The sequence below is a fragment of the Bemisia tabaci genome, chromosome 1 (genome assembly GCF_918797505.1).
Source record: "Bemisia tabaci chromosome 1, PGI_BMITA_v3".
In the NCBI taxonomy this organism is placed as follows: domain Eukaryota; kingdom Metazoa; phylum Arthropoda; class Insecta; order Hemiptera; family Aleyrodidae; genus Bemisia; species Bemisia tabaci.
In genome coordinates, this window is record NC_092793.1 from 60,075,467 (window position 1) to 60,219,645 (window position 144,179).

At 40.2% G+C, this 144,179-nt stretch overlaps 1 protein-coding gene across 4 annotated transcripts; it reads left to right on the forward strand.

Moving 5' to 3' along the window:
- Nucleotides 1-1,450: 1,450 nt before the first annotated feature.
- On the forward strand, nucleotides 1,451-41,874 carry drm (odd-skipped family member drumstick). Of its 4 annotated transcripts, none has more exons than XR_002009386.2 (4): nucleotides 1,451-1,695; nucleotides 29,035-29,694; nucleotides 36,708-36,893; nucleotides 38,621-41,874. XR_002009386.2 is itself a non-coding variant. In XM_019051044.2 (4 exons), the coding sequence occupies exons 2-3, from the start codon at nucleotides 29,480-29,482 to the stop codon at nucleotides 36,721-36,723; spliced, it is 231 nt and encodes a 76-aa protein (XP_018906589.1). In that variant the 5' UTR covers nucleotides 1,451-1,695; nucleotides 29,035-29,479; the 3' UTR covers nucleotides 36,724-36,768; nucleotides 38,621-41,874. The 4 variants fall into 4 exon arrangements, 3 of the variants coding, with proteins under 3 accessions (XP_018906589.1, XP_018906588.1, XP_072160707.1); XM_019051044.2 differs by having other exon boundaries at nucleotides 36,708-36,768; XM_019051043.2 differs by lacking the exon at nucleotides 36,708-36,893 and having other exon boundaries at nucleotides 1,453-1,695.
- The last annotated feature ends 102,305 nt before the right edge of the window (nucleotides 41,875-144,179 follow it).

The following is a 144,179-nucleotide window of genomic DNA, read 5'->3' on the forward strand; positions in this document are numbered from 1 at the left end:
AAACTATCAATAGATTTCTTTGTACTTTCTAAGTAGTGTAGCATGTAAAGTTTGATGATCTAAAATATATCATTGAATTGTCTTAATTGATTCAAATTTGTCATTACGCACGCCGAGTGCTACTAAACATTTTAAATATTACCTCCTCGGTGATCAAATAATAAAAATTCAGTACGTAACCTATTCATAGCTGAAAATAAAGGGCTTTATGCGTCAATTTTTTTGTTGTTTTGTTTGTTTTCAAGTATTTTATATTTGAGCTTTAAAGTGTAGAATTTCACTCAGCTACAGGCATAACTTCTAGTCTTCAATCTTTTGATTATCATCGAGATTGTTGTAGCTGATCCTCGATGTCAATCCGCCGTCACTATCATACACTAGTGGCGTGGCGTACTTTGCGATAAATCGATTGATCTGCCATTCAAACCTACGGACAAGGATCGATAAACAAGGAGTTTGCATGGCGCACCTTAATAATCGATTCAGTGGCGTGGCGTGCTTTGCGATATATCGATTGTTTTGCCATTTAAACCTATGGAAAAGGATCGATAAACAGGGTGTTCGCAGCGAACACCTTAGTAATCGATTCTTTACCATAGGTTTAAATGCCATAACAATCGATTTATCGCAATTCACGCCACGCCACTGAATCGATTCTTAACCACAGCTTCAAATGGTAGATATCGCTAAGCGATCATTCACGCCTTGCCACGGACTAGTACGTCACTTAAAAGAGGAATAATATCAGAGCCGACAACAACGTGAGCAACTGCATTACGCCGCGCAAAAAAGTCGCAAAAAAGGAAGAAGAAGAAGAAAGAAAAGACAAAGGCTGTCTAAGATCCCAGCGACAAGAAGGAGCTCGCGATTGGTCGGTTCGCGGCGGCGTGGCGCAACAAGTTCCAACTTGCGCGGATTCGAGGAGCGCCGCGCAGTGGATCGAGTCAATTAGAGAGGCCGGACATGAAATTTTCGACTCAAAACTGCAAATTTTTATATTTATTTCGTCATATTTCCAACTTTAAGGGGTGCTTCGTGGAGAATTTTCACGAGAAAACCAGTCGAAGTACTTTTAGAACCTCAAAGTTTCGTATAAACGGAGGTATAAGCTTTTTAAAGTTTCCAAATTTGGTCCGACTTCTCCGATTGACTCGATCCACTGTGCGGCGCGGGAAGAAGCACGGAGGTTCGGGCGTTTACGGTGGAAATCGAGCGTAACGCAAGAGAGGAAGAGGGATGAAAACGCGGCGGCGTGCGTTGGAGAGGGAGGGCCGGCGAAGAGCGAGACGCGAGATGCTGGGAGAGCGGAGAGGGCCGGAGCCGCAGCATCCCACTGCTGGAGCAGCATCCAATGATGGAGCCCGGCAGAGGCGGGACTTAGCTACTGTGTATTTCCCACGGTGCCCGGCTCGCCCGGAGGAGGGGGGAGGGGGGCTGGGTGATCTCTCCCGGACTCGGTCTTCAGAAGCTTGCCCCCAGCCCGGACGGTAAACCACAGAAGCCGTATGCTAAACCCGTAGCTTTAAGCTCGCTCTGTTTGAGAGACATACGCTTGCAGTGCAGTTGTTCCCCAGCGAGTGATTACCGCTAATATTTTTCTGGTTAGTGAAATTAGGCCCTCAGCTACTTGTCACCGAGTTCTGCCGCAGCTCTGCCTGGACCCGCAGCGCCACTCCAGTTTCGGATCCGATCCCCGTAAGTCTCGCTCGTTCATTCATCATTTTTTCCGCTTTCGGATACCCCAATTTTCTCCGATTCCACGTGATTTATGGCGTCCATCACGTCAGGCCAAACTCTTCATTACCTCGGATTTTTGTGATACGTATCCAAGTTCTCTTGCATGTCTCCCGTAGTATACGTAAGTTATTGTGAGACCCTCACTCAGCATGCTCTGTTTTCCAATATATTTTTTAATTCACGCGATTTATTACTTGTATACTTGTAGGTTATGACAGTGTCGTCCAATTAGAGATAGTTGTAAGTGAATGGAGACTGGGGTTCTTTATGTTCGATAAAAATGTTACTTAATTCCGGGAATACTAAACGGACAGGTTAACTTATCGGAAGTTTTAACAGTGAATGCGAGAGTATGATGATGAAGTGTCCATTAGGTTAGGAAAATTTCATGGAGCTATGTTTCGACCGTGAATTCAAATTACTTACAATGCCGGAAAATTGCATCTTATCACTGTTTTTAAGACCAGGTGGGACATTGGGACAACATTAAAGTGGTAACGCACGTGACTTTGAGTAATATAGTAATGCTCGGTTGTGGCTCGGTAGTAATGCTCGGTAGTAATGCTCGGTTGTATTTTACTTTTTCACCCAGTGAATTGCATGTGTTTTTAATGTTTACTCCTTAACGTGCGATGGGCAATCGACTGTTGCGACGTTCTATGCAATGAAAATCAATCTTATGACCGATTTGACCGCTTGAAACTTTGTTCACTGGTGACACGACTTTATTCATTCCGTCTGCTATGTGTGCGCTTTATTTTCCAAGCTTTTTCTTCCTCCATACTTGAATTGTTGCAATTTGATCCCGGATAAATTTTAAATGTCTTTGAGGTGTTGCCACTAATGAACTGCTTCATTTCAATGAGATTGATTGAAATTGCAAGTTTTAAATGTTTACTTCATTCAGATTTTACTGCATTGTTTTATTTGTGTGCTAATTTCCAGCAATAACTTAAAGTTTTGAATAACATGAACAGAGAAAAACATGAACAAGTTAGGTTAGAGTCACTGTCAGTGTTTAGTGTCACACTGATACCAAGAATATTAAGTTATTTTAACGAGGACTCGAACTTAAATAAATATCGACTGTGAAACTTTCAAACCACTTAGTTCGGGTTGCGACGTTACAGACTTCCCGTCATACTTTATTTTTTTCAATTGAAAACCATTCAATGTCAATTCTTAAAAACCTCAACGAATTTTCCTCTCATGTGCGAAGCAAATTATGTAAAAACGTAGAGGAGTGTTGACAAATTTGTTCTTCTTTAAAAGATAAAATAAGAGCGGAGATTTTTAAACATCGCGGACGAGAAACATGGTTTGGGGGTTTCACTGTCGTATCTTTAGCTCATTCTAAAGTTTAGTGGTGATGTTACTCTTTTCGCAATGTTTGAAGAGCTGTGAGCATACCACTCTCAGTCAGGCTGCATCAAACTGTTGATTTCGTAAATCTGTGAATCGTTGATGTCGGGATTTATACTTATTACCCTTACGATTATCCTCCGGGTTCTTCATACTTATGTCATTATTGTACAATGCCTTCAACCTGAAAGCTTGTCACTTGCTAAAACTTGAGAGAAAAATTAGTTTTAAATACAGCACTCCAGATGCATGCATACACAAATATTACGAAACTTCTTTTTTCACGTAAGCTCATAGTCGTAAAAAATCGAACTAAGTTGTTTATCTAAGCTCGAAGGATCAGTCATTATTAAAAAAAGTCACATTAAATAATAAATTTCTTAAATTTCTAAGTTGATAAACTTCCATGATGACAAAAGTAATGAAGTTTTCTGCTCAAAACAGAGAAATCTATACTGCATTATACCTTTGTGTAAAGAGCGTCTAAGAATGAGTGTTTTAAGAAATAACGGAGTTTTTTAGATTGAACTGAACAAAATTTAACAAAAACCGTTTTTTGTAAGATGGCAAATCAAAAATTTGTAAAAGTTCAGCCGCGTAGGAGGTAAAATATGATGTACTATTTCTGCCTCAGTTCCACATTATGAGAGTTTGTTCGTCGAAATTTTCAACCGTGAAAGTATTCATAAATGTGTGATATTGACTCATTTGCACTATCAGTGATGAATTTTGTATTTGTTGGTTCCAATCATTGTCCATAATGATGATTTTAACTGAAATCAGTATACTCGGCTCAATAAAAGTCTTCAAAGGAACAGATCCTTCACAAAAGTATACGTTTTAGGTCTGGGAAAAATTGGCTAATAATTTTTCATCACATGAACGTGACATTCGTAGCTGATTTTTGCGTGTTGCGTGTCCCCATAAAACCATCTACGAAAACTGCATAGTAACAGATCGTTTAAAACTTTATGAATGTTTGAACCACTGATTTGAATACATGTCCACGCGAAAGGCGGGTTGAAATTTAAAAAAACGTAAAACTTTCCTTTTCGATCTATTCCTGACCCTCATCCTTTGAGTATCTAAAAACGTGAGTTCATCCCAAAAATGTCCTAGAAAAACAAACGTAGTTTTGAGCTTGACCCTTTACCATAAATGTGTGAGAAAACTAGATCGAACCCTGGCTTCTCTGGAGTTAGCGGACACCGACGGTGCGGTGTGTTTGTTTTACGTGATTCAGCCTCTGTCACAATCTGCACTTCGCAGATGATGAATTATGTTTGCAAATCCCAGGAATTTCCACGTGACTGCTGCTTCAGAGGCTTGACTCGTCGGGTATAGGCAGAGCGAAAATGTGAGAAATAGGAGGTGCGAACGTAACAAAATACGCAAGTGGTCTACATGGTTCAAAAAAACAATTAAAGAACCAGTTTATTTTTAAATTGATCTTTTTCGAATCAGGAATCAACAACTTTTAATCTCCAAAACGTGTAATCCAGAAATAACAGTGTAAGCGAGAAATGTTTGATGTTATGACTAGATGTCCAGCTCAGGTGCAAGGTGCTTGTAATAACGAGAGGATGCAACTTTTTGTCTACATCGTATCGTAAGCGCAAAGTTGTGAGCCAAGCCTTATCGATGTATGAATGATTCTTGTTGAATAATGAGAGCATCACACGCAATGCTTACAGATATAAAATTTAACCCAATTTTAAAAATGAAATCTTCCTCTCTTTAAACCCCCCCCCCCTCCAAATTTCAACAAGAAATGTAGGTTGAGGCTTCTTTAAACTGAGCAAACCGCAATAAGTCAAAGATCTATGAATAGTTTGTTGTTGTAGCGAGCAGACATTGCCAGGCTATAATTTTGTCACTTTCTTGCGTAATTTCTGAGGATATATAATTAAATTAAACACTGAAAAAAACACATTGGATCTAGAGTCCAGACTCTTAAAAACATCGATAAGAAAAAGTACTCTTGATTCAATCAGAACGTAGCTTAAATCAAGAACCAAGCCTCTTAATTTCAGCGGATTTCGTTTTGATTCAAGCAAAAATCCGATTGAATCAAGAGTGTTTTTTCTTGTCAATGTTTTCAAGAGTCTGGACTATAGATCCAATTGGTTTTTTTTTTCCAGTGAAGGGTGGGATCATTGATGGATGCACTAGTTTCATTATTTATTATTGATCACGTTCTTGCGTAATTTTTGAAGTTATATCGTTAAAATAAAGGAAGGAATCATTAATAGATGCACTAGTTTCATTATTCATTATTATTGATCCTCCGCTTCGATTATTTCAATGAAGGATCATAAGTTCCAAGCTTCCCTCGATCTCTGACGCTTATATTTCCGCCAATTTCAAGCCCGCGCTGAGAGGTCATTCTCATTTCTCACGGCTAGAGACATTCCTCGTGAACATTCTAATTCCACTCGTGGTATTGTTCTTCAGTCCGTGGAAACGAGAAGCTTTTAGAGGTGCACTACACACCATTATAAAGCAATCATCAGACGCGACGGTAACCCCGTTATTAAAGCAACAGAGTTACCGGTTATTGATTTAAAATGAGCCCAGCACAACTGGTCAGCGATTACGCAGCCAACTCGGAGGGCCCAAATTGCTGCGGACCCAGATTCTGCTCTGCGGTCGCTTACCGAATTTGAGTACTGGGTCAGCAGACTCGTCTTGCTCCAGGAATGTCGGGTTCGGATCAATGCTTCGTTTTCCCATCGCACTAACGCTAATTTCGCCGTAGATTGAAGGAAAAAGATCTATTTTCTTATATTGCAAACATGCCAAGTATTTGCTTTGTTATGAGGCGAAAATGTTCCCACGAGCTCTGAGGATGGGTTAGTTGCGCTGGTCGCAGAATCGCACTGGAAAAAAAAACACATTGGAATTAGAGTCCAGACTCTTGAAAACATTGACAAGAAAAAATACTCCTGATTCAATCGGAATTTTGCTTGAATCAAAACGAAATCCGCTTAAATTAAGAGGCTTGGTTCTTGATTTAAGGTAGATTCTGAATGACTAAAGAGTACTTTTTCTTGTCCATGTTTTTAAGAGTCTGGACTCTAGATCCAATGTGTGTGTTTTTTTTTTTTTCCAGTGCGTGTTTTGATTATTGATTCTTGTACATCAGCTAAAAATAAAGGCTCTGTCCGACCAGCAACCCTCTACGATTAATATTAACCGAGGTATTGCGCTGTGAAAAATTAGGTTTATGACGTCATCCACCGCGATGAAACCCTTGGTTTCTTCCATCTTGGTTTCATTTGTCAGAGAGACGCTCATTTTCATTGGTTATTTAACGTGAAAATTTGATGAAAGCAAGGTGGAAGAAACCGAGGGTGCCACTACCTCGGTGGATGTCGTCACAAACCGCATTTTTCAAAACGCGATATCTCGGTTAGTAGAGGTAGAAAGTTGCTGTTCAGACAGATCTTATTATTTTTAGCTGTTCACTCTGAGAATTAGCATCAAAACACAATTCTGTGACCAGTGCAACTGACCCATTGCACCGAAGCGCTAAGACTCAAACCACCCGCATTTGTTTACTTTTTTTCAGGTCGGATTTTTAATAAGGGGTTATCTATCTCGATTGTGATTACGATAATAACGAATTTTGAAGCCAATATTCCCGTTATTTTTTATCCCTCTCTAAATTCCTTTGTTCGTGGTTTGAGATTTATTGTGGCCGTGTTGCATTAGGTTCAAGGTGGTTGAAACCATGACACCTTATGTGGTCATCTTTTAGGCAAATGAGAAACGTTATTTTTTTAAATCCCATTTTGAACCTCCTTTTTCAGTAAAAAAAGTGGTTACTATAGATTTATGTCGCTCGGTAACGCGTTTTTCGCTAAGATATACTGCAGGGACACCCATCTTTAAGGCAATTTGAACCGTGCAACAACTGTAGTGCTGAAAAAATTATGAAAACAAATGTTTTACTTGTAAACTGTCAAAACCGCGGTTTATTTATTTCAATGGTAAAGAGTAGTCATCGTAACATTTTATGAGCAACTTAGGGAAGAAAAAAGTCAAAATTGTCATTAAAATTGCAGAATTAAAGCATTATTTTACTCAATTGCCCTATCTGTTAAATATTTGTAACCTTAATCATGCATTTACAAGTAGTGAACAAAATGCAGTTCTTACTCTCGTAGGATTTTCAGAAAGACCGTAAAGATGTGGTTAATTTCGAGGGAAAAAATCGGAGTAATTTAATGAGCGGCGATAAAGGGGCGAGAAGAATGCATAAACCCGGAAAACCGACTAATTTTTGTTTTATGCTTTTGACAATGGGTGGGCGAGTGTTTTGAGCTGGAGTCGCGCGGCACGTAAACTTGATTAGACTCTGATAGCGGAAAAAGGGACTAAATGTAGACCCTTTTGTCAGAATGGGAGACACGTGCAGTGCGGGAGGCTGCGGCTTACCTGCGGCTCATCTCAACCAGACGCAACAGCTCGGGCCACCGCTCAGTAGACCCGAATCGATAACCCCTCAAGAAATATTAGATGTGATTTTAACCGTAGAGACAGTATTGTTGTATTTTTTCAGTGGATTTAAAAAACGTTCCATAAAGCTTTTTGTACGTATTGCTCTCAATCCGGGGTGCTAAAAATTTCAACAAAATCTACGGAGCAGGGATGAAGATATTTAAAATGGGCACTAATTTTTGTAAAGGACCTCATATCTCAAATCAACCAAAATCGATCAAGATTACCTAAAAAAAGAAAAGATTTCCAAAGGCAATTTTCCAACCTGCCTCTCCGCCTGCTGAAAAACTCCTCTTCACAATCTAGGAATTCTTCATTATCTAGTATCTGAATGCAAATTTCTCAGCAATATGGCGTTCCTCGTCAGTTTCTCATTTGTAGAAACTAGAGAGGAACACACGTCTCAAAGAATGGAAGGGGTTTAACGCGGTAAGAATCCTGAAAATTTCATGAAATAATCCTTCTCTGTGGTGGCCCAGACCTACCGTACACTGAAAAAAAAACACATTGGATCTAGAGTCCAGACTCTTAAAAACATCGACAAGAAAAAATACTCTTGATTCAATCAGATTTAAGCTTAAATCAAGAACCAAGCCTCTAATTTGAGCGGATTTCTTTTTGATTTAAGCTTAGATCTGATTGAATCGAGAGTCTTTTTTCTTGTCAATGTTTTCAAGAGTCTGGACTCTAGATCCAATGTGTGTTTGACACAACTGTTGATTCCGCGAGCTTTGAAAGTGGTCTGAAACCCATTGAGGAGTGTTCACTGTGCGACCGGGAACCGTGATCCAGGTATGGAGCGGGAGGAATGCAGCCTCGTAACCATGGTCGATTCCCATGCGTAATTCGGAAGGCCCATCTCGGCACCGCGCCCCGGGGCGTGCGCCACCCCTCCCTCTCCCCCATCCCGCCGCTGACAGACTCCCACCCCCGCGTTGCCTTCGTGTGCTTTACAGAGTGTTGCTCAGGATATGGAACATCTTTCCTTGTTGCCAGAATAAACGAGATCAGATCTCCAATGATGAGCGTACAATAGACCACTACTGCTGCACTGGGGAAAAAAAAAACACATCGGATCAAGAGTCCGGACTCTTAAAAACATCGACAAGAGAAAATACTCTTGGTTCAATCAGATTCAAGCTTAAAGAGTGTTGCTCAGGATATGGAACATCTTTCCTTGTTGCCAGAATAAACGAGATCAGATCTCCAATGATGAGCGTACAATAGACCACTACTGCTGCACTGGAAAAAAAAAAAAAAAAAAAAAAAAAAAAAAAAAAAAAAAAAAAACACATCGGATCAAGAGTCCGGACTCTTAAAAACATCGACAAGAAAAAATACTCTTGGTTCAATCAGATTCAAGCTTAAATCAAGAACCAAGCCTCTTAATTTGAGCGGATCTCCTTTTCATTTAAGCCTGAATTTGATTGAATCAAGAGTCCTTTTCTTGTCAATGTTTTCAAAAGTCTGGACTCTAGATCCAATGTGTTTTTTTCCAGTGCGTGCGAGGGAAAAATGCCGCGTATGACCCTTCAGACGCTGCTAGATTTCCTTCACTAAAAACCAAATTTACTGGTAAAATTTTGAATTTTTTTCCCCAAAATGTTTAGACAATTTTGTACGTATTTAATCTGAAATATCTGATAATTTCAAAAAAAAAATATGTATGAATATCAAAAAATACATGTTTTATCATGGGAAATTTGGCAGCTCTCTATTGTTAATACGGCGTTTTTCTTTAGTACGGCAGACTAGACAAAGTGCGAATTCAAGCATTCTGATACATGTTTCTTAAGCAGAATTTTAAGTAGAACATGATTCTTACGTCGAAAATTACTGGAACAAATTCCTAACTAAGATATGAACGTTTTTATTTTACAAAGACGGGCCTCTCAATCGAGCAATGTTCTAGCCTCATCCCTGTGTCGTTCAAAGTATAACAACGTGCAAGAGCTGAACCACAGCGCCGAGATCAAGTTTTTCATATTTTCATGACGCAGAGACTGTCAGGAGAATGTGCGATTTGCCTGAAGTAGGCTATTGCGTTTTCATGAGCGGGAGGTTTGAATTCACTCGTCAAGAAACATTTAATATCTTGATTACGAATTAATTTAAGTAATTTTCGTTCCACGAATCATGTTCTACGTGATATTTTGGTTGAGAAAGAAGTATCAGAAAGCTAAACTTTGTAACTTGTACTATGGGCCAGTTTAAGTTTCGAAATATCTGTACCGGGAGTGCTCTTTACAAAAACGGTTGAGAGGGTCGTTTTCTTTTTCTCTATTTTTTTTTTTTTTTTTTTTTTTTTTTTTTTTTGCACCAAGGAGCTGAAAGGATTGGACAAAGAAAGTTTGTCACCGGGGCTGTCGTGACCAACAGGACTTGGCGAATAGGGAGTTGTCATGCTATGAAGTGGTTTAGTTTCCTATCGCTGCGTTTAAGTCTCCACGCTATACTGTGTATTTCTTGCCTCACTAGGAAAAATAAAGAAAATAAATGATGAAATGAGAAATTCACGTGACACTAAAGACAATTGCCCTCATATTGATTAAAAAGTCAAAAAAAAAAAAAAAAAAAAAAAAAAAAAAAAAAAAAAAAATGTTGAGAGGATTGAAACAACGGGAACTTACATGAATTTTCATGCCACAAATTTGTTCGGAATATGAAAATCAACAAAATACTGTGTGAGTGTATTGCATGGGAGGAGACATAAAATTGAGCAATATTTATACGTTTTTATACTTCTACATTCATGTCTCATACGTCCGCTAAAACAATCAATTATTTTTCTTTCTTATTTTTTTTTTTCACCAATCTAAGAAAAATCAAATTATTGTATATAAAAAATTATGAGGGACTCAATTTCAAATTTAATTTTTTTTTATACTATGATAACTTCATGATCAATTTGGTAAGAATGCCATCTTATACCGCCACTATTGGCAACGTTGAAAAGGAACTCAATTTTCCACGGCTTCATGCATGTTTTATTGCTTCAACTATAGGCTGCAAGAGATGGCTATCTGCAATTGTAAAACTATATCGGTCATTGCTGGTGGGAGTGTTGGGGCCCTACAAAGGAAAGAGAAAAAGGAAAACATAAACATTGCTCCAACCGCATCTTTTCATCCTACTTTTCGTATCTCCTGAGTGTTTCCGATGAACATATATTCATGTCACTCACATAACACTGCTCATAAAATAGATCACGATTTTCTTCTTATTACTAAGTTTAAATTCCAGTGGCGTGGCGTGCTTTCCGTTACATCGATTGATCTGCCATTTAAACCTATGGAAATGGATCGATAAATAGGGTGTTTGCGACGAAGACCTTGTTAATCGATTCTTTACCATTGCCTTAAATGAAGAAATATCGATAATCGATCATTCACGCCTCACCACTCTTGTTCATATCAGTAAACTGCTCATCAGGTCCCAGGCGTGAATGATTGATTATCGATATTTCCCCATTTGAAGCTGTGGTAAAGAATTGATTATTAAGGTGTTCGTTGCGAATACACTATTATCAATCCTTTTCCATGGAGGTTTAAATGATATATCAATCGATATATCGCAAAGTATGCCACGCCACTGATTAACATCGCATCTAAGGACGAGGCGGAGTGAAAAAGCGGAAAAAATGAGTAGCCTATTTCTTGGTCGTTTCCCTTATGAAAGAACGTAACTCCCTTTCAATGCCGCCACATTCCCCCTTGCAAATTGCATATTACCAAAGAGAATCTTGAGCCTTTCTAACTGAAAATTTCACAGATTTTTTCTCACACTGGAAAAAAAAGCACATTGGATCTAGAGTCCAGACTCTTAAATACATCGACAAGAAAAAATACTCTTGATTCAATCAGATTTAAGCTTAAATCAAGAACCAAGCCTCTTAATTTGAGCGGATTTCCTTTTGATTTAAGTTTAAATCTGATTGAATCAAGAGTCCTTTTTCTTGTCAATATTTTCAAGAGTCTGGACTCTAGATTCAATGTGTTTTTTTTTTTCCACGGCAGGTTCCACGCAGAAATCAGAGAGATCTTGAATAATTAAACATTTCTTTTAAAATAAATTAATTTTCAAAGTCAATTTGGCAACTTTGGAATGGAGTTACGTTCATTCGTCCGGGAGAGGACTAATATCGGCCACAATCCAAGGGAGGTGCATGGTGCCTCCATGCATCCTCCATGGTGCATGGAGGAATCTGGGAAGAGCCGCACTTGAAAATGGGAGCGAGACCATTGGATGAACGGCGAACAATGAAGCAGAGTTTAAAATGCGGAGTAATGGAAGTGATGTACCCAGTAAAGGGAGGGGAGGGAGTCTGGATTCGGTAGCTCGTCTCGGAGAGTCGGAAGCCCGGCCATTTTGGAGTCGTGACAAGAGTGAAGGCGTGAGTGAGTAAGGGGAAGGGAAGCCGCTGCGAGGTGTAACGAGGGAGCCATCGCGCTCGACATTAAAAGCTCCGAGGCTCTGCCGAGCCGGGATCTCCAGCCACAATGCTCCTGTACCCTGAAGACCGATTGCATATGCGCGTATTTGTATTTTTTACGTCCAGCGGCAAAATTGAATACTACACTCTAGAATTATAGCATCCCTATCATCATAACCATCATTCATGCGTTGGTCTTGCAGAGATTTACGGTTGCTAAGAACAATAACAGCACATATGCTTATGTGCATGCTGTACTGCATTATTCAACACGGGGAAAAAAACTTCGTGCGTGGGATCCGAAGTTTAGGTCATATGGATCTCTGAAGTTTTCGGATTGAGCATCTGAACACTTTAGATCTAGCTATCGAGGTTCGGATCACACATCTGAAACTTCAGTTCGTACATCTGAAGTACTTCAGGTTTTCACATCCGAAAAACTTCGGTTCTCAGTACTTTAGTTGTAAGAACTGAAGTTTCAGATGTGTGATCCGAACCTCGACAGCTAGGTCTAAAGTGTTCCGATGCTAAATCTGAAAACTTCAGAGATCCATATGACCCAAACTTCGGGTCACACGCACGAGGTTTTTTTCTCCGTGAATATCGACGAAGAAACTCCGAAACCATGTGCCTCGTTGACGACGCCATGAACCAGGCAAGTTTCCCTAACTTCGGCTCGTTTGCAAAACGAAACAGCCAACACGTTTTTAAACATCAACCATGTAGGCAAGTTAACAGTTTAATGTTGAGGTCCCGAAAGTAAAAGCTTCCGCTATAGCCGAGATACGAGTGGAGGGTCTCTTGTTTCTGGTCTCTGACGGTGACTCTCCCCATGAAGTAGCTCCAACGAGAGGAGGAAGTCGGCCATATTCCACGCCCTCCGTAACACGAGAAGCCACGCGATCGGGGCCGAACGGAAAGTTGAGCCATGGGCACGACACGGTGGAGGCATCCGACTTGCCGCGAGACCGGTAGCCGTCGAGGTGATTGGATCAAGTATTCGCTCGGCTACCGGTGAAGTGCCGGGCGGGAGATGTATGTGGGGGGGGGGGGGGGGGGGGCGCACCGCGGCTGCATCTCGGTATCCGTTGCCACCGCGATGCGCATGCGCCTAGGAATCTGGCTTCTGTTCAATTGGTCCCCCAGCCGCGCCACGGTAGCTGGATCGGACCCCTCCACGGCTCCCCTCATTCCCTGAACTGGACCAATCGCTCACGCCGAACCCCATCGCTACCGGAACGGGACGCCGGCGCCGCGAAGTGGATCCTCTTCCCACTCTCCCTCTTATGGCGTCCGCTTACTCCTCTCCATTCCAGTTGTTCCAACATGCAGTCGTCAATACTGCCGTGCTAAGGAAGAAAGCCGTATGAAGCTCCAGGCGTTGCCAAATCTTCTTTGATAAAACACCAATGCCCTGGTAAACTTATGCATGTTTTTCTACCAATTTCTTACAGAATTTTGTTTGTACTTAGATCTAAAGTTCATGAAAATTTCAAGGAAAAATGTTCATAATTCTCCTCAAAAATGAAAATTTCATCAAGGGAAATTTGGCAACTCTCGATTGTTCATACGGCGTTTTTCCTTAGCATGGCAGAAAATTTGGGGCTACTTCGATCGCATGTAGCCAAAAGGAACCAGTGCGATGACAGTGTTGTAAAAACGTTGCTTCTTTACAATCATCTAAAAATCTCCCAGAATAGCAAATAGTTTCGGATTCCAACCAAAAAATTGTTCATTTTAAAGGAAAATACTTGTTTAATAGCGCAGGTTCCTTTTTGCTAAATGCGATCCAGTTATGCTCCACTCTTTGTTACCTACGTCTTTATATAACGTCACTTGCTACTGCACATTAAAGTTGTTGATTCCCAGGAAAACCAACAAATTTCCATTTTTACGTTGAATAACAACTTTATCACACAAAAGCCAAGGAATAACAACTCACTGCTAGAAATAGATGCAAAACTGTTGGGTGTCCGTTTTAATTTTTACTTATTTAGGATGCCGATTTTCAAATTCGGTCACTGATATTGGAGATTCCCGAGAGAATTAATCTGTACGGCTTATTGATTAGGGAGAGGCGTTGGAACGATTTTGCAGTGATTTCATTGCGGCAGGAAAAGGAGGTTTAAAAAATATCGTTCTTTCCCCCACATTTAAAATTTAACCTTCCATGGGAGCAATTTTGTTCAATTTCGGGTATTTTTAGAGATGTTTTTTAAAGTAGTCTCCTTATCAATATTTCCTTTCAAACGTTTTTCTCCCAGATTCAGCTGAAGTGGTGGTTCTGTACACAATTTCAAAGTATGTTTCTGATGATCGCAAAGGCGATATATTGTATTTGAACTGTAAAAAAACTGTTGTTTCAAATATCAGAAATCGGGAGGAATACTAGTTCCCAAGTTCGGATTTTAAAGTCTGGGAGCCTCTAACTTCAAATAGGTCATTAATATCTCATTGGTTATGGCCGCAAGGGGCCGCGTCAAAATTTCCTCCCGGTGGAGGAACAAAAGGGAAGAATGAGTTGTATCAAAACGGCCGCGGATGAGAAACGTGAAAATAGAGGTTGAAAAGGATTTATGAGCTGAAAAGCGGACTCGAGCTTCTGCTTCTTCAGTTATGTCCCAGTTGGAGAAGCGTTGCGCCGAGGCGAATGAGGTGTCCAGAGTGAGGTTATAATTTGAACAGATCTCCCTGTCAGCAGCCCGGGCGGCGTAATACCCACGCCGGACCGACACCGCCAACGAATTGCCGCTTCGCGCCGCCGCACTCCCACGTTGCCGTATTGATGGAAAAAATAGCTTATTAAAAAATGTTAAAAAATAGTTCAATTGCGGGCCGAAACCCTGGTGTCATTCCGGAAATATTATTTCATTTACAATATAATTATGGCTTAAAAGTGGCTCCTCGACATTTTTACAACTACTGGAAGTAATGGACCACTAGACAAGGTACGAATTAAAGGATTTGGATACATGTTTCGTAGGCAAAATTTCACTCAGAACACGATTCGTGCAACGAAAATGACTGAAACCAACTCCTAACGAAGATATTATCGTTTTTATTTCACATTGGTTACAAGGAATTTGAACTGGCCCGCTGACAAGCAACTCAAAGCTCTACTTGAGTCGAGCCACGCATGTATTTTTATTCAAGGTGGGCTTTCTTGAACTGACTGGATTTGTTTTTGAGTTTAAGCTGAAGCAAGACGTCGTTTTTAGAGTCAAAAAATTGTGTTGTATGATCAAAGTATGCCGAGAACGATAAATCCTTTATTGAGTCCGTATACCTCAAACTGGCAACATCGGTAGCGATGAGGTCATAATAAATATCCCCGCTAAAGAAGGATCGCGCCAGGATTATTGGGAACTGTCAAGGGAAAGAGATGGAGTATGTCCAGTATCCACCGTCGCACAGTAAAACGACCAGGAATAATTATAAATGCTGCAAAAGAAAAAGATAACCGATTGAAATTAAAATGTCCTCAGGATAAATGAAGCAGCGAAAATACATTCGTGGCTGTCCGTGTTTTAAAAAGCCAGCTACACGCAGTGAAAAGAGGGAGGTGAATGAAATTGAGACATTTTTCGGTAAAAGGGCATAGGAGACCTCCAATGCTGCTAAGATTGTGCAACGTAGTTTTTTAGTTGTAAGTAACTTATCAAATATAGTTCTGTTGTGAATTTTTCCCGGATTCTGATCTGAATTTTTCCCCACCATTGTAAGGAAATAAATAGAATGCGACTGAATTCCATCCACCGCAAACGCTTTAAAAATTACACAATCTTATAGCTAGCAGCATTGTAAGCATCATACGCTATTTTACCGAAAAATGCCTTAATCGTAACTTTCTTCTTGGGCTGGATTCGGTACAAGACACCACGTCCAACACTGAATATGGTCCAGAAAAATTGTTGTCTCTCTGTCCGGCTCGTAAATATTTTTCCCGGGTCGTTCAGCATCCGAACAACTTAGCGACTGGCGATCGTCCGCGTGGAAACACGTCTGGAATTTTTCTCCGTTGAAAAGAGAGAGAAGAAGAGGGAGATAGCGAGACAGAGCCGCTCGACAAAGAGGGCAAGATAAATTAAAACCATAAAAGTGATATGAATTAGTGATTCGTGGCTCAGAAACAATCGGTCAGGAGTGAGATCCTCCCAGATTTTGAGGAAGACCGGAATGAATGGAACGGACCCCCGGCGAGGTTGCGTGGGGAACGGGGGACGGGGGGACGGGGAGACGCGGGGTGGAGGGGGGGGGAGCGTCGGGGCAAGTTTTTCTCACGACTCCAAGTATCCGAGCTTCGGTGCGCGGGTGCGTGTAGGTCTATCCTCGTCTGTCCGGCGGGTCCGGCGGAGTGGCGAGGCGTGAATGATCGATTATCGATATTTTCCCTTTTGGAGCTATGGTAAAGAATCGATTATTAAGGTCACCCTGTTAATCGATCCTTTCCGTAGGTTTCAATGGCAGATCAATCGATATATCGCAAAGCACACCACACCGCTGGTCCGGCGCGCATTGCTGTCAGAACAACCGTTTCCTATTGGGTTCAGCTCGGAGGAGAACGAGTTTTACCTTCGAATCTAACAACTCCGCGTTGACTTGCCGCCAGGCACGAGTTTCACACCACTTCGACCGACCAACACGAGCATCAACTCAACAACAACGGCATCGACCACATTTTTAAGCAATTAGTAACTCGATGCGAGCTTCGGTGATCCACGAGCCCTTTGTTCCCTTCGCTGTATTGCCAGAACGACTATAAATCGCATTTTTTCTATTGATGTTAGTAGTAAGGGGGTGAATTTTAAAATATTGCTTGGCGGCGTGGGTTTCTTGTCTCATGGTGTAGACTAGGTGTGGGGTTTTCTATGCTGAACTTCGTAAAATGTCCCCAAGATTCTCTCGATTTTGTGTGACAAATGCTTTTAGCATTGACCTGTGTGGACGACCCCAAATACCCAATTTAATATAGATCTTATGATTTATGTGTTTATATTTATTTAGAATGTGGTATTCAGTTAAAAATTGATCATGAGTCTTAGGTTTCATGTATGCACAAATATTTACGCAAAATCAACATGTTTCTTAAAATGACATACATTGATTTAAGATCTGTTCCTTCGTACAACCCCTGCAACCAGGTCCCGCGTACTTAGTTTTGTGGTTTAGCAATTTTAAGAGGCTTTGATTAGTATTGCTGAACGTTTTGAGAGATGGTTGACAAATTTCTCGAATTAGTAAAGATTCAACATCTGCGAACTGGTTCGTAGAACTTATGTCAGCACGACGATAAGATTGCCCGATAACCTTTGGGAAAGTAGGCACATATGGCGTTTAGGTGTCGCAAAGCGTCAGAGTGCGTTGTAGGAGCGACTTTCATGTATGTGTCTCCCCTCCAAAGATATTTTTGACGGAAGAGAAAAAGTTCGCCATGAAATATTGAGAAAACTTTGTACTCGAAAGTATGAGAAGAAAGAATCCCAAGAAATTCGTCTGCGGATTGTAGATCATTTCTTCTCATATTTGCGCCTTCAACTATGAGTGATGCAAAAAGCATGCAGGAAACTCAATGAGCAAGAGTTGTGCCATGTTAAACCCATAAAGAGCTGAATTTAAATAGGGACTAAAATGCTGGTGGATTCCGAGCCGTCTCCTAGTTAAATAATTCATCTCGACTGAGGCTCTGGCCTGGAGGAGAAACGGTTCAAAATCTGGTCTGAAAGTTTAATCGCATTAAAAGTAAAGTCAGGTAGTATAAGCACCTGGAATTTGCGCGCACACATAGCCGGGCGGGAATAAATTTTCACACTTTATCTGTTTTCCCGTTCCATAATTCCCGGGCGACCGAACCCGACCCGCGATGCTCTTTCCGAGAGGACGACGGAAATTTAAGAGCGTATCCTCGAGTTGTCGCGGTGATAGCTCACAGCGCCGAGCGCGGAGAAAAAAGGAGAAAAACTGGAGCCATCCGCGGCCGCGAAACCGGAGACGTAATAGTTGAAAAATGCCACTGTCAAAAGAATTGTTTATGGACGTATGCAAATGACAGATTCCCCCTCCGCGGGCCGCGCGGACAGGTAACATTGATGCGAAACCGTATTGTGCGGAAACCACCCAATAAATATGTCCAGCCGCTCTTTTATCCGCGTACACACGGCCACGAAGCGAAACTGAACGCGGGAAGCCTAGATCTGCCGATAAGGTGACGCGCCGGAGGGAAAAATGTCAAAAATGTTGGCGGAAACTTTTCGACAACTATTAGCCGCCGCTCGGGGGTGGACGGGGGAGGCGGGGAGGTTAGGCGCCTGGAACGGCTGCAGATACCCTACTGTGCTCCACAGGGGCCAATTGCCACTCGCATGAGGGAAAACAGTAGATTATAATGATCGTGTATAAAGATTATAATGTTTCCGGTTTGGCCCGCTTTGGAGGCTCCGATTGTAAAACTGTTAACTTACCGTTCTAGTTTCACGGTTTTATTTCTGCGTCGGCGGAGGATCTGGGTCCGAACGAGGGCGGGAGGCTCCTCAGATCCTCGGCCTGATAAACTTTTTCGCCTCCGATCGTCGTTTGGGAAGAGGGAAGGGGGGGGTCCTCCGAATATAGCTGTGTCCGCGGATGCGTCACTGGTGAACTGCTGGATATTGGCGGCGCGGCGAGTCGGACCCCCGGGAGAGCGGTCTTGTCAGATTAGTCGCTCGATAAATAGACGTTTTGGAAAAACATGTTGTAAATATTCCGTCAGAGTTTTTATTCTTGGAGCGAAATCCGGCTCCCAGGCTGTTGCTCACAGCCCAATTGTATAACTTTTGAGAGTATAGCGTTACATCCAGAGCGTGGAGAACATTCTTGTCAGCATCGCTGGTGTTGATGATGTACCTTGGAATCTTTTTAATTTAGACTCACGATCAAATAACTACCCGAAAACTATCGGAAGAAAGTGATACTACTTCGTGCGACTTCATTTACCTCGAGTTTGTGCTAAAATCCCTTCAGCATGTGAAGTACACGAGGATGTATTTATTGAGAAAAACTACGAGTACCTGATTTTGGATCGAAATCTTGGCTGAAGGCGATCAAAGTCATAGTAACGGTTACCAAACTGTGGCAGATGTTACTCCTATACTTGGATCATCTTCGCGATTATATTTTGCAATAAGGAACCACAATCTCTGGGTCTGCCATAAAAGTACCTTTGCATAGATGAACCGATGATTCATTTGTTGTTTCTAAAATGAGTCAAAAATGTCGGTTCCTAGTATTGCAAAATGTGGTCCATTTAAGCTACAAAATTTCTCAAAAACGACACTCAAAAGAGTTCGAAGCAAACTTTTCTATAAGATATTAGAACTTTTAAGATTGAAATGTGCAGTGGCCTCGGTCTTTTGGGGTATAAATGTAGGTGTTACTCAACGCTGAATTGAGGATCAGATTATATGTATGCCAGCGTGATTGCCGTTTTCATGAGGAAATCAAGCGAAGGTTTTCTTGAGCGCATTCTCTCATCCACGCACAATTTAAAAGAGCATGATAAAACATAACGTGCACTGGTGGCGTTAAAGTTCACCGAGCGGCCATTGAGTGGAAGCGACGTGTAATCTGCTTTTCTAATGATAAACGCCGTATGAGCCTTCACACGTTGCCAAATTTCCTTCGACAAACCAGAAATTTTCAGGAACACTTTTTAATATTTCTCCTCCGAATTTTCAGAGGATCTCATCCGTGATTTGATCTAAAGTGTCTCAAAATTTCAAGGAAAAAACATTCATAACTTTCTTCAAAAATAAATATTTCCTGAGAGAGAATTTGACAACACCCGAACGCTCTTACGGCGTTTTCCCTTAGCTCGGTAGTATTGAATATCAAGTCCTGAGAGCGGAGCGGCGGGGAATCAGTCGGATTCGATTAAAGAAGGAGCCTTGGAGTGCGGCGTAATTACGGCGGGGTGGCAGCGCAACGGCCGTAAACAACCGTGTAAATCCCTGCCGACGTCCCCTGTAATACGGTCTACCGTGTTTGTTTTCCATAAAGATGCCGATTGGACGGTTTTGCAGGCCCCTTCATTGAGGCTCTTTCAATTACACCACCACCCGGTTGCCATGCGATAGAGATGTAGACAGGGCGCTTTACCCCAGCGAAGTTAGCAGGGAGCGCTCCAGAGGAAAGAGAGAAAAACGTTGCTAACTTATAAATCTAACATAACTGAACCGAACTTTGTTTTTTCTACACTGAAAAAAAACACTCCGGCCGTGGAAGCCGTACTTACGGGCTATATAGAGATACCGTCCGTGTTCCGGGCTCAGAGGCCGAAAGTTCCGGGCGTACGACTGCTCCGGGTGTTACGCCCGGAACTTTCGGCCTCTGAGCCCGGAACACGGACGGTATCTCTATATAGCCCGTAAGCACGGCTTCCACGGTCGGAGTGTTTTTTTCAGTGTAATGACGGAACATCGCCGCGTATTGAAATTTGGTTTCAAGCTGGTTTCAACTTGATTTATGACCGAATTTATAGTCATTCTTTCATCAACTCCTCTTCTCGGGATGGTTTGCATTGTGATTAAGGAGACATTTCAATAATAATGTCTCCAAGCGTCAAGCAACTCGAATCTGTCAGTACGCCTACTTTCTTCGCGCTGCGTTAAAGTCTCTGAAGTGATTCCTGCATTTTGCCGTCATGGCGATTTCTCCTGTGGTTCGAAACGAGGGAATTATATAACATCATTTAAAGGACAACTTTTACGAACCCCAGGTATAATTCAACATTACAACCCTTGAATTATATAGACCCATGCGAGGTATTGCAAGGGATGATAGGGATCCTTGCGAGGGATTTGCCATGACAAAAATTGTAAAAAATATTGCCAACTGCGAATTTCTCTAAGGAAGGTCTGAACTTGACTTAAAGTTTGTCTAAGCCGTACCATTTTGCAATTTATTTATTTATTTTGGACTTTTATTTACATTTCACCTACTATATAGTATTAAGATATTTTGCTCGAACAACTTATGAATAACTTAAGGCTAACTGCAGGTGGATCCACCAATATAAATTGTATCACAGTCAAATCATTGTAATTCCTCACAAGGGTCGAATTCCAAACTTATTCTGTTGAATTTTACTCGAGGCTCTAAAGAATATATTGTCTTTTTCATTATCCACCGGAAGAAAAGTCGCTTGGATCCAGGGTCTTAATAACGTTGACAAGAATAAATACTCTTGATTCAATCCGATTTTTCCTTGAATCGAAGAGCCGAGCCTCTTGATTTAGGCGGATTTCCTTTTGATTCCAGCAAAAAGCCCGATTGAATTAAGAGCATTTTTTTCTTGTCGATATTTTTAAGAGTCTGAACTCTCGATCCAAGCGACTTTTTATCCAGTGCAGAATGTAAACCATATGGGAAGAAGGAGTTTGAGAAATAACCATGAATACGGTCCTAAGCCCTTAAGCTCCGTGCAACTTTATTGATTATCCTATATCCTCCCTCTTTTCGAAGGTTAAATATCGTCCGTTTTTAAGTGTGAATTTGAAGTGCGGCAAGCAAAGCTGGCGAAGCCTCCCCACGGAGGCTACCACCAAGGTACTTTCACCACCGTATATTACCCCCGCCCCCCACCCCCGCCTCGGAGGCCCTCTGAAGCGAGCGCTTCCCGAGCGCAATCCAATCGGCGTGTATTAACATGTTAATGAGTTTACAATAGCGGCCGTCGGTCCACCGTAAAGTTAATTGAATAACGACACTATTCACAGTGACTTGGGCATTGCTATTGCTCGCCGCCTAATGAAATCCCATAATGCTCCATCCTGGGGTCTTTAACCATGCCGCTGGCGCACTCTAGGTCCAAAATCACGTCGTCGTGGCCAAAAATATAAAGGTTATCCGAAACTTTTCCCTCTTCATATCTAAGATCGTAGTGAGTCTATGGTAATATCACTCTTCAAGTTCACAGTGATTGTTGTGTGTAATTGGTTCGCCGATGAGATGTTTACCGAGTATTTGCTTGTTTGACTAGCTGCATTTCGTTACTTGAAGACACATTTTTAGTTGGAAAGTTGAAAAATGTTTGAATCCCAAAATTTTTACCTAAGAAAAGAAATATCTTCTGGCTTTTGTAGGAAATGCCACAAAAGCCATGTAAGCTTACGTTATAGTGTCACTCATCTTGTCATTAAGGAATTATAGAAATAAATGGCATTTAGCTCATTTGCAAGCTTCTTAAAGACGCATAGCCGCAAGCACTGAATACTAATCACTCGAATCGAATCTATTTTACCTATCTCTCTCTCTCTCTCTCCCTCTTTATTCTCTCATCTCAAAATTGCAATGTAAAACTATACGCCCTGGTAACTATGACTTAAATTAACACATTAACCGATTAAAACTGACGTAGGAAGATTTTTATGGATAATCGCATTACAAATTACAATAACCACATTTTTCCCCATAATGTACCAATGGCAATCAAAATTGATTTAAAGTCTCAAAAAATTCCAAACTTTAAAATCCTGAGATATTACTGTCCTCTTCTCTTTGTTTTTCAACATAATTGAACGAAGCTTACTGTCATAAATTCATTAAAATAAGGATCTGTTTTATATTTTTTTTCCATTTTTCATCCGAATGATAGGAATTTCAAAGAGGTGGGGTTGGTATAGTGTGAGCTTTTTAAGAATGCTATGTAGGCTCAACCTAGTTATTATCAACTCTTAGGATTGTGTTTTTCCTGCCCACCGTGTGCTGAACTTAAGTGTTACTACCGTGTGAAGGACGGTGTTTCGCCACGCAGGGGTGACCGTTTATAGGGGAAACGATTTAGCTAAAGAATGCAGTCCGATTAATATAATCAATGCAGTAGTAAGGTTTCTTGGTGACGTTTTGCAGTTAGTTGCAAAGATAGTCGCGCCAAAGCTGGTTGCACCTGCATCTCTGGCGCCCCACTGTTATATTTTTCGCTTAGTAATTTACCCGTTCAACATTGGATTGGAGGATTTTAAAATATCATGTATTGAAGCGTAACAATATGCAAATGGAAAATGATTCTTTAAATTTGTGATGATACAGGAGGCGCCTCAAAGTATTGCGTAAAGTTTTAGGAGGTCGCGAGTCTACGGTACGGTATGTTAAAAGACCGATGGCGATAGGAGAGGCTGCAGCTAGAAAATTTCTGGTTGATGATCCGAGAAGAAGTAATCGCGTACTTTTTGGGAGAACCAAACTTTTGAGTCAAATTAATCAAAAATTTAGTGAGAATAAAGGAGTTGGGGGGATTTGTGAGTACACTTGGGGCACATTTATACATGAAGTTAGATTTTTTCCTTACAAAGGGGGTCGCCGCGGTGAGAGAAGACTGCATACATATTCGTGAAAAGAGGGTGAACGGTTCACTACAAACAGAAAGCGTGTAAACATGAAAAAAGAAAGTTTAATGTGTCTGCTTTCTGCTGCAAAGTAAACGTATCAATGAATTAAAAATTCTGCATAAAAAGTGAACCTCGATATAACCGAAATTAGAGTACCTATATAGCGAGAGTATGGGCAGATCGCTTCATGGAGGGCTTAGGGCCCAAAAGTGCAGCCACCCTTCTAACCAACTTCTAACGCACTTTTTCACACAAATTCACTGCCAATCTGCAGATTCCAATTCTAACCAAGATGGCTAAGAATGAACATAAATGAGCGTTCTTCCGCAAAAACGAGTAAATTTATGCAAAAACTAAGTCAAATACGTGCTTTATAAACGATGGTTCGTAACAATTGTATTAGTAAAGCGCTCTGGATAATTGAGATTCATAGGTTGGCTGCATTTCTGGGCCCTAACTTTATTCGCGGAGACATCGGTGAAGGCCTGATGGATTTTCGGAGTTTCACATCCGTCTATACTCTCGCTATACAGGTACTCAAACCGAAATAATCCTCAAAAAATCCGATTTCATGGTCACTCGAAACTACGTATGGCAGTTAGAGGTTATGTTCGTTCGGATCCAATTCTGTGACTCACATTGGATGCGTCTACTGAAGAGTGTGGTCGGTGTGCGAGTGTGTGTGAGTATGGAGCAAATGGGTGAGCTGAGAGTAATTCATGAAACCAGAAGTTGTCGCGTCATCGTCTGGTCCGATAAGAAAATAGCCATTTCATCGGGTTCCTCGGGGGAGCCGACCCCCTACCCAACGTCGGAATTCGCGTGCACTGGGGGGTGCATCCTACACCGCCAAACTCCTCTCCCTCGCTCAGTCCCGCCTTGTTAATGTAATGTTAACAGTGCTTATGATTAATGGACCCTTTTTTCGGACGATCTATCTCCTCTAGCAGCCTGTCTTGAAAACACTGAAAACTCGTTTTCCCTCGTTGCATCGTGCATTCGCTGGCGTTTTCTCTCCCGACGCAACAACGTGTCGTAGCTCATACACAGTAGTGTATGTTTAAATTTATACTTTTAAAGTATGTATGAAAAGTTAATATTTTTACTAGCTTGTGTCAAACTGGGTATAGACTGATATTTTGTAGCTGCAGCAGGATAGACCTTTGCTAACTTTTAAAATTTTTCCTTTGAAACTTGGGGTTTGAACAATAAAGGTCTCTGTCTCAGAATTACAGCGAATCGAAGACTAATTTTTATCTATTTTTTCGAATTTTTTGCCAGTTGATAATGAAATTCTAACATTTCGAAACTTTCCGGTTTTTTTTTTTATCCATCCTCTGTTTTTATAGCCTTTCCTCAAATTAAGTTGTTATTTTATCAAGCGTTTTTGCTGATTAATTTTAAGTTGTTCTTCGTCCAAAAGGACCGTAGAAACCATAGAGGTATTTGGAACTCGGGTGCCTCCGAAACAATGCGATGACATGGCATGAAATTCCTTTTATTACGGAGAAAAAAACTTCGTGCGCGGGACCCGAAATTTAGGTCTTATGGGTCTCTGAAGTTTTCGGATCGAGCATCCGAACACTTAAGGTCCAGTTGCTGAGGTTTGGATCACACATCTGAAACTTCAGTTCTTACATCTGAAGTACTTTAGATGTGAGAACCGAAGATTTTCGGATGTGAGAACCGAAGTTTTTCGGATGTGAGAACCGAAGTTCTTCGGGTGTGAAAACCGAAGTACTTCAGACGTAAGAACTGAAGTTTCAGATGTGTGATCCGAACCTCGACAGCTAGACCTCAAATGTTCAGATGCTCAATCTGAAAACTTCAGAGATCCATATGACCTAAACTTCGGGTCTCACGCACGAGGTATTTTTCTCCGTGTATGACGGCACCACTGCGTAAACTTGGGAAGTCGTGGACGCTTGCTCAAAGTCGGACAGTTGGACGACTGAAAAGCCATGATTGAGTTCTCCTGATGTGCGGTGATCATTGGATCGTAAGCTGAGCTGAGGAATGAAAGTTACTGGTTGCACCAGAGAGAGAGAGAGACGTGCCGACGCCGATGGATACCGATGCAACGGTTCCGATTGTATCTCGTCCTCCTGCACAATCCGTCCTCCGTCCTCACCCTTCATTTCAGTTCTTGGCCGTCATCTCCAATTAATTTGCTCCAGATTTTATCGCTCACTCCCTTCTCCGCTTATTACCGGCTCCGACGTCCGTTTCCCTTGGCAACCAGTGGCGGTGCGTGAATTGCGATGTATCGATTGTTATGCCATTTAAACCTATCGTAAAGAATCGATTATTAAGGTGTTCGCTGCACACACCCTGTTTATCGATCCTTTTCCAAAGGTTTAAATGGCATAACAATCGATACATCGCAATTTACGCCACGCCACTGTTGGCAACGTGGGCTCCACTATGACATCGCACGAGTACAGAACTCCTCCTAGATGTGAAAAGTCTCTCATGGATTGCATTTGATGGAATGCTGCATGTCTGACCTTGCAGTTAACACCCCCACTTTCAAAATATTAAATTTTCTCTTTAACTCATCATTGCTCATCCTTTGCTCACCCCAAGAATCACATTAATTTTTTCTGCTGAGGCATTCAACATCCTCCCCCCCCCCCAAATTGGACTTGAAGTTTCAGAGATGCAATTGACCATAACACCCCTACTTTGTACGATTGACTTGAAAATGGTCTCAAACGACGTGGGATCATGCACGGCGTGATTTGCTAAATTGCTCAGTACAGAATGTGTGCACCCTGAAGAATCTTCAAAACAGAGGCTATGAAGCGCTGTGTGAAAGAGAGTTCATAATATTGTGTCTACGGTCCAGAAGTCCCTCTATCAACTTCAAAAGGGCTTACAAAAAAAAAAAAAAAAAAAAAAAAAAAAAAAAAAAAAAAAAATCCAAGCAAGAATTGAAACACGTTCCGGAAAGAATTCTGTGAAAATTGTAAATTGTATTCTATATTCCTTTCGCTTTTAAAGTGAAGTTTTCGAAGTTTTTAAAATGTGCACTCATTTTCTGGAGATAATGTTTTCTACACTATAATGCCAAGATAAAGGCGCAATCTTCGCACTACTCCATGGAAAGCAAACTCGTATTTTATAAAACCCTCCAATCGTCGTTCATCATGCGGAGTATCAATACTACCGCTTAGATTCCCATGATTTCGGATTTCCTGATGTTTCCGTCTTATTCTGACGAGGATAGCGCCTCCGCTAAACATTTCGCGCGATTCTCTCGATCCAAAACTTGGCGAAAAAATATCTTTTACAGAAGCACATCGCACATCTCCGGCTGCCTTGTCAGCTCCTAACCGCGAAAGTCATTAAACGAGTTGAAAAACGGGGCCTATCCCACACACTCATTTCATTAATCCTCTCTTATGAATGAACACGGAAACATGAATAGACCGCGCTACCGCAGCTCAACTGCCGGCTCATTTCAACACGTAGTCATACTCCGCGAGTCTCAAAAGAGTTACTAAAAGCAATAAACATTGTGAGGAACCGCCGTTGCAAAACCGCACCGAAATCCCTATTTTATTTCGGAAGTTTTGATCAAATGAAGAAAAAATTGGCGGCTCGGTGGAACCCTTTAATGGGATCGCGATAAGGCTCTTTAGCTAAGCCACCGCGGGATACTTTTATACCAGAATTAAATTTGATAGATCAACATTATAGACCAGGCCGCGCCGCGCCGCGCGCGCCATGGGAGGAGTTGAAAGGGTCAGGCTTTGTTTTTTCTTCAAAAAAATGAAGGTGCAGAGCGGTCAGGCGGGACGCTGAAGAGAAAGGGTTCATGACCCTTCTAAACGTCCCTCTGTCGAGGCCCCTTTGTTCGTAAACGATCAGCTCAGCAGGTATTTTCGTTTAAAATTGAATTGGGCGACAATGTAGCTTGTCGACCAATTACTCCGATGAAGATAACGGCTGTAATTTTTTTGCAGATTCTAATGTTTCTGCGTGATCATACGGGAGCTGGTGTGCTTCATATGAAGGGCTTGGAGGACGAGGCGCAGATGTGCAGTTTTTGCTATTTCGAGAAAAACGTGTTTGAAGGTTCTGGCGGAAAAAAAGTTCAAACTCACATTTGGATACCTAAAAATTAGATTCTGTTTGTGAATTTTTCGCAGAATTTATTTTGAACCTAGATTTAGTTGAAATCGTTAATAGCTCAATTTTTTTTCGCAAACTGCACTTATGCGCCTTTTCGATAACATCACAACAAAATTTAACAGAGAGATAACATAATAACAGAAGCAACATAATCACAAACTGATCGCGGTAACGCACGAGTCATATAGACATAGTAAGTTAGAACTTACTGTCTAAAAGTTACAATACTACTGAAAGTATAAATATTACTGGTTGGGCCTAAAATCGATTTCGATCATCGGAAAGCACCATTCCAGTTATCGCATACTGGACTACCTCAATCCAAAATACCTAACCTCTAGCAATCCGAGTCAACCTCTGCGAGAGTCCCGGAGAACTTGGGCATCCCAGGTCGGCCCACCTGAACTTGAACGGCCTGTTTCTACGTCCACCCGAAGCGCGGAGCTCTCTGGGTCGCATCTAAAAACGAACGGTTTCCATTATCCATCTTTCGCGGGTCGCGGCAGCCAGCGTCTGATGTTTGATGTCTACTTAAACTGCTGTTCGGGGGAGGGGGAGGGGGGAGCGCTAAGTTGCGGATTTTACGAGCGCGTCACGGTCCCGTGTGCGGTGAAGGTGGCAGTCGTTGTAGCCATGATACCTGAAACGCTTCATTCTCAAACCGCACATGTACTTTACTCCATGAGCTTTAGAATATATCCATCATAATGGGGCGCAAGGCTCATCGGGGAACAGACATGTTCCCTTTTGAGATCGACCAATTTACCTGACCGCAACCGGCGACGTCTAAGGCTTCACCTCGCGTTCAAACCAGCTCCGGTGTTTTCACCGCGTGAAGGAGCTTTTGAGATTAGATGACTTCAGCGGGCTGATGGTTGAAATTGGTCGACAAAGCTATAGACAAAGGAGACATAAGGAGTATGAATCGATCCTATTGGTCGAAATGGGTGGTTCCTATAGACTAAGAGGGTAAATGAAGGACTAACTGAGGGGCCTCTCGTGAGTTGCCGTTACTTAATCTATTACCTTCCTCCTTTGTCCGTTGCAACCACCCGCTTCCACCAATAGGATCCCTCCATTCTCCTTTTGTCTTCTTTGTCTATGGCTATGTCTATCAATTTCAACTATCAGCCCGCAAGATGGACTCAAGTTCACTCTCTTGCTGCTAAATTTGTGCATCTTCTATTTCCCTAAAAAGAGAAGAAGAAGACCAATGATTGGACTGAAAACGAAGAACTTTTCCACGGAGAAAAAGAGGTAGGGGTCAAGACCCAGCCTGAGCATCTCCAATTAATTAATTATTAATTAATTATATTATAATTAATTAATTTCCAATTAATTAGGTTACCAACCCGTATATTTCGGTACTGCCACAATGAGTTGAAAATGTTCATATCGTCCAACAAATTGGGGTGATACCACACTGCATCCAATCCTATACTGACAATTATAACCTGATTTTTTTGCTCTAAAATATTGAAACGTGCTTTCTTTCTGTTTCAGGATACCAAACGTTCATCTCAAAGCAACAGCGTCTTGCTGCATTACAGACGATATTCGAGGTGTTGAAAAAACTATGTTCAGAAGTGTTTTTTTCAACTCAAAAGACGCCCCGACAAAAACATAGTTCCGTGACCAAAATAGCGCGAAAAAACTCCCAATTCTTTAAGAGTGCGTGTTGATTTTTCAAAAGTGACCGATTTTACGTGTATAACTTCCTCAAAAGTTAGCCTGTGCTTTAAAGAGGTATTTCTTACACAATATATAGCTATATAAAAGCAAAGAAGTGCGATTAAAGTTTATTTGCTGAACTTGTCGGAAGTTTAACCGTAACTCAGAACGTGAAATTTAGCTGTTTGGAATTTTTGGCGTGTATACCGATCTTTGAATTAGTTCTCGCGGTGCGCGAATTCGATTCTGGTAGCGGCTAAGTTTTCAAGACGTCAAGATGTTTGCGGTGATGCAAGTGGAGACGGACGACAGGCGGGAGTTCAGGAGAAAGATGCGCGTCAAGAGCGAGTTCGTTTGCAAGTACTGTCAGCGACGCTTCACCAAGCCCTACAACCTCATGATCCACGAGCGGTCGCACAAAGAGAACGTCACCTTCTCCTGCGAGGTTTGCGGCAAACTCTTCAAGAGGCAGGATAACCTCAAAGAGCACAGGTATGTATCGTATCTCCCGTCATTTTTTATCTATTTTCGATTTCTACAAAAAAAAAACTCATTCAGATTTAAGGAATTTGGATGGAAGCTCACATCGTCACCTTCCGGGCAAAGTATCACAAGCGCCATGCGACGTTTCAAAAATTCCGCCGCCGTTTTATTTTTTCACAGAGAAATTGTTCCACGAAGCTGTCCGAAAATTTCACTGAATTTTCTTCGCGACGCCGATAAAATTCAGTGAAATTTTCAAACAGATTCGACCAACAATTTCTCTGTAATAGAATAAAATGGCGGCGGAAATTTTGAAGCGTCGCATGGCGCTTGTGATACTTTGCCTGGAAGGTGACGACATATCGACGGTGAAACTACCAAACCACGTATCTCGGTTTGCGACGTCGCAGACTTCCTGTCATACTTTATTTTTTAAATAAAAAACTACTTAACATCCAGTCTTAAAAATTTCTGTGATTTTTCCTCTTTGTGCGGAGAAAATTCCGTGAAAATTTCAAGGAATGATATTGATTTGGTCTACTTCAAAAAAATAAAATGTGAGCGTAGATTTTTAAACACCGCAAACGAGATACGTGGTTTGGTAGTTTCACCGTCGATATGCTAGTCAAAATTTGAGGACTTTTTCAGAAAAAAGGCTATGAGGTTTGAAACGCTGCTAAAATTGTGCAATTTTAAATAGCGTTTGCGGCAGGTGTAATTCATTTACAGTCGACTTACTTCCTTACAATAATGAGGAAAAATTCGGAGCCGATTCCGAGCAAAACGCATAGCAGAGCTGTCGGATAAGTTACTTACAACTAGAGAATTACGTCGCACGATCTTAGCAGCGTCGAACGTTTCATATACGCCCTTTCGCCGGAAAATGCCTCATTTCTTTTTTCAACTTCTTTTCAACTAAAATTATTTTTGCGACACATCAGGGTTATTTGCCAATGAATGACCAAGGCTCCAAGACAGACCCTGATGCTGCAATAACCGTTTATTAATAAATAGACCTTCTGAATCTATACATGTCTCTCTCAGTTGATACTCTCCAATAAGGAAGAAAAGGGTTGGTAAAATTGGTGCCAAAATACCAGCAGTGTATACGGGAAATCAATCAGAGTGGGGTCACTTTCTCAACTCCAGTGAAATGTCAATCAGCCTACTGCCGGCCGGTAAGGCTGAGGACTTTAAAGCGGTACCCGTGATAGCCGAAGACGGCACTAACGATCCAAACAAAGAAACATGTTATAAACGATGAGTGATAAAGACGAATGAGAACAACCTACCGTGTCGATACGAGAGAAAATGAAAATAAGGTACAAACAAAATTATTTAAATTCGGACTCCTGCTGGTTAATCCGTGGCTGTCCATATAAAAGAGGCGGCTTTCCTAAAAAAAAAAAAAAAAAAAAATCATAAACCCGCGAGACGTAAGCAGCGACGCCGGATTCAGTCTCAATAACCCATTCGCTTTGACGTGGGCTTTGATTTATTTTGAAAAAAATGGCAACCGTAGCCCACTGCTGACTGCTGGCCACGCTTTGAACGCCGTAAAACTCTCCGACGACAATATCAATGTTGCCAGTATTTCCGACTTTGTTTGCAGTCAATAAAATTGTGTAATGAAGCCCTTATAATAATTATGGTTTCTTAGAATGTAGCGCGGATTATGTGATTAGAAACCCATCTACCTAATCGGCGACTGTAAAAATGTCAAACCGAATCCAACCACTCCTCCTCCCACTCTCCGAAGACACATCTTAGTAAAGGTTGAATATAAGGTCAGATGCTCCGACCCGCACGTAATATTGCCAAATTGCACCTCATTAAAATAATTATACGCACCGTTAGGGAATTCACTGGAGAAAAAAACACATTGGATCTAGAGTCCAGACTCTTGAAAACATTGACAAGAAAAAATACTCTTGATTCCATCAGATTATTGCTTCAATCAAAAGGAAATCTGCTCAAATTAAGAGGCTTGGTTCTTGATTTAAGCAAAAATCCGATTGAATCAAGACTATTTTTTCTTGTCGATGCTTTTAAGAGTCTGGACTCTAGATTCAATGTGGTTTTTTTTTCCAGTGAACGTCCGATACGTTTACAATTCGATATGTTATGCATCCAGGATGGGAGTGTTACAGGACGTTACGATCGGGATGGGAACCATGCCTTACTCGTAAAAGTAATTATCGGAAAAAATTATTAATTTCTGAGGGGAGTAAGATCTTGGGGACACTTTTTTTTTATAAAGACAGTATTGAACAGTGGGTAGGGGTTGTCAAGCTGTAGGGGGTTAAAGGTTTTGTATAACGGGTGGGGTAGATGCTGGGGAGGAAAAAGAATCAAATAACTGCGAAAAAATGTTTTTAAGGGTTGTGGCATTTCACTCGAGATTAAAATCATGAAAATCTCTAGTGTTTGGATTGTCAGCGATGTCCAATTGTTTTTCAATTTTCATAATCATTCTAAAAGATAAGCTATCAATATAAAGTAATTTTAAATTAATATCTCTAAAATTCAGTTCAGTGAGTTTTCTTTTCCGTAATCTAGAATCTTACTTATGAACTCATTTTCAACGAAGAACTTTTATGCATAACAACAACATGTATCCAGCTGCAATCGATCATACCCGTTAATAATAACTATCCTATCCAACAAGTTGCCGAAAAAATTTCAATTTCTGCTTTAAATCCGGCAATCTTGTTTGTGTTTTCATTTTTATTTATTTCTTTTTCATTATTATTAAATTGTACAATCTACGGGACAAAGAATGAGGTCTAGGAGGCTTCTAGATTCTCTGCGGTATGCTCATACAAGTAATAGCCATAAACAGATCAAAAATAGGTGTATTTCGCGAGGGATATAAATTACCTCTGTTTTTATTACGTGGAAAAAAGGGAAATCTAGCGCGTAATTTTGATGGCACTAAAATGATCAGAGGTGTATGCCTAAGTGCCCTCCTTACTGCTTTTTACGATATGTGAAATAACAAGTTGTAAATTATACCGATCGTTAAATGCAACTTTGTTCTCAAGCATCAATGGACTTATAGTTAATTTAGGATTAAGCTGCAGTAAAGGAGTGGGTATATCGGTTCATTTGGCCGTTCCACAGTCGTATAGATGGACTATATATTTCGTTTGAAGAGGCTGAGAAGAAATGAATGAGGAATGTACGCATATATTAGCAAAGTTTTATGATGCATACGGTGGCTAAAATCTAAACAGCGATGGGATACCTACTATATTTGAACAGTGCACGCATTGTTTTCGTCGAGTCTAAATCACTTATCGTGTGTCAAGTGATTATACTTCTTCATTTTGTACAAGGTTCCTAAAAATTGGACACATTTGTGATATGCTGTCGTGCTAAGGAAAATGCCGTATGAGCCTTTAAGTGTTGCTAAATTTCATTTGATAAATCACAAATTTATAGGAATATTTATAAACATTTTTCTTTCGATTTTTCAGAGAACTTCGTTCGTAATTTGATCCAGATAGTGTGACAATGTCAAGGAAAAATATTTATAACTTTTCTAAAAAATAAACATTTTATCGGAGGAAATTTGGCAACTCTCGAATGTTCATACGGCGTTTTTCCTTAGCTTGGCAGTATATGAGAGCATCAAGGGTCAGAAACATTCAGACAAAAATCAGACTAGAACATTTTCCAGTCCCCCTTACTCAAGTTTCGCATGGTGTGCACTCTTATTTTTGAGAATTCACTGGTCTATTTATGGGTAAACGGTAGGATAAATGCATATTGGCTTTAAACATAAGTTCAGTCAATCAATCATTTATCATGATACCTACAAGGAAACCTTTTAAGAGGCAGAAAAAATGAATTGTTCGTAATAAAGTCAATCCAATCTAACACAAGGAAAAATTGATATTTTAATTTTCGCTATAGTTGCACCGACGGAGATAATTTTTCCATCATTATTTCTAGTTTCTAGAAGAGTCGTATAATTAATGAAATAATCGAGGTTTATCTAATTTTTTAATTCTTATGTATTAAATTTCCATGAAAAATTATTCTATATGCCATGTTTATGATATTAATCTTGAAAATGTATTTTTAACCGCATTGCCGATGTCCGATGGTTTATGAAGTAACAATTCTTTCTTGCTTTTTCTAAGTTTACTCTGCCGAGTTCTGTCTCTTCAATAAACTTTATGGCTTTTAATTAACATAAAAAATATCGGTGAGCAGTGCGAGAAATTGACTTAGGATCATTTAGATAAATTTTGAGACTGTGCAATTCATGTTTTCGCATGAACGTCTCCAGTGCAGAATTAAGTGGAACAACGAGATATTTTACAAAATTAAATTTTGTGCACAAAAGCTCTCTCAACAGTTAGTTAGTTATTATAATTTTAAGACATTCATTGATGCATATTAGTTGTGTTGAGTGTATACATCAAATTGTGGGTCTCTCCCAAAAATGAGAAGTGCATCATGAGCCGTGCCACATTTTTCCTTTCAGAACAACTCTTTATGAAATCCAAAAGTCATTCTCCCGCGCTCAAATTTTATTCCTACGGTATTCATTTTCGGCAACGGTTTCTAACATAAAGCCAGAGGACATATATTAACACAAATAAACATGCAATGCAAAATACACTTTCAACTTTATTTGTCTGTATTTCAAATGTAAATTTTGTAAATATCTTTTATGACACTATACCTCATTTGTATTAATACTTTGTGCCTCTACGCTTTTAGAAAAAACTCAAAATTTACTTCGAAAGAAGTCTTGTGGTCGATCTCATTTAACTTCCAGTTAAAATAGACAAGTCAAAACAATCGATTCCCCGCTCTTTATTGCAATTGTGAACTTGAAATCCCCCTTTTCCAATTATTTTTTCCTCTTTTTATCTCTCAATAATTAATTGAGAAATCACAATTGTTTTCTTGTATTAAACATATCTTTCATTAATTACTTTAATTGACATGTTTTGTACGTCAAAACTTATAAGGAAATCATATATAGAAGAAAACAGAAATACGATAAAGAGTAATAATAAGAGTACGATAAAGCTTAGAGGCCATTGTTGCAAGTATATTTTCTTTTATCTATATAGCTTGTCTGGTGAGGTTGTCTCGCTGCGTGCATTACAATAGTCAAATTTCAGCCATCGGTATTGATATGAAACAGAATGGATCGTATTTGATACATCAAACAGGAGAGATTGTATCGGCAGTACCGATTGGTTCAACATTTGAACATAACCTCAAAAGTCAATTGAGTAATCTGGAGGAACGGGTTTTTGCTATAGATTTTTAATTCTAATGAGCACCACACGGCAATGAAAACTGAAATGGTTAGAACTTTTGTTGGGGGAAAAAAACTCCCAGTTCAAACGTATGAATTCTGATTTATATAGCTTATTGAAATTTTTGGTCACAAAATTTGACCATAAAATCGGGTCATTAAAATTTTTGGTAAAAGATGGAGGTGTTCAGCGAATCTCCCGAAGACGATCGTGAAATTTGGTACTGAAAGCGACGTTCAGTTTCTGTGATCATATATTTCAGTTACTAGAACCGAAGAATTTTAATCACCATATAAATCTAAGTTTGATTGTTTTGAAGGAAGTTATTCTCTCCGTGTAACCATATTACGACGACGTTGGACAATACATTGCTTCTCTCAAGTTTTGACCATCCATGAGGCCATTTCGGTCACTTAAAGCCAATTCTTGGAGCAACGTAGGGTGCGGGCGCCCAAGTAGCATCATTCCAACGGAAAATCGCGATATTTTGTTATCAAATTGCGATTTTTTTTACGAATTTTTGGCGATAAATTAGCTAGGATCATCAACATTTGAGCGATTATCCTCAATCCTGTCGCAATTCTATCTCCATAAAATCGCGTTCGATGAAATCGATATTTGATCTCAATTTTTTGTTCGATAACACTGCGATAAATCGCCGTCGATAAAACAGCGATTTTACCGCAAATTTATGCGTTGAATTCGAAATGATCGCAATTTTTTATCCGATAATAATGCAATACATTAACGTGGATAAAATCGCGATACATTCTCCGATCGAATCGCGACTTATCGCCATCACTGCTCTTCGGGAGGTGAGCTCCTCTCTGACACAACTACTGATTCCCTGTCAGAGGCGGATCCAGCAATTCGGCAACACAGGATTTCCTCCAATTGAACCTCTGCTAAATAATCGATTCTTGTCAGAGCATCTGGCCCCTCCAATAATCGATACATTTCCATAGGTTTAAATTGAGAGAAGACAATTTTGCCAATGGAGATGTTGCATGTGTGAGGGATTTGCGATTTGACCATTGATTCTTAAGTAAAAGTTCGCGAGAAACACAATGGTGCCACTGGTTTTCTCTGAAATCATCTCCCAAGCTCAAAAACAGCTCTCAAAGTGAGGCCAAAATGGAGGGGATATCCCACCCTACCCTGAGAGTCCATCTCTACATCAAAACAAACTCTCCATGCAAAGATAGGGAGCAAATACATTAGCAGGGTTGCCGTGTTTTCAGTTTTGGAGTCCCCAAATAAAGTGGCAGCCCTGTCAATGTATTTGCTCCCTATCTTTGCATGGAGAGTTTGTTTTGATGTAGAGGTGGACTCTTAGGGTAGGGTGGGATATCCCCTCCATTTTGGCCTCACTTTGAGAGTTTTTTTGAGCTTGGGAGACGATTTCAGAGAAAACCAGTGGCACCATCGTGTTTCTCGCGAACTTTTACGTAAGAATCAATGGTCAAATCGCAAGTCCCTCGCACATGCAACATCTCCATTTGCTGGATCCGCCAAGGTTCCCTCTGCGCAAGATTCAAACTGCGATGACGACACTGCTCCTGAAGTAGGAAAACAGAATAAAAATGGGAGGTGAAGGTGGGATTGGAAATGGGGAGACAACCTCGCCGGGCACCAACTCGAATTCGAGTCGGGAATTGGGGGTGGTGGCGTATGCGTCTAACCTCTGACGGTGGATCTCCGATGACGGGACTAACTTTGACTAATGTTGGTTTGTAGGTGTGGGTGGCGGTGAGTGAGTGGGTCCTCTGTCCTCCGATCTCCGGGCCCGACTCTGACTGTAAGCATAACTACCTACTCTCACATCTCTCATCTCTCATCTCACACTGTTTATTGCATGGCTTTTCAATTAACCAACGCCCAACACCCGCACCCGCCTTCGACACCAATCCCCTTATCTATCAGGTATTCCCTCGAATTTTATCTTTTATATATAGTTTTATGCCGCCAAGCGCAATCTATGCCTCTCAGCTTCAAGTCTACGGCTATCACAACAGTTTACTCCTCTCTTCTGCTCAGTGGCGTGGCGTGCTTTTCGATAAATCGATTGATCGGCCATTTAAACCTATGGAAAAGAATCGATGAACAGGGTGTTCGCAGCGAACACCTTAATAATCGATTATTTACCACAGCTTTAAATGGGGAAATATCGATAGATCGCAAAGCACGCCACGCCACTGCTTCTACTCGAGCTCAGTACAGAGGAGGGGAGTCAAATCACATGTCGATCATCAAGGTTAATTAGAGTGGGACGCAATGAAATGCTCGTATATTCCAATGCCACTTCATGACAGCAACGTAAAAACTAGCATACTTCATTGCTCAGGAAGAACGCCGTATGAACATTTGAGAGTTGCCAAATTTTTCCGGATGAAACGTTTATTTTTGAGGGAAGTTTTGCATATTTTTCCGTTAAATTTTCAGATATTTTAGATTGAATTGTGAACAAAATTCTCCGAAAAATTTGCAGAAAAATATTAATAGCTTTCCCGGTAAATTTGTAATTTTTTTAAGGAAATGTGGCAACGTTTGAAGGCTTATACGGCGTTTTTCCTTAGCACGGCAGCATCGCCACCTACACCAAATTCGTCGTTTTCGTCACGAAAGAACATAACTACATTTTGTGTTGTCAAATTTCCCCTCGTGAATTGCTTATTATCTAGGAGACTCTTGGGCATTCCTAACCGGAAAGTTCACTGATTTTTCCTCAGATTTTATACGAAAAGCGGAAAAAATTTTGGATAAAAATTGCACTTGTACAATTTTGTAAAATAAATCGATTTTTTGTGTCAATTTGACAAACTTGGAATGTAGTTACGTTCCTCCGTCCAAGAGACGACGAATTATGTCAACAAATTTTTCTCCAAGAACAATTTGTTGCCTCTTGCAATTGATGGTGCTAGATTTGCTGTATTACACCAAAATCTTAACTGTTAATAACTCAATAACAGTGGAAACCCAGGAGATTCATTTTTTTCTGAAGAATTTTCTTAGGATTTTTCATAGCTACGTAGTAATGAAAAATAGTTTAATTACTGAGGTAACATGCGCCTGGATTAAGCCACTGCGCCACTTATTGAGACGAAGTAAGAGACTATCTTCAATTTAATAATCCGACTATGTTCTGATCAGCTCTTGAAAATGTCTTACGTGCCTCATCTACTAAACACTATAGTTTAATACTGGAACTTTTATTTAGAGTCGATAATAAGTGGATTGATGACAAATAATTTTTTCTTAAAATTACCATAGTGCTATTTCTGTACATATCGTTCTGCAAAGATAGTTAACCGAGAAAGTATAATATCATGAATGGGTGTGGTTTCATTATCTTCCCATTGCAATCAACTCTAAGCTTTCTATTTACAATTAATTAAAAAAACGCTCTTGCTGTAAATATCAGCTGTATAACTGCATGCATGACTATGAAGATCAACGTTGAAGAAATATACTCTAGATTACTTGCAAGATGAATCGTGAGCTATCGTTAATTTAGGAGTTTTTATCGTCTTATATGTTTACCGACTTATATAATTCTTAGTTTATTAATTTTTAAAATTTTGTTTTAGTTTGATCAAAAAAGTAGTTTCACAACACTTGCATGTATTAATCTAACTGTTTGTTTTTTGCAGGTCCATTCACAGCCCGAACTGCAATAGAGTTGTCACAGGTTTTGCCGCTCGTTTATAAATTACGACTGATTTTTGACCTTTAACAGGTTTGCCGAATGTTAATAATCTGAAATTGAACTAAAAATGTATACATATATTAATTTTAGAGTATCAATGCATCATTTGCATTGACGTCCCTGGTCTCGAAAACAGCACATGTTCAAAAATTTTCTCTTCAATAATAATGGCGAAAATTATGGATTATTATTGAGGATGAAATCCAAATTACACTTATTTGTCTGATAAAAAAAGTTTGCGCCGTGGAATTTAAACGGATCAGAAGATTTAAAAAATCCACTCAAAGACTTTGCCATTTTTTTTTTTCAAAATATTTTTGAAGCCAATTTTTTGTTCTACTTTTGTATCATTGTCTTTGTAAACCACCTATAAACAATTGTTGGGATCTACATTTACTAAATGTTCAAAACATTGAACGTGTGTTGTTTTCTTAATCAAGTAGTAATTTCTTATGTTTCCTCCTGTTTTAATACTGTTCATATCCAATATTATGAGCAAAATCAAGTTGTAATTTGTTCAAAAATAATAATGATGGCTTTCCCCGTCCACACTAAAATAATCTCGTCCGCAGTAAAACTGTTTAGGTTCACATTATGCTTCTTTAAATATCGGAAAATTCACAAGTATTTAAAGGTACTTATAACTTTATCATCACTTTTTACACGTATAATACAGCTCAAGTAAAAACTTTAGAGGTGCGGTACCACCTGTCTTTCATTGTTTTTCGCATAGCTCTAAACTAGTTTCACTACTTAATCAAAGCTTCCGTAAATCATGCATCCGTCCAAACAAAAATTCCATTTATTCCTTGTAGTTTTGCGACTTTGTTTTATTTCTCTCTTTTGTTTTGAAACGTCCACATACAGCCTACTGCAAGAGAATTAAGTGGGATTTTTAGCTATTTCCTTGCGTTTCTTTCGTCTATGTAAATACCTACATTTATACTACCAAGTTTTTGATTGGTTAATTTATACTGTTTTATTCTTATTTGTTTACTTCTTCCCAGTGATTTCTTTCTCTCGTTAAATTTTGGTTCCTTATGAGAAGTTTTTATAATATTCTGTAACAGAGATGATTTTCAGATAAGTTACCACTAAACCATAATGCTTTCATGCATCATCAAAAAGTTTCATCTTTCAAAATTTAATTTTGTGCATTGTAATGCAAAAGTTGATTATTCGAACTAAAATTCGGTAGTCATCGTGATACTAAAAGATCTTGACCGAGGGTTAGAATTTGGGTACTTTTGGCCATAATTTTACTTTATTCTTAGGTTTATTGAATATATGCTTTCCACACCTTAAATTTCCCTCTCCAAAGAAAAAAAAAAAAAAAAAAAAAAAAAAACAACTCAATACAGATAGGCAAGCTTTGACCCAAAAAAGAAAGGTAAACTCGCTGAGCGATTTTACCTGAAAGTTTTCACGTGTTAAAAAATCTGGTAACATTAAAGAAAAGAAAAAGAAAATAAAAAAACTTTGAATCGCCTAGTTAAAATTATTTTCATTAGAAATACATTGATTTGCAAATAATTTATTTTTAGTGGTAAAATAAATTTAACTGTGTTCTCTTGCTTTAATACTGAACAAATCATTCCAGCACGCCAGTAATGAAGATAATCGCCCAAACTTGTGTGCAAACTTAAACAAATAGGGCCGTTTTTTAGAAATAGTCTGGCTTCAAAGAGAAATGTGTATCCTTAAGGCTCATTAAGGTTGTTTTGATTGTTGTTTTGGTAATGATAAGAACACTTTATTTTACAAAAAGCAACGACTACCCTCTTTTGAGATTTACGAAGGGATTATGCGCCGAAAAAAATTCCAGTCTCTCATCGGCAAAATCGGTCAAGTCTGGTCTTAGTCGTAAATTTGAAACAATAATTTCTAGTCTTTCTTAAAAGATAATAGAGGATTTATAGTTCAGTGATTATAAAAGGACAAAAATATTTTATATACCTACAAAAAGAAAAACAAACACACCCCCGCACAAACTCATTAACAGTGAATAAACAATTAAGAATAAAATATGAACGTTGATTGTGATGTATTTTTAGCATTTTCAACTATTAGATAGTATGTTTTTAACTATTAGGATACGAAGATTTTCATTTTTTCTCAGTAAAACTTTGATTAGCAAACTTTAAAGTCTACTTCCATAGATCATAGATTAAATCCACTATGGAAATGTAAATACGTACGAGTGTTTTTACATTAAGTTGCAACCACTTTCATAGTACTAGTAACTATTCCACCTATTAAGGTGTTGAGTGATGACAGGTTTCAAGGCGTCAAACGTTGGGACCTTTAAAACAATTTGGTTTTAGTTCCAGATCTCAATTGCTTCTACGCACTGCTTTAGCAACCATAAAGTGCTAAATATATGATAATTCAGCTTAAGATGATTTTTTCTAAAAATTTATGAATTCCTCTTATCATACAGAGCTGGTCAACAAAATATAATCTATTTTTTATCAATTGAATATTTTTGCAACCTCGCACTCCTGAAGATCCCAATGTTTTGCACCCTATTAACTTCCATAACGAAGTATCTGTAGTCTAAAATAAACTCGTCACATATTTTCTTCAAAACTTATATACCGTTGATGCTGTTTTAATCGCATGTTCAACGTAAAGTTATGAAAAGTCTTTGCGGTGCTCTGAGGAAACCCTTTAGCTGAGTTTACTTAGCTAAATTCAACTTTGTGAATTCAAACAATGTAATGTTTTTCGCCATGTCCCTTTGAGGTGTATGTGTTTCACTGTCAGTTGGAGCCATGAATGGTCGGTAAATACATTTGACCTGATGTATAATGAGATATGTTTCTTCTGCCGCTGACATTATGATTAATTTGTATTCACATACTATTACAACTTTAGTCGTTCATTTGAAAAACAAAATGTCACAGATAGACTCTAATAATAAGTTAGCTGATTATGCAGTTTGAGAGAATTTTAAGAATGTTTCTCACTCAAAATAAGAAAACTACTGAACAAAAACACTATGAAAGTACTCGCATTGTTTCTGACGCATCATTTTGTTAAACGCTTTGTGTACATTACTATTATCTTTTTTTAAGTTTTACGTTTAAGTGTGAAATTGTACATATTATTTTGATTTTAATTGCTCTACAGTTTTATTTATTGTGTAAATTTATCAAGAGATTAAACGCAAAATAAAATGATTCTTTTTGAAGGAAATTTCGAGTTTACTTGATAGTAAAAATTGGTCTTTAGGGAAGTTTTTTTCCCTGAAATCTTGGGTAGAGTAGCTATTTTTGTATTGAAATATAAGTACTAATACCTTGGCTGTAAGACTGCTGTGTGGTCCAGAACCCGTGAGTTGCTCTGCCGTGGTAAAGATGAGCCAGTGGCCAGGCGTGAATGATCGATTATCGATATTTCCCCATTTGAAGCCATGGTATAGGTTCGATTATTAAGAAGTTCCTTGCGAACCCCCTGGTAATCGATATCCTTCTCCATATGTGTTAATCATAGATAAATATCGAATAAATATCGATAATTATCGAAAAGCACGCCACTCTACTGAGATGAGCGCTGGAAAACATTCAAATAAAAGGTATCCCAATAAGACATTAATGTTTAACAAAGACCAAGAATCTTTCGCCTTGGAATTTTCTGGCCCCTTTCATTTAATGCCAATAGAATTATCTGAAGTTGGAGTAACATATACACAAGTTTTTTAAGAAATTTACAATTAATCGAAGGAAATTTCACAACATCTGACTGCTCATACAGCGTTGTTCCAGGCGAACATCAGTGCTATTTGCACAAGGGAAAAAAAGAGGTAAAGGGTTGTTGGATGATACGGGCATTTCCAATTAACGTGGTAGTGCTCAATTTTTTTTTTTTTTTTTGGTATCCCAATTAATTGTGGTAGTACCCCAATAAATTAGGTTCCTAACCCAAATGTTGCGGTGCTACCTCAACTTTGTGTTGCGGTACCATCACAATTGATTGGAAATGTGTATATTATTTAACAAATTGGGGTAGCACCATAATTTTAGGGGATAACCCTGAACACTTTTTTTCCGTGCACTTAGAGGGTCGCTTTCCTACTAAATAATATTGGTCATAACAGTAAATTTGAATACAGAGAACTATTTAGAGATTATACGCTTACAGCCAGGAGCTATAACAGTTCATTTGGTGAATCCTCAAATATAAATATGAGAGAGAAAAGAAATACAATTCTGATAAATTAGATAGCCCAAACAGACGATGAAGAAATATTAAATAGAGAAGCCCGGAAGCCAATAACTTAAAAACGTTCGACTTTATAGTAAATGTTCGAGAGATTCTGCATGAAATGAGAATATTTTTCTCAAATATTACACTGTCCAAAATCATAATATGTTCTTGTCTTATATTGAAATTAAGACCATTCAATTCCCCTTTGACACTACTTCCTCTTTTTGAAGGACGAAGCCAGGGCCAAGGGTTGCGATCTTCTATCCAATTCTCAAAAAATCTCAAATTTCTTCCTTTAAGCTTAGCGGCGACAACAAAAGTCCGGCCATCGCTAAAGCATCAGATCATACTTGGATTGCATTTTGCAAAAAGGAACCACTAGCATTGCAATGATGCTAAGATTGTGCAACTTCATCCTATGCAATAAAATTGCGGAAATCGTGAAAAACTATGAAATTTAGATGGTAATTTTTGTCTTAAATTTACAGTTTTTAGCGAGTAAAATAGAAACTATTAATGGATAATCGGGTTTTTCCTTCAAGACAAAAGAAGTTGCACAATCTCAGCAACATTGCAATGCTAGTGGTTCCTTTTTGCAAAACGCAATCCACTTGCTGAGAGTAAAATGTAAAACGGCTCCACTTGAAATGGGAATCGAACTCTTTTTTTTAAAAAAAAGTAAGAGGAAATATTTTATTCTTTAAATCTGCAATCAGCGATTGCCGGAATTTGCAAACCACCAGTGTATAAATAGAAAGGCATATAAAATGCAGAAATAAAGGAACACGATTAGAGTGCCGATTATTTTGCCTTTAATGCGAAGACACAATTTTCCCTCCGTAAAAACATGGTGTTAACAGGCACAAGTGGGAGAGCATGCAATGAGACCCATGATCTTACAAAGTTGAGTTTCAATCAGATAGGCAACTAAACTAACTCCGTTACGAAGCGTAGAGTATCACATAAAATGAAGGCGTTCCAAGCCGAGATCATGCTACTGGAGGCATCAAACCCTCATTATGCCAATGTACATTATTACAATTTATCGAAACGACACGTGATCTGTTTGTAGATTGTCGACGATTGCTAACTGCCTTCAACAATAATCATAAGTAGCAAAAATTTATGGGAACTGCATTCTTGAAGTAACTCCTGGGGATTAAAACTATTTTAGAGGTACAATAAAAACTTTTTTATTAACGTGAAAAAGCATTCTCATCTTGGTTGGCAGGAATGGTGGCCAAATAAAATTCCATCTAAAAATCGACGTTTCCTTTAAAAAAATTTACCTTAGATTGTTTCTTTTCTCGTGCGTTCCCATTTGTTAGGCAGTGACGTGGCGTGAATGATCGATGATCGATATTTCCCCTTTTGAAGCTGCGGTGAAGAACCGATTATTCAGGTGTTCGCTGCGGACGCCCTGTTTATAGATCCTTTTGCATAGATCTTTTTGCATAGATCTTTTTGCATAGGTTTAAATGGCAGATCAGTCGATAAAGTGCAAAGCCACTGATGTTAGGTTATAGACTGATTAAGTGGCAACGTCATTCGATATAATATTGAACCCTTGGTTCAAATGTAAACAAACACAGTACCTTGTTTATGATCCGCGCCCTTTGGGCCACGGTGCGTCCGGGTGTTTCTTACAATCAAAAGTTCTCGTGTTTAATGAGTATTTAATTGATTTATGACCGGTCAATGACCAAATTTTAATACATTTATACAATTAACTCATGAAGGATTCGTACATGAGGTTACGATAGTTTGTTTTGGTTTGAACCAAGAATTCGATTCTATATCGAATGACGTAGTCACTAATTCAGTCTTTTCATAAATGAGAAGGAGTCATTCAAGATGATTCGTCAAGCTCAAGTGACGTGGTCGATGTGGCATGCGATATATCACATAAATTACTTAAAAAATATCGGCAGATTTTGAATTTTTAGCAAAAAAGGATGATTGACCCTGCACATTAGCCTAAAGAATCATTCTAAACCCAAAAATCGGCGAAATTCAGAGAAATGAAAGCAGAATAGTGTTAGGAAAAAACCTCGCATTCGATACGAAAATCGATAGCTGAATCGAATGCGAAGTTTTTTTTTCCTAACCAGGGCCGGATTTACTTACTTGCCGCCCATGGATGGGCCGCCCGTGTTTTGCCGCCCCTTCTCATTCATTTTGAAACATCGATACAAACCATCAAGTGAACGTGCCGGAGGAGGAGGAGGGGTGCATAAGACGCGTTTACTTGTGTTGGACACATTTTTTGTGGAAGCCCTGTCAACACTAGCTAAAGTTCACGGGACTTTGCGCAAAAATTAAGTTCCGTAAACCTATTGCTGCTTAGACAAGGCCTTTCATTTACAAGAAATAAACGAAAAAATTATGAAAGAATAAACATGAATGAGGATTTCAATTTCCGCCACCGCGCCAACCGCACTAAGTTTAGCGCAATGCGTGAAGTATCCCTACAGTCTTGTAGGCGCTATGCGTTCCACGCCGACCGCTGCCAACCGTACTGTTTTTGACGCAATGCATGAAGTATTCATGCAGTCTTGTAGACACTATGAATTTCACGCAAACTGCTGCTGGAAGCACTACGTTTGACGCAATGCGTGAAGTATTCATGGAGTCGTGTAGGCGCTAATCTGTGTTTCATGCTGACCGGCGCGCCGAGAGCTTCTCCTTTCCATCTCAAGTCCTCGTCATCATAGCTCTCTGCGCCGCGCCGCTCCAGACCAAATTGCGTGTTTGTTTTCTCTCTCAACCAGACTAATGAAAGGCGCTGTCTCTTGTATCACCGAAAGACGAAAAAATTAGAAATTACTATACTTTGACTCTCAGGAAATGAGAGATTTTTTCGCATTTTCTCGTTTGTAATTCTTTTCTGAATCAGATTTTTTTCTTGATACTTACATTTGAAAAAATTACAACATTTGCCGCCCCCTAAATTTGCCGCCATTGGCCGCGGTCCATGTGCGTGGCCACCTCCTAAATCCGGCCCTGTTCCTAACACTATTCTGCTTTTATTTCTCTGAAGTTTGCCGATTTTTGGGTTTAGAATGATTCTTTAGGCTAATGTGCAGGGGCTATCCTCCTTTTTTATGCTAAAAATTCAAAATGTGCCGAGATTTTTTACCTAATCGATGCGATATATCGCATGCCACTTCGACCACGTCACTTGAGCTTAAATTTCAACAGGTAAACATCCCATTGGCAACTGTTGATGACAGAACGAAAGCGATTTTGACTTTATTTGTCAGATGCCTCAAAACTCATTCTAAAAACCAGGATAGCGGATACAGAGATCTGTGATGAGGTTCTGAACGGACGAATGTTTTTGGGTTATCTTGGGTCCGTTAGAGGCCGTTTTCATGGAAAACGCGCCGAGAGCTTCTAGCGGAGGACTTGGTCCGCGGCCGCGGACTGCTTCGCGATGGGTGGTGCAAATTTGCATAGCCACCAGGAAAGAGGTCAGGATCTGGGCAACAGAGTTGTTAAGCGGCTAAAATTGGTCTCGCGGAGATAAGCGACACGACGCCCACACGCCCGCGTCCGAATCCGTCAGCAGTTCGTTTCGTTGACAGCCCACCGAGTTTTGTCAAAAGTAAATAAAACGGATAAAATACGGTTTTTATTGAGCTTGCTGAGTGCTAACCATCGATTACTGGCCGATTAGCTCCGACCAGCGGCGCCTGATTTCCGCTCCAAGTTCCGACGGAAATTCCCTAAACCCTATTGGACTAATCCCATAAACATCGATTCTGTGTCATCACTTGCAGGATGATTGTTGAAAACGATAGACAATGCGATAGACAAAGAAGACTTAAGGAGTATGGAGCGCTCCTTCTGGTTCACATGGGTGGTTCCCATAGACTAAGGGAGAAAATAATGAACTAAATAAAGGGTCTCTACCCGCTTCTACCGATAGGATCCCTCCATATTCTTTTTGCCTTCTTTGCATATAACTTTTTTTTACAAATTTCAATAGTCAGCCAGCAGTATGACTTAAGATAGGGCCATAGGACAGAAACACCAAACCCGTTTCTTCGCAACGCACATCTTCGCCATGATACGATTAACATAAGCTTCAATTAAATTAAGAACAAAAAATCGATCGATTGTAATCTTTCGTTGGAGCGAGGGGAGGGGGATTGGGGATCGTACGTAAAATCACTCAAAAATCACGCTGAGCGCTTGAAGTAACATATTTGCAGACAAGTACAGAGAAACGTGATTTACGGGATATAATAAACTATCACCCTCTCTATTCTCTCTTCAAGTTTTGGCAAAAACTTACTTCACCCATTTTTCTTAGAAATTCACTCTTCTACGACGTGAATGATGAAAGCTTTCCATTTCGATGGATGTAGAACAATACCGTCTTACTAGGAATTTTAGCGAAAATGTGTTGGCGACTTTGCGTACTCTACAGTTTGAAAACGCAAGGCGATTTTGTTAGCTTTTTTTCAATCCCAAAACAAAGCGTTGTAATGACGTTATGATGTATAAAAAAATTGCAAATCAAACCTCCAAATTACGAAATTACAAAAATGGCGAATGGCTCTTTCTCCTGTAAAATCGTCAGTTTGCAGATGGGCGGTATCTGTTCCTCAGCCATCGATTTCCACTAAAAATAAAGTATTTTATGAGAATTAGAGAGCTTGATTAATGATTTTTACCTCTCAGAGTTCGCTAGGTCCATTTCTTTGAAATTCTGTTTTTCGAGTTATTACTGTCTTAGCTAAGAGAGCCGAGTGGTATTCGGGTTCTTGACGATGCAACAACTTAGCTCTGTTGCCGGCTACCTGGCATGGCGGCGCGGCGCTGCGCAGCCGCGGACCGTCGACGAGTGAATTTCTCTGATCAGCGATTAATGTCAACAATTTAGAGGGAGTCGCAACCAGCGCTCTGTCACACCCACGCCTGGCGCGACGCACAGCAGCCGCGACGCCCACTCGCCGACCAGCTTTCTCTTCTCACCCGCGTTCTGCTTTGTGCATCCATTTCGACTTTCCTCTTGGAATCAACACCTCTCGTGCCTTCAACAAGGACTTGGAGCTTTTAGAAAACAGGAGAGCCGAGAGCGTGCCCGTTGCACACCAAAACTACTGTGCTGCACTGGAAAAAAAAAAAAAAAAAAAACACATTGGATCTAGAGTCCAGACTCTTGAAAACATTGACAAGTAAAAGGACTCTTGATTCAATCAGATTTAAGCTTACATCAAAAGGAAATCCGCTCAAATTAAGAGGCTTGGTTCTTGATTTAAGCTAAAATCTGATTGAATCAAGAGTATTTTTTCTTGTCGATGTTTTTAAGAGCCTGGACTCTAGATCCAATGTGTGTGTTTTTTTCCAGTGTGAGGAAGAACGCCGCACAGTGGATCGAGTCAATGGGAGAGGTCGGACATGATTCATAAACTTTAAAAGCGTACATCTTCATGAATATGAAACGTTGATGTTTTAAAAGTAGTTTCATTGGTTTTCCGTAAAATTTTCTATAGAAGGCACCCCTTCAAATTAAAATTGTCACAAGATGAACGTATAATTTTACAATTTTTGTCGAAAATTTCATATCTAACTTCTTTCAAAGACTCGTTCCACTGTGCGCCGTATGAACATTCGAGAGTTGCTAAATAGCCCTGGAGGGAACATGTATTTTGGAGAAAGATTATGCGTATTTCTCCTTTAAATTTTCAGAAATTTTAGACAAAATTGCGAACAAAATTGTTTGTCAGAGGAGCAACGTCTTTTCAAGCTTTGCTCTCCTCTGTTTTTTATGGGGCTGCGATGTCGAGACCTGGATGCAACTATTCCGGCTCTGAGGCTGTCCGAATTGCATACTTGGATAAATGCGGGCGCGCAAGTTTTTGGTGCATCCGCACTCGTGGTAAAAAAAACTGCTTTAAAGTTAAGAGACACGAACGAAGTTCCGTCCTAAATCAACAATGGAACTACAAGACCACATTCATCTTTTGCGGTGTTTAAGTCTCCACCCTCTTTTTTATTTTCTGAGGGAGAACAAATCTATATAATTTTTGGAATTTTTTATAGAATATTCTTCACACAGAGAAAAAAAATTACGGAATTGTTCAGTAAATTTGGACGTATTTCTGCTAAACGGAACCCGAGTTAGGTGGGAAAGAATTGGTGTACTCGTTAGTTGAGGGCCGTAAAAATGAATGAGAATTATAAAGCGCCAGTGACGTCATCTGCGATGAAACCGTCTCTGGTCGGCATTAACTCATGGATCCTGTCCATAACGCTCTTTTACCATGCCCACGGCTCATGAGTGCCGTGTCTAGTATGCTTATAGTTCCGCCTGACAGAGTGTAAAATCCCGCATTTCCATTTCTCGCCCACTTTAACATTGGTTCTTATGGAGCTTTCTAGAGCACACCCCGGCTTTCCTACTCGTCTACACTCTACAGTTCTGTTTGGCAGAAAAACGTCCAATCGACGTTGAATGGTTTTCAATTTCCACGGAGACAAAAACTTCGAGCATGGGACCCGGAAGTTGAGGTCTTATGGATCTCTAAAGTTTTCGGATCCCGCATCCGAAAACTTGAGGTCCAACTGTTAAAGTTCGGGTCAGACATCTGAAGCTCTCGGTCTGTACCGGAGTACTTCAGATGTGTAACCTGAAGCCTTCGGTGTAAACCGAAGTGCTCCAGAAGTCTGACCCGAACTTCGGCAGTTGGACCTCAAGTTTTTGGATGCATGATCCAGGAACTTCAGATATCCTCACGGACGTATTTCTGTCAAACGGAACCAAGCGCCATGGAAAAGCATTATGCGAGTATAGGACATAATGAGCCCGACGCCCGATTCCGCCGCCAATCCAGCGGGGCGATTATTGAAATGCTATCGACTGCACGTCGCCGCTTTGTCGTGTCGCGCCATCGACTAAGCATATGCTTAGTCGATGGCGCGACACGACAAAGCGGCGACATAGAGTCGATATCATTTCAATAATCGCCCCGCAGGCCCCCTTCTCCCTTCCTCCCCCGATGGCGCTTAGTTCCGTTTGACAGAGATACGTCCATATGACCTCAATTTCAGGTCCTATGCACGAAGTTTTTTTCTCCGTGTAAAAAATTAAGTATGAAAGGAAGTCTGCAACGTAGGAAACCGAGATACGTTGTCTAGTGGTCTCACCGTGGAAATGCATGATCCGGCAATTGTGGAGACAATCGCGGGAGTGCGGAGCAGTGGCGCGGTGCTGCGCGGCGCGGCGCGTAGGTCTGCTGCGGCGCAGCGTGGCGCGGTCAACGGTCAATGGTTTAATATTCATTGAGAAAAAGACAATACAATGCAACTCGGAGTCAAGTCGGAGGAAATAGGCGGAGCCGAGTGCGACCTGCGATTGAGCCGATGATTCAGCCCCGCCAATGCTTAATTACCGAACACCTTCTCGCAGGCCTCCACGCCCTCAACCGAGCCGAGATCCGACACAGCATCTCTTTGTTTTCCTCCACCGAGTCGGGACAATGCCACCAAGTCTCTCCCAGACAGACTGCCGCGATGCCCGGCCTTCAAGGAGCCACGCAAACTTCTTACTTCATGCGCAATACTTGGGCCCATTTGAATACTCCTCAGTCCTCAATGGAGGCCGCTTTACACGCTGGCTTCGCTTCGAAAATGCAAGTGCCTGCCATGAAACAGGATAAACGCAGATACATAAGATATGTATCTAATTCAATATACTTAATCCAGTACCTAACACTTCTGGGGCCTCTTCCACATGCGCGGAGTTCCCGGCACTTTGGTGAAACAAGGCACAACTGAGCTATAACTGATTCCGCCCGCGCACAGAAAAGGGACGAAAAACAATGCGTAGCTGAATGTCCTAATGTGGCTAAGGTCTAATCTAATCAATGTACCTATGTGAAAGCCTGGTTTTCAAGTGATTTGAACATTTCCCTTTAACTTTCTAAGATGCAGTACACCAATATGCGCTTAGAGAGTAGTATCTTGGAACCTGCAGTTCTGCTGGTTTCTGTCGATGATGATCGGATGGCGGATGCAAAAGGTCTTTTCAGGCCGCGATGGTGTCCTACTTTGGCCTTAATAAAGCACCCCGGTCAAAGAAAAGATAGGCTAATCGTACATGCCAAAGAATCGTATTTCAATGGCTGAAACTCACATTAGGTCAGCAAATGACGTTCAGACCTGCCGAAGTAAATTGCGAGTGCCTCCCTAGAGCATGTGACAATCATAGGGCTGGCCCAACAACTGATAAATTGCATACGATTTTAATGAGCCGCTAAGGAATGATACTTCCACAGTAGTTGACGGAAACAAGAGCGGTCTGGCCAGGGGTATCAGGATGCTTCAGCAATCCAGAAGTTCTGATGTTTGGCTCAATGGTCCCTGACAGGTTTCTTTCAGGGGCCCCTAAAACTTGAAAACCTCACATAAAAGAAGACTTCAGGTGAGTCGGAGGGGGCCCCACCCCTTCTGGGTGGATGAGGCCCCGAAAACGTATAATCACCCCGAGAATTTTAGAACCAGTCGGCCGAGTATTAAAATTGATAGACAAAGCCATTGACAAAGAGGACAAAAGAGATACGGAGGGATCCTATTGGTGGAAGCGGGTGGTTGCAATGGACAAAGGAAGTAGGTAATAGACTAACTAATGGCAACCGCCGAGAGACCCGGCAGTTAATCTATCATTTCCCCTCTTAGTCTGTAAAATCTACCAGTTTCAACCGATGTGATCGCTCCATACTCCCTTCTGTGTCTATGGCTTTGTCTATCAATTTCGATAATCGGACCGCAGACCGACGCCGGACGGAAAGAGTACCCAGAGGTGCCAGTCGATGGCGGTGGAAGTGCGAATCGGCAATCCTGTCGGCGGATGCTCCACAGTCCTGGAGCTCCACGGACAGGACTCGAAGCGGGGTCCCGAAGCCGGCTCGGATGTCAGGATTCCCGCGACGGGCCATCGGTCAATATCAAAGTTCCGGAGGAGGCCCGCGGCCCCGGAAGAGGAGTTCCGCATCTCCGCGGAAAAGCGCCGAGTAGCCGCCGGGCGGGAGGGAAGGGGGAGGTCCCGGCCGGGCGGAATTTAATGGAATCATTTAGCCGGGGCAATTTTGCAATTAGCGGGCTGCGAGCAAGTGCGCAAGTGAGCATCGTCCCGGATCCCCGCCCCCGCAGCAACCCCCGTCCCCCACCCTTTTCCCCCGCCGCCCCCACCGTCGGCCACGACCCCTCCGCGTGACTCCTTCCGTGAGTCCATTCATCAGCCGTGGCGTGTGTGTGCGTGTGCTCGCTGCCCGGCTCCGTGAGCTTGGATCCTGCCTCCCAGCATCCCGGCGTCCCGGCTCTAGCTTTGGATCCCAGATGCGAGATCATCCAGGGTGACCCGCTCCGGGCCCTTCCCAGCCGTGGACACGGACCCTCTGCTTCGCCGTGCCGGACCTTCCATCGTTGCCTCTTTTACAACATCAAGACCTTGTCTCCACGGGCAGCTTTCGAGGGATTTGTTGCAGCGTCGAATCGCGCGAATTTTTTTTTTTCTTTTCTCTATTTTTTTAGGTTATGCGTCAACCAAGGTAGTTTCCAAAATCTGCGCGCAGACACCATAATCCCCGGAGAGATCTGCTGTAATATCACTGGGTATGCCCGTCTTTTTGCGCGAAAGTAACCTTGCCGATTTTTCCACGGGACCGTCTCCACGAGACGGAGCTATTGAGTTCTTGCGATGGAGAATAAACAACAATGGGTTCGTTGCGCTGGTCACAGAATTGTGTTTTGATGCTCGATTCTTGTGGATCAGCTAGAAATAAGAGGATCGGTCCGAATAGCAACTCTTTGCGTCCAATATCAGGGAGTGATTATAGATTACGTGACGCACTTTTTCGGCATTATTGACCCCCCCCCCTCCCCCTTGTAACGCTTTTAGTAGCTCGAAGTAGGTAGCTCTTAGGGCCCAAAAGGGTATAGGTACATACATACATAAAGCCGCTGTTATAGCGCCGCCTTGCGCTCTGCGACGCCCAATCGCCATTGCCCCCTATCCTCCCAGAGATCATCAGGCAATTGGCACCTTCTGATCTCCTCCTCCATCCCTTGTCGCCAACCTTTCACAGGACGTCCACGCCGTCGCCTTCCGGGAGGAACCCAATCGAAGACCTGCTTGGGTAACCGATCATCTGCCATCCTTCGCACATGTCCATACCAGACCAACTGCTTGGACCTGATATCGTGCACGATGTCCTTATCCACACCCATTATCTCGCGTACAGGGTATAGGTAACCTTTGAAAACAAAAAATGTCACTGTAAATCTTTAGACTCTCTTTAGACTCCAATATCAAACGAAAATGGACATGAAAATTCATTAGTTAGCATTCTTCCGCAAAAATGAGTAAGTTCATGCAAAAACCAAGTCGAATACGTGCTTTACCGACGACAGTTCCCAACAATAGTGATTATAAATCACTCTGGATAATTTGAATTCATAGATTGCCTACCCTTTTGGGGTCTAAGAGTTCCATCACCTAACCTCAAAATTTTCGACATGTCCATACTCTCCCTAGGTACTCTAGAGTATGTATAGCGCGGCCGTTGGGTTGTTTGATATTGGCAACGCAGGTTGGTGGGGTCCGTTCTGCGCTCGCGCGTGGGCATTTTGAGAAGCTCCCCGGGACGATCTTCCCAGCACATAGCTCAGCCAAGGGCCGTTCTTCGTTTTTACTGGGCCAGAACAAGAATATGTCTCATTACCGACGCACTCGCACCACGCATACAACCTCCAGCTCGCGGCCACAACCGCCCTCACCTCCAAGTCCCACCCCCACCCTCACCTCTACCCCCAACGGCTCTGTTCAGCCCATTCACCCATTTTCTCCGCTCATCAATTATTCAATATCGCCTGCGCATTTGCCACGTAGAACTTTACACTAATTTTTTCCCAAGGAGCCGTCCCTGAGTTACGTAACGCTCCAGGGGGAGGGGAGTCGAGGAAAGCGTTAAGCCGTTTTTTCACGTGTTAAAGGATAGTGGCCCAAAAGCGTTACAAGGGGGACGAGGGGTCAAAAATGCCGAAAAATTGGGGTACGAAATTTATGATCGCTCCCTAATATTGGACGCAGAGAGTTGCTGTGCGGACAGATCCTATTACTGTTAGCTGATCCACAAGAATCGAACACCAAAATACAATTCTGAGACCAGCGCAACTAACTCATTGTTTTTTATTCTCCATCGCAAGAACTCAATGGCTCCGTCTCGTGGAGACGGTCACATGGAAAAATCGCCGAAGTTACTTTTGCGCGATTCGACGCTGTAACAGAGGCGGAGAGGGAACATACAATTTAACGAGAGAAAGACATCATGTGGAAGAAGGGCCCTCTATGATACGAAATTTAAGATTTTGTAAAATTATTCAGATAATTCATAAACGCTGTCCAACGTTCCCAGCTGCGTAAAGTATACTTTTCCTGTTTTCTCTAAGTTTTTTTCGCATCCTTAAAAGATTTATGGGATATCCGCGCCCTGGTAAGCTCGGTTAACAGAGCCGAGATTCACGGCCCTAGCTGCCGAATTTTCTTGAGCATTTCAGGTGCTAAGTTATTTTGGTCTCACATTTGCGCCTTCTTAAACTGAGGGTATGCAGCATCCCGTGAACGCAGATTGAGGCCGAATATACATCGAGGGAATACCATAAAATTGAAAGTGGCAACGCCGTATTTTGTGGTATGCACTCGCCGTTTGTAGCTGTCAGCTAGTGACGTTGCGTCGCGTCGCGTCTACGGTTCCATCGTCCATCGTCGTCATCCGGTCAACGGTGGATGGTGAGCTGGTCAACGGTGAAGTGCAAGCGTAGGGCCCCAGGAATCTGTCCATCCGCCAATATCTCAATCATCACCGACTGCAAGCTCACTCACCCGTGCTTCACACATAAGCACCTCGCTCAAGGAAAAAGGGAGTAAAAACTTTGGAGAGTGGATTTTTACAAAAAGACGAACCAAAGTTTTGGTGAAAAATTCCCTCCAATAATCTTCGGAATTTATGATTAAAATAACTGGACTGATTTGATGATGTTCAATGACACTGAAAGAACAAGTTGAAGACCGATGATCGCCTATTCGTTGATACCGCCCCCCCCCCAAAAAAAAAACTATATTCGTTAATGCGTAACGAGTCACTATATTAATTGATCATCTGTACATCACGGTTATCTGTATATTTTTTTGTCACATATCTATAATGCATCATCTAATTTCCTTGATTGTTAAGCTCCTGAGGAAATTCAGGAGCTCAATACTATTCGCAAATCCTATATTGAAACGGATAATCGCACCTCTCCGCTGCCCCCACCCAGATTGACAACAGCTCGTAGACACGTTAAATTTCAAAAAAAGTGCACGGACTAAGAAAATTGTGCGTTAAGGAGTAGGTTTTAGACATTTTTGACGTGCGCAATAAGACTTTTTTGCGATTATCCCTGGAGAGAGTGTTCTCAATGGGCTGAATCGTGTGCTTCATGTGCGTTTGATTGACGTAATGATCTTTGGACTCATACTAATTTGAAAAAAAGCACATGCACTACGCAAATTCTGAAAAAACGATAAAGCGCTGAGCACAATCTGTTTAGATCAAATGCAGCCAGCTGATATGACAGTATTGCTGAGACCTACAGTCTGTAGGGCTGGACCCTAAAGTTTCAGGGCTCAACGCCACTGCCATACTAGCTGGCTCCATTTGATCTAAACAGCCAGTGCACAGCACTATATCGTTTTTTCCGTGTACGTTAAAGGGTAGGTTTTAGACAATTTTGATGTGCACTGGAAAAAAAAAAAACACATTGGATCTAGAGTCCAGACTCTTGAAAACATTGAAAAGAAAAAGGACTCTTGATTCAACCAGATTTAAGCTTAAATTAAACGGAAATCCGCCCAAATTAAGAGGCTTGGTTCTCTATTTAAGCTTAAATCTGATTGAATCAAGAGTATTTTTTCTTGTCGATGTTTTCAAGAGTCTGGGCTCTAGATCCAGTGTTTTTTTCCGGTGTGTGCTACGAAAATTTTTTGCGTTTACTACTAAAAATGAGCTTAATCGTGTGCATCTCGTATGAAACAGATCCATTACCGAGTGCAGCACAGGATCATGTGCGCTTGATTGACGAACTGCTCTATACTGATACATGCGCGTGCGTCGGGTGTTGTGGAAGCTTGTTGGGAACGCGCTCCCAATCGAGGCGGCTAAGTGCGGATCATTTGTTCACGAAAACGTTTCTATCAACATAACAAAACAGAATGACTCGGATAAATCGGGGCTCGGGCCTCCATTGAGAGGCCCCTTTCAATGGCCCTGGTAATAGACCTGCGGTTTGACCCCGTTGAAACGAGCCAACGATACTCCAACGAGTTGTCTTTAGACGATAACATATCGATTTTTAGATGAGCCCCAAAATACTACTACGATAATGCAGCTCACGGCTCATCTGAAACATGACATGTTCTCTTTTAGATGGAACCCATTGAGTTTTCATCACGGCCCCACGTCAGGGGGCTTCTTACGCCTCGCTCTTTGACTCTCCCGCTTTGCCACGTGGCCTAAAAAATCCCTCCGTGTTGATTCGGGTGAGCCATTGCAAGATCTACAACCTAGACTCGAAAAGGCCTCAAAGTTTTCCAAATTTGAATTAATAGGTGGGTTTCAAGGGTGAAACAATGAGCACTATTTGTGGTGCTCTAACTGAGTTATTCATGCCTAAAACATGTCAGACCAAAGGCAAAATTAACATCTTTTGACGGGGAAAAACAAGTTTGATAACTTTGCATGACGAAAATTAGGCGTTTGATGTGGGCTAAAATACTAAACAACGCTGGTACAGACTTTGATTATTATAGTTAATATCTAATTTTATTTTATCTATAACAAGTCTTGTAAAAACTGATTATTGAAAGGTAAGAGTGAGTCCTACTTCGGTTAAGGGCATGCGGACATGGGGCAAGAAATTTGATGATCCCCCCCCCCCCCCCCCCAAAGCGAATCAGTTGAGAGTCACCTTCTCCCAATAGTGGCTTTGGGAATATTTTAGTGTTTTATTTTTATTTTTTTTTATTTTTTTTTTTTTTTAAAAAAATTTGATTGCATTCTAAAAGTTAAAACCTACACTTGATAAATGTTTGGTAACTTTCGCTGCTAACAGAGTATCTTACTAGAGGTATCGTCATTTTTCTCTTAATTTTAATTAATAAATTGCAATTAATATTTTAATCTTAATTCTTTTTAATTTTGACTATGCCAACCTCGCTGTTGCTTTCTTCGAAATGGACAAGGGTGGTATGAGAGCGTTAAATAACAAAATTAGCCTCCTTTTTATAATGCCTGGCCTATGCTATCCGTAGGATTCTACTTTTATACCGCTAGACCAGCAAGTTTTGCAAATTAGGGGTAAATTAAAACTTGAGAAAAGTAAAAAGTGTGTAATCGTGAATCTTCCAAAGTACGGTGGATATGCAAAGTTCACGCGACTGCATTGTTGTGATAATTCAATCGGTGCAGCCATTGAATAGAAATGAATGTGTTGTTGTAATATGTTTGTAATATTTGAATCCATTTGACAACATCAATAGACATGATTCAGTGGTTTTCTTTTGCAAAATCTGTCAACGCCGCGGAAATTTTCGTGGACCAAAACGAGACACAAAGCTCGGAAATTAAAAGGTCAGGTCACGCCGGAGCGCTGATTGGTGGGCTTCGAGTGTCGAATCGTCGATATCTGTTGACTGTCAATGATATCAGACGCGCACTCGTCGGGGGAATCCTTTTGATATTCATCATCCATTCTTCGTTGAAGTGCCGATGCCGAGTGTGGATCCATTAATTCGCGTAGCGCGGTAGCGATGGAGGCATCGGTGAGGCACCTGCCCATCGCAACGGCGCACTCCGAACGGTTTCCCACGCTTTTCATCATCCATCGGACGCCTGGAATTTCGTACTCTAGCCATACTGTCTGGGCTCAACATCATCGAGAGCTAACTTGGTGTTAAATACACCTAATGGGTCTTTATTTAGAGATAAACAGTTTCTTTTCGTGGCCTCTCTTGCCGCTATCATATAACTGTCGGCCTTGTCAAATTTGAAAGGCATTTTCCCGCTCTATAACACTTATAACAATTACAAGTAAAACATGAGCCGTTCGTATTAAAATGGACTTGGTTTATTGTTGAATGTCATTACTTATCAACTGTCATATGATGTTTTGTTTCTGCTCGGTTAGTTACAAACCCTTTTAAACATAGCATCTAGCCGAATAGCGTGAGAAAATTACGTGATGATGCTATGAGAGCCGATGCTGGTATTTTGAAAAGGAAAACATGGAATTAGACAGGAAACTATAGATCACGCATACTTAATTTTCATACATATTTACCTCATCGGGTTGTATATGTACAATTTTGAACGATAATGCGATAAGATTGTTTTACACACTAATTGTAAGTCATCGGTCATTTTGGAAGTCATTGGCTATTTGGATCGAGTTTAACAGAAAGGAACCAAGCCACATCAGCTATTGCCAAGTTTAACTGGGCAATTAAATTTTTTACGAGAGAACGTTTGCTCGGATTTTTTTGAAAATTTTAAGGAATTTGCTTTGTACGATGGAGAATTTTTACTGAAATTCGCACAAAAATCCGCACAACCGTTTTCATGTAAAAAATTAAATTACCCAATTAAATTTGGCAATAGCTGATGTGGTTTGGTTCCTTTCTATTTAACACGGTCCATTTATAACTGAAAGCGAACCCTTGAGCTCACATTTAGAATACAAATAAACTGTTTAAAAAAATGCACATTTGGGGTAGCAACTTTGCATTTGATTTTAAGGCTCTCGGTAAACGCTAAGCTCCGTTTATCTGTATTTAAGCATAAACAGGGTTTTAGTGTATCTATACTGACGGCCCGGTGTTGCTTTTTTAATCTTAGTTATAGCTATTTATTAAATCGGGAAAATTGCGTAACACACCTAAGAGAAGCAAGGTGAGATCAGCGAAGTAGGGGAGAAAAACTCAAAGATGTCTGCGTGGATGGTTACCTACACAATGAATAGAAGGCGCCGTGACATCGTAGAAGTGCCTCAAACCTATTACCTAGACCCAGACATGTATTGCCATTTCTTTTTTACCATCTACTTTTACGCGTGTTTTGAAGTTTTTACATGTGTGAATTCACCTGAGTGAATGTTTATTTTTTTCTCTCTCATATGCAATCTACATAAAAATATTCCTATCTTTTTTATTGTGAAAACATAATTATTCTACCACACTAGGAACTTAACTAAGAGGAGAAAATAACTAGCAAAGGTATGTGAGGTATGTAAAGTATGCAATATATAGCATAGGGAAGAATGGAAAGATTGACATAAACTAAGGTTACCTCAATGATTATTATTATTATTGACATACATTAATTTATTTATACATGTAGCTTAGGGCTTCGCCCCCTGGACCCTCAATCACACGGAACGAGTGACTTTTGGCTGTTTATTGCTAAATTTTGCCGTCAAAAATAATCAAAACAATTCCTTCGAGACAATATTTTTGATCATTTTAATCGAAAAGTCAGAAGATCGCTAAAAATACCAGGATTATTGGTTGTGCCTACTATGAAGTAGTCTATCCATGGAAATCCAGTACTTTGGTAATCATAACCATACTAATTTGATCGGAAGTGAGGAGCATGTGAGTACAGGTCAGGAAGACTTTTCCTTTTTCTAGAGGAACCATAACCAAATGTCTTGTTTGGTTTCACCAAATGTTCGGTTTCGGTTGATCAATCATATCGTTCTGGTCAGTATAATTGAGAGAAAATGAACCTGCAGTAATAAAGTTATGACTATATGTATGGATTATTATTGCATGGTGAAACAATAGCAGGGATCTTTTATTCTAGTGCTTAATATTTCGAAGTAGTGAGCTAACCTATCATAACTTTGTGTTTTCCGGTGCGCACACCTTCCCCACTACAGCTGGAAAGCAATCGATAATAACCGGGCGAAAGAGGTAGATCGAAGGGTAGCGGAAGGCGGAGTAGAGAGCAAGTTTTTCATCGAAACCTTCCCAGGTATACCCGAATAAACTAATTTAATGAGCAAATATTTGCGTCTATTGGCGCCGGCGCCGATATGAAACAATGTAAGCAGTGCTAACACTTTAATTACAAGAGCGGCGCGATATTCGGGCGCCGGCCGTGCTGCCCCCTGTCGGCGAGCGGGGGAGCCAGCGCGTTTCCTCATTGTATTTAGATTGCCGTGTTGCCGTTTCAGCAAGTTTTGAGAGCTTTAGAAAAAAATCATGTATTCCATTCTGTTGGATACCATTTCAGCTCAACTTTATATCTGCTGAACTGCACCCTGCGGGTAGACTTTTTGCAATGTTTCAGCCGCCCCCTTTATTTTTTCGTTTCATCTTGGCTGAGTTAAGCAAAGAACTAATAATACACATTTTCCCTCGTCTCTATAAATTTTTATTTATTTATCTATTTATTTATTTGTTTATTTATTTTTAAATGGTTTTTATGTGATTTTAATTACACTGCTTAATAAAAAGCTCTACTCTGTCCTGACAAAAAAAACAATTCTGTCAAAAATGCCCTACATCTCAAACCATTGCCACGAAGTTATTCCTTTAATTTTGATCTTGATCTCAGGCTAAAACCCGTATGCGAATACTATGAACAACCCCCTCGTCACGAACAAAGATACATGCATTTTTTTTTTGCACCTTGTGCCTTTTCTGTTGATTGCAGCCTGGTAGTTGAAATTTGGTGTTTTATTAGTAGAAAAAGAAAAACTACAGAGAAAAGGAGCTATGTGGTTGGCGCTGGTGGATGTGGTGTCTTTTAGGCGCCCGAGGAAGTCGCATATCGTCACTCATCGTGCCGAATAATTTTTTTTCCAGCCCATTAAGATTATCATTTCCTCTGGCGGCCAATGGATAAGACCGACCAATTACATAGTTCCATTTTACCCTAGTTTCGTGGTGTCAACCCGACATACTAAAAAATCTCAAAAATAAGCTGCAGTAGAGGAGACAACGTATCGCAGAGTCAAAACCTGGAAATTTTTGCCAAGGAGTTTTTATTTTACCAGAATATGCCGTTCAACTGTTGATGCTTCGACTTGAAAGTTACACAAAGGGGGGAGATGACATAAAATGGTTCATCAGATATAAACGTCGAATTGGCTACAGAGGGAGGCGAGTAAGCGGCCCTTGCATGGACGTAGCAAGCCGGAAAAGACGAGACGCTAACCTCCTTTTTTAATTAAGTATCTATCACCGGCGTTTGGTAAACGGAGCCGAGTGTTGGGTGTAATTAAGGGGATCACTACTAGTTTTAACGCACCGCGCGCCCCAGATAAATCATTCACTTCCAGGCTGCCCCTGCGCCTGCCCCCTTCCCGTCAAAGGGAGCCCGGTCTGCCAAACGAACGGTTCACCTTCGCTTTTCTCGAAATTTTTCAACTGTTTTCGCACGCCCGTAAGATGGAACTGCATTGTAAGTGCACTCTGATTTTGTAATGATCACGTAGGAATGGATGCAAATTTTTACGAAGCAGCCCGAGACAATGGTAACATAAAAAAAAGCAAAAAAAAAAAAAAAAAAAAAAAAAAAAAAAAAAAAAAAAAACAATGGGGGAAAACGGGAAGCAAGGCTAAAAACATATCACAAAAAACCCGAGACGTTTCAACTCAAAACTGAGTCATTTCTTTTCCGATTGAAAAAGATTGATAATCGAAAATTGTTTTATTTTCATATAACGTAGGATTGGACTTTGCGCGCTGCGCAAAGAGTAAAAGCCCTCAAATTTTACTGTATTTTTTTACGTTTTTTTATTTTATTAATTCGGCTCAAGGTAAGCAAAGCGATACATTTAATCCTAACAACCATCGCATAATCGATCAATTATATGGACTAACTTTATGTGATTAGAACTCGGTCACACCTAGTTAAAAGATAGAACAAGGGGCAACGTTTTCCCTTTCCATAAAACTCATGGTAAAAACGAAACTAGAACCATACATACAATATGCTTCATGGACTAGAGGGTGCGGGAGCGCCTTCCATTTTTATGTATGCAACACGCGTGCCCTTAGAGTACGAATAGTTGTATCAAGGTTAAAATCATAACATCACTGAGAGCGTTGCTTACGTTGACTGAAACTTTTACTTAAGGAGCTACGCCCCGTTTCACCATACTTAGAAGTCATTTAAAAAATTAAAATTGAAAAAAATGTGCCCCTTAAAGCATGGTAATATTTTGAACTTTTTCGATTCAAAAAAAAAATTTTAATCGATCCTTTCTATTTTACGTGGTACAATTTCCTTAGTTGATGTTATTCGGGAATTAAAACTGTTGTTGAACCTACGATTTAGCAATCAGTCGTAATAAAACGTTGCAAATTTTAAACAAAGGACCTACCCCATATACTCCACCAAACGCTTTTCCTCCACGCTTTTTTCTTGGTTATTGCAGTTGGTATATTCAGCTATGGTAAAAAATCGATTTTGAAGGTGTTCGCTGCGATTACCCTATTTATCGTTCTTTTTTTACACGTTTAAATGTCAGATAAATCGATTTATCGCAAAGCACCCCACGCCACTGGCTTGAGAGCAACGGCTTGTATCCGGACCAAATCGGTGTGACGTCAAACGAGGAAGTGGCTTTTTCTTCCATTGTTTTTCATCCTTCTCCTTCTTCCCTGCTCTTCCTCCCTCCTTTTCATTTTCCACCGATGACAACCGTGGCCACCCTCTCTTGATGTTGCCCGTGCTCGTTGGTGAATTCTCACACATTAGGTATGGCTATTGACACCGGCTGTAAAGCGTTGCCTCCCCGGCCGAAGCAACCTAACTAAATCGGTCGGTGTGCACTGCTGTGCCAAGGAAAAATGCCGAATGAACAACCGATAGTCCAATAGTGTCCATAGTGTCAAATTTCCTCGGGGAAAACATGAATTTTTTAGTAAAATTATCCTTGTTTTTACTTAAAATTTTCAGATTTTCAGATGAAATTGCAAGCGAAATCGTTAGAAAACTGCGTGGAAAAATTTTCACAATGGGTCAGTTACGCTGGTCGCAGAATCGTGTTTTTATGCTTGGTTCTTGTAGATAAGCTAAAAATAATAAGACATGTCTAAACAGCAACTTACTACGTTCAATACTAACCGAGATATTGCGCTTTGAAAAATTCGGTTTATGACGTCGTCCACCGCGGTTCAGACACCCTTGGTTACTTCCACACCTTGCTTTTGTCAATCTAAGAAGCACACATTTGCACTGGTAACTCAAGTTATAACTCGATATATGATATTAGCATCTGCAAGCCTGTAGGAAGACTTCACACATTGCGCCAAACAATGCGGCTGGCGTGAACCGCATATTAGCGCCTACATGACTGCATGAATACTTCTCGCATTGCGCCAAATGCGGTGCAGTCTGTCAATTGTCGTGAAACGCATATTAGCGCCTAGAAGACTTCGAGTTCAGTCGGTTTTACGCACATTTGCATACTCAACGTTAAACTCGGATGAAAGCAAGGTGGAAAAACTGAAGAGTGTCACCACGGCGGTGGATGACGTTATAAACCGAATTTTTCAAAGCGCGATTTCTTGGTTAATAATCAAGGTAGAAAGTTGCAGTTTGGACAGATCTTAGTATTATTAGCTGATCAACAAGTATCAAGCATCAGAATACGATCTTGAGACCAGCGCAACTGACCAATTTTCTCGGTAAATTCGTTTTTATCGAAGGAAATACCGTAAAGTCATCTTTTGCTGACTTCATAATTTGCACCGCATACACGTGGTAATTAATACTGTAAATCCTGACGAGCCCTTCCTTTTCCCGACCAATTACAGCTTATCTCTCCTTGTTGAAATGTTTTTTTTTTTTTTTTTTTTTTTTTTTTTTTTTTTTTTGAGCCCTTCCGTGTTTTGAAGTCGGCGAGAGACAAAGACACAAAGGTCCCTCTGGTCAGTGATACTGAAACCCTTTCGTGCCGAAGCCGAAATCATAAAAACGTCCATTTTATTTATTGGGCAATCGGCATCGAGAACAAAACCCCCAAAAAACGATACTGCGCGAAGAAATGAACTCAAGGTTACCTGACCCTCACACCAACCACCTCTCTGCCGAACCTGTCATCCGAGGATCAGCAATCCTTAAATTAACTCACAGCAGAGGGGGAAAAAGGTAAAAAAATTTGATATATTGAATTACGGTGAGCAAACGTACCTGCGTGAGCGATTCTTTTCATTAAAAATTGACACATGTCATAGTTTGAGACTTAAATTATAAACCGAAGTAATTGACCGCTTGCTTCTGGTCCGCATACCTATCATTAGTTGCCTGTATTGTGCAGGTACTGAGATCGGCCACCAGGGTCCAGGGATCTCTTATTCGGAAAAGGAGGGTTCTTTCAACTTCCAGTTGCGTATTTTTGGATGACTCACCTCCCGACGGTAACCACGGCGTCTACCGTTTCTGCGTCATTGCTTTTCATTGACCCAAGAATGCAGCTAAGTTTTAAGTATGGTGTTTCTACTTTTCACAGTGTTAAAATGAACACGATTGTTACACACGTAGGGTATAAAAAATAATCAACACGTATGTATAATGTGTAGAGAAGAATCGACAGTTTACCATCCACAACATCAAGAGCATTTCATGGTAAAGTTTTGATCATATTTTCATGAAATGAATTAAAACCAAAAAATAACGAAACATCAAAAAATAAAAAATCATCATGTTAAGGTTTCAAAATAGAGCTCTAATTTTATTCAAGGGAGCCATCAAAAAATACATGTGCTGTTAAGCGTCAATATGTGATGGGAAAGTGTATTTTCTGCCTTGTGCTAGTTATTAAAAGAGTTACTCTATGTAATATTACGTAGATTTTGCACGCACTGGAAAAAAACACATTGGATCTAGAGTCCAGACTCTTAAAAACATCGACAAGAAAAAATACTCTTGATTCAATCAGATTTAAGCTTAAATCAAAAGGAAATCTGCTCAAATTAAGAGGCTTGGTTTTTGATTTAAGCAAAAATCCGATTGAAGCAAGAGTATGGGGACCAATGGGATAGCTCCATACTTCCTATGTCATCGTTCACTGAAAAAATAACACATTGGATCTAGAGTCCAGACTCTTAAAACCATCGACAAGAAAAATTACTCTTGATTCAATCAGAATCCAGCTTAAATCAAGAACCAAGCCTCTTAATTTGAGCGGATTTCCTTTTGATTTAAGCTTAAATCTGGTTGAATCAAGAGTATTTTTTCTTGTCAATGTTTTCAAGCTGGACTCTAGATCCAATGTGTTTTTATTTCCAGTGCGGTTACTTCTTTTTGACGATTTTTCATACGATTACTTTTCTCAAGTTTGACTTTTCTTTCGGAAACAAGTTGCAAGGAACCAAGAAGGCACGCTTTACCGTATACATGGTTTCATTTTTTATTCGAAGAAGCAGGTCTCTAACTCTACATCCTATTAAGACGATGTGACCATAACGAGTTCAATAAACCGAGGGTACCTCCGATTGATCAAAAGTGACTGAAAACAAATGTGGATTGGTTTCGATTATTTGTTTGCCCTTTTAATTCATCGAACCCGTTACACCATTTGAAAGGGAAATTATAATCTAGCCATCCGTTTCTCACTCTTGTCAACCCTTTCCCATCCTAAATTTACCTACTCGGAGCTGGAGAAAAGGAAAATGTACAGTTATTTGCTTCGATTAACGAACAATACAGAACAGTTTTCTGGGTCCGAATCCGTTTCTACACCTCCTATCACCTTTTACAGTTATTTTCGATTGAATGAATGCCACGTAGAAAGGGAAATTAATGATTGATGTGTTGACAAAACCACACGAAGAAGAATCTGTTGTTTTTCAGTTAGTATTCTAAGCAAAAAGGAGAGAAGAGGAGTTTGGAAGTATCAAACCGTGTTCAATGAAAAAAAAAGAAAAAAAGAAAAAAAAGTCAGTCTCCTTACATTCATTACAAAACAGTATAAAATAGATCGAACGTGTTTTGTCCAATCTATATCAATGAAGTATTGATAGGAAAAAAAATACTTACCTGCTCGAATATAAGACAAATACGAGACTCTGCAGCTCTTATAGCTCTGTGTTCTGTGTTAGTCTCTCAATGGATTCACGGAGTGTAAAAGAATGTTATTCATGTTTTGCCAACGGATTTACGTATTTAAATTAGATTAACATGAATGAGTTGGATTGCGTAAGACTATAATAAACTCACGGAGGAATTTTCTCCCGCGGGGAAAGTCACCTCGCAAAGAATGTCGTTTCTATACGGATGCCACATTTGAATGTGACTCAAAGCTTGCAATAGTGAGAGGGGAATTAATACAACTTGTTGTATATCCAATAATTTTAATCCAAACAATGATTGAATAAATGGCTTAGCCCTCTCATTCAATAAGTTCGGGGGAAAATGCTCACTACTCATCCCTCTCTGTTGGTTCATACTTTTACCCTGATGGCCCTATGTTGGAACTAGTTGGGAAAATCTAAATCAAAATATTTCAGGTTTATAATAACTTTTTTTTGACTAAACGGGTTTTTACCGTTAATACACATTTTAACGGTTTTCGAATTAGGACTCCAACATATACGTATAAATCAAGTTTTACTTTTATTCTATTGCTATGTGATTTTTGCTTTGCTTTGTCCATTTGAACTAAGTTTAAGAGAATCAAGTCATATTTAAAGAAAAAGAAAAAAGAAATAAATAAATGAGTTAAATCCGATCCCAAAAAGTGAACTGTATTCATCGTACCAAAAATTATAAGCCACGACAAATGTATAGCATTCCAAAAATTAATTAAAATCTCATTTAGCTACACTGAGTGTTATAAAAAGAGCCGACTTTGAAAACATTTTTCTAATTTGACCAAATACGACTTGTTTCCCTTCTGTTAAACTCGGTCCATTGGCTCAGTCGAACATGACGTCAGAGATAATAATTTAATTCTCTCGACACCAGAAAGAGGTTGAATAAAGTATGATCATTGTTTTATTAAGAAAATTTCACACTGAAATTCTGCGGCGTTAAAGAGTGTGATTTAAATGAGAATTTCTTTGTCGGAATTTACACCGCCCAGAAAATTAAGATTCAAAATACGAGGTCCACCATTCTTTGCCTCCCACCATGGCACATAACACACGATGCGTACACTGGGAAATTGTTCGAATTCACGAAACGCACATAATTAGGGACCGAGAGATGAAATGCCCTGCCGATGCCTTAACATATACAGATCGAATCGGGGGACGGAGCATAAGTGCATAAATGAAAGGCGCCGAATTCCAGAAGTGAAGAGGCAATCAGACCGCTGGACGCAAGGCGCAACAGCAACGCTGTCGTGCTAAGGAAAAACGCCGTACGAGCCTTCAAGCGTTGCCAAATTTCCTTCGAAAAAATGTGATTTACTGGGGAAAATCGTTAATCTTTCCTTCGCATTTTTCAGACAATCCCCCCTCCCCAATTTAACCTAAAATAATTGCAAATGGAGAATTGGCATGCAAAATATTGCTTCATATGAAAGTCCTTAAAGAGCTGATTTCACCGTATTTTTTACACATTTTTTTCCGATATGGGAAATAGTATAAAAATATATTTAAAAGTGAGAAAATGCACCGCCTAGTGACGTCATCTGTTGGCATTTCCCATTTAAACACACGTATTTTAACAGATTAGATCATTTTGACATATCTTCTCCAATAATCGTTCAATTCATGAAACAAGGGTATCCTCGTGTTCAGTTCACTCAGTAGCATCCACTTGAACACGATATTCATCAAATTTCAGACACCTGCAAATGCTCTATTTCAAGGGATAATGAGCATGATTTTCTTTAAAAATGTGTGTTTTATCTGGGGAAATTTGGCAACCCTCGGATGTTCATACGGCGTTCTTCCTTAGCACTGCAGAACGGGACGGCCACACGGATGATGTGGAGCGAGCTAATGCCGAGATGCCTGCAGCCCGCATCAGGTAATTCAGGTATGAGCTTCAAGCACACCGCCGCCGCGCATTGTCCTTGCATAACTGGAGCAGGAATCGTCATCGACCTGAGGCGTAGCCAATTACCCATAATTAGTTGCAACTATATGAAGATGAGCCCGGATTCCAATGAAATGTTGCACGTTCTCCGAAAATAATGTATGTAACGTATTGTCGATGATCATGACACGTCTCACCATCAGCTGGGTATTTTTTACCATACGATGAGTTAAAAGTATGGAATAACATGGTAACACTTGCGTTTGATATCTGTAGGCATCTGTATGCGACTGGTCATGGTGTTGGTAGGTTAAATTTACCATACTGGTATAGTCAGCGTGGTGAGAGCTCCCGCTTGACTGCGCTGCGGTCTGTGGTCCGCCATTTTTCGTTTGTCTGTTTGTCAGTTATAAATTTATCACGTTGAGGGTCGGAGTCCGTGGCTGTGTTTTATTGATCCATATTAATCCATGTGAATCCACGCGTAATTTGCCCAAATTTGTGTTCGAATTGTCCCTAAAGCTACCGTCTTCTCTTCGAATCTATCTATATTGATCTGCCACATACATTTTCTGAGATTTTTTCGTTATTCGTATCGACCAATTTCTGGAGGTTAGGAGTTGCTACAATGAATCTGGCTTGCAAAGTGAAGGAATCCTGAAAATTTGAAAACCTTCGCAAAGTTGTTCTGCAATCCAGTGAATATCGGTTCTGTGTAAAGTCATTTCGAAAACATAAAAGTGCGGAAGTAATTTGAAAATAATCGACTAGAAGTGATTTTTGAATACTTCGTTCGTAGGTATATCTATATTCTTGTTAAAATTTTCGAAGCTCAACATACTCAGATGAAGAGACAAATGTGCGTGGGATTGATGTTTAACTGTAACTTTAAGCAAAATTTGGCAGCTTCTGCCCCACCGTGAACCGTGCGATTGGATTTTCATGTAGTGTCTTTTTGTGGGTATATTTTGAACTATCTATTTATTATATGCAATTAAATTTTCCGTGGATCTGATTTAGTCTGTAAATGATACCTTAACGCGAATAACAAGTATGGTTTTGGTATCATTTACTTGAAATCAGTGAAGCAATTATCTGCTATTTCTCGTTGAAACTGTCTTTAACTGCCATTGATTGTGTATGTAACGGAATTTCTAAAAGTAAGATGTAAGTAAAATATCCACGACTTTCATCAAATGGACCGCGTTAAGCAGAAATGAACCGAGCAACATTTGCTATTGCAAAATTTAATTTGACACGCGTTTTGCGAAGCAAATTCCTTAAAATTTTCAAAGGAATCTGCACAAACGTTTTCTTGCAAAAATTAAATTTCTCAGTTAAATTTGGCAATAGCTGATGTGGCTTGGTTCCTCTCTGCTAAGGGCGGTCCATGTTACAGTGGGTACGGGCATGATGGCACTCAGTACGGTAGCGCCTGCCGCAGTGAATGACATGACCTCTCACCGGCTTATCATACGGCCAACGAGCCCTGTAAAAATGTGATAATATTGCTTTGAGTTACTGAGCGGCCCAATCTGTGATACTTGACTGGAATATGTCGATCGCCTGGACCAAAAGAGGGCGCCAGTAGAATGAGTCCGGCCGCAATATTACCACTAGCTTTACCAAAATATGCTGAACTTTTGATGGTTTTGGTTTATTAGCAATCTTCGTAAGTTAAGTTAGTGACGAGATGATTAACTTTATACATTCTTGTAAAGATTTAAATCACGGCAATTATCCATTATAAATGTACAATTGTGACGGAGTGGATCTGATCGTGCCTATTCCAGCAAATTTATATTTTCGGTAAGCGTTAGGTTAGGTAGCTTCAGAAAACCCGGAAAAAATGTCTTAGGAGCGCAACAAATATTCAAAAGGCATAATTGGTCTTTTTTTATAATCAAAAAACGTCATATCTCCGTTGATACCTTTAAAACACCAGGTACTAAAAAACACTTCATTCCTTACGTTTGAGGAATCATTATACCAAATTTTAGCTTAATCCTACGAATATTTTTATTTTTATATAAATTTGTTTTCTTTTCTTTTCTTTTTTTTTTTGGGGGGGGGGGGGGGGCTTTTTTGCGTCAGGTGGCCGATGATCAATGGGTCAAAAAACACACAGGAAAGCTTAGAGACTTAAACGCAGCGTTAGAAAAGTAAACCATTTAATTACGTGACAACTCCCAGTTCGTCCAGTCCAGTTGACCACGATATTCCACGTGAAAAACGTTCCATCACACCTTTAATGAGCCAAGAAACACAGAAAAGCTTGGAGACTTAAACGCAGCGTTAGAAAAGTAAACCACTTTATGACCTGACAACTCCCTATTCATCTAGTTTGGTTGGCAATACTAGCTATGAAGAACATTTTCTTTTGAAACATCAAAACATACGTGCTGATTTAGCTATTTCTACATTCGGTTCACATTATTTGATGTGAAAAAATTGTAAGTGTATAACTCAGTGACCAGACACAATTTTAACAACTAGAATGCTTTGTCAGTATATGATTTTTTCAGAGTATAAAACTTTCCCGATAGAGAAGATAAAAAGCAGTGGCGTGACACGCTTTTCGATCCATCGATATTTCCCCAATTGAAGTTGTGGTAAAGAATCGATTATTAAGGTGTTCGCTGCGAACACCCTGTTTATCGATACTTTTCAATAGGTTTAAGTGGCAGATCAATCGATATATCGCAAGGCACGCCACAACACTGATAAAAAGATGAAGATGATGACTCACTCTGACAATGACACTATTACTATTGCTACGTGCTGTCCGCAAATAGCCAAATACTTTCGATTTCTCGAGAAACATTTCTTTCGGCGCTTGGCTCTTTAAAAATTCCATTTTGAATCGTTGAAATATCTTCGGGCAAAGAAATATCTCCACAGGAACAGGGCTGGCCAGTGTCTGACACTATTGTGACGCGTCTGGCATGGTTGACGCGCCTGACGAGTCGATAAGGTGACATTTTTGAGGCATCCAGAAAACGAAACACCTAAGTTAACCATAATATCGACATTTTATCGTCATTTCCATTGCAGTCTCATAGTTCTCCGATTCCGATCGTAAATTAGCACCGATGGTCCACAGCGGTGCCGGAGTGACTTGCTCAGAGCGATGGTGCCACGACAGATAGGAAGTGCGTACACCTGTTGTCGTTATTTCAGTTGTTGACAGAGAGTTATCGTTGGCGGATTATCAATTTTTTTAAGCGTTCAACGTCAAATAAGTAGAGTGATTTTGACAGCTATGAGGGAGAAAGAATATTTGAAGAAATCCAGAAGCTGCCTTTACTTGCAACTCATATGTTAAAATCCAGGCGAAATTTATTTTTTCTACGTGCAGTAAGTCATCGATTAAACGGCAAGAAAATTGTATTGCTCAGCAACAAAATAGTTACATTTTCGATTTCGATCACACGCTGGAAAAAACTGGTAGCTGACCAGACCAGAATTTTGTATCCATCTTTTTCCGGTGGGCTTAACCAAAACTATGGTCTCCTTAATTGGATGGAGTTATGCAAAAGGAACCTGGACTAAAATTTAATTTAAAACTGCGGAGAAAGTTTGATTAAAGCAACGTTCGGATTTGCGAATCGAAAGTTCAGTCTCATAAACTAGATCGACATGGAACTCCAAAGAAATTAGGTGCTGATAATTCACTTTTGGTGACTGATCTTAACTCTTACGTTTCTTACGATAAGGCACACAAAATTTCACGCTGTTTGTTGGAGGAATGAGTGAATAATGTTTAGAAAACGAAAAACAGTCATTATCGCATGATTTACCATTCCTAACTAGGATGAGGGAGAACGGCGTGAAAATCTAACTCAGGAATTAAAGAGATGGACGTGGCAAGGTCAAAGAGTGACGATATTGGTTACACTCCAGTTGTAAAACACAGTATAAGGATGTTAAATGCTACCTACTGCCGTGCAACGCTAAAACGCTGTAGAAGCCATTATAATTTTTTTGGAAACAATGTATCATAGCAGAAAAACTTGTGCAACTTGAACGCAATGTTTTTAGAAAATTCTTTTGTAAATTATCAAGAACTTAACCTGAAAATTTGAGGTGCATGGGTAAAACAGTTTTTATTTTATAAAGTATTAAGTTCCAAAAAAAACCCAGGAAAATATTGATAGATTTACGGCGTTCTTGCTTAGCACGGCAGATCAGAACTTTAGCACAATCATTAAAATAGACATAATACCATATTTATGTTACTGTATTGTAATCAACCATTTATTTCTTTAATTTTTCTGATTTTTTTTTTCTTTCCACTGGAAAAAAAAACAAACATTTTCTCCATCCTTTAATTACGAGTCTACCGCGGTCTGAAGTCGCGCAATGCGCGCTAATCGTCGGCTCGTGACCGATGACAGCAGGCAGACGGGGGGGGGGGGGGTGGTGGAGGGGGGGCCAATAGCGTCGCGGGGACGGCGCCCCCCGCGATAGGAGCGCTTGCGCCTGGCGCGGCCGCAGTCATTCCGGGCGTTATTTATACTCCGAATCCCGCGAAACGAAGGGCTGAAGAGCAATCGACAAGCTGACGAGGACGAGCAAAGGTTAGATTCCGCTCAAAATATTCACCCATTACCGAAATGCCGCCGCCGCCGCCGCCGCCGCCGCCCTGCTATTTCTCCCCGCGCCTGCGCCATGACGTGTGCTCTCGCTTTTCCCAGGAATCCCGCTCGCGATGTTGCCGTTGAACCCGTCATCGGTGGGGTGTCAATCCCCTCCCTTTTCCTAGAGTACCTTTATAGGGAGAGTATGGACAGCTCAAAAATTTGGAGGTTAGGTTTGATCAGGAAATGAACGTATCCGAGAGGTAATGGGCGTTGAGGGGACGATTATGCCACGATAATGCAATGACCAAGGAATGGACCAGTAGATAAGGCACGAATTTCAGCATTCTGATACACGTTTCATAACCTAAATTTCACGTAGAACACGATGCGCACAACGAAATTTACCGAAATCAACTCCTTACGAAGATAATTAATGATTCTTGATGCGTGAATTGGAAACCCGTAAATTGGCTCGTAGAGCGTCGACTTGTGATGCTGACACTGATCGACGAGCGCTAAAACGTATTATCATGACTCTTGCGATATAAAATCTGGCAACCTCAACCTTTACGCTTTGGCTCAGCTATAGCAAGTTGGTTTATAGTTTTGAACAACACATGGTGGGAAATTTAACATTGCTCGATTCAGAAGCTTGCTGAAACCGATGTAGTGCACGACATGACTCACGTAGAGCTTGTTTCTTATGAGCGGAGAGTTCAAATTCCTCGTGACCAATGTGAAATAAAAATGTTAATATCTCCGTTAGGAGTTGGTTTCGATAATTTTCGATGCGCAAATCATGTTATACGTGAAATTCTAGTTCAGAAACATGTATCAGAATGCTTAAATTTGTACCTTGTCTAGGAGTTCATTGGTATGGTATGGGCGTGTGCAGAGAATGGCTGATACCAGGTCGCCGAAGACGGTGTTGGAGCGGGTCCCCCCAGGTAGGCGATGGAGAGGGCGTCCAGCTGAACGGTGGGTAGAGGGCATCCGTGAAGAGCTGGAGAGATGCCAGCTTCCGGAGGATCTCTACCATAACAGATTCCTGTGGAGATTAGGAGTCGCAGAGCGTCCTAGCGCTCCGTAAAAGCGGCTTATACAAACACAGGTTTGATCAGGTCATGTAGTTCTTGAGGCCCAAAAGGGTAGCCAAACTATGAACTTGCATTATTCAGTGGCACTAATTTAAACTGCGAGAGTAGGTACAACAGATTAAAAATTATAAACGCACGTGTAAAACTTTGATTTCGCATGAATTTTCTCTGTTTCATAGTCTTAATCCTTAAAACGCGTGTTTACAATGCGTTGTCGGTCCTATTGATCAATATTTCTAATGAATAAGTATTGGCAGCGGCACTTTTCTAGTGATTTTTGTTCTTTACGTTATCGCCTTTTTGGGCCCTATGAGCTACATAAATCGAGTCCATACTCTCCCTATAAAGTATAAAGGTACTCTACCTTTCCCTAAAGCGGAAAGAGCAAAATGGACCACTTGACAAGGTACGAATTTGAGGACTCGGATACACGTTTCTGAACCAGAATTTTTTGGAACCGGTCGGTTTTGATTCTATCATAAAAGAAGCTTCATCCGAGTTAAGTTTGCTTCTTCCGTTTACATCTTTTAACTTGATGCATTCTTATCATCGGTAAATCGTGAGCTCTCTCGCGCAAAGTATAAGAACTCTCCTCTCTTCTTTGATACTCAATCTGACTTCTGTGGAAGTCCTATTCAACTATTTTACTTGTTCTCAGTGTGAGCTCCCATTTCTCCATTCTTCCATCCGTTTTCTCTCATTGTTTTTTTGCACTATTCAACTGTTTGCGGAAATAAACGAAACAAGTAGCTGGGAGATTCGTGCGACACACATCGATCTGATTGTGAGCACAACACTACTAAAGAGCTACAAAAGGAGGTAGCGCGGTCATTGGCTTGCAAAATCCAAAATCAACCTGAGTTGCCGATTGGTCGATAAAAATAATCAATACAACAGACTATGTGATTTTTTTACAACCAGATTCGGCAAGTGTCAACCGAAGTGACGTCATGATTTTCGGGGCGGAACACCGATGAGCACTGGTTATTGAACCTTTTCGCTTTAAAGGCGTTTCACCCAGGGAGAAAGCGTGGGAAGGAGGCTGCCTCGAGAAGCACAGCGACTGGGAGGTGAACAAAAGGCTTTCTTCAACGGAGACTCGGTAGTAGGAAATGTGAAAAGCAGAAAGGAGGAATTTTCTCCCGGTGAATTGTTTTAGAGCGTCACTACCGGGGAACCATTTGTTGGTTTGTTCTTTTATTCCGAGGGCATTGTTGTCGCCTTTCTCTGTCACCACAAAAATACTTCCTCAAAATCAGGAAGAGTGTCTGCGTCTGGGAGCTCCGGGGGTAAGTTATCGACCCGAGCAAAGGCTTTACTGGAGCGGAGCCAATTAAAGCCCTTTTCGGCGCGGCGTCCAGCCCGTGTTTTGAAAAGCGACCAGCAGGCCCCAATTATTGAAAAAGGTCGCAAGGATAACCATGTCCAAATATTTACCGATTCCGGAAAGTCGTCGATCCGTGGCGGCGCGGTGGAACGAAACCTTCTCTTTAGGGTTTTCCGGGTCGCGCAGTTTTTTGTCTTTTTTAGCCCTCAAAAAAGGCTCTGTTCCTGGACTTGTGAAGTGGTCAGCACCCTCTTCCACTTATTGGCAAATACTGTGGAAGAATACGGCATTGTCCGGATGCGAACTGTTTTGTTAGGTATGTAAATATTTAGACCCGCATAGGTTTTTTTCGGGGCTTGGCTTTTTAACCGGAAATTTACGTGGACCTTTCGCCGGTCGTGCTTCGAGTAGTTGAAAAAAGAGTCGGTTTTTTAACTTCTTTACGCGAACAATCCTGATTGGGGTAATGTATGCGCTCCTTCTGGGAAAATATAGACACACTCATTTGTGATGGAAGGGTTCATCCGTCGACGTGTTTTTTCTTCTTTTCTTCTTTTTTTTAACTCGGAGGTTCGGCAATGGTTGAAATTTGAACACCATTACAATTAAATAGTTTAAAATAAAAAAAAAAAAAAAACAAAAGACAAAAATCAGGTGAGATAATTAAGAAGAAGAAACACGCACAAGACGCCTGAGTCAGCCAATTCAGATTCCGTATTGAAAACATGTTATAAAATGAGAATTTGCACGGAAAATGTGTATTACTGAATCTGAAAAGGCTTAACGAGCTGCGATCGAGGTATTTTTCATATTTTTTGTTCGATATCGGATATTGTAGAAAAATATATTTCAAAATGAGAGAATTAGCGGCCTTGTGACGTCATCAGGTGGCATTTCTCATTTAAACACATGGATTTTGGCATATTAGGTCATTTGGTCATTTTTTCAATAATAATTGTTCACTTTAGAAACCAATGATATTCTCATGCTCAGTTTTCTCAGCAACCCATTCTTTAACATGAAATTCACAAAATTTTAGACACCTGCAAATTCTTGCAAATTCAAAAGCCTTTTCTCATGTTTTTTCATTAGTTTATTTATTTTTTACATGAAACTAAACAACACAACGCTTTCTCTGAAGTTTCATCCGATTATGAAAATAAATTATACTTACAAAATTTAGGTAAAAAAGAAATGAAACATGAATAGAAATTAGGCAAAATCTAATACAATTAGGCTGCTGTACTTCAACTCATCCAGTTATCCGGTGTATTTTTAAAAGGACCAAGAACCACCACCTAAAACTCATAATGAAAAAAATGAAACGTACTGATATTCTCTTGTGATATAGCATTTTATGTGGAGGAACAATGCAACATTTGGAATGGAGTTACGGCGCTTTTGCCGCGGACGAAATGCTGTATGCTGTAGTGCTATTGAAAAACGCCATATGAGCCTTCAGACATTGCCAAATTTCCTCCGATAAAAAACAAATTTACAGGGAAAATTGCGAATATTATTTTCCAAAATTTTCAAACTATTTTGTACGCAATTTAATCTAAAAAACCTGAGAATGTGCAAGGAGAATATTCATGATTGTTGTCAAAAATACATGTTTTATCAAGGAAAATTTGGCAACTCTCGAATGCCCATACGGCGTTCTTCCTTAACACGGCAGTACGAGAGGTCGTCGCATTTAGGCTCGAAGATCACTCCAAGACCCGAGGTCGGACGTTTTTATGGATGAAAACCGCGCAAATGATGAGGGATGAGGATTTTTGAGTCAAAGGCCGGAGTCGCAGCGCACGGCGGATAAGTGTGGGCCAGGTGGTGCAGTAAGTTGCGTCGGGACAAGTTAATCCGGTCAAAGCGCGGATAATCCCTGGAAAAACACAGCGATGAGTGCTATGACGGAACCGATGACCCGATGAACGAGCCCTATTACGTGCTCCACGGTGAGCCGTCGACGGCAAGCAGATAAATCTGACGAACTAATTTAACTACTCGCATTCGCACGTTGCCAAACAGAGCGTCTTCTAAAGCTCGTCACTTTCATCTCATCAAGAATATAGTCCCCTCATACTGAGAGTAAGGACAATACAAATCAATCTCTTCAGGCCGATTTACTGAAATTGATAGACAAAGCTATAGACAAAAAAGACATAAGGAGTACCGAGAAATCCTATTGGTTGAAATGGGTGGTTCTTATAGACTTAGGGGTTAAATGATGGACTATCTTATAACTATCGGGTCGCTCGTGGGTTGCCGTTCGTTAGCATATGACCTACGCCCTTTGTCCATTGCAACCACCCGATTCCACCAATGGATCCTTCCATATTCCTTCTGGCTTCTTTGTCTATTGCTTTGTCTATCAATTCCGATAATCGGCCTGCTGATCAGTTTCCGTATTTTAGGCCTCCAGAGTGTCACAAACGGGAATAAAGGTTGTTGTTTCACCAATTACAACGATTGTAAACTGGAATGGACGGCGGAGATTATGGGCACGGCAAGGAACAAAAGGGCTGAGAGAGGGATCGGAGACAGGAATTCGGGAATGAGTTGATCAAAGATGACGAGAAACGTTCGATTTGTGTAATCTTTATTCCCGTTGGTGACATCCATGAGCCGCGTTGTTTCAACTCTCCCTACGAAGGATTTCTAACCAAGTATATCCTGAGAAATGGGCAACTCCCTTCATCAAAGAAAACTGTTCCCTCGCGAGGAAAACGAAATTGTCGCTCTTACGATGCTCATAGTGGATGCTCCTGGTCCAACTTAATTTTTCAGTCGTAGTTACGATTTTTTTCTTCCTTTTTTGTGCTGAAAAATAGTTTGGCACTGCTACCATTGCTACATTGTCATCAGGAGTTCCAGACCTGAAATAATTGTAACCACAAAAGTAAAATTGTATCCAATACCAAAAAAAATATGGCAGAGTAGGAAAAAGTATTTTTTTTCTCTGTGCTTGGAATTTTCCTTTGCCCTGAGAAAAGTTCTCGTCGTATGTATCTGAATTATATATTTCGACTTTATAGGGATTAGATGAATGAAATTATCAACAAGAAATTGTTAATTAATGCGACGTTGCAAAAAGTTCAAATTGTTCACCGGATGAAAGGCCTTTTTTATTTAACCGAATCACGGGTGAAATGCTAATGTGGGCAAATCTTTAAGAGCCCCCGCTCACTAACTTAAACACCTATGCGTATTCATTTACATTGGAAATCGTTTAATTTTAAGAGATACATCTAAAACGGCAACAACGGGCGTTTAATGTGCTATACCTACGTTGAACAGGAATGGATAGGCATTGGCGGAAAATGTATTGAGGAGGATGCTGAAGGCAGAGGATGGCCGCAGACAAAAGAGGCAAATAAATATATCGATGTCATAATTTACTTGCGATCGAGACACTGTCGACCAACGTTAATGAGACTTTAATAAAGCGAGCATTTGCCACGCATTGCCATTGCCCGTAAAAATGAAATCCCCGATGACGCGCGACGCCGCGCCGCGACAACCGCGATCAATTGCAAGCTCTGCTGCCAAACCGAATCAAAATTACCTGCATTTTCAAAACCACACAATCTTATAGGACAGTAGCCTAACTTCTTCCAACCTAATTTAACTTAACCTAACCTAATCTAACCTGACCCATCCGACCTTTTTTTGGGCCAAAAAATGCCGTTGTGTGTCAAGACTTTGGCTGTGGGGTCACGAAAAATGGCCCCACAACCAAAGGGAGGCCCCACAACCTGGAGGAAGCGCAAGCAGAGGCCCCACAACTATAGACCATACAATCACAAAGTGCTACAGTTAGTGTACAGCGAAATTTTGGATGTGCCTTCTGGAAAATGAATTGCACACAGAGCATTTGCAAAAATTAGAAAGATACCGGTTTTTTATTTTTCATTTTTGGAAAATTGTAAACTGCCAGAGGGAATTTGTATGCCTCCAACCTCTAACTGAAGATGAATGTCCAGATTCATCTATGAGTTAGAATTGAAGTAGACTGATATTGATAGAGGGAAAAATGGAGTTTAGCCTTTTGAATCTATTTTTTTAACCATATTTAATCCAAATAGACGATTTTTGCATAATTTTTGCTCATTTGCATAACCTTTTGATGGTGAGACTTTTGACGCTTTTCTGGATTACGCAATTAATGTGAAACGAGTTAAATCATAAAGTTCGTATAAATTACCTTCGAGAGAATTCATTTTCTTGTTTTAATTAATTTTTTCCAAATAATTTTCAAAATTTTGGGGCGCTATCTCCCTGTTGACCCCTAAAATCAAATTTGTGCCGATTTCTGATTATTTTTTCGACTGCGGTTTAAAAAGCACTAATTTGGTGCGGCTATCTCAGTTCGATCAAAAAGTGTCCGGGTGCTCTTTTGATCCTATATTCTTTAGGGATTCCCTAATTCGTAATCAGACCCCAATATTGAACTAAATGGAAGTTGTGACAAAAACTGGCAACGTTGCCCGGACCATTACAGCCCCACGTTGGTCAGATGATTAAATTTTGATTTACGGCTGACGGCATGGACGGCGATCGCAGCGTGTTTTGAAGTGGTTCCGAGCCCCATCGCCATCGCTCGCCGGTCGCACGACCAGAACACGACAATATTCGTTGAATACGTTACCGATCCGACGGGACCGACGGGATGGGAGCCGGCAAATAGATACCTGTACTGTCTTTCAAAGTCAATTACCCACCATTTCATCATCCCGTGAATCCTCACGCAACGCTTTTACCACTCTAAAGTAGAAAAATACATATAAAAAGCAAAAAGAAAGTTAGCGGGGCGAAGAAAAAAACTATTCTTAAAATTACCATATTAGTGGTGTTCTATTTGAGTCTTAAATCAATACCAATAGTAGCGGTATTTTCACCATTACACTGTGGGATTGAAATTTTGCCCATATGGTTCTTGTAGAAAATTTTATCAGGAACAAAATCGATGTTTTGATCATTTTCCCCTATTCCACGTTTTTTTCGGAAGCTCGGGAAGCTCACCTCCAAATCGCGGGGACTTTTTTTTGGGACCCAAGGACTTTCTTTACCGGATCCTATTCTGAGCTATGCTGACTGGACTACATTATGTTATTGACAACAGGCTTGATGGAACACTAGACAAGGTTCTGAAGAAGAAGAAAATGTCGCATGTTTTCTCTTCCAAATCTTAGAAAGAAAATAATTCACGCAACGGGAAGTTTTGAAATCAACTCCTGAACAAGATATGAGCACGTCTAAACAGAGGTCAAATGGAAGTTCAATCGGTCAGTTACGATACGGTGATGTATGTTGCAGTTTTGAAAGCTTAAAACATACAGCTGCCTTTGTAGTTTTGAGGAGAAAGAGTTATTAAAAGCTAGAGGAAGAAGAGAATCTGTGTTTATATTTTTTTTAAAAAAATGATGCTTTAATATCTACCTTTGCACGTGCTTTCACCAAAATTGCATCGCAATGTGACGAAACCGAGCTACATCATTTTGATTTGATTACATTGAAATGGAAATTTTGACAAATAAATTTGGACGTTGGTATATTTGGCAAAATGTAGAGAGTTGAAATGTGAGAATCACAGAGCACGATTATAGCAATGCGGCAAATGGATCAAACGTAGCATTAAAAAGCATGAAGCAGGTAAGACGTTTCCTGTGTATCCGAGTTAAAATTATTGTTTCTAGTTCTCTCTCATCCTGTCCCCGTTTAATTTTGGGGGTTTTCATAACCCATAAATCTTCGATTTGCTCACCTATTCATTATGTTTTTTCTCCGGTAGGTACCAATTTAAGGTAGGTTAAGGTTAGTTCCGCGCGCGCTGCCTTTTTTCCTCCAGGCGTGAAGAGGTGAGAATGAAGGGTTTACGCAACACAAAGACTTCAGAGGATGGAATCGTCACCGGTGAAAAAAATATCAGGGCCTAAAAAGAGGTTTCCTTTTGAGAGCGACAAGAGGAGGATGGACACGTTCGCGGAGACTTGATCGCGCGGGTAGAAAAAAAGCAAGGTTTCCGAATTTTTGCGGCATGGGATTTGGTTTTTCTCGCTTCCACGTAACAGCTCTCTGATGTCCCGACGCGTCGATCGGAGGGACTGTCCATTCTCACGAGAGAATAATACAGTCCGTGTCCGATTTTGGTTTTTTCGAGAAAGAGGAAAACAATGATGAGAATAATCACTTTCTTAAGATATTCTCCATCCAAATTCTGCGACTAGGTACTCTGCATGTGAACTGCTATAGTTTGAATGTTAGTTTACGATTGGAAAATCGATTTTTTACCATTTCAGATAATCCACTTAGAATATCAATTCAAAAATTGAGTCATGTCGCGCGAAAACCGCTGATGCCCACTTTTCCAGCTTTCAGTTGTTTTATGTTGATGATACTTTTCAAGAGTTGATAAAATCATGAAAGTGGTGCCAATACTTGATTTGGGATGAGAATAACCCAAAATCAAGTATCAACACCACTTTCATGCTTGCATTCAACCCTAAAAAGTATTATCAACTCAAAAAAACTCAAGACTGGAAAAATGGACATTAGCGGTTTTCGCACGACACGATTCAAATGAAAACAAATATTTAAAATATGGCCCTAATGTCGTGAGTAACAAAACTGGGAAAAAGCGCTGGGTTCACAATATTTTAAAAAGAATTGAAAGGTAAGAGTCCAAATGATTTAAAGTAATTGTAATTTTAATTCTAATTTTTGGAATTTCACCTTTGATTTTCTCTCCAAAAAGTGTAGCCCTGCACTATTCCAATCGTGAATAACGTTTGTTTGAATGGCGTTACATTGTCACCTTGCGATTTTACTGTAGGAGCGATAGTATTAAATTGCTGTAAAAGTAGATCACACTTACGTTCCTATGCATTTTATCGCACTTACAGTCAGTTATCATGTTTAATTTCAATACCCATTTTTCAGGCAGGCAAATATGTGCATTTGAATTTTTATTTTTTATAAATTTGGTAAATGTTTCGGCTATTTACTTATGAATAAAAAACCAGAAAGGAAGTCTGAAAAATAAGCTCTACTGTGCTATCTACCGTCTTATAGAGATCAAGTTATCGTCCAGAGGCACGAAATATTCTAGAAAATGCAAATATTTTGGCTCTAGTCACAAAAACAGTGGCCCAGAAGTGCCTCCTGTTTCACTATACATTTTTGCATTTTCACATTAGCCATCATTGTCTGTCCGGCCCCGTAAGGGGCCCTGCGAAAAACGGGCTCTAATGTTTACGTTTTTCAACCCTTTCATTGATTTGTCACCGCGAATAACGGTTCAGTCTCTAATTCTAACGGAGTCTCCCATTGTCCAAGACCCGGAAACAAAGGGGACTAGCCTGCATCCACCCCGTTATTTTCAGATACTTTGCCAGATTTGATGAAAAAATCTTAAAATTTCCATTGAATTCAATCGGCTGGTGGGTAGACTTGGGAGGCTTGCTTTTTCTCGACGTCACTTTCGAAAGAGGCATAACGGTGCCTCTCGGAAGTGGAAGAAAAGTAATTAATTATCGGTGAAAGTAGTAATTACGGTGCACCGTGCAGTCCTGGGATAATTTCTGTGGACAGGACAAAAAAATCGGTGGCTGGTCAGCTCCATTGTCTCCATTGTCACAACAAATGAAAACTTCAACCCTTTTGCTTCCTGAGTTCCCACACATAGCGGTCTGACACTTTCTAATTTCAATTTTTCTCCGGAACTTCCAGGAAGTTTCCGCGGCGGAGTGTCGCTCAGGTTCGAGTATAATAGCCTGTGTTTATGTCGCAAAATAGACGTTTTATATTCATTTGTCAAAGGTTGTCAAAACATTTATCCTAGGCCAGTTCATGCTCTGTTTCACGTCAATGGTACCGAAGTTGCTGGATGATGAGTATCTCTTCCTTCTGGGAAGCCACGTGCTAAAGATCAGAGCGGACGCGATTGCTTGGCGAAGTAAGGGCATAGGTCAGAAATTTAGAGGGAAAAATTTCCATTTCGCAGGAATGCTGTACAGATGAGGTCAGTTAACACTTTAAAATTGACAGATTTCGTGTATTTGAAAGTATTTTTATACTGCATGAGACAAGACACAGTTTTTTTATTGATCAATTATTTCTTTCTTCACAGATTTGACTTTCATTTTTATTATCATTCCTTGTTTTTTTACTTTTTAAATTGGTGAATCAACATTTCATATTAGTTAATTATGACTCTTGAATAATGTTTTCCTTAATTTACCTGGTAAATTAATTGACATTCATACACATTGGATTTCGTTTGCGAATGCATTGCTCAAGATGAAGATGTTGCTCATTCGGGTACGAACCCTAGTCGCTACGAGGCCCAACCCCTAATGGAGTTTAAAACCTACAATACAGCGAGAAAATTTAGAAAAAAATCCCTGTTCATGATCAACGCAATAAAATCGAAGCAACTCAACTTATTTTTCGATCATAATTTAGTCGAAATAAAGTGAAACTTCTACGTAGTGTAACATTGCTTTGTCCTTGAATTTCATTGAAAGTAAAGACCAATTCATAAGCTACTCTTTCTTTCATCAGGGAGCAAGTGGATTCGCAAACGTGTTATTAGGCAGAAAAAAAATATAGCCATTACGCCTAATTGGCCACGGTGATTGGTCATCGAAACACTGTGTAGACGGACAGAAGCGGCTTCGACCCTCTGTTTACGGGCCTCAAACACGGGAAAGGGAGAAAAATCGGCAGTTTTCAATTTGCGCCGGGCTCAGGTGATCAGAATCCGAGTGTTTAAAGGAGGAATTGAAGCGTTGGATTGAAAGTTTTCCCTTTCTGTCTGCTGCGGAAATGGCACAAAATGAAATCATCTTCTCCGGCTCTAATGGCCGTTGATTCTGGTGAAGAAGCAGTAAAGGAAGTAGAAATAGCTATCATTAATTTGTGAGCTGGAGAGTCATTTGATTTTGGTCGGAGGGAAAAAATGGATAGTCTCCAATGTTATCGGATCTCTCTCTCTTTTTTTTTTTTTAGTGAGTGAAAATTCTTGATTCATGGATAATGCAGTGACAAACGCGGCAAAATTGAAATGAAATAATTTTACTTTTTTGTCATCCTCTGAGAGCGGTTTTTCACAATGCACCTGAAGGCGAAAATTTCCCTCGCTCCAAGAGTTGCGATGTCTCAAAAAGTCACCACCCAGTAAGATTTGTAATGTTAGAACTTTAAATGATTATTTTACAACTTAAAAAGCGTCTTATGACGTTTGCAGTAGAGAAAACTTAACGCATGTTTAATGTTTATTCCTATCCGAAATTTTACATGTGGAATAGATAAAAAAAAAAAAAAAAAAAAAGATGATGTGCCTGTTTTTACCTTAAATCACGAAGCATTGGTCTGGTAAAGTTCACCTGAATTTCTTTAAATCTTTACATGCGAACACTATTTTCATACCTCCATCATTTTTCAAACTTCTGGATTTATGTTGAGCTTCGTTCCTCCTTTTTTTTTGTCCGAGACCCATGACGTCTCAAAAGCGTTTCTAGCCCGAGCTGGTAGCAATGGACGAGGACCGGTGTCGGTGGCAGAGAGAGCGTTCGAACCTTCCGTTTTTGATCGGACTCCGGGCTTGGAAAATAGGGCTAGGTAGACGGAGACAGGTAATTGTAAGAGCTCAAGATACGGGCCGGACCGGCCGAAACCGCAAATTGTAAATAAAAATTGCGGCAGTAACGAGGTGAGTCGAGCCCGAGTCCACCCCGTCACCGGATGTAGACTACTAATTTATTTTTCAAATAATTTCATTTGCCCAAACCGCGGCTTCCCAGCCCAATCCTCCCCCGAAATAGCCGGATTGTGAGTTGATCTTAGAACTTGCACGATGGAATCAGTGCGAGGTGCAGGATATTTTGGTGAAATTTGGCAGTTTCGTCTATCCCGGTCGTCCCGCCGTTATTAACGCCCATCTCGCACTCCCAGGATTTCGTCCACAAAGTATCGGCTCTTAGTCGGAATGAAAGCAACGACATTATCCGATTGCTCCGTTTCAACCAGAGTTGCCAACATTAGGAAAAAACGCATCTGAGAATGACGAGAGAGAAAATCTTCAAATATTACCCTGAAAGATTTTTTTTTTTTTTTTTTTTTAGTAATGTCTCACTAATTCATGGTAACTCTCAATTGAATCGGCTCGTGTGATGACGCCCGATGTCCAATAGAATGGTTCAGAACTTGAGTGGACGATTTCGTTGTAACTTACAAACGCAAGATGGGTTAAGACGTTAGGGACAATTTTATAAACAAATCCCCTAAGTACAATTTAACGTTTACTAAGAGATCGATCTTATTCATCAGTTTCGTGGGGCAAAAGAAACCACTGCAATTATGAAACCCTGTATTGGACAACGGACGCTTTCGCACAAGCTGCCTCAATTATGAAATTGCACCCGAAAATGATAGGATTGCGATGAACGATCAATATTTATCACAAACGCTTCAAAAAACGTGAAAAAAACGTATTTAGAAAAAGTGAATTTGTAGATCAAAATATGCATACTGATCCTTCATTACTCCCAATCATTATTTTAAGTAGGCCTGTTGCCTGATTTTCTTGTTTCTGAGTCAAAAATACTCAGAAGTGCTTTTATCGGTTTTTTCTGTGAGAAACTGTAAAACCAGAGTGAAATTATTAAAATACGGTTAAGACACAATAAATGTATGACAGAACTACACGGAAAACATAACAATCTCAACTATACTCCTAACTGATTTTGGCGCTGGATGATAGAGTAGTTGCACAAGCCAGAGGTATGGTTATGAGTCAGCTGAAAGTGTGGTTGGATTAACCATACCGCAGGCTGGTGCATTTGCACTTCTAGCTGGTGCAACTTCCCTCATGACTGGTTCCAAAATCGGCTAGAAGTATATTTGAGATTGTGATACTTTTTTTTCAGTGTGTCTTCAAAATTTAGATTTTAACTAAATTGTGATATTGACCCTTCTTCTTGAGTTTTCCTAACTTAAACTAATTCTGTGTGATTGCTGTCAAGAAATAAACCTGATTCTCAGGCGCTCTCCGGGCGGATGCGGGTAATCTTGACTCTTGACCACCGCACGACATTCGGTCTCGGACCAATCAACGTTATTGATGAGTCATATAAACCACCCGAAAAATCGGGTCCTCGATCTGGTTGGTCCATTCTACCTCGGATCGATACCCATCGGGGAAGGGGGGCCCGTCCCCCGAACAAATGATACAGAACACGACTCGTTTACGGTTACTTCTTTGGAGGTCCGAATAAACCGCGGCATCGAGACTCCCCCCCCCCCCCCGAGACAAGTGCACGAATTTCCCTCTCTGTTGAACCGTTGCGTTGGCTCTCACCGGTTTATTATTAATTTTATTACATGCCGCCGCTTACAACCGATCAAAAGTCGTTTTGGGGGGCATGATAATGATTAAGTCGTAAAGGCTGAATTCTAATAGAGCTGTGCCCACCCCCCCCCCCCCCATTTCCCCCAACGCTCGGCTCGTATCGGTAGAGTCGGGAATATTTTTTATTCGCTCGATCAAAATAAATGAGCGTGTGTACACTGATTCAACGTTTTTATTTGTTTATTAGACCGCGCAACGTAACAAAGCAACATCATCTGTGTCTCAAACGCCATGATGTCTTTGTGCCCCAAAATGCATGAAAGAGCGTTACGTTCAGTCTCGGGAAAGCTTCATTTAGCGCAGACGTGGCATCTATCTCCATGGAAAGTTGGTCGCATGCCTCTCGCGTTTCATCCATAAACACGTTGGATTTTTTCCTCTTTTACGAATTCTACGGGTTAATGGGGGCTTCGGCTCCTCTGATTAGCCGGCAATTAACTGACGACTATTAGCAATTTTATTGGGCCTGTAATTCGGGCGTAGGGCGGGGAGTGTGCCGAGAGTGGTTGCGCGCGAGCGGTGCGGTATCTCCGTTTGTTTTCCTAATTGAACTACTTTTGCAGAATCGGAGCGAGTTGAGAAAGGGAACCTACTCGCTAGCTGAACTGGGTTTTTCGGTTTGTTTTTGCAACTCTAAGGAATCCTCCATATTTATCTCCAATGGTTCAATTTACTTTTCAAAGTGAAAGCAAACTACTGGAAGCTAATAACGTGTTCTTAAGTATGAGTCACCTAATGCAGAAACCATTTTATTTTTAAAAAAAAAAAAAATTTAGTTATTTCTTCAGCTGACAGTTTCCAGGAAGGTTATTTGATTTTTAATCTAATCCAATTGGTTTCAAAACGGATCAATGCTGAACTGATTATGAGAGTATGAATTTTGTACTGATAGTTCAAACACTGGAAAAAAAACACATTGGGTCTAGAGTTCAGACTCTTGAAAACATGGACAAGAAAAAATACTCTTGGTTCAATCGGATTTTTGCTTGAATCATAACGAAATCCGCTTAAATTAAGAGGCTTGGTTCTTGATTTAAGCTAGATTCTGATTGAATCAAGAGTACTTTTTCTTGTCGATGTTTTTAAGAGTCCAAACTCTAGATCCAATGTGTTTTTTTCCCCAGTGTAATTCGATCCATAATGAAGACAGGAGGGGCCGTTCCTAAATTACGTAATGCTCTAGGGGAGAGAATGGTCGAGAAGAGCGTTAAACGATAGGGACCTACGTCACAAAAGAGTTACGTGGGTGGGAGGGGGAGAGGGCAAATATTGCTGAAAAAGTGTGTTACGTAAATAAGGGACGGCCGCGGAGTATGTGAATCAAATGGATTAGATTTTTTACTAAGAAACAACTATTTCCGGCCCATTTTAGAAACACCGTACTTGTCATTGGCTTTCCTATGCAGATATGTGCTTTTATGATAGAGCCAGAGATAGTGGATCCTTATTAATAAACGGATGTATCTCTATCAAACGGAACTATGTGTATTAAGACATGAGCCCTGAGACCCATAAGAATACGTGCATAACAGGGCTCACGTCATAATACACATAGTACCGTTTGACAGAAATACGTCCAAATGTAATCCAAATAATGAGCTTGTGCCGTGCAGTTTTTCTTATAAGGATGGTAAGTAGATGAAAACCCTTGCAAGTGTTTAAAAAAGCCATCGTGTTAAAAGTCTGGAAATAGTTCAAATGATTCGTGACTTTCCTTTAGGTTGGCTCTCATTGTGTCGATGAAGAATTTCCCCAATTTTGAGAGTTTTCCTCACAAATCAACTTCCATTTTTCATTTAATTGTGATGCCACAGTGGTTCAGAGATGGCGACCCCCCCCCTCCCCGAGGAAAAAGCACCTCCTTCAAGCGAACCCTTTTCCGCAATGGTAACTAGCGCCTACCACTTACCATGTCATTTACCATTACATCATTTACCGCGCGGAGAATGTGGGAACGCAGGCGGTCGTCACGCCGACACCGAACGTTGCCATTTTAACGATCAAATACCCATTACAATCGCACAGCTTCATATTCTGCCGTGCTAAGGAAGAACGCCGTATGAGCTTTTAGACGTTGCCAAGTCTCCTTCGATAAAAACCGAATTTACTGGGAAAATTGTGAATATTTTTCTCCAACATTTTCGGACAATTTTGTACGCAATTTTATCTACAATATCTGGAAATTTCAAAGAAAAAAATGCATGAATGTCTTCAAAAATGCATGCTTTACTGTCGGAAATTTGGCAACTCCTGAATGTTTATACGGCGTTCTTCCTTAGCACAGCTGTATTGAGGTGTAGATGATTTCTATCATGAGCCGAAGCAAGCGACATCGGAGTCGCGGCCGACTTACATTTGGACGTATTTCTGCCAAACGGAACTACGCGCATTGAGACATGAGCCCTGAGACTCATAAGTATAAGAGTATATCAGGGCTCACGTCATAATGCACATAGTTCCGTTTGGCAGAAATACGTCCATTTTATGCTGGGACTGCTTTTGCCGTGTTTACCATCAATACGGAGCATTCAACAGAAATATACGACAATCCGATCGTTAATTTATGTAAAAGTCACGCAACAAGTTGAGTCGTTCACTGCGCAGCTTGTCATAACTCTGTTTCGTACATCACCGTTTGCAGGCAACCGAGCCGCCCTTTTCCGGCTTTTACCGCGGCTCGCACCGTCCAACAAAAGGTAAAAGGCCAGTGCCAGTTCATGCGGCGGATATTTTGAAAATTAGTGCCTTTCAGGAAATCTTGGCTATTCTTGTTTTACTATCTTTTGATGAATACAAAAAAAAAGAAAAAATAAGTAGAAGAAAGAAAAAATCCTCTATTGATATTAAAAGAGGAGCAGTTGCGTCATCTCCCCGGAAATTTTTATGACGTAAATTCTCCAGGTCACAACCCGTAAGTATTATTACTAGGGCTCATTATTACCATGATTGAGAATATCCAGATGGATGAGAGTATTTTTTTTTGCAAGGAAAAATAATTTTTCTACGGATAATTACCGAATCTCAGTGTCCGATGAGTTTTTTCGAGCCGAGAATCATATTTAAAAAAACTTAAGGTTTTTGTTACGCAGTTTAATTACATGTTAAGTTACTCCCGCATTTCTATTTAATAAGAGCATTCCATCGTGGTTTGGAATATCGTCATCATCAACATTGTGGTAGCATACGTGGTTTGCGTGATTCAAAATCTCCGCTTCCATTTTATTTTTTTGAAGGAGAACAACTCAACATTATTCCTTGAAATTTTCACAGAATTTCCTTCGCACAGAGAAGAGAAATCAATTGACGTTGAGTGGTTCTCCATGCAGTTAAAAATTAAATAATGACTTGAAGTCTGCCACGCCGCAAACGGAGATACGCGGTTTGGAAGTTACACCATTGATATTTGAATGTATTTCTATCAAACGGAACTATGTGCATTAAGACATGAGCCCTGAAACCCATAAGAATAAGTGCATAACAGGGCTCACGTCATAATACACATAGTTCCGTTTGACAGAAATACGTCCATTTAATTGAATCAAAACATGCAAAAACGTTCGTTGTTCAATACAGGGTTTCATTGCAGTGGTTCCTCTTGCCCCACAACGCTGATGAATAAGGTTCATCTCTTTTGTAAACGTTTTTATAATGGTACTTACGATATTATTTATAAAATTGTTCTACATTCCTAATGTCTTAAACTCTAATGTGTCTTCAAGTTACAACGGAATCGTACACTTAAAGTCTGAAACACTGTACTTATTGGACATCGGACGTTTTCGCATACGCCGATTCAATTGATGTACGGAACTGGTGAATTTTCAAAATAAACAAATTGGCCAATCGGTGTAAAATTACGGAGTGTATAAGAGAAAAAGTAGAATGCTCACACAGTGAGGTTGTTGAGACAGGGGGACTGCACGAGTGAGTGTGATGAAGGAGAGAGCAGATCTCATTAATACGCAGGATTTAGAGAGGGTGTTAATTTGATTTGATCCTATCCGAGGACTGCAGATACAAATTAGGCGGAGGTGTTAAAAAATGGCTTGTCAATGGTTGTTATCAGGGCCACAGTGTGGGGCTGATTGAGATCCCGTGTCACTGCCACGGTAACCACACGCAAGCAGCCCGGTGAGCTCCACAGTTGCCAGATCTTCATCCCCTCAACCCTTCCGTTCATAATATAGACAATCATTTTCAGAGACCCCACGCTGCTATCTTCCTTATGCTATAAAAGTTACTGTCGAAAGACAATGTTTAGACTTGTCTAAGGCCTTGTTCACACGAGCGCAGTTGGACGAATTAGTTCCACGAACTGGAAGTTCAATGAGCAAGTTACAGGTAAATTATAACAAATTCCTAGAAAAAGTTCGCCGAAGTACCTCGAAACCTGCTTGTGTGGGCAGGGTCTGATGATTACTGATTACGGAATAGTTGAGCAATTAGTTTGGCAATCCAAAACTACCTTGCGAAAACTCCTCTTGTGAAGTACTCATCCAGAATATCACCAGCCATCATTAGGCGAGTTTTATTTGATTTTTACCCATCAAGTTGCTCATAGACCATCAATGGGCGAAAGAAAGCGATGTCCTCTGAATGTAACTTCTACCTCACTCAACTACTGCGGGCCGATTATTGACGATTTAAAGCAGCTCCATAGGACATCGAAATGTACGATTTATTGCATGGTATAGATAAGGTTATGTCTTATGTCTTTTCGGGCTAACATAGTTTTAAAAATCGGCCCGCTTTGCAAAGAATGCTACTGCAGAGTCTTTAGTATAAAGTGTATCTAATTAACAGTTGCGAAATGAAGATGAAGTCTCTTTTATAGGGACAGTTGAGATATTTTCATCTCTGATTAGGTCTAGGTCTGATGTCATACACGAATAGAATGATTATGAAGTTCCCAACGTCTTTTGCAATCTTGGATCGACTAATTCCCGAGTTCCTCTCCTCCATTTCCTCTGCCGTTCCGATTGTTCATTGACTTGCTCTATGTTCCAGTTTTTTTTTTTTTTTTTTTTTTTATCCCTCCAACGGTTGGACATGTAATCCTTCGCACATCAATGGCATCATGGAAGCTATAAATATGAGGACCAATCAGGAACGGAGCCCTCATGTCTTAAACTGCAATGAAAAGAGAAGCTAAATAGAAGAAACGTGATAGATCTCTCCGCGTGAGAGTAGAGAGAAAAGATAAAATTAATGCATGGAAAATGGACATTGCACAGGTCAACAAAGTTCTGGACCGAACAATGAAGACCTCAATCAAGTTACAAAAAAAAGTCGCGGTAGTGAAGCGTTTCTCAGGCGTGATGTTACTTTAAGAGATTCTTCATTGCGTAAGGTATCAACTTTTCTATTCATACAATTTTTCGATGACCGAAGTCGATACATGTGTATCTTTAATACAACATTCCGAGATTTTCGATTTTGATTTTTTAAAATAATACTTACCTAAATGTCTAGTTGAGATTTGTCGTGAGTATTTATTGACGAGTGACGAGAATTCAGAGTGAATGTCAAGAAAATATGTTGGTCAGTTCTTTTCAAATGGAATGAAACATGAGTAGTTATTTAAAACGTCCCACTTCGAATGCGTATTTTTTGACGATAGTCAAAGATATGTATGCTTCTATTTTTGGATTTTCTAATGTATTTCTCGGATTGGCCCTGCCTCTTGGCCTTTGGCCGAGGCAGTGCTCTCATTTCCCGGAACTTGTTCCGAATTCCGGAACTTTTGAGATTTTCCTGAATTTTGCCCGGTACTTTTGAAATTCTCGACATGTTCCAGATCTTTTGCATTTTACGGAATTTTCTCGGAACTTTTGAAGAGATCTAAAAGGAATTCCGGAACTTTTGACAATCATGAAGTGGGAGAAATTGGAACATAAAAGTTCCGAATCCCAGAACTTTTGACGGACATGGAATGGGCCGAGGACGTTCTCGGTAACCACTGCATTCTAAAAGAAGCCCCTAATATTTTACAAGATTGGACTTTTGTGTTGAAATTTGACAACATAGGATCCGCCACTCAGTGCCTCCAATATTTATGATACTCGGTTTGCCCCCTGCTCCCACCCGGTCATGAACACTCACCGCTCAGGTTTCTCGTATGCATGCTTTTTAACATCTTTTTTCCCCTCCGCCCTCCTCGCCATCGCATGCAAATGCTTTCATACAATGGTTTTTCATCGAGTTCTCAATGAGCAAAAACGCGAACCAATTTGTCTGATAAAGCAACTGTTTTATTGGGTCCTCTTCGCTTAGTCACGAAGCTTGGTGCGCAGGACCTCCTCTCTTGTTTAATTCTGTTAATGGTCTCTGGAATAAATAAGGCTCTTTCATAATTCTCTCCAAGACCTGAGGACTTGGAGGCTTATTTTTTTATGGGACGATCTGCACGGGAGAATTGATGAAAATCCTTTTTTCTCTCCTCTGCTGGTCATCTTCAGCTAGTTTAGAGGGTGTAATAAAAATATAAAAAAATATTTAAAAAAATTATAAAAAAATAAAAAAACAATATTTAAAAAAAACATAAAAAATAATAAAAATATTTAAAAGAATAATAAAAAAGTTAAAAAATTATAAAAAATAAAAATATTATAAAAAATAAAAAAAAAATATTTAAAAAAGTAATAAAAAAATAATAAAACGCGCATGCCAATTTCAAGTCTGAATGCATGGTTCATATGAGTTTTATGATACCAATTTTAAGAAAAAGTCACTGGCCGCTCTTTTGAAAAAAAGTCTTAAAACTGTACCTTTAAATTGATATACATAATTAATATCAGGGATAAAAAACCCTAATATTTGGATGCTTTTTCCGGCTGTTCATGACATTGACCAGCATGTCAGAATTGACCTATTGCAGTTGATGTGCATTACATATGTTTACATATCATGAAAAAATATTCTCATGTATGGTTTCAAGAATACGATGAATTACAAATGTCCTGTATACACGCATTTATGCAATAGATTTGTTGAGTAATAGTGTTGATGTAAGGCATTTGATTTAATAGAGAAGTGCAGCCACGTATGTACTGATAACCGTAAGTCGTTTTTTGTAAAATAATCAGTCAAACTTAATGAGTGGTGTAGCAAATGTATCTGTGTTTCAAAGCTGAGAGTACTTTGAACTGTGAGAAAGTATTATGATATCGCTTGTCCACTCTATACGCAGACTATTATGACATTCTACCGTAAAATCTCATATAATTGTACTACACGAAAGGTGAGCTTTTTACTTCTCTCAAATAGTTACACTCAGAAAAAAAATCGCTTTAAATAAACCTATAATTTCGAAGTATTCTGATCCCAAAAAACTTTAACTTTAAAAAAAAAATTACATTTTCGAAAATAAGCAATCGAAGTCACTGACAATCTCATCTAAAAATGTTTTTTAAAAAAACAACTTATCGTTGGATATCAGTGACTCACTGATTCTTTTTTCAACTGTTTTATATCATCTGGTCTTGGTAGCACTACAATGCCCCGATTGAGAACATGATAAAGGACAGCTTTACACTTCCAAGAAAATCAGCGCTTCACGTACAAGGTTGGCCGCACAGGAAATATGCGAAACAGTTTCAGCAAGGCATGCGCAGTGTGGCAGTTTTAAGTTAAATTATTCTCAGAATTTTTAATGCTGCTCACTACGAGAAGACAAACCATTTGCCATATAAAATGACAACGTTGATTGCGGAACACCTGGGCTGCGGGCTAATTTTGAGCGTAAATTACGCGTTTTTCGTAGTGTTTTGACACGGTCAATTGGTCACCCGTTGAGCTGAGTTTGAACCGGTACCAGAAACAATACTGGAAGCTCTCGCAAGAATCCGACCAAAGAGACCCGCAAAAAATTCTTGAATAAATTAAGGCCAACGAGCCGTGCCCCACAACGCAGCGCACGGCCGCGCTTGTTGCAGTTACGACTGTGACATCGAGAAGCAAGGTAAATTTTGAAAGCGAGGACGCTGTGCTTTGCGATATATCGATTGATCTGCCATTTAAACCTATGGAAAAGGATCGATAAACAAGGCGTTTGCAATAAACACCTCAACAATCGATCCATTGCCATAAGCTCAAATGAGAAAATTTCGATGATCGACCATTCACCGAGAGGACGCACACGATAAAACGACTTCCAGTTTTTTACGATCGTGCGTCCCGGTGAAATTATGCTTGGCAACAAGTTTAATTGTTTGTCATCCGCTCATTTGACTTTGCACTACGGAATTTAGTGGCGTGAAAAAAGGAAAGAAGTCCAGGGAACGTTTTTCGAGTCTTTACTTTCTTTATCCTGCGTTAAAGTCTCCAGAGAGTCTTTAGCAAATTCATGATTACATTGGAGAACCCGTTTTTTTACACTACTGTTTCTACGTATTATTTTTCTTCAAAACTCACCCCTCCTCCTCCCCATCTCGTGTCGATCACTATTTCAAAATTTTGAAGATTTTACAATAGAACAACGAGAGGACATAGTGAAATGAAGATTTGGTACGAGAGGTTTTTATTCAATTTACAAATGACGTTTAGTGGAAGCATTTGTCTCCGAAAATAAGGGTTTGATGGGAAGTCGTATTTAAGATCGAGTGAGTTTTTAAGGTCCGAGTGCCCCCTGCGTGTGGGGGGGCCTGATATTGACTGTCCTTTTTTTTCTTTTTGTTTCCAATGTCTGACTTCATATCTGTTGCATTGTCGTTTTCAATGAAAATACCACTTGGCACTATATAATGCTAAAGTTTGTACTCAACGCTGTCCAACGCATGCAGCATGCCGTTGGAGTTAAACTGCCTATTACCGTGCTAAGGAACAACGCCGTATGAGCCTTCAGAAGTTGCCAAATACCCTTTGCTGAAACGCGAATTTTCAGGGTAATTTGTGAATAGATAATTCCCCCAAAATTTTCAGCGCATTGTATTCCCAATTGGATCCAAATTATCCGAACATTTCATGAGAAAGTATTCTTAACTTTCTTGAAAAATACAAATTTTCCCGGCGGCAATCTGGCAACTCTTGAGTGTTCATACGGCGTTTTTCCATAGCACGGCAGTATAAGAGACCAGGTCTTCGATGAAGACGCCTAAGTGGAAATACCATAGGCAAAGCCAAGCTCGCGAAACTGGTGTGAGTAACTGCTGCTGGAAAAAGGGTTAGGACGGGGTGGTGGTGGCGGGAGGTGGGGGGGGGGGGGGTGCAGAAGATGAGTCCGGAGATTGCCGTCGACTCGTGTGGCGGGCGGCTAGGAGGGCCGGGCGCGCAGCGGGCTCGACGTTGCTCTAAAACAATAAAGGTGTTACACGGGGCGGCCCACCCACCTTCCAAGCGTCGACCAATTTGTATCCAAGTGACAAACAATCCCGCGCTATCCGTGCATCGCGACAACCAAATTCATTTCGGCCCTTGTTTGTGTTCGTTTGACGGATAATGACTGTATTTATTCGCCGGCGTTTGGTGCCGAGCCGCGCCGCCGCGCCGCGGTGTGAACGTGTCCCCATCGCGCGCGAGTGTGAGAGCACCTTTGATCCGCGTCCCGCGCCCGCTGTCCCCGCGCTGTTGCCGCAACCCCTCGGTATTTGTGATCATATACTTCTGGACTCGCCCCGAAAATCTTCGCGCCTTATTGTAATGAAAAGTGGATCGGACGTGACATTTCGTGGGCTAAGCATGGAGAAAAAAACTTCGTGCATGGGACCCGAAGTTGAGGTCACATGGATCTCTGAAGTTTTCGGATCACGCATCCGAAAGCTGGTCCAGCGGTATGCACCGAGTACTTCAGATGTGTGACCTGAAGCCTTCGGTATATACCGAAGTACTTCAGATGTCTGACCCGAACTTAGGCAGTTGGACCTCAAGTTTTCGGATGCGTGATCCGGAAACTTCAGAGATCCATATGACCTCAACTTTGGGTCCTATGAACGAAGTTTGTTTCTCCTTGAGGAACAATACCGCCGAACTGACAATTTTGGCGAGAATGAGTCAGCAACTTTGTCGCATTCTTCAGTATTAAAGATGCAAGCTGACGCTATCAGTATTTCCAATTTTGCACGGGAGCGTTGTGTAGACGCTGTAATGCAAAGCAAATTGCAAACCTAAGCTCCAATTAAACAAATGGCGAAGTTTCTTCTTTGCCCTTCAAAATCGTTAGTTTGCAGAAAAGCTGTATTTTTTTTTTTTTTTTTTTTTTGCGCGGTAGTAATCTAGTAAAACTCTGGGTGCGAGAAACCGAAGGAGTTTTGTGACTTCGCAACACCGAAGTAAAGTTTTTCGACGGTGTCGTGGAGACATTGTTGAGTGGCGGTATCCATGTCCCAACAAACGATTTATCTCGGAAATCTCGAATTGTGGCCGACCTCCCGGATTCGAATCCTCACGATCACCGTCTCGCGGCCGACAGGAAAACTCACCATTGTTGCCAATCGTGGAAAAATCTATCTCAATTATTGCAATGGATCACACCGCGGTAAACCAAATCCAACCTGCTTTCTCGCAATAAAATTCTGTAAAAAACAAACAAAATGCACCATTTTCTAGTTTAAAATCAAACTCCGAGCTGATGAAGATCTTTCAAAATTGAGGCACTGTTTCTGGTACAAGTGGAAGTTTTACCTTGATTATTGTAACCTTTTAGCACCATTATGCTTACTGTATACATTACACATAACTCTTTATGCTGCCAAAAATGGTTAAAAAATTAAAAATCCCGGAAAAGGCTTTGTGCGGAAATGCTATCGCTGATTTTGTGCGGAAAAGCCGGGACCCAATTTTTTGTACAGAATAGCCTGACTCCCCCTAATTATGAGGAAAAGCTTGACTCCAGTGGCGTGGCGTGAATTGCGATTTATCGATTGTTATGTCATTTAAACCTATGGAAAAAGATTGATTATCAGGGCGTTCGCAGCGAACACCTTAGTAATCGATTCTTTACTATAGCTTCAAATGGCGATATATCGATAATCGATCCTTCACGCCACGCCACTACTTGACTCCCCTTGATTATATGAGGAAGAGGATCTGAACTTTACTTGTTCAGTCGAATCTCTATGCGGTGAAAGTGCTGACACCATCTAGATGTAGAGTCCAGACTACTAATAACATCGACAAGAAAAATTACTCTTGATTCAATCAGAATCTAGCTTAAATCAAGAACCAAGCCTCTTAATTTAAGCGGATTTTGTTTTGATTCAAGCAGAAATCCGATTGAATCAAGAGTATTTTTTCTTGTCAATGTTTTCCAGAGTCTGGACTCTGGATCCAATGTGTTTTTTTTTCCAGTTTAAGCGGAGTTTTCATGAATGTAAGCTGAAAATATTGGCAACAATGGACCATGGTATCAGCGCGTATCAGACCCCTCGCGGCGCGTCGCGCTACGTCGAGGCGTTTAATCCAAAAATATGAAAATTGATTCCTGGCGGGCCACGGTGTGTTCACACCAGCCTCACAAAAACCACCGACTACCAACCGTCATTTTTCTTGGCTGCCGTCGTCGCCACCGCACCGTGCCAAGCCGCACGATTTGAGGAATATGGAGCGCATTTGATACATCAAACAGGCTTTCTACCGTTGATATGGTATCGATATCGATTGGTTCAACAAGTAAACATAACCTCGAAAGTCAATCGAGCAATCCGTCGGAGCGGGTGTCCGTGATCGATTTTTGATTCTCATTAGTACACTCACATGGCAATGAAAAGTAAAAGTTGTTTAGCTGGAAAAGAGGGATTTTTCCTCTTTTCCAGCTTTTCTAGCTTAAATCCTAAAATTTTTGTTTGAGGTCATGTTCTATTGTTTTAAACCAAACATGCAACGAACCACTATCGATCCATTATCGCACTGACCGGTGACCATTGCATCCTGCAAGATTAATTTACCTCTTATATAAGAATCAGTTCCACCAACACCGAGCGAATATTTGAAAGACACTTTTAATTTAGGTTCCATTTACCACCAATTTCCATATTTTAACGCACAAATGTGTTGTTTGAAACGGATATTCTAAGAGGTCATTTCTGAAGGGTATGCGGGAATGCGCAATCCAATGACTTACTATTAGTTTCCTTAAAATTTTTCGGGAAATAGAACGAGGGTTTTGCTTCACTCCATGATAGAAAATACTTTAAAAATTATTGACGTCTATGAATGCGACCCACTACAAATTAAAGGGTGGCTCAGCATTTTTACGGCGACACACCCAAAGTACAGCCATACGATCAAATTTTAGGTAAGCAGAGTTTTCGGCAGTATCGCAAAATACTTCTCTTAACTTTTGAAATTGTCTAGTAACTTCTTCATATCTTTGTTCAATCTACGCTTTTAAAAAAGAAGGATTAAATACGCTATTGCCTTGACATTGATTTCTATCATAATGTTTATTGGAAATCAGTTTTATGAATAACTGGTACAGTTTCACACATGGACTAGAGTCCTGAAAAAATTTCATTTCTTTCGTACTTCATTAGTTGTAAGGACGGTGAAAATGAATGACCGAAGGAATGAGTTTCATTTTATCCTTGCACCACAAATTCTCAACAAACCTCAAAATGGTTTAAAAAAGTAAAAATATCCTCTCAACGCACTGAGAGTGGATTCAACAAGGAAGGCAAGTTGACCAACAGTATGAGAAAAGCCCAAAGAAGACGGGAGAGATTTGATGAAGAAATGGTGACTTGCGCCTGACATTTACGAGTGGGAATACACTTCGAATAGCAGTGAGTCAGGAACCGCAGTGAATTATTGATGAACGAGTGAGGTCACCAAATTAGAACTTGCCAGATAATTACATCGATCTAGGCGAGGGAAGAATAAAAACTTTTATTTACCTACCTGAACAGCTCTCGATGTCAGATGGGGGGCTATAGATAAAAAACAATGTGCCATTCCATTCATTTCTTTATCCGCTGGCTGGTTTATTAGATTATCTCTAAAGACCCCCAACAAACCTGCAGCCTACAACTTAATTTTGACACCTCTTGCTCGCAGCTTCATCGAGATCCATCGTTTTATTGACTTCCTTACCTCAGATAGAAGCCTATTGCCACGTTAACTACTTAAAAATAAAGGTGTTCAGAGCGAGTAAAAATAAGATTTTTTCTTAGCAATCGGCACCAGATTGGAAAGGTGTTCTGAGAACAATTTCACTCCCTGATCGGTCAGTAGATTAGGGCATTAGGTAAACAAGGAAAATCACACGTTACAGCCATCCCACCCACGGACCAACCTCCTTCCCTGATTCTGAATCTTTAGATTCAGATTGTCTGATTGAATGGGAACACGAGTTTCCGGTTTAATGAACGGATTCGAGAGATGGTGGTTGAGCCTTATGTTTTCAGTTCAACGAGACGTTTATCACTGCAGGATTAATGTCATTGAATTTAATTTTTGTCTTTCCTCTTTGGATAATCACTGATTGCAACGACATTACAAGTCTCAATTTTCTCATGAGGCAGAAGTTTTTCACGCTCAATAAGCAATCTTGGTTGGGGGCCCCTCGGCGTCGGGAAGAGCAGTTTTGCTCACTTTAAAACTGATTTCTGAACGTCGCACTTATACATCGACAGTTTTCTGTACGATTCATCCTCAAAAATTTTTTGGCAGAAGTAACTAACTGTATAGCAAAGCGTATAGTTTCACAGAACAATGAAGGCGCGTCGAGCCAATATCGTGTAATTGAAGTTCATCAATCATCATCTATGAAACTTTAATCATGCCGATGCAAACTATTGTGACTCTCCAAGGAAACGCATGAGTCGCTTACAAATTCTATCCGACGCTTGTATAGTCTAGAGTGGATAGAATACGCTACCTCTCGTACAAATGAGACGAGTGAGGTGTTTGCCGCACGCTCAAGTGTGGTATATTTTGCTTTGAATCAAGATGAATCTTTCCTTAGGAAACCAAAAGTATTCCCTTATTTCCTACAGGTTTTCCCATGGTTATGCGCCAGGCTTCAGGGGTACTTTTTTTGGGGTCAAAATAAGACTTTTTTGTTGTATGCAATTTTTCTGAAACCTCTTTTTCGCGACGTTGGGTACAGTCAATTAAAGTCGAGGATTTTCCCCCGAAATTTGCCGATAACTCTATCCCAAAGTGTCAAATGTCAGTGGATATTGTTTTTCAGGGGTAAATTATGGCGTTCCTTTCATTTGCGTGGATTTCAATGCTTGGGATTTGGTGGAAAGGTGGTAGGCAAAATCTGTACATTAAAAATGGCTGTAACTTTTGAGCAGATGAAAATTTTTGAATTCCGACTGCACCACGTGAAAGCTCGCAAAATTTTGATACAACAATTAAGTTATGTGTTTAAAATAAATTGATGGGAAAGCTCCTAATTGCGGGGTAAAAGAAAGCTCATCTTCCGAAAGCTCCTGAAAGATAGGCATCTGATCAGCCATACATATGAATTGGGGTTGCCTACCTTTACAGTCGCTTTTACCTCCCTAATTCATAAACTAATTTTAGCTGATTACCAGTTAAAAGTTAACTTTTGAATTTTTATAACTCTGAGAATATTGATTTACTACAATTTGATTTTATATCTGAGTATCTCACTCTATTGCATATAGACAGAATTCATATAAAAAATTAACGCAGTTCAAATTGGCAACCGCATCTAGTCCGCAAGTCTTGACACCTTGCAGAATCCAAGTTTGAATGGGTGTGTAATCCTTCTGTCGAAGATGCCTTGCTCTCCAACAAACTAACATCATCATTGACAGATATCACACTTGGTTTCCATTCATAAACTAACTAATCCTTCCGCTCCTCACACTTCTCACCTCTGTTAGATTTCCGTCTCATTGACTTCGAATCACAAGCACCGGGTGCTTAGAAGTTGATGGTAAACTCGTCGATAAATTTTAATCTCTTTTTTTACACCACTATTTATTTATCACCTTATTTCTTTTCTACAGCGAACGTTTCATTGACTCTTTTGAGGATGAACAGATTTGTATCAAATACCAGACAATGGAGAATTTGCAAGTGTCTGAAATTTGATGGATTTCGGGTATAAGTGGAAACTTCTCAGTAAGTTGAACACAAGGATACCCTTGTTCATAGATTGAACAATTTTTAGGGGATTAAGACGAAAGAATCTAATCTGCTGAAATACATGTGTTTAAATGAGAAATGTCGCCAGATGACATCTCTAGGCGGTGCATTTTTTCACTGCTTCTAACTCTATATTTGTACGATTTCCCACTAAAGAAAAAAATTGTGAAAAAAATACGGCAAAATTAGCCATATCAGCACTCCCAGATTAAGGAATAGAATATTTGCGTGCGAATTCTTCATTGACTGAATACAAGTTTCTTCCTAGCCAACATTAGAAGCTGAAGGAAGAAAAAGGTGTATAGAAACTCAGACATTTGTAATTTAATCATTTCTAACTTATATTCTCCAGGATAATCCATGCAGCTGGATTGTTTCTGGAACATCCTATAATTTCCTTTTCTGGCTGACAGATGTGTCCGAAAACCTAGCGCACACTTTTTATTTTTTCAAAGGCGCACGACAAGAGACTTCTGAGGATAATCTTTCTACTTGTTATCCGCTCAAAAAGAAATTAAATCATTCACATTCATATACAACTTATCGTAATATATCCACTGCGACAGACATTTTTGGTAGTCCTCCTCTCCCGCTCATATCTGAATAACTGAAAACGGGAGTGAGAAATCAAGTTCGCCTTCAACTCGATGGATACAATTTGAGCGACTCAGGAGTTCAAATAGTTGTATCGCGCATTTTCGTTTTGTTTGATGTTTGAAGGACGAGTGACTTTCGTTGTAATCTTCTATGCAAATTACACGGCTTATAAATCGATGTACAGAGATAGATTTTAATTATCAAGAGCTCTTGGAGTTTAGTTAAATATCCGTAGAAGCTATTTATTTCAGTCATGCTGGAGGTTTGCTGCGATTAGATATTAATTTGATAAACACTCTGAAGTTTTGTCATGGAAATTGTTTTGGCAGGAAGAAAAAATTCGCAATTGTGCGAATAAGAAACCATCGTGGTCGGAGGCTCATGTGAGAGTGCTAAATATTAGCCTCGACTATGATTATCTTTTCTGAAAATTGCAATAATTGCTAAATATAGATAAGCTTTTCGCCATGCATGTATAAATATATTTTTTTCATCTCTTTAGTTTTCAAATTTCTATTTGTACAACTTAAATCTTCTTAAACTTCGAATGGGTGCTCTTTCACTCACTCCCTAAAACTGAATTAAGAGGAGAAATAGCATCAAGAAAAGATAGTAACTTCGTTTTTTTCTTACATCAGCCGTCTCAAAGCTAACGACAAAAAGGGAGCTGTTCCGTTTACGATTTTAAATTGGACTGCATTTTGCAGAAAGGAACCAGGAGCATTGCAATGTTGCTAAAATTGTGCAAATTATTTTGTCTTGGAAGAAAAACCTGATTATCCATTAGTTCCTAATTTACTCGCTGAAAACTGTAAATGTAAAACAAAAATTATGATGTAAATTTCATATGTTTTCATGATTTCAGTAATTTCATTACAAAAGATGAAGTTGCACAATCTCAGCACCATTGCAATGCTTGGTTCCTTTTTGCAAAATGCAATCCAATTATACCCTGATAAAATTTGCAACTATCTGCACAGCGTTAGGATTGTGCTGCATCGTTAAAAATCCATTTACATGTATTTAAAAAATTGTAGAAGTGGTATTTTAAATTATTTCTGAGGAATAGCGTGTTTCAATATTTATTTACTCGTAGTAATGAAATTCTTGATTTTGATAGAGTTAAATATGTGTCTAAAGTAGATTTTACGACTCCTCCTAGGATGACCTGGCTCCATGAAGTAAATTTTCCTTTGTCAAGCTGTTTTTAATATATTTTTAAAACTTTTATACGAAGTAATTTTTTTATCCCCCACTTAAGGAATAATGCAAATTAATAAGTTACGGTAACGGCTCATTGATACGGCTTTTGTGTTCGGGTTTCAACAATTTCATTCACCTGTTGAGTTTTTGGATGAGCCGCAGAGAGGAGGGGAAAGAGCAGTGGCGTGGCGTGCTTTGCGATATATCGATTGATCTGTCCTTTGATCCTATAGAAAAAGATCGATTAACAGGATGTTCACAACGAGCACCTTAATAATCGATTCTCTATCATAGCTTCAAATGGGAAAATATCGATAATCGATCATAATGCCTCGCCACTGGAAAAGAGTCTAGATTAATACATTTTTATACAAATTGTGAGCGATTAAAATAACGCGGCTCCAGGTTAGTGACCCTATTTGGACTGGAGGATGTAAAATACTGAAAAGTAAAGAAGAAAAAAGATTCCTTGAATGAAATACACTTCAAGCGTAATGCTTTAAAAGGAGAAAAAATTCACGTCACAGGTTCATGCTCAGCGTACAGACGCAAAAATTCGAAGGTTTTGCATTGAATGACACGTTTTGATTAATACGAACAGAATAATACTATTAGCGGCTGGTTTGGCGCAAATCACTTCGCCATTATGGCCGGATCTCCGTCCACAGTTCAGATTTTATTTTGCGATCTTTTCCTCACATTCTCGCAACTCGGGAAATACTCCTAAAACAAGAACGATTTCAGAGCTGCATTTTTGTAAGTCTACAATATCGTGCGCAACCACAACCGCAAACGATTCGGGATCATTCTTGCCCGAGTCACTGCAAGAAAGGAAGGGAAGGGGGGGGGGGAAGGCACAAAAAATTTGGCAATTGGACAGCGCAGACATTTCCTTGTAGACGTTTAATTTGTAAAACCCTGTCCGGTACATTTGCTGCATAATTTACACACCTCAGTGTCATGTTGTGCTTAAATATGCGTAATTTATTCCATCTTTCCTCACATGAAGAAGCAATCCTCTATACGCGATTCGATGTGCGATTTTTAGGAATGAATGCAATGCAACTTTCAATATAAGTTTCACCGATCAAGAGATTGCGGGGAAAGTTGTCTATTTTGAACCCATCCATTTTATCGAATAAAATGGATTTTTCTTTAAAAAATTCACTTCAATTAAAGTTAAAAAATGAATTGAAATGTATCCTAGTCCCAACGAGAGAAAACCGTTTGTAAAACACAAAATGACCGAATTTCTGTTTACCTCGTAGTCTTACCTTTTGTAGGCCCTCATGCATAATTTCAAGAACTCGCGATCGATTCGCAAGAATTGTGCTGCAACATTACTGCAGAATTTCATAAGAAAAAAAATGACTTAAAAAGGACAGGGCGATTACTATGTCACGAAATCAATCTCTTTTGATTCATTCCAGTACAACATGTTTTCGAATAATTCTATATCTGACTTGTAAATGGTTTCCTCTTTGATAGTTTTCCAGTTCGTCAGTATTTTTCATCTTGGAGTATTTAGTATGTCATTCATTAAGAAAGCTCACCGTTTTTTTAGCCTGAAAATGTTTTTAAAATTTTTCCTTCTTTTAGTTATAATGTCACGAGTTGTATCTTTACAACCCCAAGCACTAGTAGACAGTATAGTCTATTTTTTGCCAGTAGTAGTACTGCCAGTGATGATTTCTATGCAAGATAATCATTTTTGAATACAAAGTTTCAATTTTTCTGCCCAACATAGAGTTCACACAAATTGATGGCGCCTCCCTTTTTGGCGATATAATTTTTGAAAAAATCTAACATTTTTCTAATAAAAATGAACAAGGATAGAAAAAAAGTAATGGGTAGGAACAAGAAACGAGCAAGACACATTGAAGTTCTTTGTGTTGTATTATTGTGTCACACGATTTGTGGGATATTAATTTTTTAGGTCTCTTTAAATTAGGGCTGAGCATCCATGTAGTATTTTTGCTGGAATCATTAAATTCCACGGTGAGAATCAAGATATTAGCATCGTGACAATAACAGTGGCTATTTATAATTTAAATGACTGTCATCTTGGCCACTAAGAAGGTAGCACGTCAAAACTTCATCTGTAAAAGGGAATCGGAATTATGAATGAATAAAATCGTAGGTATTACACTTGTTTCCCCATCCTCACAGTTTACACTGTTGCCACGACAAATGCCAGTTATTCGTTTTGTGACGTGTCTCCTTAAACCGACTAGCAGAACGTAGGTTTCATTGTCATCCTGTTACCTTGTAAAGACTGATGGAATCGGTACGTGTTAAATGTAATTTAAAAGTGAATGATGTAGACATAGAAAAACAATGATTCAACTTTAGAGAATAATTTCGTGTATCGTTTGTTGTGGCTTTGACACTTCAGTAATATTTGAGAAAGTACGAGGCAAAATATTCCCGTTGTCTGAAAAAAAATGACGGATTAGAAACTATATCTCTTGATGGGTGTGCTGAAACAGATTCTATTTTTTTTTTCAATCCTTCAGAAGTTTGATGTATGAGAGTGTACAGTATGTGTCAATCGGATTAATGTGAAGATGAATGTAGATTCCCGGCCCCCTCCAAAAAAAAGAAAAAGGACTGAATCAGCGGATATAAAGCACCGAATACAGAGAGAGCACTTCTCAGTTGCAGTGTTTCAGAATCTCTGCTGACGTTTCATCCATTATAATCAAAGCAAATGTATGTAATTCGTTGAAATTCTCACTAAATATCTTTTATGATTTTCAAATGCTGAAAACGAACAATTTCAGGATATTTGTTTAATAGTTCTCTCGCTAAAATATAAATTAGCAGTGGTGGTTCTGGAAACCGCACCGACCACACAGGATAAGGGCCCTTCCTGCACCCGATTCAACGCCTAAATTTTGCTGAGGTTTAATTTCAAGAACTTTTATTTTGAGAATTTAAGTACAATCCATCAAAAAGCTTTAAATAATATAAAAAGCGAGACAGAAGCATATTATGTCACGCAAAAATTTAGAGGAAAATTAGCAACGATACATTTCCACCCTCAGAATTGCTTCTGGTGTATATTTACGATATGATCTATTAATGCATTTCTTTCCTTCAGAATATATAATTAAATGAAGACATTCATAATTATTCTGATTCTTTGCAATGGAACGTTTTCTTACCAGCAACCCTTTTAATTTCCCACTCCTAATAGTTATCAATTTCATTTTTCGTTCCATCTCAGGCATTAAAAAAAAAAAAAAAAAAAAAAAAAAAAAAAAAACAATAATTTTCAGCATGTACTTATTTTAGAAGTATCACATGGGGCAACTGTGTAATCTTAAACGTGAAAACCCCTTCAGTTTAGCTGTATGGAAGCAAAAGAGACAGACACTGTCTGTCCATATTGATTTGGCTACTGCTCAACGCGGTCGGTCTGAGCCATCTCCACCTGATTATGAGTCATTTTCCACATGAGTCAATCGGATTTTGTTTTCTGTCAAAACGGGCGACGATCTGTTTTTGTTCAATGTTCTCTTGGGTTTGAAGGATTTTATTTGGTGATCATGCCCTAACGATTGGCTGTCTGTTTGCCACTTAGCAAAGGCAAAAATCGTTTTTTTTTTAGTAGTGAATCATTACTGCTTGCTCGTGCATGCTCATTCTTCTTTCATACATTTTCGAATGTAGTTATGCAGCCTCCCTTTGCAGAAATAAGTCCAGTTTTCGTAGTTTAAAAACTCTTCTTTCTTTGAAAACTATTTCTTACTACTCTCTTGAAAAAAACACATTTGATCTAGAGTCCAGGCTCTGAAAAACATCGACAAGAAAAAGTACTCGTGATTCAATCAGAATCTGGCTTAAATCAAGAACCTAGCCTCTTAATTTAAGCGGATTTTGTTTTGATTCAAGCAAAAATCCGATTGAATCAACAGTATTTTTTCTTGTCAATGTTTTCAAGATTCTTGACTCTAGATCCAATGTGTTTTTTTTTCCAGTGCTCGTTAATTTAATTATGTACGATAATTAACAGTTACCTATTGAAGTGTTCTCCCGAGCAAACCTCACATATTTCACTAATCACAATAGGAGAAAATAAATGTAAAAAAAATAACATTTTCTTCTGATATGTCTAGAAGTTGCCTCGATTCCTGCTCAGACTTGTACCCGACCCGTGCGGTTGCCACGTGGAATGGATTAATACGGATACTCGGCAAGAATCAACGGTTTGATCGCAGATAATGGCAGCGCCAGGGGCAGGTTGCAGGTATTGGTGCGCTAATAATTATATGATGACAGTTGTGTCCACGAGACATCGCCCCGGATTTGTTCCCGCCGAAAGAATTCCGCGACAGACCAACGAGGATCCACCACCCACCGCTGACTGTGTCAACTGATGATATCCCGCTGAATGTTGGAATTCGAGACCCGTGTAGTTTAGTGGCTCCCTTGCGCTCCATTACGCCTTGATTCGCATTCACATATCTTTGCTTGATCGATCATTAATAGGCATCAACTCCGTTGCCAGAATGAATTAAGGCCTAGATACACACGGCGATTAATCGCCGCGATTGGGTTGGTTCGGGTCGCATCGCTCAACGCAATACAATCAACAGAGGCCATCAGTGCGATCACGTATACACCTAGCGATTAATCGCCGCGATCAGCGCTAATTGTTAATGTTATTATAACCTTAAAATGATCAGTATCTTATCTAGTTGATCATATTGATAACAGGATAGTCGTAAGTACTGTGCCCAAAAGACTAATGCCTTTTTTTAATTGAATGAAGATGAAGATTTTCAACTGAATAATGTTTCCTATTTCTGAAGTTCTGGTGCCTCTCTTGAATAATAAGTGGCTAATGAACGGACACACTTCTGCTGCAATTTTAACAATTTTCGCATCAAATGTAAAAATAAACATACTATAAAACTAATTGACGAGCACCTCGAAGACAGAAGAACGTAAACAAAAACACATGTAGACCACATGTACTGGTGGATTTCGCATCCATCAAGAATAAACAGGACTCAACAAATGCATCTACTCGCCCAAAAAGTAGGATTGAATCCTACTTTGGATTCAATCGCGGCGATTGGAGAAATTCCGAGAATTTCACTCGCCCGTCGCGGCGATTGACCGAATACACCTGCGTTTAAACGCCGCGATTGCAATCGCGGCGATTAATCGCCGTGTGTATCTAGGCCTTTACAATGAATTTTGGAGGTTTCGTAAATCGATTTTGTTGAGGCCAGAAGTTGAGGCCGAAATGGAGGGGATATCCCACGCTATTCTGAGAGTCCACCTCTACATCAAGACAAACTCTTCATGCAAAGATAGGGAACAAATACATTGACAGGGCTGCCACCTTATTTAGGGACTCCACAACTGAAAACACGGCAACTCTGTCAATGTATTTGTTTCCTATCTTTGCATAGAGAGTTTGTCTTGATGTAGAGGTGGACTCTCAGGATAGCGTGGGATATCCCCTCTATTTTGGCCTCAACTTGAGAGCTTTTTTTAAGCTGGGGAGTTGATTTCAGAGAAAACCAGTGGCACCATCGTGTTTCTCGCGAACTTTTACATAAGAATCAACAGTCAAATCGCAAATCAACCACTAGTCAAGGTACGAATTTCAGCATTCTTATACATGTTTCGTAACTAAAATTTCACGTAGCAGAACACGATGCGCACAAAGAAAATTACCGAAATTAACTCCTTGCGAAGATATTTGATGATTCTTGATGCTTGAATTCAAACCATCCGCTCATTAAAATTAAAACTCAATGCTCTACGTGATTCCTATCGCGCGCTAAACGTTATCATGACAGTCTCTGCGATGTAAAAATCTGGCAACCTCAATCTTGACGCTTTGGCTCAGCTGTAGCAAATTGTTTATAGTTTGAACAACACATGGCGGGACATGAACATTGCTCGATTGAGAGGCTTGCCGAAACCGTTGTAGTGCGCGATTTGACTCGCGGAGAGCTTTGAGTTTCTTGTGAGTGGGCAGTTCGAATTCCTTGTAGCCAATGTGAAATAAAAACGTCAATATCTTTGTTAGGAGTTGGTTTCAGTAATTTTCGTTGTGTGAATCGTGTTCTACGTGAAATTCTGGTTAAGAAACATGTATCAGCTTGCTTGAATTCGTACCTTGTCTAGTGGTCCATTCCTCACACATGGAACATCTCGATTCTCTATTGGAGGAAAAGTTGGATGAAGAATTGAAGCGTGTGAACTGGGCTTTAGGTTCAGGTCCTGAGTTTCCCGGGTGGAGGGGATGGGGGTGGGTCGTGGGTGGCGTCGCTGCGGTCGGGTCCGGGTCCGGAGCGTGGAAAATTGAGGCGTTTCGTCGGGTGGATCCCTGTTTACGATCTCAATTTGTCGGATTGTCGGGGCCGAGTCAGATCATCGAGGGCGACCACCATGCGTCCGTGCGTCGAGCATGAAGAGTGTCCTCCGACTCTGAAACCGGAGAAGTTCTCACAGATGTCGTCATCGATTAGCCGCCGCGCCGTCTCCGTCCGCGACACCGCGCTCCCGAGGCGCCACCAGTCAACGCTAATTAAACCGCCGTCTCACCCGCCCCCACCGAACACCATCCATCATCCTCCCCGAGCAGTGGCGGATCCACAGTGGGTCCAACGGTGCGGGTGGGAGGGGGGCTGTTTGCTCATGCCGAATGGGGGGTCTGGAGGGACCATCCCCCAAAGCAAGGGGGGCCGGGAGCAGGGTGCACTGGAAGAAAAAACACATTGGATCTAGAGTCCAGACTCTTAAAAACATTGACAAGAAAAAAGACTCTTGATTCAATCAGGTTTTTGCTTAAATCAAGAACTAAGCGTTCTAAATTGATCCATCCAATTTGAGCGGATTTCCTTTGGACATAATCCTTTAAAAAAACACTAAAAAAAAAACACATTGGATCTAGAGTTCAGACTCTTAAAAACATCGAAAAGAAAAAATACTCTTGATTCGATTGGATTTGTGCTTAAATCAAGAACCATGCGCCTCTTAATTTGAGCGGATTTCCTTTTGATTTAAGCAAAAATCCGATTGAATCAAGACTATTTTTTCTTGTCGATGTTTATAAGAGTCAGGACTCTGGATCCAATGTGTTTTTTTCCAGTGAGGGTGGCAAAATTTCATGAAACATAAAATCTTGAAATTTCGCGTGAAACATTTCATGAAATTTCAGAAATGTATGAAAGATATTGAAAAATACAAGTTCCTTTTCATGTTTCGCAAAGTGTAAAAATTGTGATTTTCTTCTATTTGTGGGTGTTTGAGTGCGGGTTGCATACTCGGAGCCTCTGAAAAATATGAAATATTTCACTGTTTCCAATCTTTCATTTCTTTCTTACGTTTCATGCCACCCTGGCCGGGAGGCCTCCCCCGAAAAACGTAACCAGAAAAATGCCAGAAATGTTGCGAGAAATGTGTGTGCATTATGACCCGTCTTTCAATCAGTTCTAATCTAAAAACGTTATTTTTGTGAGGAAAATCTAAAGTGATAATAACTATAATCTAGATAAGTGCCTTTATTTGAGTGACGGTCTACCGTTGGCTTACACTTAATTCTAGCATATCTCATCACATGCAGATACAGATAAAAAAAAAAAAAAAAAAAAAAATTGATTACTCTAAGAGGAAACTGTGGTAAAAATCAACATATTAGTGGTGTTTCATAAATCTTGATTAATAGTAATCATGACCATTGATAGTGGTGCTTTTACCAATACGGTGAATCAAATTGTACAATAGAATTGTATTATACCAATATCACTGAATTGTAAGACTATCATCATTACCGCTATGGCTACTACTAACAAAGAGCTCATATACAACACCATTATTACAGCAATATGAACTTTTTTCTCACAATCAGTGTAGCCATTGGCGGATCCAGCGAATTGGCAAATTGTTTTTCTCCATTTAAACCTATGGAAATGTATCGATTCTCGGAGGAGCCATGTGCTCTGACAAGAATCGATTATTTAACATATGTTTAAAAGGAGGGAATCCGGTGTTGCCAAATTGCTGAACCCGCCTCTGTGTAGATCTCTCAAAGTAAAACCGAAGACACCGTTCTCACACGAGGTTTTGGGCGCTGTGTCCCACGATGAAGTGCGGCGAAATCGGCAAGGATAAGAATGCATTTGAACATATCAAATATCCTCGATTCGAATGAAAATTCCTCAGCCGAAGCCACAGATCATCTGATTAAAATTTTGCAACTGGGAAAAATGCGATAATTCAACTACTTTGCCGGCGGAATATTCAACCTGGAAGTTTGAATGATATGTATCAATCAAATTTTCAAATAATTTTGCGAATCCTCATTCCTGAGGCGTTTAAACTCGTTTGCTAAATATCTCCCGATGATCCTTTCGATTCAACGGCGTCGAGCTTCGGTCTTGCTTTACATGTGATTGTGAGGGCTAATTTATTGATTCAACCATGCCCATCCTCATTCCTGGTGCTTCCATTTGAATCCCAAAAAAGGAACGACGCTAATAACGCTGCTCTCATGGGAGTGAACGTTGCAAAATGGTAGCTAGGAACCCGAGCAAAACTAGTTTAATCTGGAGATTAGTTTAGTTTAATTGTAAAGAAATTATCGGATCCCCTAAAAATATAAAATAATCGTCTTCATCTACCAAAACATACAGGGTTATTCAAAAGTTACGCACCACTGGCCATAACTTTAGTTCTAATAATGATATCGATTTGCGGTTTGTGGCGTCCTTCCTCATATCGAGGGGGAAACTTTTTGAGGTACTTTCCACTTCTTCACCCCCCTAGGGGGAGGGGGGGCGGGGGGCAACTCAAAAATTTCAAATGGCAACCCCCATCATGTGATACATCGTTAGAAAGAGCATGAAAAAAGAAAATTTTTGGCGCAAACCGGAAGTCGATCTGACCCCCCTATCAAAAGTTAGGGGGGTCCAAAGGTTATTTAGGGGGTCCGTACCTTCATTTTTTAGAGTAGCTTCGGCGGCTCTTGGACATACCGTTTCTCTTTTCAAAGAGTCCTCGAATACTCCAAGTCTGATACCGAAGTCTTCATATTGCCCCCGGGCCACCACAGCTCCCCCGTAGGGGGGGATGGGCCTGTTACAATGAAACATTGCATTATAATGCGAAAAGTCACAGAAGAGCTTCAAACTTAGCATCAAATCCGATTGGAACTTCTTGCCAATGTTAACGCAAACGCAGCCTGCGACATGAAAGTGAGTTTTCAAAACTCTTAGCCCCCTGCCCCCCTCATTTTTGGTTGCAGAGCGGGTAAAAACCGGGAAATTCACTACAAATGAGCCCGAAACTAATGTACAACTTGAGAAGGACCCTTGAAACGTTGCGATCAGTCGGAGCATTGAAATACAGGGACTGCCGCCCCCTTACAGTACGGAAACATCCATAAAACCCCCGCTGCCCCCCTCATTTTTCGTTGCGGAGCGGGTAAAAACCGGGAAAATCGCCAGAAATGATGCCCGAAACTGATGTCCAACTTCAGAAGGACCCTTGAAACGTTGCGATCAGTTGGAGCATTGAAATACAGGGACTGCCGCCCCCTTAAAGTACGGAAACATCCATAAAACCCCCGCTGCCCCCCTCATTTTTCGTTGCGGAGCGGGTAAAAACCGGGAAAATCGCCAGAAATGATGCCCGAAACTACTGTCCAACTTGAGACGGACCCTTGAAACGTTGCGACCAGTCGGAGCACTGCAAATACAGGGACTGCCGCCCCCTTAAAGTACGGAAACATCCATAAAACCCCCGCTGCCCCCCTCATTTTTCGTTGCGGAGCGGGTAAAAACCGGGAAAATCGCCAGAAATGATGCCCGAAACTGATGTCCAACTTGAGAAGGACCCTTGAAACGTTGCGATCAGTCGGAGCATTGAAATACAGGGACTGCCGCCCCCTTAAAGTACGGAAACATCCATAAAAACCCCGCTGCCCCCCTCATTTTTCGTTGCAGAGCTGGTAAGAACCGGGAAATGATGAAAATTATCCAGAAATGATGCCCCGGTTCCTAAAAGCCCCGCAACGAAAAATGAGGGGGGTAGCGAAGGGTTTTATGGATGATTCCATCCTTAAAGTGCGCGGCAGTTCCTGTGTTGCAGTTCTCCGACTGGGCGCAACGTTTCAAGGGTCCGCGTCAAGTTGGACAGTAGTTTCGGGCATCATTTCTGGCGAATTTCCCGGTTTTTACCCGCTCCGCAACGAAAAATGAGGGGGGCAGCGGGGGTTTTATGGATGTTTCCGTACTTTAAGGGGGCGGCAGTCCCTGTATTTCAATGCTCCAACTGATCGCAACGTTTCAAGGGTCCTTCTGAAGTTGGACATCAGTTTCGGGCATCATTTCTGGCGATTTTCCCGGTTTTTACCCGCTCCGCAACGAAAAATGAGGGGGGCAGCGGGGGTTTTATGGATGTTTCCGTACTGTAAGGGGGCGGCAGTCCCTGTATTTCAATGCTCCGACTGATCGCAACGTTTCAAGGGTCCTTCTCAAGTTGTACATTAGTTTCGGGCTCATTTGTAGTGAATTTCCCGGTTTTTACCCGCTCTGCAACCAAAAATGAGGGGGGCAGGGGGCTAAGAGTTTTGAAAACTCACTTTCATGTCGCAGGCTGCGTTTGCGTTAACATTGGCAAGAAGTTCCAATCGGATTTGATGCTAAGTTTGAAGCTCTTCTGTGACTTTTCGCATTATAATGCAATGTTTCATTGTAACAGGCCCATCCCCCCCTACGGGGGAGCTGTGGTGGCCCGGGGGCAATATGAAGACTTCGGTATCAGACTTGGAGTATTCGAGGACTCTTTGAAAAGAGAAACGGTATGTCCAAGAGCCGCCGAAGCTACTCTAAAAAATGAAGGTACGGACCCCCTAAATAACCTTTGGACCCCCCTAACTTTTGATAGGGGGGTCAGATCGACTTCCGGTTTGCGCCAAAAATTTTCTTTTTTCATGCTCTTTCTAACGATGTATCACATGATGGGGGTTGCCATTTGAAATTTTTGAGTTGCCCCCCGCCCCCCCTCCCCCTAGGGGGGTGAAGAAGTGGAAAGTACCTCAAAAAGTTTCCCCCTCGATATGAGGAAGGACGCCACAAACCGCAAATCGATATCATAATTAGAACTAAAGTTATGGCCAGTGGTGCGTAACTTTTGAATAACCCTGTATAGCCCATACGTTATGAGTCCTTTGTTACACGTAGGTCATTTCATAAGAGATAAAAAGATATAAAGATATAATTGGCATGCATATCAACTTCATACAAGTTTTTCCTAGAACAGCGTTTTTTGGCCTTAAAATTTTCCTATGGGGTGTCAAAGTTGACAAAACTTCTGAGTGGCACACTGGGAATAATTAGCCCTTATTATCAATAAATTAAATGGACAGCTAAAGAAGGTCTGAGATGGAATCAACAATCACATATTTTCGCTTCAAAATCGTACATAGTAAACAGTTCATTAAGTTCTAAAATCAACTTCTGAACGAGAAAAATACTTGATAATAGTATTTTTAACGCACAACATGTAGAAGTTAGATTACAAAAATTACGCCATTTTTTTGCCATTTACTGAGCGTAAATTCTAAGTAGTAACAACTTATTTTGAAGTTGATCTGCAGACTTCCCGTGGTGAAATTTAGTCTCCTTTAGAAATGTTGAGAAGAACATGTTACACATGCCCATTGCTATACCTATATAATACCTAAATACGTGTAATGATGGTTGCGATGAAACCTGTCGTTTTCCCCCCGAAAGAACGGAACTACATTTCAATATTGCCAAATTTTTTATTTTTTTGTCAAGATAAGTCATTTATTTAAACAAAATTGATAACAGAAAGTATTTAACAACATGGTAACAACTATAGTAATAGATGTTAAGTGGAGATATAGCTTGAGTATATGGTATAGTAAACCCAAAATTTCGATTGGAAATATAATTTTATCGGTAGAAACTTGGGCATTACTTTCTGAAAATGTCACTGTTTTTTCCTCTGATCTCATTAAAAAATCAGAAAATTTTGGACGAAGATTGCACAGGTACGTTCTGGTAAAAAATTGAATTATTTGGGTCCATTTTGCAAGCTGTGAATGGAGTTAGGTTCCTTCGTCCAGAAAACGAAAAATTCAATTGAGAAATGAAACGAAGAAAAAATCAGATAGAATCCCACAGGCAGGAAATTTTACCAACAGAGAGGCACAAAATGGTGGCAACAGACAACTTACTATCTAACCCTGCGGATCAGTAAATGATTCGAACATTTGCATATTCACTCTTCGCCTCGCGTGTTTTGTTCCTAGCCGGCCAATTTGTCACTAAACGAGCCCGAATTTGATTTAAGGGCCCCGCGATCGGCGCGATACTGCCGCGCTTGAAATTAATGAGCGCATGCGCGAAAAATCCGTAAGCATTATCACCGCCCGTCATAAAAATAAGAAGGAAAGAAAAAGAAAACGGAGAAAATCGACGCGTAGTGGTGGTCTTCCCGACTCAGGTGTCGAAATCCGTGTGGCGATAAAGATGACACGAATTTCATTTTAATTCTCAACGTTGGTCGTATCCATTTATTTTTTCGATACTTTTCGATATATATGCATGTTTAAGGCGGAGCTCCAAGTTCGGATCGTAATATCGCCTCGCTTATCGATATCTCGGCGGCAACCTCTTTCTTTCCCCGTCACGTCTTTGTTGAACAAGGAAGCGGCTTTATTGTGGCTATTTTATGTGTAATTTATTTAGTTTCATTAATTTGCCCATTTCAATTTTTCGCTCGAGACTCAAAGCAACCGTCGAATTTTTGTCTTATCGGGCGAGGCTGATCAGCGCGAGCCGAGAAATTGAATCGATTGCAAAGATATTTGAGAGTCAAATAAAAACTTAAATTAAAGGCCCTTACGATGAAAACAAACGACCTGGAAACAACGTGATTTCTTATTTTTCGCAAAAGGACTGGTTTGCCGTTTGATGGCTCCCATGGCACGGAATTTTATTCACTCCTGACGAATGTCATAAATCAAACTCGATTTAGACTAATTTTGGAATTATAATTGAAAAATATCTTAAATAAATGAACATTGTTTATAAAATTTTCCTATGCGATGAGTATTTTAAAGAAGTCTTTGAATGGAATGATAAGTAAAAAATCAAAATAAACTGTTCATGACACCATAATTTTAATTTACACAGAGGGGCACATTTTTCTTTCAATAGACCAGCTGTTTTTGAAGAATGTACTTCAATAATGTATATGTGTATGCAGCGAAAGAAAATTCAAGTATGCAACATCGGAAATTTGGAAAGCTGAATGATTTTGAACGAAATGTTTCTCTATCTTCCCCATTAAAATAAGTTCCTCCCCCCTCCCCCAAGAAAAGAACGTTCTGAAAGGAGAAGAGAAAAAGCGCTTTATTTTAAAATAAAAAAACAAACAGGTTTTTTAAAATTTCGTCTAACAGAAGTTTTGAAAAACTAAGAGTATAATTTTCAAAATGATAATAAGTAAAATTGATGTCAAATTATAGATAAAGAATTACGGTTTCATTTCCCAAGTGCTCGGGTTGCTGTTTTTCTTTTACTGGCGTTCAAGTCTCCGTAGCTTATACGTGGGCTCAATATAAAATTGGAACAGACTTGACATTCAAATAGCAAAATATTGAGCTCTTTTTATCGCAATCGTTCCTCGTTTTTCTCCAACAAATTTCCAAAAATTGGAAAAAACCCAGAAAAAACGCTCATAGATGCATAAGATATGACAACCAAGCGCCTCTCTCGGAATCGATAATCTTCCAATTTTTAATCAAAGGCAAACTGCATTTTGAAATAAAAATCTACTATTTCTCGCTCATGCACCACAATTGCACCTATCTCCATGGAGAAACCAACTTTTCTATTCTAACTAACTATTCAACTTAAGTAAAAAAAGCTATCAACACATGCATAAGGCATCAAAGATAGAAACGTGCAAACTTCACTTTTTCGATAATAAGGGCAAGGTGGATTGTTGCTCCAGGTAAAGGGCTCTAAAAAGAATCTTAAAATGAAATCCTAATACCTAAACAATAGACCGCCGAAGTTTTGATATGATTCTATGTACGCAAATGTAAGATAGTTTCTCTCGGTTTTCGGACGACCATCTCAATTGAAAATTTCAAGTTTTGATTCTCATTGCCTCATATGCGGATCATTCTTTGGATTAAAATGATTTCATTTTTAATCTGTTTAATGAATAATACTTTAGTCCAGAAGGCCATAGAGAAATTTGAGTCAGCTCAGGTGGAGAAACTTACCTTTACGTAAAATAAAAGCAAAAAAAGACCATGCATCGATTTATGCTGATGGATTTCGGTTACGGTTTCCCCATATTCTTTTTTAATCAAATTGAAGCAGGCATTTTCCAGTGAAAAAAATTCGAGCAACTGTGTCTGCGCATGCCTTTTTCTACCTGTCTTACGAAAATTTATTGTCATGACATTAAAAATATCCGTCGGCACTCGGACCTACCTCAATCGAATGCAGTTGCGCAAAAAATCCACCATTGTTAAATTTAATGATTAATATTTGATTACTAATATCCACAAAAATTCCCTATTTTCCTCGTTGCAAGTTGCAACTTCAATGAATTAATTAGTCATACGGCGCGGAACGCAAAGCGGCGAAGAAGCAATTATCAAGATGTTGAAGGCAAAGATGCCAAGTCGGCAGAAAAACGGCGGAAATTATTTTATAAGAAGCAGAAAGAAAGTGACTATGGCAACTTTGGTGAAAGAGCGAAAAGAGTGGCAAAGGGCAGGCACGCGAAAATGTCGCGCCCGGGGAAAATTCCTCTTTCCTCGGTTTCCGAATGCAGAATTTTCTTTGATCCTTTGATCTGCCGAACGGCTTGAATGAATGAGACGGAACACTATTTAAGTGGGTGGTTTATTAATGGATTGTGGTAAATAATGCATGCATTCATTGAGGGTTTCGTCTACTAATACATATTTTTTTACATAATCGTATTGCCGATGTACCAAAAATAAACGTGGTCTAACGAGCAGCAGATAAAGGGAGTATTACGGATAAAAAACCACGACACACGGGAAAAATTTGTCTTGACCTAACTTAGAGTCAGTTTATTTGAGTTAAAGAAACGTTGTTATGCTATCGTTTCATAAACTTACTTAAAGTTAAAAAACCGACACTTTTTTAACTAAAAAAAAAAAAAAAACTAAAAACTGATGTCGAGTTGAATCCGCGCGGATTTAACTCAAAAACACGAAATTTCGTCGACAAGAAACGAAGCTTCAAGTCAAAATAATATCTCAAGAAAACAATATTCAAGTGCAGACTTAGACTGTAGTCAAAAGTGTGCCTCAATGATACCGGAATATTTCAGTTTTTGTCTTTGCAAAACAGATTAAGTTCCAAACGCTTTGGGATTTGGGAGGAAAAAGAAAGTAAAAATAATATTTTTCACCGACACAAAACTCAGGAGTCTAAGTCTGAACTATTGCACATGGGTATTTTCATAATCGGTAAAGGTTAATGTTACTATTTTAGTATTATTGATGCCTTCGAAGAACTTACACATTTTGATCATTGTGAAGTGTCTCCAAGTACAGATACGGCACTAACGGCGTGCAAGTTGGCGATCGAAATCGGCGGAAAGGACCCAGGGAAGGAATTTTTTCGGATGTCCTTTGACAGATTGTTCAGTCACCTTCGGTCTTTTTTGAAAAACTTGCGCGCCTTAACAGCCCCACGTTAAAAGTATTGTCCTAATAAAAAGTTATGTAACTAAAATTAGAGCACCCAAAGAAAAAAATGCTTCTTAGCTGTATAATTTCAAAAGAAGGAAGGAGACTACATATGAAACCAATTTTCTTACTTGTCTCCTGAGGCTTTAATACAAAGTAAAGGAGGTTCTTTCATAATAGAGGACATCGAAGCAATTAGAGAAAACTATTCTTGACAGCCAACTTTGAAACAAAATTACTAAGATACGTTTCCTGAGAACATTCAGTGTGAAGCTGCGTCGCATCTAACATTAATGATTGTTACGTTTTCACGAAGTTGCATGCTGCAATTTAGCTTTTTCTTTTAGTCGCAAAATAAAAAATGAAGGTGTCTAAAACCGCACATTTGGGTAAATATACGGGAACTGTTCTGAAAAAAGGCCTCATCTCTAACTTGACGCTCCGCAACTTTTTTTTTATTTTTTTTTATTTTTTTTTTTTTTTTTTTTTTTGCTCAGCCACTTATGAAGTAAAAATTATGCATTCGAGAGTATGGAGCAAGTCCCATCGAATCTAAAATATATAAATCGAACTTGTCATTGTCCCCCTGTCGCCAGCCGAAAGAAGTTTGAGAAGATAATAACAAGGAATGAGAGAGAGGGGCCATTCATCAACCCCCGATGATCCGGAGCGTGGCGAGGCAGGGGCTCGAGTCGGACACGGCCAGGCCGGGAATCGGTGTCGCGTTAACCCTTGGACCACCGTCACGACAGCTTTAACACGTGCGGAAACAAACCGATACACTTTGCGGAGGGGGGTGTGGGGGCGGGGGGTGCTTTGCGGGGGGAGTGTGGGGCGGGGGCGGGTAATGGATGTCTTCAAGGAGCGGTTTTGATCCGGCGACCGGACGTGGTGGAGAGCGGACCCTCGGCCGCCGCGCCGCACAGTAGAAAAAGCTAATAGAAGAGGTCGGACACGGAATTTTTGGCCAAAATTTCAAATTTTTATGTTTATTTTGTCATAAATTCAAATTTAAGGGGTGTTTCTGAGAGAAAATTTCACGAAAAAACGAATAAAAGCACTCTTAAACTTTTATGTTTCGTATTTTTCAAAATATAAGCTTTCAAAGTTTCTAGAGTTTGTCCGTATTCTCCTCGGTCCTTGGTCCAGTGTGCTCCGCTTCGCGCCCATTGCCTCGTTCCCGTCAGACGGGCGCGGGGCGCAATTGAAATCTCGAGGATTTTATAAATGGCCGTGTGAGTGCAGATAACGCCCGTGAGACCACCCTTATACTCCGTCGCGCAGTAAGCAAGTAATGCGAAAGGCGAGAACGCTTTGGAGACCCGTTGCGAAAACAAAGGGACTATATCGGGGAGAGAATCCACTGATTGGAACCTTTTCCCATAGAACAGAAACGCAACAAATTGCATTTTAGGGAAAAAATGAGATGAGAGTATTCTTGAGTCCAACTAGTCATACATTTTCTCCTAACAAAAATATTTTGAACGCAAAATCAGTCGTTATACTTTGTGGTTGACATTGACTCACATGAAGGATCATAGCTTCAAAACTCTATTGGGTCCCTCAAACTGCTACTCGAAACGAACACGGCAACCCTCCTAACGCATTTGCTCCCTATCTTCGCATGAAGAATTTGACTTGATATAAAGGTGGACTCTCAGGACAGCATGAGATAACCCTCCCATTACGGCCTAAACCTTGAGAGCTTTTTTGAGCTTTGGAATTCATTTCAGAGGAAACCAGTGGCACCATCGCGTTTTCCGCGAAATTTTACGTAAGAGATATTACTTAACCTCTTAAGACCCGGAGATTCCACAATTTTTTTGGTAATTCAGTCAATAGAGGTGCGCCGTATGCTATTCAACGGGGGTCAGTGCAGTGCTCTGGTGGCTCAAATTAGAAACTGAAATGGTAGGTTGATTTGACATCGGGTCTCTAGAACTACTAAATAAATGGCAAGTCGTCATGCCACCAGGGCTTAGGAGGTTAAATCCCAAATCCCGCACACATGCAAGAGCTCAATTTTAGCGAGGCAGAGGGGGTCGAAACGCATCGGCGACGGAGCACAATAAGTGAATTATGAGCAACTCGACAAGTTCTTATCAAGACGATCGTCATTGAAAAAAAACTGCAGTTGATGTAAACTGGTTCAAGCCGTCTCAAGTTACGAAGCCGCACGAACGGCCGAGGGCGACGGCAACAGCGACTGCGACGGCGACTGGACGACCGGCAACCGGCGACCGGCACCGACCATTTGTCAGTGTGAATGTCTGCGGCTTGCTTGTCATGCGCATGCGCAATGCTCTTGCACATTACACTTTGCCCCAGAACCGCTTTTATGACTATTTTCACCTCCGCCCCGGGAAGGATCGCCCGGGCCTCTCATGTCCGATCCTCATTTTTCCTTCTCCGAGAATTTCAGCACGGCGCACGGCACACAGGTGTCAAGGTTCCGAACGGCGAGCCGGATGTGTAAAGAGTATAAATAACTAGCCTCTTTAGCATAAAAATAATTATATTGTTTATTGCACATATTACAGCATCCTATTATGATGAATGTATCTCAAAGACTAGAGAGGAGAGGGAATACATGAGATTCATGAAAGTCCCCCACCTTATGTTGCACCCAGTGGGGGGAGGGTTCAGGATGGGTGGAAGGAAAAGAAAGATTGGAAATATTTGAAATCTCACGAGGCTGTGAAATATTTCATATTTTTCAGGGGCTAGAGTGTACAATCCGCACTCAGACGCACAAAAATATAAGAAAGTCATGATTTTTACGTCTTGCGGAATATGAAGAGGAACCGGTATTCTGCAATATCTATCATAAGTTCCTGAAATTTCATGCAATATTTCACGTGGAATTTTAAGATGTTATTTTCCGTGAAAAATATCCGCCCTGCGAGTAATATAATAAAGTCCACACAATAGTGTGCCGACTATTTTTCTCACTTTATTTTGACCTTGTAAAGATGGCTCGAAATCAGGCACTGAGTGGTAACACTCTTTATATGTATTCTATTCAGAAACATTTTTATCACTAGGTGAAACAAATATATCCGGCTTTTTCTTCAATTAAATTGGACCTATGTAAAGGGACCCAGTGCACAGGGTTTAAGTGCAACATAGTTCCTTTTAGAAAAGTACGTCCAATTATTGAATACGCTGCTTGAAAGCCAAAAACAAGTAATTACGGCGGTTGAGCTCCTGAGTAGAAATTTTTCGTTGCCAAAAAACGGCTCATAGCAGGTGTGTACATGTATTTGGGCTGTATATGTCTCTACCCAAGAATCGAATATGAAGGTCCCTGAAAAATGAAATAACTGTAATTAGTGCATGAGATTAACCGAAAATGTTGTCGAGTTTTCAACGAAGACAGCAGAGAGGTCTCAATTACTTAGATCCTCGCTATCCACCGAACGCTGGAAAAGTGGATCAGTTTACTTACATGAATGTTTCAGGGAGAAAGAATGATAGCACATTCGCATGAGGCAGTTTGCAAGTGTGGACCATGGGTAGACCTTATGGCTCGGGCTTTGCTCAAGATCAAGAAGAGCAGAAACCTGATGAGAGTAGTTATTGTCTTGAGCAGTGCGCCCTGCAACACCGCAGCTTGCGCAACGTGCCCATCGCCATTTATCCCTCCGTCAGGACATCCTAGTAATGTTGCCACTTTTTTATTTTCTTTAAAAAATGTTTGCAATAGGATGATTCTGAGCATTCATCCCCTTGGGCGGGGAGCTTATGTTAGAACGCCAAATTGCTTGAATCAGTTCATGTGAGTCATAAAAAAATTCATCGCCCGTGATACATCCTCATTTGTTTCGACTCAAAATTAGTACGAGTTCCTGAAACCACATCCAAGCTTCCAGTTCTTGAGGATATCTATTATCCCTTACGCTGAAAGAACTGCTCTTCATTTGACGTCTATGCATTTACGACACCCTGTGCAGTTAAAACGTTATATCTTCTTCCACTAAAAATCACCGATCAAAACTAAATCTCACGGACCTGTCGTTGCACCTAATGTTGGTAAGATGCTCAAAGTTGAAAGAGGGAGAGTCTACTTTCGAATTAAAATAAAACAAAATGTTCGAAAAAAAGTAATTTTCGACAATTTGTTTTATTTGTTCTGAGCTTAGATAAAAAAATGTTATGCTAAAATGGTTCACTACACTGCACATTACCTTGTATGTACACTTTATTATACTTTACAGATATACCAAAAATATCTGATCGCCTGTATGATCTCCATAAAAAATTTAGACTTTTTTTTCTCACGCCTTGCAAAAAATCTGTCCTTTGTTTACGTTCAAGCGGCTCGAAATACATACCTCTAAAATTAGAAACAATATAATTTTTCATCCGTTTTCAAATAGTTTATCTGCTTAAAAGACCTAAAAAAGCCCGCCTCAAAAGACCTTAAGAGACCGCAGATTTTATGCAATTGTAATTATAATTCATTTATTCCACTTGACTTCTTAAGTCCACTCTAATCTCCACTTAAACTTTCTTCTTCGCAAAGCAAATCAAATTTTGGATTTTAATTCGACATAAAGTCTCAGATATGACCTCTAATTTTATCCTTTCAATTGTGCAGTTCAAGGTAAGTAATTTGCGGCCCTCTGTGAGGTTCTCATGAAAAGACCTCCAGTCTGACAGCCTCATGATACGAGCCGACATGGCAACTGAGGTGTTAACGCGAGGACCACCACACCGCAAAGTGAGCCAGAAAAACGATACATGATACATATATTCAAAAGCCTCTCCACCCCCACCCCTCATCCCCGGCCCCCCCCGTTCGGGTTCGGACCCCCACAAGTCCGACCACTTTTCGTAGCTGGAGCTTAACAAAGCCCAGTTTATTGCTTTCGACAGAATTAGCTTATTTACAATGAATGTGTCGGACGATACCGGCTCGCGGGCGGCCGCGTGCCAATTGGACGTATTTCTATCAAACGGAACTATGTGCATTATGACGTGAGCCCTGTTACGCACATATTCTTATGAGTCTCAGGGCTCATGTTTTAATGCACATAGTTCCGTTTGGCAGTTTGCACCAGATAATCGCCTAGTTCACTGGAAAAACGAAAAAATGAGAAAGAAAATATGGGGAGAAGACGAGTAAATGTGAACATGTACCCACCTGTCAAACATATGATGTTGTAGAACTCCGAGCACGCCAATCGTTCCTAAGATGAAGTTTTAGGGTGAGAGAAAATTAAGAATTAAGAAAATTAAGGTCCATAATAATGGCGCTTGCTAGTTTTCACACAAAACTTAAGTGAGTGAAGAATGAGTTCATATTAATTGTTCATGAAACCCCAGTGCCCATTTAACTGATCATACTCCTTATTGCGGCCCCACACATGCCGTACATACGATCAAGCTGTAACTGAAACTATTGATAACCCAGACAAGAATCTTTGGCCTGCGAGATGGCTGAAAAAGGCAGAGGTAAATAAAATATCTGGATTAGTAAAACTGTTGCTTCAGCTTCAGCTTTCCCTTCACCACGTGAAGGCGATTATGACCAATACGTTCTTAATGAAGTCATCACTAGGCAAACATTATGGTCGATCAAAGAGAGTGACTTTTTCATACTGTTGAAACCTTTTCCTCGAGCAGGCTCTGATATAAATATTGTGTCAGTTTTAGCCATTACCGTCAAGATGTATTGAATCATGTGTTCACGTGGCAACGCGCTTGTTGAAAGCGCGTTTATTGCACTCACCTGATGGGGGACCCCTTCGTGGGGGCAACTCAATTCTGATCGTCTGCGCCCCAGTAATAAAGACATAACCTATTATTTTATGGCCCTCCTTCTCGTTGCCGGGTATTAAAGGCTTATGTTCAATATTGATTTCAATTTATTTTTTGTGACTAATTTATTATCATTTACTCCGCGTTAGACCTTGTCTGATGTGCCATGAAACACATTTTTATTATTTTATTTTTTAAATATTTTACTGCGTTCTCAGTGCTTTATTGCCACACAGGCTTGGAGTTAACTTATTCTAGGAAACCCGAGTGACTCCCTGACATGCACTCACCATGAGCTGTGCTGCTGATGCTATCGGCCCCGGCCGACGGCGCAGAATCTTACGTGAATCACACCCTATGGAATTTGGACATGAGTGAGAAATCTCCAAACCCTCTCCTGCTCACCTAATTGGTTTGCTCATTTATGAATATAATGTTTGAATTCAATTATTAATTAATATTAGAAAAAAACCGAGTTCAAATGAATAACGATTACACAAGGTGGACGAATGGGAGAAAGAAAATGAAACATATAAAAATCCATGTAATTTTTCGCTTGTTGCTGGTCCACCGTGTAATTCACGCTAACAATAGGATGGAAAATGTAACGCCAAGGTAAAAATGTTTTGAATTGTACCCTTATTCATATACTAAAACCAAAACTGACTTTTTCTGTGTTAAAATGATTTTTTCATGTAATTATTTCATGCTTATTTTTGTGTATCAGTAAACTCATTTTTTTTTCCTCAAAAAAATGCAAAAGAAGTCGAGGATTAAATGGACCACGTTTAGCAGAAAGGAAGCAAGCCACATCAATTGTTGCCAAATTTAACTGGATACTTTTATTTTTTACAAGAGAACGTCTGTGCAAATGCCTTGGAACATTTTAAGAAATTTGCTCCGTAACATGCAGAAAATTCACTGAAAGTCGTACAAAAATCTACGCAACCGTTTTCATATATGTAAGGCATTGAATTGCCCAATTAAGTTATATCTATCGGTTATATATATCGGTCCAAATAATAATTGTACAGTGAGTTTCATGATTAGGTCAGATTATTCATGTTTCTGTTCCGACGTGTAGTCCTTGAGGAAGCCTAAACGCAAACTCTTTATTTAAATTTTCTCGATCAATCGCCATGAATGTGAGGGAGATTACATGAAGAGGATTTAAAAAAAACTGCGTATACTTATGAAAAAGAAGAAAAAAATGTGCAGGAGAAAACAGCGGGACACAGTTTTAATTTTCATTAGAAGGGAAAATATGACGAGGGCTTTAACCTAACAATAAGCTTTCAGGTAAGACCAAATGCGTGAGTTGGATGCGCCTAGAGCACAAATTCACCAGGCGTGATGGGAATGAATAAAACACTGTTGCGGAGACGACAAAAAGAAGAAAGAAACAGAGAGAAGATAACGAGGAAAATAAAAGATTGATGTTGTTTATACTGTTTGACACCTCAATTCCGATGAGCAAAGTCCAGGAGTGGAAGAGCATAAAGGTCTCCATATTTGTACGTTACAACTCTTAAAGTCACACGAAGAGAGCTGCGGAGTCTGAAATTATTTATTCCCGGTGATTTGGCTGTCAATAAATCATGGTTGAAATTAATGACCAGCTTACGGAATCGAATCACAAAAATGTAGCAGAATGCGTCTACTGGGCAGTTCGCAAGTATTTAAAACATTTTTGTGTATGTTAATTCCACGATGATTATTTTTATCGTTTGTTACTCCTTCACGCCCGCTTTTTTTTGCGACTTCAGCATTCATTCTGAACACGATCAGACGGATTATGTGGGTGTGCGCTGGCCTTACTAGAAAAGTTTTGTGTTTTTTTTTTTTTTTTTTTTTTTTTTATTTTTTTTTTGCGTTTCCTTTTGTTAGTGAAGGAGGGAAAAGTAATGGAATTTTTTATTGAACTACCGAATACAATGTGCCAAGACCAATAAAATTTATGGTTTTTTTTTCATTAATGCTCATAAAGATTCACTCAAAAAAAGCTCCGGCCGTGGAGGCCAGAAGCAACGGACCTGGAGCACGGACTAGATGGGCTATATGGCACTACCGTTCGCCTACGCGCCTGACGACCGGAGTGCTACGAGCGGGGACGACGCGGAGTCCTACGGATATGAAAACCGTAAGTCGCGGCCTCGAGCGGCATAGGCAGCTTGCGCTCTCGGCGCTACTTACGGGCTGGACGGCCGGAGCTCTGCGCGCCGCCGCTGTCCGCGACGTGGTGGATTTTTTCGGAACTACAGCTGAAAATTCACCTTTAAAGTACATAGAAAAGAAAAACTTTCCAGCAAAATTTTAAACCTTGAATGAATTATCTTGTGTCAATTTCTGAACAAGATTTCTTTTTCTTCCTTTCTTTTTAAAATAGGTACATATTTCTTTGTTGATAGTTCATAACAATTTAGTTTCAGGAAAGTGATGAATAATTCACTGACTGAGAAAGAAAAAGAGCATATGAACGTTAGCTTGTTGATCATGTTTCAGATATCAAGAGGGATTTGAACTCCTTGGCTGATAGTTCAGCAAGTCAATTTGAGAAAAGAGATGAAAATTAGAGAAGAGATGATGCGTATTGAGAAAGAAAATCAGCATATGAATGTTAGCTTATTCATCGTGTAGAGATATCAAGAGAAATTTTCAAAAACCTAACTTTAATGTTGCAAGCCTTCCTAGAAATAAATAAAGCACTGGGGAAGCACTAGAAGGAACAAATGTAGATAGATCAAAAATTCTTGCTGCCTATTTTAAATGTAGAACAGACTGCCCAAGGTATGATAAATTGCTATAAAACTCATTGCAGCGAAAAATGTAAATTGAAAAATCATTTTTATCACTTGGCAGCCCGTTCTCAATAAATGTAATTACTTTCACTCAATGAGAATTCAGCATTTGTCAAAAACAAAACCTGGTTCATCCCTCAATAAAAAATACGAATGCAAAGTAGGAAATCACCTAAATGATTAACAAAGTAAAACCACAGGCGTAGGTCTAGGTACTTACAGATTTTTACTCCTTACGACTAGAAGAGCTTCAGAATCTTGAAAATGAGGTTGAGAATATTTCAAAGTGTAAATTCAGTAGTAAAAGTTGACAAAACTTCAAGATATAACTCTCCGCAATAACTACCGGATACAATTTCCACAAAATATTAGCGAAGAAATATACCACCGAAAATTGTCACACTTGTTAAAATTATAGATCTTCCCTTCAGCAAACTGAAGCGCGATTCACACAAAATTTTACCACTATTACAGTAACACTGAGCTCCCTAGAATTAGGATATGGAATCAGAGAGATTATTCACAGCAACAACGTTCGAGCTTGCTCTCACTATCAGATAATCTGCGCAGGATGGGATCCGTACAGTTTCCGCTATCAAACAGCTGTTTTTGTAACAGAGAGGGAAGATGTCAGAGACTGCAATACTACTCACAGTTGAAAACATCTATGAGTTAGAGATTAGATCGAAATTGAATAAAAACTGTATCCTCTTACACAGGCAGAACAAAGCAAAAGTGATGATAGAATGTTACAGTCAGCAATAAATGGACATTCTCGTGCCTACATTATCAGTATTTTAGTGTGGCGCTAATTTACTCTGTGGGAAGATATGTGGCAGGTAATTGATTGCTTTTCTTTAATTTAAGTTCTTTCCCTTAGTATGGGGAAAATAAGTGAATTGCAAACGAACTTACAGGGGGAGAGGATATGAGCTCAGTGCGTAGGTACTACCAAAACTGACAATTTTCACTTAACTCTCGTCGCATTTCCGAAAGTATTTGACAAGCGTTATCACACAGAACTTTAGAATCAATCGTGCACCACACAGAATCAAGAAAATATATCGGAAACCTCCAAAATTAAACGAAAAACGAACACACGTAATGAGCAATGACCATCAATGACCAAGCAATTTAGTGACTGGATTCTAACCTCAATAAACAACGCTGAGTGGTGGCTCGATCGCTCCCGAATATTGTCAAGGCTGGCGGCAACTTTAAATTCACGCACTGAATAACATTGACGTAAAATATTATAATTTTCTGCGAATTTACACGGAGCCGTCTCAATTTTAATCTGATGGTGACGCCATTTTCCGAAAACTGAATCTCACCTCACTGCCAACGGCCGTGGAAGCGGTTGGTTCCGATCCTGAAACCCGTAACTTACGCTCGGCTCCTATCCGGTCTTACGGTCTCAGAAGCCGCTCGGGGTCCAGGGGCCATCGGCCATCGGGTCCGGTACTAGCTGGCTAACGGCGCGTTAACACCGGGATCTTACAACTTAATTTTATTTTGATGATATAAATATTCTTACACATGATATTCCATGACTTTTAACACCGTAAGTTTAAGAAAAATGAGGACATTTTTAACATTCTTAAGCAGAACCCGCAATATTTCGCTGCTGAGAGGGTAATTGGTGTACACGTAAAATACTTGGTCAGATATCGGTTTAAAAGCATTGAAATATGTATTATTTTTGAAATGATAGTAGAAAGGCTGAAATAAGGTAACTTGAATGATAAATGCGCTAAAAAAATCGCGCACGATGGACACTTTGCCTTGTACCGATTTATTATTTTTGTTCTTTTGAGGGTGAGCTCGGTATTATTGAAATTGATAATTAAGCTCATTCAGGCCCGCCTCAAGGGGGGGGGGGGGATATTGGGTCCCTGGTACCGGGCCTCGGGCACCAGAGCCCGTACCGCCCATGATACACTACTTCGAATCCACATATAACCCTTGTCTCCGAAGGAAAAGTGAAAAATTTACCCCAGAAATTTCGCAAAATATGAATAAATTTTCAAAAACACGCTAGGACACTGTAGAATGCTTATTACTTCTCATTATTTATCCTAAGACTTCTATCTATTTTCAAGATTTTTAGTATGTAAATAATTTCTTTTATGTGAATAAACTTCTCTCCTTAAATTTGATGAGCATTCATTTACTTTACCTTTACTCTAACCTTATTGATTTCATGACATTACAAATAATTTTTCTGGTAGTAAAGGGGTGTCGTTCATGGGACTCGGACCTTAAAACTGGTACCAGATCCCGTGCTGGGATGTGGCAGGCCTGAGTTCATCTGAAGCTGCGGAACAATAAACCCTATTTTTCGAGGTAAATATTCTTTTCCTCGAAAAAATTCATCGGTCAGTTCCTCTTCCTATCATCACTGTTTTTTTCTTCGCTTTGTTTTATTCACTATCCATTCTCCATTATTTGATTTAAATTTCATACTTACAAGTAATAAAGGAACAATAAAGAGCGATGGTACCAAAAATGCTGCTACGACTGTGAAAGACAAAATAAATGACAGTCGAAATTCCTAAACACCAAGTTTCTCAGAAAGCGGAGGAAAGCCTCTAAGGTTGAAGAAAAATGGCCAAAAGATGCAGTTAGCTGGGTCAGTGTTTATTTTAACTCATCTGTTTTTAAAAGTGACACCAATTCGGCTGTATACCGGTAGGTATACTTGAAGCCGACTTCTTGTGCATAATTAACTCCGAGAAAGGACAACTGTGCCCGATAAATCTCCGCCAACAGTTATCAGAATTGTCAGATTTTGCGTGGAAACGTCCTATATAAACTGGGTTGAAATGGTTAATCAATGGCAGCGTGGCAACCTGTCCAATCTGTCCAGTTATGCCCATTGTTCACTTCTATAAAGTTTTCAGTATCAGGATTACATTGCAAGCGGTGAATTCTCCAATGATTTAAACAAGGCTGTAAAATATTCCGATTAATTATCGAACCATGCGAACTTGTTGTACTCATCGTAAAAATATTGAGGGAAAAGAGAATTTACGCCAGACGAAAAGGTTGACGTGACGAAGAATATTTTCAGTGGATCCAAATCAAGAGTACGGAGAAGAGAGAACGTGAAATCGCTGTTATTTTCCTTGTGCTAATATTTAATGATTAAAATATCATGATTAATCATACTCATAATCTTTTCGTTTTAAGCTTAGAAGTTTGTGTGCTTTTGACGCATGCAATTTTTACTCGTCTTCATTTATCTGTCTCTGAAAAATGACTCAAGACGCAGACTTGCTTCAGTTTTTCGATATGAGCAGAAATTACGTTCTTAAGAAGATTTTCCGGTAGAATTATTCAAATCTGTTTTTTAAGAAATTGGTTCCTTGAAAAACGAGAAGGGTGAACTATTGGACACAACATGTGGGAGCTTTAGAATTTTTTTAAAACTTTTGAAGAGAAGGTATATGTCTAGTTGCCTATTGGCTCATTGGGGAGGGTTCATAAAATACGTAACGCACTTTTTCAGCATTATTGATCACCCTCCTCTCCTTGTAACGCTTTGTAACGCAACCCTAGGCCCCCCTGAATAAGTAGGTAACGTTCAATGGACTCTTAACCCCTTTAAGACTTCTTACGTGATTGGTATTTGACAGGAGACAAACTGAGCAAAGGTAGGGGGCAATTTTTAAGCATTCATTTCCTGTTTTTAAATATTCACGATAAGACATTCAGTGTTTCCTTTCTTCGCTTAAAATTTTCATAGCTTGCACGTAAAAGGTGCTTCGAATCTTTTGATGAGATCCATGCGTGAGGAATACGTGATGTAACCAGTAATTTTTGGCCTCTTCAGTTCATTAGTCTTTCTTACCCTGCGTTAAAGTCACCGATGATTTCTACTGACTTCCGATAGTGTTTCACCAACAATAATGTTTTTTGATCAGTATACGTCAACACCAATGACTCAAATTAAAAGGTGAACATTTTTTCACGCCCTCCTCCCCCTTTTCACTCCCCTTAAAATTTTGAGATCAGCATAATTTTTCCTCTTCGTCTCATGATGGTCCCCGATTTCATTCTAGAGAGCATTCATGAATTACACGACTCACTTTTTCGGCATTTTTTACCACCTGTCTCTCCCCTCCCGTTTCTTACCGCAAACCCAAGTTCCCCTTAGTAATCACATAATGCTTGACGGGCCCTCCCAGAAAACACCCCCAAAAATTGAGGGGAACTGCTGAATATATATCTGGATATTTAAAATATTTTTAATTACAAACAACGACGAAAAAATGAGGATGATAACTATTGGATTTCGTGTGTTTTTCACAAATAGAGTGGGTTACGTAACACTGGTAAAGGCCCTTCTATCCCTCCCTCCCATGTAACGCAGGTTTTAAACGCTCTCTTGTTGTGAATACAGGGTTGTTCAAGTCACGCACCACTGGCCATAACTTAAGTTCCAATTATGATATCGATTTGCGATTTAAGACGTTTTTCCTCATATCGAGGGGGAATCTTTTTTGGGTACTTTCCAGTTTTTGATCCCCTCGAGGGCGGAGGGCAACTCAAAAATTTCAAAAGGCCACCCCCCTTATGGCCAGTGGTGCGTGACTTTTGAATAACCCCGTATGTCGTCTAACCAAGCCGCACTAAAGTAATTAAGAGCTCGGTGGATTTGGAAATTAATTATCTCAGTATCTCCAGCTTCCACCAAAACAATTGTTAGTTTCAAATTTTTAACGATACATAGAAATTGTGCCGAAATGCACTGAAAAGAAAAACTCCGGCCGTGGGAGCCGCAATTACGGGCTATATAGACATACCGTCCGTTCCGGGCTCAAAGGCCGAAAATTCCGGCTGCTGGTGGCGTAGCTTCGATTGCTCCGGGTTCAGAGGCCGAGGCTACGGCTCAAGCAGCCGGAATTTTCGGCCTTTGAGCCCGAAACGGACGGTATGTCTATATAGCTCGTAATTGCGGCTCCCACGGCCGGAGTTTTTTTTTTTTCAGAGCAGAGGTTCTTAAAACATTTATTCCTGTAATCTTACCAATCCCACAAAAAAGAACAGAGAGAGACAGAGAGAGAGAAAATGAGAGGCCACACTGGCACAGGAATAGTATCATCTCATCTAGGCCACATGCGATCCTGCTTGATTATCTTTGTTGCCGAGGTGATCTATGAGAGATTTATAGATGGACCAGGCAGCCGTGGCTGGCGCTGAATTTGAATCAGTTTTATCTCTTCATTTTCTCACTTCCCCGGTTTTTACAGCCTCCCTCGTTTACCTGTCGTTGTTGGCGTTGTTAGGCTTGCAAACGAGCCCCCTTGCCACTGCCACCACTGCCCTTCGAAGTGCAAAGGTCAGGAAGGGGCGGAGATTTCACAGTTTGAGGCGCTGCTTACAGTAGGAAATGTATCAATTGCAAGACTTTTATTTCACAAACATAACTTGCGGCTGGACAGGGGCACTCGAGAAGAAGTGAGCAATGAAAAGTGAATTTGCCTTTCAATCAATCTTGAGTGAGAACCCTCCCACACGGATTTTTATTTACATCTTTCCATTATTTCTTTTTTAAGCTTTGTTTCCAGAAACAAACTGTAATAAGTACTTATTTTACACAAATCCATGTGCAAATGTAGTGCTTTTATTAGATCATTACTATTATAAGTATTATCGAAGAGACCCCTGGAATTATCATCAAATTTCACTTTTTTTTAAAGAGACACTCCGACTGTGATAAAGGCGTAGTTGATACTGAATTCTCTGGCGTTTACTCTGCTAATATCAAACTGTGCGTAGAATCTGAAATACGCACATGCCAATCCATTGCAACTCTAATTAGTTTCTATTAATTTTAAATACTTTCCTTTCAAAACTTGTCATCGGTCATTCCAAGAACGATGGAAACTTATAATAAATTTTTAAATCCACCAAGCATAGAATTGAAGCCAAAGCAATTATTGTTTACTTTATAGTTTAAAGAGAGTCAAAATTTTTACCTCCAAGGTCACTTTTTGACATTTTTAGGAATTTGTCATCTATAGGCCCTCCTCCTCTCCAAGAGGACTTTTGTTCGTAGCCCACACCAAAAACTTTTGACGGCGGCTTTCATACAGCGCACTGAGATAATTCTGGTAGGATGCATTGATTGTGCGTGCACAAAATGCGAATGTATTAAGGCGAACCCGATGATGCTTTTTGATTGATAGAGTTTAAAATAACTGCGTGAGAAAATATCTGCCGTACAACGCATAAACGCCGTAAACATCATTTTAAAGAGCTTGATGCAAAAACGGCTTTTTTCGCCCCCCCTCTGGAAGTTCTTCAGACTTTGTCTATTGATTACTCATACTTGAGCGCTTCTTTTCCCAAATTTTCAGACCCCCAAAAAATTTTGGGGGGGAGCTAGGGGGGGTGGAAGTTAAAACCTGTGAACCTCGATATCTCTTGAACGAAGAAAGATATCGAGGTCCGGTTTGGACGAAAAATCGTCTAAAATTGCATACTTTAAGATTCCAAAGGTCAAAATCCCGATATCACATTTTTAAGTCCACATATGTGCTTTTCTCCAGTTTTTAGGTCTAGAAAATTTCTTTTAAACGAAAAATTTACAAAGATCTCAATTTTTTATTTGAACAAAAACCAGTTTTTTAAATTGTTCGTCTTTTTCCGCATCCAACGAGTGGTCGTATAAGCTGGGGAACCGAACGGTTCCGGAGTTATGATCGATTGAAGTTTCCGCTCAACGCGCGCCGACCGATTTTCGCGCGCAAAAAAGTCGGATTTGACTGTTATTAGATCAGATTGAATGTTCAAACTGAGTAAAATGCTTTATTAGGGACTCTTGAGGGTCGCTGAGTTCAGAAATTACAGATACTTCCAAATAATTTACGTTTTTAAAATTACAGCTCCGCAGCGCTATTTTAGAGGCCCACTGAGCGCCGACCGGCCGCTCAGTGGTCCTGTCCGAAGCTGCAATTTTAAAAACGTGAATTTTTGGAAGTATCGGTAATTTCTGAATTCAGCGACCCTCAAGAGTCCCTAATAAAGCATTTTACTCAGTTTGAACATTCAATCTGATCTAATAACAGTCAAATCCGACTTTTTTGCGCGCGAAAATCGGTCGGCGCGCGTTGAGCGGAAACTTCAATCGATCATAACTCCGGAACCGTTCGGTTCCCCAGCTTATACGACCACTCGTTGGATGCGGAAAAAGACGAACAATTTAAAAAACTGGTTTTTGTTCAAATAAAAAATTGAGATCTTTGTAAATTTTTCGTTTAAAAGAAATTTTCTAGACCTAAAAACTGGAGAAAAGCACATATGTGGACTTAAAAATGTGATATCGGGATTTTGACCTTTGGAATCTTAAAGTATGCAATTTTAGACGATTTTTCGTCCAAACCGGACCTCGATATCTTTCTTCGTTCAAGAGATATCGAGGTTCACAGGTTTTAACTTCCACCCCCCCTAGCTCCCCCCCAAAATTTTTTGGGGGTCTGAAAATTTGGGAAAAGAAGCGCTCAAGTATGAGTAATCAATAGACAAAGTCTGAAGAACTTCCAGAGGGGGGGCGAAAAAAGCCGTTTTTGCATCAAGCTCTTTTTTTGGAAACAATGTATCATAGCAAAAAAACTTGAGTACCTTGGGACTATGTTTTTACAGAATTCTTTTGCAAATAATATTATCAAGAACTTAGCCTGAAAATTTGAGGTGCATGGGTAAAACAGTTTTTATTTTATGAAGTGTTAAGTTCCAAAAAACGCGGGAAAATCTTGATGGATTTACGGCGTTCTTGCTTAGCACGGCAGATATGTAAACCTGCTGCGGAAGGGTTGTAAAGTCTTTGATCGAGGTATAACTTTCACTCTTGCATTGTCGTTTTTTTTTTCAATCCACTCACTGTTTGGATGTCTGTTTTGCATTAAATTCCACCAAATCCACACCAAACGCGGCTAAAAATGACTTCATTGGCATGGGTATTTGTAGGATGACCAGGTTTCCCGCCAAAACACTTTATAAACAAAATAGGGGCTGTCTGCTCTTTTCTATGCCTCCTCGTCAAAAAAAAACCCCACTAAATCTAATCATGGTCATTGGCGCATTCAAGCTAAGCTAATCAACTTGAGGCCAAGGTAATTTTCCCAGCATCAAAACATCATTATCGGGTTTATACCCTCTGGGTGATGCAAATCGGCATTAGGCTGCACGTTGGACTGAAAGGCCATCGCGCAGGATTTTTTTTCGGTCATCAGGTGCTAAATCTCCCGAAACGAATTAATCAGGGAAATATCTGAGTTAAACAAACCAGCCCCACACGTTTTATTCGTGCAACTAATACGCTCAAGACGTTTCTCAAAGCTCGGCGAAATGCACATAATTTTCGAGGCTCGCGCAAAAACCTGATTTAGGGGAAATTCGAATTCAATTACATTTGACGGTGGTCGGTGCTCGTCAACTCAACGGTCACCAAGAATCCGTCCGGACAGTGATGCCAAAAATCGATTAAAAATCTGCTCGCTCGATCCCGGTCGCTGTGTGGATTCCTAAGATTTCAATGAATACACATTAAGCTAATTTTATTTTGAGGTTAGGAACTACTTTTATGCTCGGACCTTGTAGCTTCGTTGATTGGGTTTAGTTTGAGTTTGGAACCTCTGATTTGATTGCTGACGATGCGCTACCCTCGTGCATGATTTTGGAGGTGGCCCTAAAAATGGTTCGATCTATCGAAATCTAAAGGGTCTAACTGATCGAAGCTGTGGGCAACGGTGTCCACTAGTGCTGATGATTGATGAAACAGAACCAGGCAGAACTCCCAAAGGAGGTATGGAACTCTTAACTAAAATTTGCCTACTGTAATTTTAAGAAAAAACGCCGTATGAACATTCGGACCTTGCCAAATTTTCAAATATAAAATATTTTTTTGAAGAAAAATCACAAATTCTTCTGCTTGAAATGTTCGTATATAATAAAGAAAATGTTGAATAAAATCCTCCGTAAGATTCGACAAAGAAATTTGACAATCTTCTTTAAAGTTTGCATTTATCAGGGGAATTTTGACAGTTCCTAATATTAGTACGGCGATTTTCTGGAGCACACCAGTAATTTATCGCATTCTCTTCCGGCGAAACATCAGTGGCGAGTTATCTTCGTGATTTATGTCCCTCCACATGAGATTGAGGTCAGTACGTTCCTTACGAGAGGTTTTTTCTCAGGTGTCACCATCAGCGGCGGATCCAGCGATTTGTCAACATAGGATTTTCTCCATTTAAACCTATCTTAAATAATCGATTATTGTCGAAACACCTGGCCCCCTCAAGAATCGATACATTTCCATAAGTTTAACATTAAGTTAAACAATTTTTCAGATAATTTTGTTCGCAATTTCACCTAAAATTTCCTGAAAATTCCACAAAAAAAAAATATCCATAGCTTTCCTCAATAAAAAACATTTTATCGAAGGAAATTTGGCAACTTTCGAATATTCATACGGCGTTTTACCTTAGTACGGCAGAGTATAGATGCAGACTTATGGCATACCATGCATAAGCGCGCTCGAACTATTTTTAACCGTGACCAGTGTAATCTGGGATACGAATCAACCATTAGACGATTGTGGATGCTTTACATGAAAAATATATTTTACGGCATGACATTTACTTTGAAAATCGGTTCCAAGTTTTATTTTCGCTAAATGAGCCTTTGCATTATAATATTAAATCCAATCGCAACGTTAAGGAAAGCTAGAGCTTGTGAAATTCATGCCTCTGTGTGCTGCCGTGCCATGGAAAAGCGTCGCACGAACATTCGAATGTTGCCACATTTCCAGAGATGAAATATGAATTTTTGAGGAAAGATCTGAGTGTTTTTCCTTAATATTTTCAGATAATGTAGATCAAATTGCGAATGAAATTCCGCGAAAAATTGGAAGGAAAATATTCACAGGTTTCTCGGAAAATCCGTGTTTTATTGAGAGGTAAATTGTTTGATATGAGTATGTTATAATATATATGTCGCTGGCAATCGGCAACAGGGCCGGATTAAGGGGGTGGCCACATGGGACGCGGCCCATGGCGGCAAATTTAGGGAGCGGCAAATTTTGCAATTTTTTTAAATGTACCTATAAAGAAAGATCGGATTCAGAAAAAAAAATACAAACGAGAAAATATGACAAAATCCCTCATTTCCCGAGGGTATACCTCTACCTCTAATTTTGTCGTCTTTCTGTGATACAATAGACAGCACCTTTAATTTGTCGAGTTAAGACTAAGAGAGAAACTGAACACGGAATTTGGCCTGGAACGGCGCGGCGCAGAGAGCAATGATGACGAGAACTTGAGATGAAAAGGTAAAACCCTCGGCGCGGCACGGCGGTCGGCATGTAACACATATTAGCGCCTTCAAGACTGCATAAATACTTCACGCATTGCGTCAAACACACTGCGGTCGCTGCGGTCAGCAGCGGGCAGCGTGAAACGCATAGCGCCTACAAGACTGCATGAATACCTCGCGCATTGCGTCAAACACAGTGCGTGCGGCAGCAGTCGGCCCGAAACGCATAGCGCATGTAAGACTGTAGGAATACTTTGCACGCATTGCGTCAAACACAGTGCGGTCAGCGCGGCGCGGCGCCGCGGCGGGGGAAGTTAAACTTATTAAACCATATTTATGTTTGTTCTTTCATAATTTTTTCGTTCATTGCATATAAATGGGAGGCCTTGTCCACACACAGAACCTAGGTTTACGGAACTTAACTTTCGCGCCGAGTTCCGTGAACTTTTGCTAGTAGTGTTGACAGGGCTTTCGCAAAAAAAATGTGTCCAACACGAGGAAACGCGTGTTATGGGACGTTCACTTGATGGTTTTTATTGATGTTTCAAAACGAATGAGAAGGGGGCGGCAAAATACAGGCGGCCCATGGGTGGCAAGTAAGCCCTGATTGGCCCTGATTGGCAATCGCCGGCAATTTACAAGCCAGTGGTGAATAAATGTAGAAAATCATAAAATTCAAAAATAAAAGAACAATATTAGAGTGTTTATGTTGCCTTTAATGTGAAAAGACACTGTTCCATCCTTAAGAACATGGCAGGAATATGCACACTTCGAAGAGCGTGTAGTGAACTCCGTGACATTAGTTGGGTTGAGAGCGGACAGGCAACTAAACTAACATCGTAACAAAGCGTAGAGTATCACGAGAAATGAAGGCGCTTCAAGCCGAGCTAATACGTTTGAAGACCATTACCCTTAAAAATTGCACTATGCCGATGCGCGTTATTGTGATTTACTGAAACAACGTGTGAACCGTTTTCAAATTGTCGGCAATTGCTAATTGCCTGAGACTTACACAAACATTTTAAAAATATTATGTTTAACTTATGTATAACATTATAAAAATGTTTAAATAAATGCTCAATTTCAGCACTTAACATGAGGATGAAACAAGATCTAAAATTATCTTTTCTCACAGGAAGTATTTTCCCATACACTTTCTTTATCGGTAGAGGTAAATAATGAAAATTAAAAAAAATAAATTGCCAAATTAATCAATTTGATAGTTCATACGAGATATAAATGCAAGTATTATGAGATGGCCTCCACTGTTCCTCCCGTGTAGTTACGCAGAAGACACTCAGCTACGATTGTGGCGCTTTAAAACGTGTATACGCTCAATATGATTTTCACCCACCAGGGAGACACCGTGAATATAATCTACTCATTAAAAATGACTCACGTGTTGAGCGCCGTCGCTCTCGGAATGAAGAAGCCATATAATGAAACTCAGATGAGCAAGTGTAGTGTGGCCAATCATCTCTAATATTCCTCTCCGCGCATTTTCCTAATAGGATTTTGCCCGAAGACTCATAAATATAATTCTTGTAACGCGACGAATCGTTTCATTAAAAATATGGAATTTGCTTTGCACAATGAAAGTCGCTCCTTTGGAATGATCGCGTAGGGTGGGCGAGGAAATTTTTTACTGTAATTTAAATTGAATTTCTCATTCGATTTGTTTTTTTTTTTCTCTTCACTTGTTCTTCATTTGCCTGTGCGTCTTCTGCACGGTGCCCCAGCACAGGGCCGGACCACTGCCGTGCTGAGGAAAAACGCCGTATGAACCTTCAGGCGTTGCCAGATTCCCTTCAATAGAAATCAAATTTAGTGGAAATTTTTTGAATGTTTTGCCTCAAATTCTTCAGACGATTTTGTTCGCAATTTGATCTAAAATACTTGAAAAATTTCAAGGAAAAATATGAGTTCCTTTCTTAAAAAATAAATGATTAATCCGGGGAAATTTGGCAACTCTCGAATGTTCATACAGCGTTTTTCCTCAATACGGTATACTAGCCCAAATGGCGGGGAGGCGAACATCACCCGAGCTGCAGGCCTCTGCGGGCTGAATTATTCCTGCATCGTTTCCCAAGCAATCATGGCATCCTAGAGAGATACCACTATTCGACCACGTGAGAGCTTGGGTTGCCTACACTGAGAACTGCAGGCGAACTGTCAGCGAGGTAAAGTCACCGCGCCACACCGCGCTCGGTGAAATATTAAATCACGGTACTTTTACGGGCACACTCTCGTATCAATAACGAACACTCGGTCGCAGCCGTGATCCGAAGCCTTGAACTTGGCAGAAACTCACGTTCGGAGACATCTCTGGGTATCTGACTTGGTGTCGCTTGTTATGCAAATTTGACAAGGAGGGTAACTGCGATGAGAGGATGTGCAGAATTGAGCTGGACGTTGATTCCGATTCCCCGTCTTGGGCAGCCGTGTTTGCCTCCGATGTCGCTGATGCCAATGCGCTCGTAATAAGTGTCTTCTTCGGATAGAATCTTGCGAGAGAGCTAGAATAATTCTCCACAGATTTTTAACCATGCGTACGCAGAGAAGACCTCAAGTTGCGTTGATGCATGGCGTCATCAAACTGCGATTGCGCACGCGCGCGCATGCGCAAGGAATCACCCTGACTCATGTGAGGTTGCCTGCCCGACTGTGCGCATCTTTTACGTCTTACAAGTTCATATTGCAAAGTCAAATTTTCAAAATAAAGGCTCCGCAAAGGCTCAGTGTTTCTCTATGTTTTATTCCAACAAGATGAGGTTATCTCCACTTCCAATCTCATGCTAACAACATGAGCTTTAGTGCAATAACACCATAAGAAATAATACAATTGACTTACAGAACACACGTAGTTTAATGACAGAAACTGAAATGACAAATACCAAACGTAACAGACTGTATATAGCTGGACTCAAAGGGGATGATAAAGTAGAAAATGTACGAAACAAGGACAATCCGAAAAACACTTAAGCCACCACTCTGATACATACTGAAAAGAAGTCAAAAACTAGCATTTCTATGGTAACGATGACGCAACACTAAGCATTTAGAAACTGCTATTTTTGATACTCACAACTCAAGCATGTGAAATAATAAGAATAAAAATGGAGTCTTAAGTTCCAACGAGGAAAATCCAGGTTATGCGTGGATATTTTGTGTAGTGAGGAGAGCGTTCCTGTACTTTGATCAAACCTCGGTGTACAATGGATACATGTTGACGCTGAAAATAGTAGTTTCTAGGTACTTGACGCACCTTGAAATTCAATCTAACATGTAGTGAAAGTATATTACAGAGTAGCTGTTGGAAAACTGAGGTGCTTGCCGTACTTTTTTCGTGGGAAAGTTGTATTGGATGGCCGCATATGTATTTCCGAAGAAAATTTCCGTGGTATAAGATTCCTGCAAATTGTAAAATATAACCCTTTAAGGGAGAAAACTATCAGGTCATGGCACAGGAGCCACAAATCAAAAGCGAAACACTGGATGGCATTATCTACCATACATGTGGTTGACACACGGTTGACATGGCGAACAACCATGGTGCTACTTTACGGTCATTTAGACCGTTAAACTGTCGCAATTTTAAAACAGTTTTAGGTATAGACCTCGGTTTTAGGCGAATAATGTTATTTTTTATGTTATCTTGAACGAGGTATCACGAAAGGGGTCGTTTATTTGAAAAAAAAGTTGAGGTCCACACCCAGCTCCCTCAAACGCCCTCCTTAAATATTTTAAAGTAGGTAAAAAGTTAGAAAGGTGAATGGGACTTTTGGACCACTCTGTATAGTCCGAAGCAATGCCAATACGCACGACAGGTTAGGCAGTATGAATATTTTTGAAATCCACTTCCTCGCCCGCCCGGTTTTCACTCGAACACTGCTAGTGTGACGTATAGTAGGCTTCTCTATTAATAAATGCTTTGTACTTAAACTTCCAGCCACCAATGCGCAGTAGGGTCTCAAAACTTTTCCACCGAAAGGACTGATCTGTGTGGATTGGTCCCGGTTAGAAGCATCATTAAAACCAACGAAGGCAAATTACTGGCCGACTCCTCGAGATGAACTATAACAAGGAATCGCGTGAAAATTCAACAAGAGATAATCTTTGAACAGAATAAGAGCGTGCGACTCAACCGACGGACCTTAGTACGTTGAAAAAGCTCTCAAGATCCCAAGAGCTTTCGGTTGGTCTCATGTGGCAGCATGGCGTTGGAGCTTTGCACGAAGCAGTGAGGCACGGTAATAAATCTGTTGTACAGGTCTTTGAAACTCGAGCGACACGTATAACACGTCTTCATTACAATGGATTGAGAGGATATCTAGCGGATTTTTATCACGAGTAATCAAGCTGCTCCAAGTGACAAAGTCTTGTTTCCTTCCTTGTGGTGTGCGCTATGCCAGCTTATGGGCCAGGGATCGCACAGCTTGCCTTCAAGATGCGCCCGATGAGTTCACGCCGCGATTTCCAGTACCGCAGAATCGACCGTGCGGGTTGCGCTTTATGGTGGATGTGATCTAGACTTTTGCTACATCAGATGTAATTAGTGAGGAGATTTAGGTAACACCTCAATCTAGGACGCACTGGAAAAAAAACACATTGGATCTAGAGTCTAGACTCTTAAAAACATCGACAAGAAAAAATACTCTTGATTCAATCGGATATTAAGCTTAAATCAAGAGCCCAGCCTCTTAATTTGAGCGGATTTCCCTTTGATTCAAGCTTAAATCTGATTGAATCAAGAGTATTTTTTCTTGTCAATGTTTTCAAGAGTCTGGACTCTAGGTCCAATGAGTTTTTTTTCCGGTGCATCGCAAATAGGGACAGAATGTCGCTTTTCATAAGAAAATTCGTCTAAAATTAATTCTAAAAAGATCCTATGAGGTCACATCCAGTATTGAAGTCATGTAAGAATTAACTACTGACAACCGCACAGATTAACTAAATACATGAAAGGGTTAGCTGGTTATTGGAATCGATAGACAACGCGATTGACAAAGAAGACAGCAGGCTGATTATCGAAAATGACAGACAAAGCGATAGGCAAAGAAGACATGGAGAGTATGGAGCGATCGTACTTGTTGAGATGCACGGTTCCTATGGGCTAAGGGAGAAAATGATGGACTAACGACAGGGTCTCCCGTGAGTTGCCGTTATAAGTTAGTCTATTACCATACCTCCTTTGTCTATTGTAACCACTCGCCTCCACCAATAGGATCCCTCCATATACCTTTTGTCTGCTTTGTCTATAGCTTTGTCTATCGATTTCAATAATCGGCCCGCATGGGGAAAATGGAGCGATCGGGCTCGCCAGAAACCAAGCATGAGACAGACGTGAAAGAACCTAACCTAACTGTAATTTTTTTCGTTTTTAAGCTTTTTACATTACGTAAAAAGGAAAAAGTGCATGATTCCGAACTGGTGAAATTATACGGGAAGAAGGTTTTCAATGGTTAGCGAGATTTTTTATTATAAGGGTAAGTTTGTTTGCATATTCCTTCTAAGTTACTTAACTGCAGGTAGAGTGCCCACAAAACGGGCAAGTTGGAGATGCGCAAAATTCACCGCGCAAAATGTGCATTGAAAAGCGGATATTAGACTTACTTAATGTTCTTAACGCGATGTTCGTGTGTGCAACAGACTCATATTGTCCTGCGTTCTTCATAGAGGTCTTCGGCCTGCCGAGATTCGAAGACCGCTAATTTAAACCAAGAACTTGAATCTGATATGTAATTCTTCGGTGAAGCGCGAATGATCGATTATCGATATTTTCCCATAAGTAGCTATGTTGAAGAATCGATTATTAAGGGGCTCGTTGCGAACACTGTTTATCGATCCATCTCCATAGGTTTACATGGCATTAAATCAATCGATCAATCGCAATACACGCCACGCCACTGATTGAGGAGAACCGGTCAATACATTTACGCTGAGAAGTACCCCTGCAGAAGCAGCCCAGAAGGCTCCGGATTTGAAATTTCGCCAGGAGATTGTAATTTCCTGGTATTGTCCGATCATGACACGGCAATCGATGTGAATATGGGCCGGTCCTTCGGCGGCAGTTGGACAAGCTATGACTCTGTAATTACAGCTCAAAGTGTGGAGCGGTCATAGCCGGGGCCCCTCCCCGAAATTGAGCCCGCGGACCGGTTAATCGTTGAATTTTCGTTGACCTTCCGGAATTTTCGGGAGAAACTACCGTGGGAATCCACGGTGTGGCGATCCGGCGCGGGGGTAAGGCGAGGGGCGTGCGGGGGTGAGGGCGATCTGCAGGAGCAGTCCGAGTCCGCGGGAACTATGGGAAAATAAGGATTTGGATGAACATAATGATAAGATTGA

Excerpts from the sequence above, each read along its gene's own strand:
- drm (XM_019051043.2), top strand. The coding sequence starts at position 29,480 with ATGTTTGCGGTGATGCAAGTGGAGACGGACGACAGGCGGGAGTTCAGG. Across the intron at positions 29,695-38,620 it reads GATAACCTCAAAGAGCACAG|GTCCATTCACAGCCCGAACT; the intron begins GTATGTATCGTA and ends TGTTTTTTGCAG.